We start from the raw sequence: 144,179 nt of genomic DNA, 5'->3' as shown, positions 1-144,179 counted from the left end.
GATGATGTCACCTCAACAATTAGGAGATTTCTACCAAGTCTTAGATTTTTTTAAAAAGCAAAAATATTTGTTCATTGCAAACATTAGGATCAGGAGTTGACTGATTATCACTATAGTGCTGTATTTTCTGGGAAAATACTAAATACAAAATGGTCCTCCATTTTCCATTTTATATTCAGGCCCTGCAATCTTCAAAATGCTTGAAATGCAAGTTGTAAAATGCAAGTTTAAAAGAGAATTCATTGCGCCAGAATTGACAGAGGGCAGCAGAAAACTTACAAGCTGTCCGCTAGTCGATTCAAAAAGTAATTAATTGCAGCTGCTGTTTTGCAGCAAGCTGGGGAAATGTCACCAAATACAGAAAACTCCAAAAAGAATGACGAGGCCTTCCTGCAATTTTCCCAGCCTAAACAGAAATGAGATGAATGCTTTGTGACTGCTGTAGGTAATGAGACTTTGTAAGACTATTATAAATAGGGTGCATAATTAGCATTCTACAGTTCAGTAAGCATTTTGTGTTATTTTTGTGAATTTGGAGTAGGCTACAATGGCTTGACAAAACATTCACTCTCTCTAAACCAGGCAAACATCTTGGCTTCTGACACTGCTTCCAAATACACTGACTGTCAATTACTTGTGAAGGTAAAGATAAAGGTAAATTTAGAAAAGAATCAAAACATTAACTACAAGAAGAATTAACAGTGAGTTAGTGGCTACCATGTGTTAACAAAGTACTATTCACTCTAGAGACTACACATTCCACCTATTATCTCATTTAGTCTGTATAAGGCAACTATTGCTATTCTCTTTCATAGATGAGAAACTTAGGTTTGTCATAGATAACAAAATATTTGAACCTAGGCCTATATAATCTGAAATCCTTGATTCTCTGAATTATACCATCTTACTTTCCACATATTCTGCAATGTATGGAGATTTATGTTGTGGATTTTTTCCTTTGAGCAGCTCTTTGGAGTAATGTTTGCTATGCTTTTTAGTGAAAAATGTTCCAGAAGGGCAAATGCATTCACTATGGAGAGGCTGATGAAGGCAGGCATTACAAAGGAAAAACAAAAACATGATGAAATTGCTAATGGAGAAGTGTCAGGCACCATCCATTATTCTGTACTTGTATTTGTAAAAGTGAACACATAAATATCCAAAAGTTTTCATTTATTTTTGGTAAGGATTAAAAATAGGAAGACCAAAAATAATATGACTATCTTTGATTTTAAAATGAATGGAAGGCAGCATCAGCTTAGAAGAACCCAGTAAAAAGGAAGGAATACCTATCTCTTTGTATTGAGAAAAAAAACCAAAATTATACCTCAGTTCTCAAATGTATCATGACCAAAGACATCTTGAAAGCCATGGTATGCACTAAGGATCTGTGTAATCAGGGACTTGTGGGAAAGGAAATACAGGGAAAGAGAGTAAGCCAGGTTTCTGAGAAGCCCCTTACCATGTTTTAGTTGGGATAAGGTCTAAAATAATGCAACTCAAATACCCAAGGCACAAGGGGTTAAGAATTATATCATCTTACTTTTCTTTCACATAATAAGTAAAAATAAGAAGTCCATAACCACTAGGGAAGCTCTGCCATCCTCAAGATACACCTTCATCTCTGGATGCTTGGCATCTGCCATCAGATATGTATGTGCCAGTCAATGGCAAAGAGAGAGGGTCAAGGAGAAAGCAGATTTGCTCATTTATGAGTAAGTGGCACACATACCACTGCTGCTTAGAACTTAAGTCATCTGGGCACAAGGGCTCCTGGAAAACAGAGTCTTTTATTAACTGGCCAAGTGCTCAGCTAAGACTCTGGAAGGAGATTATGAATATTGGTGGACAACTACCAATATGCGCCATACCAGCCAGGGAAGGAAGAAACGTAGGTGGCTGAGCCCCAGGAAACATCATGGTCCAAAGGTTGAGTTGAGGATTTCCTTCTGTCTCCTCAAATTCTCTCAACTTTTTCTGGATACCTCTTTCCCCTAACTATCTCTGGAGGATGTAAAGTAGAGGAAAGAAACATAGTAGTTAAGCATGCAAGGGAGTTTTGGTGCCAAAATCCCATTATTCATCATTCTACCTTTCTCAGGTTGATAATATTAAAACAAAAACAAAAACAAAACAACAGCTAAATGAAAAATAAAGGGCCGATATTATTTATTGTCAGACAAATATATTATACAAATAAAGGTAGGGCTTTTCTAGATTTCATTTCTTTTTTTTTTTTTTTTTTTTTTTTTTTTTTTTCTTCTGGAAACAGCCTGAAAGCCAAAGTATACTGTCTCACACCTTTCCACTTTTGGGAGTCTTTTTATCCTGTAAGTCATATGGACAAGAATGAAAAGTATGCTTCACACACAACCCTCCTCCCCCAATCTGAGATGGAACTGAAAGTGGGAGGAGGCTGGTGGACCGTGTCCAATGTGTGCCTACCTCATGACTTCCAGACCCAGAAGAGAGAATGCTGCATTTGGGTCAAAGAACTGGGAGCCGGAGACCACTAACGGTTGGGTGGCTTTTACATTACATTCACTCCTTAGCTCTGACCAATCACTTCAGCTTCTCCTCCTATTGGGGAGATAGTTAGCAATGGGTAGAGACAGAAAGGAGTGGCAAAGGTAGAATTTTCCTCCTTTTCAGGTTGAAGTATGAAAAAGAGAATGAGAAAAGAACACACTAGTTACTGTAGAAGAAAGTACAACAAAACAAGCCATACATCCACTGGTTAATTGGTCCCCTTCTACTAAAGTAGAAATTCAAAGAGAAGTGTTTAAAACCAAAGACTTTAGGATGACATAAAACAAGCCCAGCTATGGTTCTAATGTAGGAAGGATCTAAAGGAAACAAGACACAAAGATCCAAAAACACACCCTACGTCTTCTGTTCTTGGACATAGGAGAAAACATGTTATATAAAACCTGGTTATTAAGAACTTCTGGTCTGGGTGAGTTGCTTTTTCAATAGCATGAAGAACTCCCTGCTGTCAGTTATGAGAGTGGCCGTGATCCTACATTCGAGAGAGGTTACTGCCCCAGCTAAGCATACGTGACTTCACCTGCTGGTATGTACCACACCCTAAAGATTGTTTCTAGGGACCCTCGCAGGAGCCTGAGCCTCTTCCTTATTTACGTCTCAGTAGTCAGATGGCTGCTTGCTGAAACTGAAGGGAAGCTAAACTAGGGCTTTTAACTAGGAAGGGGCTAGCGGTTCTTGATTAGTCTGTGAAACCAAACCCTAAATTTAGTGTGTGTGATTATAAGCCTCATTTCCCATTATTAAAATGGAAATACTAACAAATATTGAAATCATTGGGTTATTATGAAGATGAACTAGCATTATGAACACCAGGCATTTAACACAATGCCTAATATGATGCAAAGAATGTAATACATTATTAAAATTGTTGTTATGGATTTGATTTGCTATACAATATGGTAGGTTCTGGGGATAGAAGAAAAATTAGCATATGTTTTTGCTTCATGGGTATACAACCTAATAGAAAGAGATAGATGTGGCATTTTGAAGAGATAGGGGAGCGGGGGCTTGTCTGATTAAAGGACCCTGAATCAAGAAGCAGCAGAGTTTCAGAAGCCAGTAGCTTGGGTTTTGTCCATCAGCTGAAGTGGGGGGGGGAGGGCGTCCAGAGTGCAGGTTGGGGGGGATCCTGGTTTTTGTCTTCTCAACTCGCTCCTGTTTTGACAGCACACGGGTCTCGGCCTGTCAGAAAGAGAAAGGTCACTGATTATTCACGGTGTCAGGAATCTGATGATGCTGATGAAGATTATGGAAGAGATTCAGGCTCTCCAGCTAAGAAAATTCAGTCATCTCCCTGAGGAGCTAAAAATAAGAGGTGTTCTGGAAAGAATTCACAGAAGATAGTGAGGACTCTGAAGAAAAAGATGTGAAGACTAAGAAGGATGATTCTCACTCAGCAGAGGACAGTGAAGATGAAAAAGAAGATCATAAAACTGTGTGCCAGCAATGGCAGGCAGCTTCTAAAGCAGCTTCCAATCAGAGAGAGACACCTTGGAAGATGTGGGCAGTGAAGGAGAACAAGAGGAGGGTGGGGCACCATTCCAAGAGAAAGATTCGGGCAGTGATGAGGATTTCCTACTGGAAGATGGTGATGATAGTGACTATGGCAGTTCAAAAGAAGAAAAACAAAAGGATGGTTAAGAAGTCCAAACCTGAGAGAAAAGAAAAGAAAATGCGCAAACCCAGGTTAAAGGCTACAGTGAGGTCAAACCCACTGAAAGGCAAAGGCATCAAAGGAAAAGACTCCTCCCAAAGAAGGGGAGGAACCTGATAGCCCTCCAGAAAGAAGCCTTCTGCAAGCCCTGCAACTGAGAAATCTGAGGTTGAGGTATTTTTCACCTTGGGTGCAGGGCAGGGAATGGTGTTACCTGACCTTGTTTGAGGGTGTGCTTTTTTTTTTTTTTTAATTTCATCACTTGTTATCTCAAAGAGATTGGGAGCCAGTGATCCTTTTATCCTGCTACAGTCTTTCAGGAACTTGGGGGGGGGGGGAAGGCAAGGGCCACCAAAACTTAAATCACTCTTGATTTCCTATTTCATTCTCTCATGGTTCATGTTTTTAAATACATATGTACCTATTGTTTCTTGGATAAAATTTTACCAAGTCCAAAAACAAACAAAAAAACAAAAAACAAAACAAAAACCCTAGTATTTAAATGGCAAGATTTATAGACCAGAGTAGATTTCTTCCTAACTGGCAATGTTTAGGTTTTAAGCAAATGGAGTATTACTGTGAAACTAAAAAAAAAAAAAAAAAAAAAAGGAGAGCGAGATATGAAAAGAAATTTGCACAACAGAGTAATCCCTGTTCTGTAATAGATGTAATCAAAGAGTATGTTTCATAGAGGCGACACATGTTTTGCCTAATTTAATTCAAAAGGAAAAAAGAAAATTTTGAAACTGTGTTTTAGTCTCTAAAACCCCATGCGTTAAGGAGAGTCCCACCTGGAATTTCACCCATTTCAGGAAATTGAGTACCATCAATTTAGGTTGTCTTCCTTGATCCCCACAGCTGCAAACTACATATCTTGCTTCACATCTTTATGTTCAAAATCTATCTCCATACCACTTAGCTTGTGAAGTGTGAATGGCATTTTCATGTGTAGTATTTATAAACATCTAGAAATAATGTACATCAAACAGCTCTAGGTGTTCAACACATTTTCTGATTCACTTAAAGGGACTTAGTCAAACTAACAGGATCTCTGAATGACAAATGTTTCCACCTGTAATGGCCTTTCATGGTTAGAAATGCTTGTTTCCCAACAACTGCCCTTCCTGCTTTTCAGCTAAAAGGATGGAGGGTCCACCTGGGGATTGAGAAAGCAGAGTGAGAGCTAGGTTAGGGGCCTTAGAAAGATAGTGTACAAATCAGGGAACTTTCTGTTTACCAGTCTAAAAAGACAATTACTGCAAAGAATTTGTGCTGTCATGCCAAGGATCCTTCCCTTTTTAATAAATATCTGATGAAAAATCTTGACTTTTAACTTGCTAATAAGATTAATGGGAGAAAAAAATTTATGGAAATAGGGCACAGAATAACTTGACAATTGCACTGAAAGTATGCTGACATACAATAAACGGAATGACTTATATCACAGGAATCAGTGTGGCTATGTATATGACTTGGTACATAAGAATTTGCCAAATACATGAAAGAGAGAATGAGAAATTGATAGCTTCCTAGTAGTTCCCAGGAAATGAATACTTGCAATAGCCTGGACTTTCATGCTATGTTGTCTCTTCTTAGCATACGTTCAAGTATTTTACCAGCTATGGATGCTTTTCTAATTTCTGATCAATCCTGGGACTGGCTTCTGAAGCCAGATCACCTTTATTGCTCCAAGAAACATGTGCTGAGGTTCATAGGCATTCCTATTTCCTTTGACATTTATGTTTCCTCCAGTGTCCCTTTCCCCCATCTCCTGAAATAGGACGTGTTCAGTGATATGAAATGTGTTGTCTGACAATGTGATCAATAGAGCAGAAACCTGCCTCAAGATACCCTGGGACCTATGTCTCATATTCATAAAAGGAGTTATTACTTTGGGTGCTGCTAGGCTGTGGAGTCTCTCCATTTTTATTAATTGCATCTCTCAGCTGCAGTGGAAAGAAAAGAGTTGCTGCTTTATGAGTTTTCTCATTTCCCCAATCCTGCGATGTTTTGGACTCTGAATGGGGCCAAAAAGTAATTCACAAAAGTAACAGTTGTTGTTTGTCTCATACAATTAAATTCCTAGAATTGACTCCAGAGGTGATGTTTTGAGGGGAAGCAGTGTATATTGGTCATGAATGTCTTTTCCATTTGTTGAAATTGGAGTTCGATTTGGAGATGAAATCTGATAAAGTAAACAGAGAGCGAGACTGGAGTTAGGACACATAAGTTATTGCCTGAGTACTCCTGCTGACTGCCTGGGAAGCTTTAGCTAGGTCACGCTTTTTAGCTCTATAGTTTCTTCGTGTGCAAATGTGGATAGCTGTGCCTATTCTTCTGGAAGATGAAGAATTTTCATTTGTAGTTATATGTATATAGTAAGGTAATTGATATAAAAATTCTGAATTATAGCCAAGGCATGAAATCTGCACAGTCACATAGTGCCCGATGCGTAGTGTAGTGGTCCACCGTCACTGCCTTGAAAGTTTTAATAATTTTGAGCAAGGGGCCCAATATTTTCCTCTTGCACTTGACTCCACAAATTATGTAGCCAATCCTGATAATGGAATATTCAACTGTAACTAAGAAAAGTTGATAGATATAGATTTCTACACTATAAACTATAAATTATTTTTTCAATGATGTAACCTAATGCTTCATCCAAAGATTTCAAGGAGAACTTGATTTTTAGTCCTTACCTCATAACAGTACTCAATATTAACTGGTTTATTATAATACTGACATGAGTAATTTCTGCTTGATTTTATAGGATACAGCCATCATTACCTGATGGGAAAAAAATTAGTAAAATCCCCTGGGAGAAATGAACTTATAAATTTTGAAAAATTCTCTTTGGGCCAGGGTCATTTTTTTTTTCTCTGTCTTTAGTACTTTTGAAAAGACTGTAATTTTTGCATAGAAACTGTCTTCTATCATCTAAAGTCCCTGTGGCCGAATCAGGGAGAATCCTAGACATAAGTCAACCCAGCAACACCAGCAGAGTGGCAGCCACTGCTGTGTCTGTCATTATAAGCTGTAATTAATATTTTTTTCTGAAAATACCTTGCTGAGTATGATAAATCAATGACATTAACAGCATATATGTGGGGAGGGGGCATGTTATGACTAGCCAGTTTAGTTGTTAGATACATTAGAGCTATTACATTACTTTTGTCTTTATGCCTTTTTTTAGCCTCGTCATATAGAACTAATAAGTGAGAAGTTGTTTTTCAGGAAATGAGACTCTTTGCTGTTTGTTTGTTTGTTTATTTATTTATTTTTGCAGGGGAAGGAAGAGTGTGAGGTTGTTATTTGTTCAAGTCCATATGCATACAATCTATAGATGAACCACTCACACACAGTGCCCTCCTGCACTCCCAGTGTTGTGCTATCAGTCCTTCACTTATTTAATTGGCCAATTATAAGATTCATGATTTCAGATGGTGTATAGAAGAAATCTAATATTTCATATTATAAGTGTGTTGTCATTATATTCCTTTTGTCAGATACAAAAACATGTTTGTTTCAGGGAGCTTATAGTTTTGTTTGGAATATAAGCATTGCAAACAGATGATGTAAAAAAATGTTTTGAGTGTTATGACAAATATAGGAGGGCCACCTAATTTAATCTAGGAACGTAAGGGAAAAAAAAAACACCTAAACTAATACCTAAATGACGTTAGTATCTAGCTTGAAGCTATTGTTTGATGTTAAAATTAGTTTGGAAGCAAAAAGTATGAATGAAAAAATAGGTGGAGTGTGTATAGTCTGGTCAAACATGGGAAAAATGAAGTAATTGAGGTTGAGAGACCTAACTAACATTTAAAGAAAAAATAACAAACAGTAGTTATTGGGAGATGACCTAGATTCAAGATCAGTGGTACCTGAACGTGAAAAGTGAAGTTTAGAGTATCAGGTGCTTTTGGAGAATATTGTCTTCTCTTTAAGAAATGGTACCTGCAAACTCTGAGGACATGGACTCTGTATTGTTTGCTGTCATATCACAAGGTTTATAGACAATCTTCTCAGTAATAAGCCCCCTATATCCTGTGTTGAATAATGGAATGAATTGTCTAGCTAGCATGAAAGCAAAGAAGTTGAAAATAACCAGCCATATTGGTCCAAGTGAGACCAAACTGAAGTCTGTAACTAAGTGGTATACCTATAAATTGTCTTCTTGGACAGATTCCTCACACTTTAGTAAGACACTTTTTATACATAAATAAGGATTCTGCTTATTCTATCTAGACAGAGAGAGAAGGGGTACATACTGGTTTACTAACGGAAGGAAAATTCTGTTAGAGCTCTTAGTCTACTTTTTTAGAGAAGTTTTAGGTGATGTTTCAGAGTCTAAAATATCATTTTTAACTCTTTCTTCTGTACGTCATTGTTCTGGTAGTTTATCATCTCCACTGGCAGAATTTGTGGGGGCATTAAGGGACCAAGGACTTCTTCCTAATGACAATCTAGAAACATTTGTCCTTTGAATAATGAAAGAAATGAAAACTAGTGGTAAATACACATCATCCAGAATTTTCATCTAGGTCAACTGAGGGACACATGACCAAGTCTAAGAAATAATAAATTCTCTTATAATTGATTTTTTTGGTAAAATTCTGAACTTGATAAATTTGCCATATATTTCTATTTGCTTCTTATATTTGAGTATTAAAAAAACCCTAATTCTAAACTCTGAAAAGGAAATTTATGAATGTGATTTTAACTATAGAGAAACTAACTATACCAAGGAGAAGCTATTTATTTAGTTGATGATAGAATGTTAATATAAACCAGTGACATGCATCATGTGAGAAACTTAAAATTAGATCAGTTAAAGCCAATGCCTTGAAGGAATAATGGAATTCAAATGAAAATATTTTTAATAAAAACATTATAAGAGAAGCTCAATGTAATTAGTTTTAAAAATATTTTGAACATTGATTTTTAAAAAAAAATTAAAGTATTTATATATTGTGAGGAAAAAAGACTCGTGGTTGATTCCTAAGGCAGAATAAAATCTATTGTTACAGAGAAAAATTTTTTAAATCTAATGAAGAAATGTAAGCTCAAATCCCTTATATTAAGGTGATTAAATGAATCACATTTCATATATTTCATCAAACAATACGGTCAGGAGAGTAAAGTTAGTACAGCAAAAATCAATTATTTTGATTCCTGAGTATCCTGTTGTACTTATTCATGAATTAATATTCTGTGGCCTCAGATTCTTCTGTTAACTGCAGTTTCACAAGAGTCTGCAGTTTGTCATAATGGGGCTCAAGAGATGGCATATGGGTCATTTTCAGAACCAATCAGGAACATAAGCTTCTCAGATAGAACAACATTTTTTTCCGTTTAAGTGTACACTGCATTTAGCAGGAATGAAGAAAGGTAGAGAAAACTAATAAATAAAAGGAATGTTTACTATTCTAGTTTTCTCTTTCCAATTTTTATTATGCCCATCTCCAAAACAAACACCCCTCGCCCCCTGCCAAAACAATAATAACAAAAAACCTGAGATGCTATCAAGTGGTGAGAGATCTATTTAATCAGAGTTCCCTTAGCAGGAAAAAACAAAAATTTCAAAGTGTGTTCTGTGCTGTAATGTCTGTGTGAACTCTGGTAGGAGAACAGTAAGGCCCTGTGTTTGGTCAACAGGACTTGGGTGTCTTGGTGCCAGGTGGCTCCATGCCGTGTGTATGGAGGCCCCATGCTCCCTGATGGCCATACTATAATAAAGTCAAGAGCTCCTGTTCAGAGATTTGAGGAACGTCTGATGTATGTCATTATTCTTAGTTTGGATATGACTTGCTCAATTTTGGGGTCCTTAAAGAAGATGAGTTCTAAGGTCTGTTAGGTATGTAACAGTTTGTAGCTCCCCTATTTGTAGTTTGTAGCTCCTAGGTCCACAAAGCCTTCACAATAATGTCTGTTGGGAGTTTAAATTCTTGCTTTGTGTTTCTTTTTGTAATGAGATCCCTTTCACGCTTGGCTAAAATTTGACCTGCTTTGCCTTTTTCGAAGTTAATTTTCATTTCCATCTATAGAATGCGGGTCATTTTTACCCCGTCTGTTCTCTTTGCTAAGCGATTCTGTTAAGAGATGATGAAATTGGTATAGCATACTGGGTTTCTACCTTGATTATAAGAATGATCTCACCATAGAGATCTCTGGCCATGACTAATTGGTTATGAGGTCTTTCAGACTGAAATACTTGGGACAGGCCATTAACAAATTTATTTAATATGTATTTCTGAATAGCCCCAGAACTGGTGAATAGATACCTGACTACAGCCACAATGATAGAAAATCTCCACTTGAATCAGATCATAAAGTCTTCTCTGAATGTATAACTTCTGTCAGTTCTACTTTTATTTGATCCTTATTCATAACTGCTTCTTAAACTTTTGCATTATTAACTCATATTAGTACTTGCCTTTGTATGAATGTCTTATCTCCCAAACTAATTCGTAGTTTTCTTTAAGTAGGAGCTATGTTTTATGCTTCTTTTTATGTTAATTTTTCTTTATTCATAAATATTTTCTAGCACATGCATTTGCTCACAGAAAGAATGAAGAGCAGGCACTTGGGCCATATAACCCTCTCAGATACCATGGTTTACTAGGGTACTGATTCCCAAATTGGAAATGTTGTAGTTTTAATTTATTTGGGGGCTCCAGGCCATCACAGCCTGTTCTGGTGCTCAGGAGCTCATCCATATAGCTTCTGAATTTCTTTATTCTCTTTGTTCATTTTTGGACAACTTTTGAACATTAATTCATGACCTCATTTGTTCCACAAGTGGGCATTTCATAAAGGCAACTCTTTGTGTCCTAAAGCCTTTCCCGTGTCTTGTTCTGTTTTCATGCTCTCAGACGGTGAGAAGAGAGCCACCTCGGCAGCTTCCACATCTGGGGCAAGCACCTCATCTGGGTGTGGGCAGAGAGACAAGCTACATTGGATTTTCTCAAAAAAAATGAAAGAGGTGAAAAAGGTCCTGAAAAATAGAACCCTTAAAATTTCTGTGCCTTCTTAAGTTGTCTAGATTCTGAAACCTTGCCAGAGTTGGACCTAGTGGTGTGAAAGTGTTCTTTGTTGGAAAAGTATGGGCAGAAAAATATAGTTATTGCACTTCTTATTTCCTAAAGTGCCTACCTCAATAATGGACATGTTATCCATCTGTAATTACTTTATTAAATTGACTGGATGCAAAGTCTAGACAGGATATAGCTATTAATTTTTGGTAATGCTGCCTTCAATCAGAAATCCCTTCCCTATCCCCTTGGACATTTATCCTGGGAAGATAATGGTTTCTACTTTTCTGTTTGCTTTTGGACATTCAAGTATTTTCTAAATATAATTCTATGTTTATATAGTGTAAAGAACAACTGCATATATTTTAATCTCTCCATACACCCTCCAATAACACATACAAATAAATAGAGAATACAAAACCTCCCATTACTCTTGCCTACAGTGTAATAGAAGACTATTAGCAACTACTACACATTTCAATTTATATGAAAATGGGGAAATAAATATCTGAAACCAGTAGTCATCTGCAAACCCCACAAAAGACTGAAGATTCAATTAAAGACTGAAAAAAAATTAGAGTTCAGAAAGCAGCCTAACCATGACAAGACAAGATAATTCAGGAGTAGAAAGAGATTACACCCTGAGTAGGGAGACAGGGAGTAAGGAGAACAGATTTGAGACATGATGAACAAGACTAGTAGGTACTGATGAGTCAAAAAAAGAAGAGAATTGAAAGTAGCCACAAATAGAGAAGTGTCCTAATATAAATTATCCCTGAATCCTTGGATCATACCTGAACTCTGCATGCACCAGAAAAGACTCCAATTATCCCAAGGTAAACAATAGCTGGAAAATGGAAATACCTGATCTGAGATTTCAGCAGCTGTGCAATGAAAGAAGACAGAGTGTGAAGTTCAAGCTTTGTCAAGTTAGAAGGGCTTAGTAAATAACTTGGATTTTCATGACTTAGAAGTCAATATTATTTCTAAAGACTAAGGGATTTACCCTAAGTTTAAGGGCAAAATTTAAAAATGACACATCCTAACAAACACTGAAATGAAGATTCCAGAGTGTTGAGGTTCTCTGCTGGTTATTTATCTGATTAGTAAACAAACAATAAATTACACAGACAAAAACCCCCAGCATAATCCAGAGTCCCTACCAAATAGCATCCCTGATGCACAGGATAACATTTTAAAAAGTACTAAGTAGGTGAAGAGACAGAAAATTTGATTGTTAAGAGAAAAATCTATCAACAGAAATAGAATCACAGACAACATAGATGTTGAAATTAGCAATGACTCTAAAATATTAGGATATATTTGACACAGCATTTATAGGAAAATATATGTAATTGATGGAATGATGAAAACTTTAATTAAGATGCAAATGGAAATCATAGAAATAAAAAAACAAAATATCTGAAATTAAAATCATTGACTGAGATTAATAGAATAGCATAGCCCCAGTAATCTCTAAAACAAAATCATTCTAATACTTATGTAATTGTAGTTTCAGGAAGAAAGAAGACAGAGGAAGAGGCTGAAAAGATAATTTTAAAAAATATTGTGTAAAGATATTCCTAAATTAATGGAAGACATCAATTCAAAGATCTGGAAGATTCAGCAAAACTTCAGCAGATGTAGTGAAAATGAGGGGCACATGTACCCCAATGTCCATAGCAGCAATGTCCACAATAGCCAAACTGTGGAAGAAGCCGAGATGCCTTTCAACAGATGAATGGATAAGAAGATGTGGTCCATATATATGATGGAATATTATTCAGCCATCAGAAAGGATGAATACCCACTACTTCCATCGACATGGATAGAACTAGAGAGTATTATGCTACACGAAGTAAGTCAATCAGAGAAAGACAATTATCATATGATCTCACTGATATGTGGAATTTAAGAAACAAGGCAGAGGATCATAGGGGAAGAGAGGAAAAAATGAAATGAGATGAGACCAGAGAGGGAGACAAACCATAAAGGACCCTTCATTGTAGGAAACAAACTGAGGGTTGCTGGAGGGGAATGGGTGGGGGGTTGGGATGGCTGTGTTCTGAGTGCTGGGTGTTGTGTAAGCCTGATGAATCACAGACCGTAACACTGAAACAAATAATACATTATATGTTAATTAAAAAAAAAAAGACAATTTTTGTGTTCTTAAATATTTTTAAGTCAGTTGACTATAGCAAAAAATCGGAGTGCAGAATTCATAACATATGTAGAATTAAGACATGGACATGAATAGCACAAAATACAGTAAAACTGAATTATAATATTGCAAGGCTCTTATATTACATGTGTAGTGCTATAATAATTCTACTTAGACACTGATAAATTAAGGAAACACATTTTAATACTAATAATAACTGTAGGGTAAAAACAAAATACCAAGTATCAAAGGTAGAGCTAAAGACAACAGAGAGGAAAGAATGGAATACCACAAATACTTGAAAAGCAGACAGGAAATAAGGTATAAAAGAAGACAGAAACACAGAAACCAAATAAAGAATAAATAGCTAGAGAGTAGACTGAGATTCAACCATATAAATCTTCATTCTAAATGTAAATATACCAAAGTATCTTATTAAAAGACAGAGATTGTCATAATGAATAAAACAGAAAGACCCAGGTATATGCTGTTTGAAATTAAAGTATCTCAAAGAAATACAAAGGGAATTTTGCTTCAGGAGTAACAAGGACTGGATATTCCCTATAACCTTAAAAAATAACTTACAAAAACTAAGCAAAATATATGAAGCAATAAGTTTTCATACACCAGACAACAGGCAGAGCAGGACTGTGATCCTTAAGACAGAGCAAACAAACAAGATAAGCTCTATAAATGCACTAGCTTACTGACTGGTGATAGTTTCTGGGTCAGTGATAGGAACCCAAAGAGAGCCTAGTGATCTTATAGATTCAGGGAGACAGAAATTGGGTTGGGGGAGGAAACACTGGCTAGAATTTGTGGGGCAGAATGTTGGAGACACCTGCACTGCAAATACAGTAAGCCCCAAGATAGTAGTGATCCTGGTCAGCGCTGCAGGCAAGAAAAAAATAGTAAAAGGATTTAAGATTGAAACGGAAGGAGTAAAACTGTCTTGAGTTGTTGATTATTAACAACATGATTAACAGTGTGATTATTTATTTAGAAAATCCTAAGAGATCCACAGAGAAGCTACTAGAATCCTTAAGTTCAATAAGACTGTAGAATATAAAGTCAATGCACGAAAAAATCAACTGTATTTCCATGTAATTGAAAAAAAAGTAAATTGACCTAAAAATTGCCATTAATATTAACATCAAAAAATACCCCTAAAATACTTAGGGATACATTTTGTGCATGACACATACACTGAAAAGAACAAAACAGTGTTGAGAGAAATTAAAGAAGACCTAAATAAATGAAGTGATACCATGTTCGTGAATCAAAAGAATAAATATTTTTAAGATGCCAGTTTTCTCCCAAAGTAACCTCTAGATTCAAAGCAGCCCCAATCAAAATCACAACCAACTTTTTAAAAATAAAGAGCAACAAGCGGATTTTGAATTTTATGGAAATGCAAAGGATATAGAATAGCTAAAATAGTATTGAAATAGAACAAAGCTGGAAGACTTATACTACCTGATTTCAAGGCTTACTATGGACAGCAGTAATCAAGAGAAAGTGGTCTATAAATAGACCACACACACATCAGCTGAAATCCAACAAAAGTTCTAAGGTCATTCAATGGAAAAAGTATATTATGTTCAACAAAAGGTGCTGGAAAAAACTGGGTATCCAAATGTAAAATAAATGAACTTCTACCCTTACCTTAAAACATATGCTAAAACTGACTTGAACTGTATTATTTACATACGTTTAAAAATGAAAAAGTAAGACTTTAAAAGGAAATATGGGAGACAGACCAAGATATTTTAGATAGGATACCAAAATCTTGCATCATAAAATAAAAAATACTATACTTCATTAAATTAAAAACTGTGGTTTAGGGGCGCCTGGGTGGCACAGCGGTTAAGCATCTGCCTTTGGCTTAGGGCGTGATCGCGGCATTGTGGGATCGAGCCCCACGTCAGGCTCCTCCGCTGTGAGCCTGCTTCTTCCTCTCCCACTCCCCCTGCTTGTGTTCCCTCTCTCGCTGGCTGTCTCTATCTCTGTCAAATAAATAAATAAAATCTTTAAAAAACAAACAAACAAACAAAACCTGTGGTTTAGAAAAAAAACATCGTATAGAAAATAAAAAGATAATCCACAGACTTGGGAAAATACTTTCAAAACACATATATAATAAAATTATACATTCAATAAAAGAAGCTTGACCCCCCCCCCAAATTGGGAAAAAAGCTTTTGAACAAAAACATCAAGAAGTTACACAAATGATTAATAAGCACATTAATTATATGCTCAACCTCATCAGTTATCAGAAAAATCTAACTTAAAACTACAATGAGATACCACTATGTACCTACTAGAATAGTTAAAATTAAAAAGATAGATCATGCCAAGTATTGGTAAGGATGTGAAGCAGCATGGATTCTCAACCATTACTGGTAATACAAAATGGTATAGCCACGTAAGAAAAAGTTTGTCAGTTTCATGTAAACACAAATTTACCATATGATTCAGCCACTCCACTCATAGTATTTATCCAAGAGAAATGAAAACTTATATACATAAAAGATATATAGGTGTGTATTCATAACACCTTTACCTATAAGAACCAAAATTTGGACACAAAGTCAACCAACAGGTGATTGGATGAATACATTGTGATATATACATTTAATGTAATAAAACTCCAAAAAGTATGAAATGAACTACTGATAACATACAATAGCATGGACAAATCTCAAAAACGTTAAACAAAGGAAGCCAGACACAATAAATACGTACTACTTGATTCCATTTATATAAAACTCTGAAGAAGACAAGTTTAATTTATTGTGACAAAAAGCTGATAAGTCCTTACCCTGGGTATAGGAATAGGGTTAAGGACTGAATGGGACAGTTTGCAATATAACCTTGTTTGTTTGATTACCATTATAATGGTGGTTACATGAGTATATAAATATTTGTCAAAACATATCAAGCTGTATCCTTAAAATTGATGCATTTTTTTCATATGAAAATTATACCTCAACAGAGTTCTAGGCTTGGACTGGGGGGAGGGGCAAAAGGAGAGAGACAAGGAGACTCCCGCCCAGCAGGGAGCCCGACCCAGGGCTTGATCCCATAACCTCAGGATCAGGACCTGAGCCCAAGGCAGAAGCTTAACCGACTAAGTCATCCCAGGGCTCCTGTGGAGTTTTTTAAAATTACAAAATATTAAATACCTAGAAGTAAATTTAAGAAAAGATCCACAAAACTTTAAAAAAATCTACAACAGTTTATTGTGACAAATTAAAAAAATAAATTAAATAACTGAATGTTTGTTTGTTTTGAAATTTACAAGCTGACTCTAACACATATAGGAATTCAAACAGCGAGGAATAATTTCTTGAAGAAACAGAACAGCTGAATGAGTATGTATGAACATATCTACCCAGGTATGCTCACTTCATAAAATTCATCAATACGTACACTTATGGTTTGTGTACTTTCCTGTGTGTGTGTGATGTATCAATTGAAAATTGTAAAAATATAAATTAGGTGAAAAGTGTAGCTCTAACAAAATCAACATTCATTGTCTTTAGCTTTGGTTACTCAGCTCAAATTCTGAAATAATAGAAAAAGTTCCCACAACACACTCTATAAATGTACTTTGAATTCCTAATCCTCTATTCTTATATGCATAAAGGCAGAAAATTTTGGCATAGCACCAAGTTAAAATTTAAGCCATTTAAAGTTAGAACAACTCATTACTATATTTCCCATAAAACTACTTTGAATGTTCTGACTCTGAGACTAATTGGGGAGAGAACAGTATTTACCATCTTAAGTGAAAAATGAGAAAACTAAGTAAAATTAACTCTTCTGTAACCAATACTTTAATATCATTAAGATTTCATAGGGTCAATGCAAGGAGAAAAGCAGTAGGACTCTAACCAAGATACCAATTGTGTTAGTTTGTTAGAGCTGCCAGAACAATCACAGACTGGGTGGTTCCAAACAACAAGAATTTACTCCATCACTGTTTTGGAGAATAGGAGTTAAGACCAAGGTGTCCTCAGGGTTGATTTGTTCTGAGGCCATTCTCCTTCGCTTTTGGATGATCACCTTGCAGTCTTAATGTGGTCTTCCCCCTGTGTGTGTCGGTGTCCTAATTTCCTCATCTTATAAGGATGCCGGTCATATTGGATTAGGGCACACACTAAAGATCTCATTTAACTTTAATAACCTCTCTAAAGACCCTTTCTCTAAATACAGTCACATTCTGACATGCTGGGGGTTAGGACTTCAACATAAGAATTTTGGGAGAAGACAAATCAGCCCATAACACCAACTAATTTGAAGACTGTGATTGAATTCTTTTTTTTTTTTTCCATACCCAAGAACTATTATAAAAACACCTCTACGTCCTTACTGACAGTACCCGATTTTGGTAGGTGCCAGTTTTTCCTAGGCTCCCAGCTCCTTCCAAGACCCAAAGCTTAAATAATCTAGGCCAACCATGATCATTGCACTCCCATTTCCAATCATGTCTCCAGGCATGGACAAGTGATATAACCCTGGCCTATGACATGTTAGAGGAAGTGCATATAGAAGGCTTCTAAGAAGGTTTTCCTGATTCCTGAATAGAGACACAATGGAGAAACTAGCCTAATTCTTGATTTTAGGTTTTGCTACATAAGGACTTGAGCTAAAGAGAGATATCTTGCAGCCCTGACAGTAATATTTCATCAAATCTAAGAAAGGTAGGAAAGAATGATGGAAAGTCAAGGAAATCACAATGAAGAAGCTGACCCATAACTCTGAGAGCAGTGAGTTGAATTAATGTTGGGATTACCCTGCCCCAGACTTCTTGTTGATAATATGGATATATTTTATTTTTTCTTAAGCCAACTTGAATTGGATAATTTAACTCTTACAGCCAAAGGCATCTTAATTGATATAAGAATGATATAATTTATACTCTTAAGTATTTTTCTTGTCACTAGTACTCTACAGGAAATGGAAGAAGGGAGGTTTTTTTTTTTTCTCCTTCTTATGTAAGTGCTGAGAACACCCAGTCACTTTAGTATAAATGAAAATGAGGCATCATGCCACACGGTTTTGCAGCAATATAATATCACATGGAAGAAAAGTTTATGCTTAGGGAATGAAATTTGCCTACAATTTCCATTAGGTTCTTATCTTTGTCCCAGTTTACCTCCTGAGAGATTTGGATGTCAATTTTAGACTTGTCAGCTTTGACAAGATGACTTAGGAAAGTTCCTGACCCCGAGTCTTGTCCAATGTTATGAAACCAATAAAATGCTTCTGGATTTTCATTTTGCACACTGATGTCAACAAATCTCATTCAAACAGATATCTCTTCTAAGAAGCTAACCTCCAGTTTCAATCTAATAAATCTGTGCCCCCTTTGGGTTTAAAACTTGTTCCCAAAAACCCTATTTGTCATGATGCTTTAAGAATCCTTTTGTATATAATTGAAATCCATTATTTCCTGTGACAAGACATGTACCAAGTCTCTTCATTTCTCTGTCAAGTCTCTTTTTTAAGATCCATGGAGAGTCTGTCACAAGCTCCATGGAACTCTGGATTCCCTGTTGCTAGGTAGAGAATTCTACTTCTTCACTGCTTCCAAATTTCTTTCCAGTGCTTTGCTCATATTCAAATCACACTCCAGGTTGGCATGAAGACAAGTATTCAGACTTTGTCTTCAACCTGTATTCAATCTGAACTGTTTCCTGGGGATTACTAATGTTTTCCTAATTAATCAATCTACTGATTGATTACTGGATCTGATTTTGGAATAAAGGCCAATAGATTTCTACAGAAGGCAGCTTTCTCACCGAACTTTAAACAAAGTAGCAGGTACTGTATATTTCTCGTTTCAAAACTATGTATAGAAATGCAAAGAAAAATGTCACTTACATTAATCCATGGGAAAGTTGTCAGTTTGTTTATTCTGAGTCATTGGTCCCAACAGATTTCAGACTGTTGGTATCAGATGGTACTGTTAGACAAGATCAGAATTGCCAATGTCCATTTTGATAAATTCTCAGTTATCTTCTGCATCTTTATTGCTTCCTGTGAACTTCATCACTGACTTGATTTGATTTGATAGGTGGAACATCAAAACCAAGTTTTCACTGAGATTAATGATTAATCATATTAACTGTGATTCAACCTTTAATTTTTATAATGTATTCCTGGAACAGACTTTGAGATAGAGAATTGGGTGAAGGTTTGGGGAGGAATTCTTTATGAAAGCCAGGAGTGCGAATGGGGACAAGCTAACCTGCAATGTGGTTGTGCCTAAGACCTGAGTAGAACCTACAGATTGGTTGAGAGGAGGTAACTCTAAAGCTAGAACAGTCCTTCAGAGTTGTTTTAAATTGAGGGGAGGACTCAAGCCTTTGTATCAACACACAAACCAACCCCTGGCTACTAGCCACTGCCAGGAAGGAATATGACCTTAGGATAAGCAGTTCCTTGATGCTGAGAGCAATTACTAGTGAATGAGGCAACTGATGTTCACAGTCGCTGGGAGTTGAGTGCCCCACTGATGAAGGAATGCGGACAGAGCACCTCTTGCTCCTTAGGGAATTTCCTCCATGTGGGAATAACTATTCCAATATTTAGCTTATTCTTATTTCATGGGTTAGTGGTAAACACTATAGCCTCCACTACTAATATTGGTCTTAGAATGACAACTGATGCTCATCACTTACTTCCTCTAGCATCCTTTTGATATTCCCCTCTCCTAGTTTAAATGACTTGCCTGGTATGTGCACCAAGATCCTGAGCCACAGGTTAACATGCCCTTTTGAAGCTATGGCTGTTGCCTTATTCATTTACTATTAAATTTAAGCATGGAAGCACCAAGAGGTACCCCAGTATCACCTGTGTACCAGATATAGTCTTACCTAGCACCTCCTGAGGATAAAAGAAAAGTATCCCTTCCAACCTCATGACTCTTTCTTTGCCTGCTGGTTTTTCATACAAACGACTGAGTGGTAGTCAGAGCTTAAATTTCAAAGAGACTTTATCAAATTCCCCAGTGGAAATAATGGCCATCTAGAGCCAGTTCCTCTAGATGCATAAAGCCTAAAATGTTACAGGGGTGGAACACTACCCCAAATAGATCACTGGGGGTGATATTCAGTGTGGCCACCCCTACTCGCAGATGCTGGTTCCCAAATCCATGAATCCTGACTGTTGAGGCCAACCCACTTAATTTATGGTGATTACCACATCCTGGAGGATGGTGCCCAATGCCCTTATTATCATCTCTAGACTGAAGCCTGAGCAATGTTTTTCAGAAGTTATTTCAGGGACCTCTCAGGTCAGGAGTTTCTGGGTAGCTGCAGTATGTGAAGCTTCACTGTAGGTCCTATGATCATTTGGCCACTTCCAGACTTCCTTTGCTATAAAATAGGCCCTTTGGTATGAGGTGGTATCTTGAGGGATCCTGTGTCTGTGTTTCTAGTACTTAGTAAGTCCTTGGAAGTTGTGCTGGCTAAGGTCCTGAGGACAGAAAAGACAAAACTCTATCCTGAATCCAGTCCGTTTCAGTCAAGATGAATCTATGCTCCTTTCAGGGTAGAGAGTGCCCAATCTAGTCAGCTTGTCGTCAAAGGGTTGGTTGGTCTCCTCAAAGAATTGTGCCATACTGGTGAGGCTGGCTTGATCTTTGTTGGTAGTTTGAGCCATTCAGTAGTGGCTATAACTAGATTAGTCTTGATGAGTTGTAGCCTATGCTATTAAGCCCATCATAAGCTTCATTCCTGCCTCCATTGCTGCTCATGAGCCCATCAGGCTAGCAATGGAGTGACCCATTTTGTCTCCTCTGGTGTTTTGTGATTTTTTTGTAGTGGATGCCTTCTGGTGTGAGTTAACATGTGATACAAAGATCCTCACATGTTGTATCTGCTCCCATTTGTCCATCCACATGCTTGTTCCCTAGACCTTTATGATTTTGATCTTTCAACATTTCTCTTTCAAGGCCTCTAACCAACTATCCAGTCCATTTGCTGCTGACTGAAATTTTGGACATTCTTATTTTGGGCCATTTTTTTGGTCCACAGAATAGAGGACCGTTGATGTTACCATCTTGAGAAGCATCTAATAGCATAGCAGAAAAGCTGCTTTTTTTACTGCCATAGGCAGTAAACTCCTTGACATTGGTCTTGGCAGTGATTTTTTTTTTTTTTTTGATTTGGAAACAAAAGCCAAAATAAACAAATGGGACTACATCAAACTATAAAGCTTCTGGAAATCAAAGAAAACCATCAACAAAATAAAAAGGCAACTTACCAATGGGAGAAAATATTTGTACATCATAAGGGGTTAATATCCAAAATACATAAAGAACCCATATAACTCAATAGCAGAAAGAAAGAAAGAAAGAAAGAAAGAAAGAAAGAAAGAAAGAAAGAAAGAAAGAAAGAAAACAAACCCGAAAAACAAACAATCTGGTTAAAAAATGGGCAGAGTATCTGAATAGATCTTTTTCCAAAGACGACATACAGATGGCTAAGAGGTACATAAAAAGGCGCTCAAAAACACTAGTCATCAGGGAAACACACATAAAAACTACAATGAGATATCACCTCACATTTGTTAGAATGGCTATTCTCAAAAACAAAAAACAAAATAAAATAAAAATCCCCATGAAATAACAAGTGTTGGTAAGGATGTGAAGAAAACAGAACCCTCATGCTCATGCATGCTTGGTAAGCATGTAAATTGGTGCAGTCACTATGGGAAACAATCTAGAAATTCCTCAAAAAACATTAATAATAGAACTACTATATCTATCAATTCTACTTACGGTTATTTTTCTGAATAAAATAATGCTATATTATAAAAATTTCTCTTCAAAATTAAAAGCATTTTTGGAGCACCTGGTGGCTCAGTTGGTTAAAGATCCAACTAACTCTTGGTTTTGGCTCAGGTTGTTATATCCTGGTTGTGGGATCCAGCCCCTTGTTGGGCTCCATGCTCAGTAAGGAGTCTGCTTCAGATTCTTTCTCCCTCTCCCTGCACCTCCTCCCGCACATGCCCCCCCCCCCAAATAAATAAATAAAAAACATTAGAGCATTTGTGACAAAGAATAGGAAACAAATGGTTATTTCAGATGTACATGTAGAATGGTCAGGTAAGTTACTTTTCTTGATATATGACTGACTAACCGATGGGATGGTCTACTCAATAAAATAAATTTATCAATTATGGTGGCATTGGCAGGAAAACACCCTCAGGTCACTGAAACTGTGAACAATAAGTCTATAAAGTCAAGAATTTACAACTGTCATGCTGGGTAGAGTGCATATATTTCCCAAGGAATATCTAGTTTCCATCCTGTCAATCATCTGCCATGTTTCTCACTTTGTTTTCCTTTCTTTGACAAATTAAACAACTGGGAACTCTTGCATTGCCAAGGGAGCTATTTGGGCTGGTAAGGGAGGGCATTTTTCTGGGAACTTGTTAAACATTTCCAGAAAGAAAACTACCTAATTTGACTACTATCAATACTGGCCTTGTGCCATAGTCATGTTTATTTATACTCTCCAGGCAAACAAAACAAACAAACAAACAAAACAGATTGTTCAAATGCTTGGAAACAAATGGTATGACTGATAAGCAGAAATTCTTCACTAAGTCATGGAACTATGAGAGCTATGTGTCTGGGAAAATGAATGCTAGTATAAGTTGGGTATAGAAGGAAGCAGACGAGGCCTGATAGAAAAGAGCTTTAATGAACTTTTTTTTTTAAGAGAGAAAGAAGAGTGCATGTGTGCAAGGGGGGAGGGGCAGAGGGAGGAGAGGGAGAGAATCTCAAGCAGGCTGCATGCCCAGTGCAGAGTCCTATCTCACAACTCTGAGATAATGACCTGAGCCGAAATTAAGAGTTATATGCTTAACTGACTGAGCCACCCAGGCACCCCAGTGCACTTCTGAAAAGAAATACTTTTTATCATTTTCGGCAAGGTAAAGCATCAAAAAATTTTATTTATAGCTTTATTATTTTTTTCTTAACTCTGAAAGACTAGTTGCTAATAAGACTATTTAAAAACTGAGGTAAAATTTAGATGAATTAAAATTTACCTTGCAGTGTATCTATGACTTTTGACAGCTGTATACAATCACGTATTTAAAAGTCAAAATCAAGATATACTGGGTGTTATACTCAACTAATGAATCATTAAACACTACAACAAAAACTAATGATGTCCTATATGTTTGCTAATTGAACATAATAATAATAAAAAAATCAAGATACAGATCATTTTAATCACCCAAAATTTCCTCCATGCCCATTAGCAGTTAACCCCTCCCCTGACCCCTAGGTTCCTAGCAATGACTGATCTCTTTTGGATCCCTATATGTTTTCCTTTTCTAGAATGTTACATAAATGGAATCATACAGGAATTTGTTCATGTTATTGCTTGGTTCAGCAGATCATTCCTTTTATTGCTGAGAAGTCTTTCACTGTATGAATGTATCACAGTTTATTCATTCAGTCACCAGGTGAAAGACATGTGAATTGTTTCAAGTTTTGAGTGATTATGAATAAAGTGGCCATAAATGTGCATGTGCAGACAAAGTTTTTATTTCATTTGGATAAGTACCTAGGTGTGAAAGTACTGGGCTGTACAGTAAGCGTACATGTAACTTTTTAAGGAGCTTCCAAACTCTTTTCCAAAATTGCTGTATCATTTTTGCATTCCCACCAAAAAATGTGTGAATATCCAGTTGCTTCTCATCCTCACCAGCACTTAATGTTGGCAATTTTCCCTTTTTCTTTAGCCACTGGAATAAGCAAGTGGTTTGCTAATAATGTTGAGCACATTTTCATGTGCTTACTTGTCATTTGTAGATACTCATTCATGATACACTGGTTCAGATTTTTTGTCCATTTAAAAAATTCTATTATTTTTAAGATTTGAGGCATCTTTTTATATACTGGGTACACACCCATTGTGAGAAATGAGATATGAAAATATTTTCTCTCAGTTTGTGCCTTGTTTGTTCTTTACAGTGTCTTTCAAAGAGCAGGAGTCCTCAATTTTGATGCAGTCCAATTCAGCAAGTTTTTCTTTTATGGGTCCTGCTTTTGGCATCATTTCTAACAAATCTTTTCCTATCTCAAGATTTCAAATACTTTCTCCAATATGGCCTCCTAGACTTTTGTGTTTTTAGATTTTATATTTACACCTATGAGGTACCTTTTGGCACTTCTTTAAAGCTTTTAATAAATTCCCTTTCACCTGCCTGTATGGCACCAAGCACGTCTTTATCCTTTCCTCTGCAGTAGAAGAGTCAGTGCCTAAGTCTCATCTTCCATTGGAGGGAAACTTGCCCTCTTTGGATTCTAAGTTACTTGGTTGCCTGAGGACATCTTACAGGGTCAAGAAAAATTATGATTTTGTATTTGATCCATCTTTTGCTTATTGTTGGGAGTGAGACTCCTGTCAGCTTTTTATGTTCTAGGTATAAGTACAATTCTATTGATGATTGTAATTATTTTTAACATCTTTATTGAAATATGACTCAAATACCATAAAATCCATCCATTTAAAATATGCAGCTTAGTTATTTTTAGTATACTCGTAGAGTTGTGCAATTAATACCACTATCTAAATTTCATCGGCCACAAAAGAAACTCCATATACATGAGCAGTCCCTTCACACCTTTCCCCTCCAGCCCTAAATAACCTCCAATATACTTTCTATTTCTATAGCTCTGTCTCTTCTGGACGTGTTATATACATGGAATTATATAGTATGTAGTATTTTGTAACTGGATTCTCTCACTTAACATGTTTTTTTTTAAGATTCATGTTGTAAAAGTATCAAAACTTTATTTCTTTATATGAATGAATAATACTCTGTTGTATAGATATATAATATTCATCAGCTGGTGGACATTTGTATTTTTCCACTTTTTGGTTATTACAAATAATGTTTCTATTATAATTTCTGTACAAGTTTTTTCATTTCCCTTGGCTATTTACCCAGGAGTGGAATTGCTGAGTATATAGCCACCCCATTTTTAACATTTTAAGGAAATTCCAAACTGCTTTCCAAAGTGGTTTTACCAGTTTTATTATTTTTTAATGTACATCGAGTATAGATGTTTAACATCATTATATTCTTTGGGCTCATAACCTATAGTCATCATTAGTCCATTGATGGATTAGTCTACCAATGAACTGAAACAGGTGAGGCTTTTTTTTTTTTTTTTTTTTTTTTTGCACAATCATGTAATAGTGCAGGTAAGAGATCATGAAAGCCTCAACTAAAGCAGTAACAGAAGGTCAATCTGGATTTTGGTGTTTTAACTAATTTATAAAACTTATAAATATATAACTCTTAAAAGTAGCCCAGTGCTTCTCCTACTTGTTATGTCCCAAGTCACCACTTGAGCTTTTCTAGAACATTTGCCTCATGTCTAAGCAACTGACATAATTATACCAGTCTGTTGAATGACTTTCTGAGTTTCTACTCCACATATTTCATAATATTCTTCTACCAGTAGGAAATGGTGGCCTTGGTATTCACACTTACTTATCACTCAACCATACTTGTCTCCCCAAAAGTCTCTCACTAAGATATAATAGAGTTACTTTGCTAACCTCTTTGCTCTTGATCTTTGCAAATTTCCATAGGCCTCTTACATAATTTTCATTTTTCTTAAATATAACAGTGCAGTTAAAAAGTTATGCAATCTTTTTTCTTTATAACATCTGTTTCAGAAATCGTTATAGCTCAAGTTTCTTCATGGCATAAATTGCCTTATTTTGATTTCCTCACTTCTTATGTCATTTCTTTTCCATGTCAATATGATTAAGGCTATATTTAGAAACAGCATTTTCAGACAACCTTTGCTTATCTAGCTGCAGTTTTTGTGAACATGCTTTCAGGTTTCAATTTCCATGCAGATGTAACCCTTTCTCTTCACAGCTTGCCTTTCCCATTCCCTTCCTCTACTTACACACATAATCCCAACAGATTCCATTTTTCTTTAGTGTTTTTAAGTCATAATAGTGTAATACTCTTATTTCTCATTGATACCTGCTTTCTTGTTTTTTATAAACTTGACTATGAGTCATACAATCTCAAAATATAGTTTAAATAAAATTTCTTTATTCTTTATGTGACTGACTTGAAGAATAATCAACTATTGTCAACCAGAAGGATCAGGGAAATAAGGAGCCTCCCACTGAGGTCCCAAAGGCCAGTGGTAATGGACCAAGACACAGGGGCCATATACATGTCAAAACAGATCTTGCTGGGCTATACTGGTATCTCCCAGCCAGTGCAGCCCAATAAGATTAGTTTTCACATGTATTTGTCCATTATACTGAGTTAATGATACAGCAGACTTGTGTGTGTGTGCATGTGTGCATGTGTGCATGTGTGTGTGTCTATTTTATATTTTATTGGCTGGGCTGCAGTCCTAGAAATGTGGCCAGAAGGAGAAGGAAAACAGGAAATGATGTACATACTATATAGTATTTTCTTCGTCATCAAAACAAACCCCCAAAAGTTAATTTTAGCTTTCTCTATATTGTTGTTCATTTTTTTTTTTTTGATGGTTGAGGTCATTCTTAAAAAGTATCTACTTATCTCTTTCCAAATAGTGATATAGAAAAGGAAATTACTTTTATGAGTTCCAATGGCTTTTGTTGTAAAGAATTTTAAAAAATTAGAATATTAGGGACTTTCTTACAGAAAGATCTAGTAAAAACACACTAATGACACACTTCATTTGTTATTAGCTCTTGGAAAGCTCCACTTCCACTTTGAGCTTTACAGTTAGGTCTGTTTCTAGTGTCAAGTTATGAGTAAAACTGCTTAAGAAAAAAAGCCACTGTCAGAACCTGCTTTATGGGTTGGTGGGATAATAGAGCCGCTTTACAATATGAGATAGGGAAGACCAAAAGGCACACACTTATCCCCTCCCCAAATTCAGGCTTTATTACATCATAGTATCTTAGTTCCCCACTGTTCACTCCTTCTTTTTGCTTGGTGGCTGAAGACTCTTTTGAAATCTTAATTTTTATCATCAAGAGGCAGTATGGACCAATCTTTAAGAATTTTATCCTTCGATAAAATGTACTTCTCATTCTAGCTAGATTCTGCAATGATGGAGCAGAGAACAATGAGGGGAATATGTCTTGAGTACTAAAGGTTGTTAGGAGAATATAGGCTTTATACACACACACACACACACACACACACATACACACACACACACAGAGTCATTATTCTTAAAGATGGTTTCCAAAATTGTATGTTTCAAGCCCCACAAGACATGGATCCTCCCCCATCAAGGGTAGCAGTGATTCTCAAAATTTCTCAAATGTACATATGCACCACTTGGACATTTTGTTAAAAGACAGATTTTCATTCATTAGATCTGAGGTGGACACAAGATTCTAGATTTCTAACAGGTTGGCACCAATAAGGTAATTATTGGTATTATAAGGTATTATAAAGTAATAAGGACAGAGAATATTCTGAGTAGAGATAAAATTAAACACAGCATTGGACCCTCTCGTTCTCTGCTGTGTCATATCAACACTTCCATCACACTTACCCTGGCCAAAAATCCCTTAGTTGACATGTAGCTATAGGACTTGATCCTGAATTTTCGCATGCATTGTGATGTCAGGGCATACTCAACACAGTTGGGGGCTGGAAATGTAATCAGATAGTCATGGGACTGTTTGGGGGGACTGATCCCATTGCCTTTGATTGAAGTTGCATAAGATTTCCTGTTTCCAAGTCAGACCCTCTGGAGACACAATGGAAAATGGGCTCAGTGAGGGTATTCTAGTGCCTCTATGGGAGACACTCCATTACCTGACCTTCTGATGATGATAAGACCCTTGTGAGGTCAGAATCACATTTATCAAACACCAACTGAATGTTTGCTATTTGATACCAGATAGTCCAAAGTTCCACAAACGGTTGCACTAAGAGAACCCCTTAGAGACTTGCTAATCCAACTCTCTCTACTCAACAATTTAGAAATCTGAGATCCAGAGGTATTGAGGGATTTGTGAAGATAACATAGCTGGTTAGGAGCAGCTTCATTCTTCTTGAAACCATGCTGTCCTCAAAAGGAGAGAGAATATGCTTTATGCATGAAAAGACTGCTACCATCCAAGGTAATCTGTAATATGCAAAATATGTGTGTTTGTGCTATCTGAATGGGAGATGTCATAAGGACGGGGGTGGCTAAGCAGGTTTTAAAGGACACGTGGCACTGAAGCTGGACTTCAAAGGAAGGATGAAGCAGACGCAAGTTCAACTTTCCAATAAGGAAGCCAACATTAAAAGGGATACTACTCAATGGTCGCCATGGAACCCAGGGGTTGGTAATCATAATGAGAGGTAGAGAGATTTTTTGAGAGACAGTCAAGCAAGGAATGTCTGGGATCTGGAAAACTGAGACACTGATTAACTGATCCCAGATGTAGAAGCAGAAGGTCCAGACAGGTCCGGAGGTCCTGAAGTGAACCTATTTTTAGAGACCAGGATTTTGGTTAAGGAATTAAATCCCTAGGAAGACTGTTGGTGTAAATAGGATCTAGAAAACAAAACAAAAGGGTACTAGAAAGTAAACAAAGGCAGGGATTTAGGCATAAGGGAATAAGGTATACCGGAATTGGGATATGAAGAGTGAAATTAATTTCAAGGAATCAAACAAAACAGTATCAGAGGTGTTGGTACTCAGGTATACATGGTCAGAGCAGAGCATAGCTGATGTAACACTTCTCTCCTAGGCTAAGGACTTGAGAATTCCCCTTGATCAAGAACAGATTTGTCTATGGGTAGAAACAGATGTTGGGGAAACAGATTTGGATTGTTAGGGAAATGGAATGTAGGATTGAAGCATTTCACAGGGATTATCAACAGGGATAAGCTTCTCTCTCTGAGGGTCAGGTATGTTAACATGTGATAGTGTGCCAATACTGACAAAGGTATTACAATAGTAAAACTAGGGAGATACAGCCAAGGACTCTGGAGCCAAGTCATTTTGCTGTTTCCATACATAGGGATGATGTGTTTGCTTGTGAAGAGATCACTGGGACTGGAGGTAAATCTGTATTTACCTGTACACTGTATTGTGGACCAAGTCAAGGCACTTACTTGCACTCCTCGAGCCAAATTGGGGCAAAATGGGGCAGGTAGACTGCCTTGGCTCATGTTAAATTTTTTAGGGTACAGTTTAAAAATTTTTTAATTCAAAATAATTACAGATTTACAAAAGAGTTACAAAAATAGTACAAAGAATGACCATATACACTGTATACCCTTCAACAAGGTTCCCCAAATTTTTTTTCTAAATTACATTTGCTCTAATTCTCTATGTGTATTTAACTTTTTTTCCTGAACCATTTGAGAGTAGGTTAAAGACATGATGTCCCTTTACCCCCAAATACTTCAGTTTGTATTTCCTTAAAACAAGGACATTTTCTTACATAAAAACAGTTCTAAAAATCAGGAAATTAATAATCTAGAGAAATACAAATTTTGCCAATTATCCTAGAATGACATTTAGAGAAAAAGATTTTTTTTTCTTTTTTGTTCTGGTATAAGATCTAATCCAAGATCTTACAATACAGTGAGCTGTCAAGTTTTGTCTCTTTTAATCTGGACTGTTCCTCAGTCTTTGTCTTTCATGACTTTTCCATTTTTTTGAAGAGTACAGGCCAGTTATTTTGTCCCTTTTTGGGTTTTTGATGTCTCTTCATGGGTTAAATCAGGCTATCCATTGTTGAGAGGAATAATGCTGATTTCATCTTGTGTTGTCAGAATCAAAATCAATGATGTATAGGAAAGTCTTTTGGTAAATGTAAAATCCCGTCCTAAGCCTAGGGTTGAGGATTAAAAGGATTATTACTCCTTTCAATCCATTATCGCTTCTCTGCTTTTGCCTTCTACAATATGTACTATGTCCACTGAAAAGTAGTACCAGGATGAAATGCCTTCCTTAGGTACAGTAATGTAGCTGGAGGACATAAGTAAATCCTATATTATGTTCACTATGAGAGAAACTTTAAAACATTGGCATTAGAATAAGCTAGGGTACTCTGATCCTTCTCTGGATCCTTCCCTATTTCTTTTCACACAGGCATTTCAAATTATTATAAAATCCTTACACATTTAATCCATTTTGGATGTTTGCTTCCCAGAGGACCGGGACTAATAGAGGGAACTACGGCTCCCTTGGAGTCATGGGAAGAACAAGAGGAAAAAAATATATTCATCACTGCCTGAAAAGCAGGGCCCAATACTGAAACAGGCAAGTTGTCTGGCAAAAACAAAACAAAACTTATAAGTACCTCTCCCTGCACCAGTCTGAATCATCAGGCTTTGAAACCAGTCAAAGGTCCCCAATCATTTGCATTACAGAGACAGCAGAGAATGTCAACTCCATCCAGGAGTGAAAAACCAATTGGGTCAGGAATAGAGCGCTAGAACAGAAGCCTCAGGAAAGGAAAGGAAAATGGAAGACACATAATGTAGAACCAGTAATTTACCATAGTAAGTGTCCCCTTAAGCAAGAAGAGTGAGGTTTATTGGGGCGCCTGGGTGGCACAGCGGTTAGGCGTCTGCCTTCGGCTCAGGGCGTGATCCCAGCATTATGGGATCGAGCCCCACATCAGGCTCCTCTGCTGTGAGCCTGCTTCTTCCTCTCCCACTCCCCCTGCTTGTGTTCCCTCTCTCACTGGCTGTCTCTATCTCTGTCAAATAAATAAATAAAATCTTTGAAAAAAAAAAAAAGAAGAGTGAGGTTTATTGATTTTATATTAGTTGATTCTAAGAACAATGATTAAGAATGAGAGGAAAACACCCACTCCCCTGAAGGAGATTCTAATAGGGCTTCTAACATTTTCAGCTCTTAAATGAGCATGGGTAATGATCCCTCATATTTCCTTTTCACAGTGTCATGTGAAACAACTAGGAGACCAGCCTGCCTGGAGTTGTAGCCTATCACAGCAGTTTTCTGTAGCAAAGATCATATCTGATGTGCGAAAGGTACATCAGCTTTTCAGAGGTGGAAGAGCCAACCTTCCCCAGGGCTTCCCTTTGGCTTGAATCTTTGGTGATACTTGGAAGGCAGGTGCTGGTCTCAGAATCACCCACAGACTGACTTGCACAGCCTCAGGGGACAGCCCTGGCAGCCTTTATCTGGAGTCAAAATGCCTCCAGCAATCCCCAAAGTACTGAATGATCTCTGAGGGAACCAGGGGGTGCGAAAGAGGGAACATTTGACTTGTGTCTGCATTTACTACAAACAAAAGGATGGCATGTTCAGTTATGAAGACCTCAAAGAAACATCTTCATTGGTCTAATTTAAAAATATACCAGCTGGGCAGATAAATCATTATGTAAACCGCATCACTGCTATCAGAATATTTTAAGGAAATGAGGAAAGATTAGGTATGTTTCTATTCATGAATTCTCTCCTTCCTACACACACGCACACACACACACACACACACACGCGCTGAATTTGCTATAATTAGTTTTGTTCTCTGCAGAAAGCTTCATTTATTGGGGATGCCATTAAACAAGTGAAATACAAATTACAAGTGACATTGATATGATCATAATCATTCCTTCCTGGCTGCCAGAGAGATTTTCTGAGAGGAACCTGCATTTCTACAGATGGCATGAAAAAAAAAATGAGGCCTGCAGAACACACCATTATTCCTGCGAGGCCCTCAGTTCATTAGTTGAAGCAGCCAAGTCTTCAAGAGCCGCCACTGATCAGCAAATAGGAAATGAGCAAGAGTATAAATTCCCAGCAAACCAAATCATTAACATTTGCCGCCTGCATCCTGGAAACACAGTAAATCAAATGTGTCATCATTTATCAAGACAAAATATCATTACTAATTGGGATTAATTTGCTGCTGTGGGATTGCTGACCTTTGCTGAAAGAAAATAAAACTGCTCGTTAGCTGTCTTCATTGAATTTTCCTTGAAGGAAGGAGAGGGGAAAAGGCAGTCTGCTTTGGGGAGGAGGGAAGAGTAGATGGGGTATTCTTATTTTCCAAATAGTTACACATTCCAAAGTTACAAAGCAACAATGAGGACCTGCTGATATGCTATTGCCAATCGATGATTCAGGATTTTTGACATGTGCTCAGAGATCACGGTGTCTCCGGCGGTCGCTGTCTGTGATTTAGCACTGTCTTGGGAAAGAATAATTAGAAAAATTGCCAGGGTGGAATTATATATGGTTTCATTTACAAATAAGAAAAGGCGAGCGCAGTTGCAAGGGAGCAGCCTAGGGCTTATCTGTGTGCACTAATATTAGAGGGGGTTCAACAGAAACAACACATATGTCTGAGCATCCCCACTGACCTTGCATGTGGCTGCAGCCTCTGTGGAACCACTGACTTCATAATGGCGGGGGAGATCTTTTACAGTGGTAGCTACCCGTATTTTTTCAAGACTGATGAATGTGGGTACTCTGCAAGGTGGCTATAAATGTCTGAGGCAGGGTTCTTGTCTTTTAGCCCCTGGAAAAACCGGGGATCTTGAGAATTCAACTGTGAACTCGAACAAGTTAACCGCCACTGACCTTTTGAGTTTTTAAAACATTAAAATATTATTTATCTTGATTACTGAGGTTTTTGGTGCCCCTTAAATTTTGCACCCTAAGCAAGGGGCTTACTCACCTGACCCTAGCAATGCCAAGCATTGTTTAAGGTTAAGTGATTTACTGATTACCACAACTAATGAAAAACTGAAGGTGAGTAACCTCCCAAGGTAACAAACCTGGCAAGCAGTGGAGCCAAATTTCAAACCCAGAGCACTGATGCCCCAGCCAGCATCCAGGATCTTAACACTTCTATGCTTCACTACGGCCGGTGAACTAGAGAGGGTCAGGAACTGGACCATGTCACCAAGCACTGTCTGATGTCATGGGAAGTTCACACACACACACACACACACACATATGCAGACACACGCGCGTGCACATGCACACACACACACACACCCCTGAAACAATTAAATGCCAGGCAGTGACTAGTTAAGTGAAATAATGTATGGATGAAACAATATATGATATAAGGATATTGGAGACTTAAAAAAATGAAATCCTAAATGCTTTACTTAAGACTTATATTGAGTACTGCATTAACATATCTGCAAGTCAGTGCCAGCTGCTTGCTAAGACATGTCAAGCATGAAGTTCTGGATCAGAGGAGGAAAGGAAATTGGGCTAAGCATGATGTCCAGGGCTGGATGAATTCTGTCTCTGGTCAATCTATTTTGAGAGTTTACCAATCTCCAATTCAAAAGTGCCTTTGCTTATTTCCCTTTCAAAATGAGCTAATATTTGCAGTGACAGAAGCATATTAATGTTTGTGCTAAAGTGTCTTAAAACAATTTTCTCTTCTTAGAGAAAACAATCTTCCTTAATATTTTGGCACTATGGATGTACTTAGCAAACTTTCTCTGTGACTTTTTATAAGGTATGAGGGGGGCCCACTGAGGCTGAGTGAGAGGAGGGAGGAAGGAGTGCTAAACCAGGCCAATTATCCCAAATCATAATGTAAATGAGTTACAATTTTACTAAAATTTGTGTGAATCCATAATTCAGTGTAATGGAGAGACCCAAATATGTAAGTCATGTAAACCTTTGCAGGAGACGTTAGGTGAAGAGGCTCCTCCGAGGAAGGGCTATGAGTAAGTGCACTTGCTCTGCTTATTAAAACATGTTTCTGTATCTGAATTTTCTTTTAGTTCAAGATGGTCTATGTTATTGAATTGTATTCTTCATACTCACTTGAATCCAAGCTTGAAACTTACTGATGTTGGAATCCTCAGTTATCTAACCCCAGTGCATGTGGGTCAACCTGGTTTTAACCATATTACTTTGGTCTTATCAATGACTGCTTCTGGTGTTTTGTCCACTTCTGGACCCTTTATGAAATAGCCAAGGACTTTAGGATTTCAATTTGGCAGTGACTAGTTCAGACTGCTCAGAATAACATAATAAGACCTCATTAATTCATATTCATAATCATTTTTAAATCTCCCTATGCTAGCCCATCTACTCATCTCCTTAGCTGGTAAATAGTAGGTTGTTTTTTTTTTTTTTAAAGATTATATTTATTTATTTGACAGAGAGATGGTCAGAGAGAGGGAGAACACAAGCCAGGGGCGTGGGAGAGGAAGAAGCAGTCTCCCAGTGAAGCAGGGAGCCGGATGCGGGGCTCGATCCCAGGACTCTGGGATCACGCCCTGAGCTGAAGACAGACGCTTAACGACTGAGCCACCCAGGGGCCCCGGTAAATAGTAGTCTTAATCAAAGATAATATCTATAGAGTATTATTTTGTAACCTGTCCCTTCTAGAACTTGGAAGGTTTTAGTTAACACGTTATAATGATTGAATTGCATGTTGACTTTTCCTGTCCTAAATATTCTGCCCTAAATATTCTGTAAAAGTGTTTCTTATTTGGGAATTGAGAAATAAAGACATTTTAAAACAACCAAAGCATACTATGAGATGAAAGGGTATATACGATTTTGCTAAATCCCCTAACATTCCAGGTTATTATAATTATAGTTCCAAAATTTTATCTGCCAGCATCTTTCTAGCAGAAATTTGCTAGTGATCCTGTAGCTAAGAATTAGATCAATTACCTGGTGCTTTCCATCTTTCCGGTGGCGCCAATTGGTTGCAACTGGAAAACACAGGCTGATTTTGCTTGTGGAATTTTACCAAAATTTATTGATCTCATGATGTGTGGCTTAAAGGAGGAAGCTTCGACAAAAGTTCATGCAAGCTCAGCCTCTCTGTATTGCAGTATCATTCATGGTCCTCTACAAATTAAATCCCTTGCCCCTGCCCCCATCTTCACAGTACTGTGATCCCAGCAGAAAAAGTGAGGGTATGTAAGTTCTGCTTTGTGTCTAGGGGGTATTTCATCTAGTGAGCTTCTAGGCCCTTGACAAGCTTGATGTTAGTAGCTCCCCCTACTCAGAATCAAAAGATTTTTTTGATTCTGGATTTTTCAGGTTTCCTGGCATAAGGATACTGCCCAGCCACACATGCTTGCCAGCCACCCCCACACCCCGCTGCCCCTCCTTGCAATCCAGTGGAAATAAAAAAGGCAACACTAGATTGCATAGGCCCTCCAGAGAAAATATTGTAAAGGTCAAGACCTCCAACTCTAAATATACCCAATTCCCTAAGGACTCTACAAACCCTTCAGGAAAAAAAGCAATGCATGGCCTCAGGAGGCAGTGATATCAATCACAGAGCAATTATTTAAGGAAGACACAAGAAAGGCGCAGGGCCATACTAGAGTTAGTTCGGTCTTCTGTAGTCTGTCCTCCTTCCCTCTTTCAGCTCTGTGTCTTGTTTGCTTGGCCCCCCCTTCCACCCCAACAGTCTCTGTGTCCCTGCCTACTTCAGTATGCCTGCTCCTCTTCATTCATACTGCAGGTCTTACAGACTCTCTTTGACTCTACTCCGTTTTACCCTTTTTATGCCAAAGCTTATTCCATTCCGAGAAAAATCTCTTTTCGTTGTTATCTTTGCTGTCATTACCAGTTTTTTGTTTTGTTTTGTTTTCTGGGTCATGGTCATTGCATTTCTGGTTTCTGTTTTTCATATTTTTGCTTCCTTATAGAACTCTTTGCAGTGAGAAAGTGTGACAGTTCATTTTCCCTCTTCATCTGTTCTCATGTCAGGGTCTGTATCTACTAGCCAGCCAGTTTTTTCTCTTTCCCCGTCTACCCCCTAATGACCCAGCTCAGGTCATCTTATATTGTCTCTCCTGGTCTCACCATCACAAGGTCACTGTTCACCAGGATCACACCATCTTTTACTTCTCACTGATGACCCTGGTCAACCTGGACCACCCCGTGTTCTTGTCTTCGTGACCTGAACTGCTTGTCCATTCACTCTTAGTCTGTCTTATCTCTCGGGCTTGCTTCAAGCTTATGCAAAAGTAGCTGCTCATCTACTTCCATGGTTTTTGGAAGGAAGAAACTAACTTGAGAGGCTTCCACACTATCGGACAAAAACAACACCACAAACCCACAAATTTCCTTCTCTCTGATCTTTTCAATTTACTGAATTTAAATGTTCCCCTTCCCAAATACCACCACCACTACCACGTACGTACATCTCACTCTAGCGGATAACATTCGTAAACACAGGAATGCTGACTCAGGAGAAAGCCACAGCTGACCATTTCCTGTCTTGCACATGTGATTTCTATTATTCCCCTGTATATCATCAGTGAAAAAGAGATCACTACATATAAGGAGCTTGCAAACTCCTTGGAGACAGAGACTATACCATATATTTTTTGTTTCCTTGTTTTTGTTGTTATTGTTTTGTTTTTAACCTTGAGTGCCAGGCATTGTGTTGGAAACCTAGAAGAACCCAAGTAATTCTTTTTGATGACTGGAACAATTAAATAATTTAACTTCACTTGGGTAAAGCTGGTTTATTGAGAACCCAGGAAAAGAAGACCACGAATTCCAATTTAAGCCTACCTCCCAAATTCCTCCCACCTCTGAAATGGATGTTTTTACAATACTGCAGGTGGGTGGAACACATTTTTGACTGAACGGTTTGTCAGTGTCTTAATGTAGACAATCGCACATGTTCTCTTTTTCTCAACTCTCTCTTCCTCTTTTTCCCCCTTCAAGGTAATGATCCCTGAATTCATAATACCTCCTGCCTCAAGGTAATGATCCCTGAATTCCTATCTCCATCTGATTTTATTCATTTTTCTACTACATGCTCTCTTTAAAGAACCTTGTACTTTTTTGTTCCCTTGTGTCTATTTCTGTCTTGTATTCTCTTTTGTTTAGCATAATTGAAAATTAAAATTAAAAATACTGATGACTGGGCAAATAAATGCACATTTCAAAAACCCCTAGTTAAATTTGAGACCTATTTTTTCTCTAGAACTTCTCTCTGCTTTACCCCAGAGATAACCCACAGGAAACTGATAAACTGATGAGAAGAGATTGAGCTGCCACTCAAGCACACCCACCCCCACACCCCTTCTTCCATCTCAAGAATAAAATGATATTATTTATAGTATTTTGTAGTAACACCCCAGATTTAGCTCCTGAGGGCTGTGCTTTATCTAAACAAGTTCTTTTGTCCATGTTTATGTTCATGGTAGCATTAAAAAAACCCTGCAAAACAACAAAAAGACAGCAAATAATCTTTTTGAAATATCATAGGGAATCTTGGCAGCAATAAAATGTACTCAGTCCAAGCAGATGTAAAGTCATTTCTCAAAGAAACAGACAAATTTATAGGGTTAATAGATGCTGATTAGGCTTAAAAAGGGGGGTACTCAGATAGAATCACAGAGCCCTTTCCCAAGCAAAGCTTACAGAGGTTTGGAAGAGTTCAAACAGCCTTGAAGGGGTGCTAGTGTGGCTCAGTTGGTTGAGCACCTGACTCTTGATTTTCTGCTCAGGTTGTGATCTTGGGGTCCTGGGATAGAGCCCAGTGCAGAGCTCCCCTTCAGGCTTCACACTCAGTGAGAGTCTGCTTGGGATTCTCCCTCTTCCTCTCCCTCTGCCCCTCCACTTGCTTGTGCACACACACACTCTCTCTCACCCTCTCTCTCTCAATTAAAAAAAGAAAAAAGAAAAAAGAAAGAAACAGCGTTGGAGCCTTAGCCAGCTTTCTCTTTACTTTTTTCTCCTTGTTTAGGTGCTTTAGAACTTTGTGACAGGCTATATGTTATTGGAGGTTGCAAACTAATGATACAAGAACTCGAGCCCAGTCGGAGGAGTTTTGTTGTAAAAACAATCACCTTATAGATCAAATCCCATATTTGTCATTTTTCTTGTTTTCTTGATAAAAGGAAGATGTACCAAACATGAGTCACATTCCCACAGGGCAACAGTGGCTGTTGCTGAGCAATGACCTCCTCATTTGGGTAGTTTCTGCCTACCTCACCATAGTGCTTACCATCTCTTAATGTATTTCATGTCACTTATTTAAGTAATTTGGTTGAACTCTGGAGACATTTGCAATTTCTGCCTAAAGCCTCTATGAGGTAAAGGTTAATTTATTCAAGAATGATGCCTAGGCAAGCTGGCCTCTTCAAGTGCAGCAGACTGGGTAAAGCCCAGTGCTTATGGCAATCAGTGGTCTAGACCCTAGTCCACCTCTGACAATACTGAAAAGTAAGACTGGTGCTTCCTCAGCCATGGCTATGAGATGTGATAAATTGTGCTACTAGCTTGCCATGTCATATAATTGTAACTGCAAGGCTTGAGACTGATCAAGCCTGATCATGTCAGAGGAAAGGCAGGTCCTTACCCTCAACCAGGTAAGTTGAGCTGGCAGGATAAGGCTAAAGAAATGATTTCGCTACACTATGTGATTCTGGCCCCTCATCACACCAGCATAGGCTGGAGCTATTTTTGTCATATAGTTTAAAAGCTCCACAGCCCGAGGGTTAGGGCTTCCTGCCCAGAGTCTGATGCTCAGTCTTGTTGGATCCTTGTGCTGAGTCCTAACATCTAACAGGTGATAGGCTCAGATTTCTGCTACTTTTCTTGTCTCCTTGGATTTTACTTAATGACACTGCTACAGTAGGCTTTGTGAGAGTACTTCTGGACTCTGTGCCCTTGAATTTTCCATAACAATTGGTACTGGACACCTGACCAATGACCACCATGGACTTCCAGTATAAGTAAAAGGATTAGAAATCAAAGTCCCGCCTTGCAGGTAGAATAAGTCTTACAGGTGTCTACTTTGGGCAGCACGACTAGCTATTGGTATGGCTGGTCACTGTTCATGGAAACTAGTCCATGAAGTCCTGAGAAATGGGAAACTGGCAGGGAATAAGAAAACCTGTATTGCATTCCTAGGTTGTTAATAAAGGTCTTACAGGGTCAGAAAGGAGTGAGTTACATTTAGGGTAATATCGAACCATGCTCCCTGATAAACCACACGCATTCACACATGCACACACATAAATATATACACACACAGCAGAGATGAACCCACCAGATGTTTAATGAATGACTGAGTAGTTGGTATAAGATAGAGGAGATATTAGGGAAGTGTGAAGACCATCTATAAAATAAGGATGAAGAAGGCTCCCAAATAGAATCCCTGAGAGGGATAGCTGACTATTTCCTTGACACTCCAAAGTCACTGAGTGACTCAGAGGTTGATGCTGTCCAACTGCAGAAACCTCCATATAAAATTCATGTACTGGATGGGCAACTCTGTTATCTATTCAATTTGGTGATGCAACACCAGAAAACACAAGCTTGTGCTTCCCCTATAATGATGGGCTTCCTCACCTAACATGTCATGATGATGGACTTGCCATCTAGTACCAGAAGTGACAGGGGGAGAGATAACAACCATTTAAGTGTCTGCTAATAAAACTACCTTGCTCCCCCAGTCCTCTTGCCCTTTTGCCAAATCCTGTCAAGTTATACCACTAGTGCAGGCCAATGAAAATGATGGCCAGCAATGTGTCCTTAAGAGGCTAAGCAAAGCACATGGTACAACTATTCCTCCCTTCAAGACAACACAGGTTCCTGAGTCATGGAAAAGGCTTGGAATCCCTGGATGAACTCTGCTTAACCTTTGAGCCACAGCCAATGATACCAGTCTTCTTATTTTCTCTGGACTTGACAATGTAGTCCTCCTAGGCTATTCTTACAAATTCTTACAAAGTATACCCTCTATGCTTTGGGTGAATATGATCTACACCCTGGAATTAGTCACTTGGTCAATACTGACCAACTTTTATAATCTCCCTAAATGACCTCAGTGAATTACATTGTCTCTCATTGAAAATGAGTACAAGTTGAAATGGTACAAGTTGTTAACATAATAAAGCGTGCTATGTGCTTAGAGGCCACCTTCGGGAGATGGACTGAGTATTAAGAAATAACTTATCTGACTACACATGGCCTCTCAGAAAATAAGGCGAATTCCCTCAAAGTTCCATGGAATCTAGGTAAAGCCCAAGATTTCTAGTCAATAAATATATTTGGAATCAAGTCTTCCAAACTGGCTTTCACTAATGCCAGAGCAGTGCTGGTACTGACACAATGACATTTGCTGCTGTCATGGTGACATGTTGGTACTAGCTTGCCAGTCATATGGCAAAGCATTTTATAAAGTCACTGGCAAAGTCCTATAGCTACAATTTCGAGGCTTATACTTCTGCCCTGGATCACACCAGAGGAGTGACTCTGCTTCTTAATCATACAATTTAAAAGCCTCTTAATGAAAAGTGGGGATCTAATTCCTGGAATCTGATATTCAGTTATACTAGATTTATGTGTGCTGTTGTAGCATGCAATGGGCAATTCGAGACCTATGCAATTACCACTGCTCATGTCACTGTGAGCCTTCCCTACTGAAATAAATCAGGACTGGTGTGAGTGCTGCTTAGATATGTATCTTCATTTGCAGGACCTCACTTGAGGAATTTACTTTTTTTTGTTTGTTTGTTTCCCCTGAAAAATTTCTGAAATAACCTATATTTTCTTACCTAATTATACTAAATTCTTTAACATTTTTCTCTGTATATAGGGTACTCATATGTAGGATACCAACAGTATTAATGGCTTTTTTAAATACAGAAATGCTGGATGTTGCAGGAAACATGGATGGATTTAAGTGTGATCTTCATGGTCAAATGCTGGATGCTCTATTTTGTGGGGATGTTTATAGCGCTAATAGGAAAAGGAGGGTTTAACACAAAATGCCAATAGCTCATTGGAAATTCAAGAGGAATGCTAAAAATGTCTCTCTCTCTCTCTTTTTTTTTTTTTTTTTTGGTATTGAAAATAGCTTCATCAGAGCTTATCTGGTTCTTGTACTCTGGGCAGGTAGCTGAAGCCTACCCACAGTGAAGGGCTGATTCTCAGGCTCTGATAAATACCTTGAGGGTCTAGTACGAAGCCCAAGGAAAGGGGATTGGAGTTCAGAGTCATTGTAATTTGAATACAAAAGATGCTTTTCTATTTTATTCCTCAAACTGGTGAAACAGAAACTATCAATAACATTTCAAATGTTTGATGAATTTTCATAGCAGATTCAATTTACCTAGCAAATTTTAAGTAATCAAAATTAAATTATTTATGAACCAGAAAAATGTGTGTAATAAATTCTGAGAAACTTAAAAGAAAGTACACAATAACACTGAAATAGTTATATAATGTAACTATATTTCCTTTTGTATCTAAAAATTACTTTTTTAATAACCTGTCAGACAATGTCATTTGCTTATTGGTTCTTAAATGGTAGTTTCATCCTCTTAATTGTTTTCACAGAAAACAATTTCACTTAGAACTGGGTCACTCAGGCCTTTCTTATGCTTGTCTCCTCCCAGCTCAAAATACATGTGTCTCTTAATAGCCCCATATTCATGAGTTTACAGGAAGGCTTAACACTGGGAAATAGAATAAATCCCTGTTAAATTCTTAGAATGCCCACTTTCTCTCTGCCCATGAGAAAGAAAGGAGAAAAAAAAGGAAGAAAGAAAGAAAAAAGAAAAAACAACAACAATACTAGCTGCTTTTATATAAACCTCTTTTTCTGGGCACGCACGTGCCCCTTTATCTTCTTGTCTTTACTTAATACGAGAACTGGGATTACTACACCTACTCAGGTAGTAAAGACTAGAAGGGAATTATGGTAAATTCCCTGAGCTGACGGCAGACACTTAATGACTGAGCCACCCAGGCGCCCCTACATCTTTCTCTTCCATTCAAACCTCCTGATAAGTTCTTTTGTCCCATCTTTACGTTTATGGTAGCATAGAAGGGGGAATTATGGTAACATTATTTTGGTGGTCTTAATCACGTCCAAAAAAACAGTCAGTGGTTTCAGTTAAAGTAAAAATAAGACAGCAACTGCCATTTACTGTTGCCATCATCTTTTTTTTTCCATTTCCAAAATATCTGGGGATCTGTTTAAATAGTACAGATATTATTAAGTGGGAAACAAAGGGAGAATTCAAACAAACGTGCCATTTTATTTTAGCCTTGCTAGAATTCCCAAATCCCTCTGATTTTGTTTCTCTTTTGTTTTCTCGACAGCCTCAGTGAGTTAGATCTCAGCCAGCCTCTTGAGACTGAATTAATCATTCATATGTTTTTTGAAATCTATTAAATAAGAGAGGGAGGAAAAAAGCAACCAAAACGCCTGCTCAGTTCTTAGTATTTGGCCATCTGCCAAATATATCTGAGGTCATCCTTAGTGGACCCATAAGCCCTTTGGAGAGCTTTCAGTTGCCATATTAGCTCTTAAGTACCCCCATTTAATCGTCTATAGATTAATGTTTCACTTTGTTCTCTACTCCTTTGTGTTTCCTGGGCCATCTGATGCAACCAAGTAGGTTACACAAACTATGAAGTGAGGGCCTGAAAGAAATTTTGAGAGTCTTGTAAAGAAATCAGGTGGTAGATGTGACAAAAGCATACACAAAATAGCAAAACAGAAGAGAGACCTTTCCCCAAAATACCACTGAATAGAAAGAAGGTTCTAGAGGAGATGGTGATGGATGAAAAGAATGTGATGCTACTGCTCTGTTTTCATGCTGCAGGATACAGAAACTGAATGAAACTCTTCAACGTGCTAATGTACTTAGGATACCTGACATCAGTGCTGCTTAAGCAAGCCCATGTGATCCCCTAAGAGTAAATATGAGGCCCCATGCTTCCGAGCTGACTGAGAGTGGAGAAGCTTCGAGCAGAGGCTGATGGAAACACATCTTCAGCCAGTATATAAGAGCAGAAGAGTAGAAGAAGTTAGGGGACATGTGACATGCATCTGGAGTGGCTGAGTGTTCTCAAGGTTCTCTCTACTCTCTCCCACCCACTACTTGACCTCTTGCACTGTACCTCAGTAGGCCCTGTGCGATTGGGTACAGATTTCCTACATCTGTCTCTTCCTTTTTTTTTTTTTTAAAGATTTTATTTATTTATTTGACAGAGAAAGACAGCGAGAGAGGGAACACAAGCNCTTTTTTTTTTTTTTTTTTTTTTAAGATTTTATTTATTTATTTGACAGAGAAAGACAGTGAGAGAGGGGACACAAGCCAGGGGGAGTGTGAGAGGGAGAAGCAGGCTTCCAGCCGAGCAGGGAGCCCGATGCGGGGCTCGATCCCAAGACCCTGGGATCATGACCTGAGCTGAAGGCAGACACTTAATGACTGAGCCACCCAGGCACCCCTACATCTTTCTCTTCCATCNAGAATGCCCACTTTCTCTCTGCCCATGAGAAAGAAAGGAGAAAAAAAAGGAAGAAAGAAAGAAAAAAGAAAAAACAACAACAATACTAGCTGCTTTTATATAAACCTCTTTTTCTGGGCACGCACGTGCCCCTTTATCTTCTTGTCTTTACTTAATACGAGAACTGGGATTACTACACCTACTCAGGTAGTAAAGACTAGAAGGGAATTATGGTAAATTCCCTGAGCTGAAGGCAGACACTTAATGACTGAGCCACCCAGGCGCCCCTACATCTTTCTCTTCCATTCAAACCTCCTGATAAGTTCTTTTGTCCCATCTTTACGTTTATGGTAGCATAGAAAACCTCTGCAAAACAAGACAGCAAATAATCTCTTTGAAATATGATAATTCCCCATCTCAGCTGATATCTTTACCATCTCCTACCCACTCCATGTTCATCACACTTCATCAATGACTTCCTCCCATTGTAGGTTGTTGCCTCAGAAGATCTTTTTAGGCAACCCCTCCTGAGGATCCAGGTCTCTCATCCAATCCTGGATTTCCCCACTTTTATAGACATTCTTTTCAGAATTTCCTTCAAAGCAATCTATCAAAGTTGGGACAAGTGCAGGAGTCCCTTTTGCTTTCAGTAACCATGGATCACCCTACCTGAAACTCAGACTTCATTCCTCTATGCTTTACTCTGTGGCTCTGAGCTAACCACACCCAGCCCAGGCTTCTGAGTCCCGGTCTATATTCTCAAAAAGACAGACACCAATCCCTAGAGAAGAGGTCAGAAACATTTTTCTGTAAAGGACCAAGTAGTAAATATTTTTGTCATTGTGAACCATATGGTCGCTCTCAGAACTATTCAACTGTCACTGTAGTGTGAAAATAGCTATAGACATATATATGTAAACAAGTGAGTATGGCAGTGTTCCAATAAAACTTTATTTACAAAAACAGGTGGTAAGGGATCACTCACACATTGCTGTTAGGAATGTAAAATGGCACAGTTAGTCTATAAAACAGTTTTCTAGTTTCTTATAAAATTAAACATGCAATTACCGTATGACCCAGCAATTGCACTATTGAGCATTTAGTCACATAAAAACCTGTACACAAATGTTCCTAACAGCTTATTTATTATAATCAAACCTGAAAACAACTCAGATGTCCTTCAAAAGATGAATGGTTAAGCAGATTGTGGTAGATCCACACCTTATAATATTACCAATAAAAGGCATGGACTTTGATACATATGACAACTTGGACAAATCTCCAGGGAATAATACTGTGTGAAAAAAGCCAATCCAAAAAGATTACATAGTGTATAATTCTACCTATATAATCTTTCTGAGATAACAAAATTATAGAAATGGAGAAAAGATTAGTGGTTGCCAAGGGTTGGGTAGGGGGGAAGGTGAGAGGTGAGTGTCATTATATAAAAGGGCAGCACAAGAGATCCTTATGGTGATGGAACTCTTCCGTATCTTGACTGAGGTCAAGGTGGTAGATATTAAATATGTGACATTAAATATGTGATAAAACTGCACAGAACTAAACACACACACAAATGAATATAAGAAAAACTAGGGAAATCTGAATAATATTGGTAGACTTATTTTGTCAATATTTTGATTATGATATTATACTAGAGTTCCACAAGACATTACTATTGTGGGAAACTATTATGGATAAAGGTTACATGGGATCTTTACTGTTTTTTTACAATTTCATGTGAATCTACAATTATTTGAAAGTAAAAAGTTTAATAATGGTGATAAACAGGTAGCAGGCCAAATCCAGCCTGTGGATGCTATTTTGCTGACTCTTGTCCGAGAACAATATTTTCCTTACTTGTTTTTAAAATCTAGCCTCCACGTATATAGTTTCCAATATTCTATTTCTGGTCCTTGAATCTCTCTCTTGATCTGGATACTCGTTTCTAATTGCCTGCTACTTGACTAACCTTCCTATACTCCAATTTCAAAATTAGTTATCATCTACAACTAAGTTACCATCAATCATAATCCTACCCTCCAAAAAAACACCTGTTCTTCTCAATGCAGGTTCTTGTTCTGTGAATAGCATCAAGACCTCCTATCAGTCAGAGTTGGTCCAAACTCAAGAGTCACCTCTAATTCTTACTTTACCCTCTGTAACCAAAAATGTGACAGGATCTATATTTCCATCCCCCAAGATGCCTCTTCTACGATCGTACTGCTGTGACTCTGGGTCAGGCTTTTCCTTTTTGNTTCTTACTTTACCCTCTGTAACCAAAAATGTGACAGGATCTATATTTCCATCCCCCAAGATGCCTCTTCTACTGATTGGTACTGCTGTGACTCTGGGTCAGGCTTTTCCTTTTTGCTGTTTAAATTATTGTCAGAGACTTCCATGTGGTTTCTTCTTGTCTGTTTCTCTCTATGAAGCCATTCTACTCTGGCCCACAATTCTCAAGAGGGCATTGCCTCGCTCAATCCACTGTCCAACTCTCCTTTATTTAAGGAGGAAAATCCAGACTCTCCAGTTTGTCATCTGGAGCTCTCTCCATCTTTTCCTCAGCTAGTCTTTCTACTCGCTACTTACCTATTCATCCTCTACGAACCAGTTATATTTCTTACACTTTTATCTCTTGATATCTTTGTTTTTTCCTCTCGCTGCATGCCTACTTTCCCATGTCAGCCAGTCAAAATTATTTCAGATGATGATCAAAATAAGTCAATCTATCAAAAAACACTGTAACTCTTTATGGACATAATGAATATGGGCATTAGGAAGAATTTCCTTACTGAGAGGCAACTGCAACAGTATTGATTAACAACACCACTGCCCAGAGAAACCACAAGCTTGGCAGGAAGGATGTGTGTATGTATTGGTGTGCAAAGAACACACTGTGTTTAACTAAGCAGAGTTGATTTATGTTTATGATGGGGTGCCAACAGCCAAGGAAAAAACAAGTCAGATCCGGTAAAAAAAAAAAATCAGACACTGTTTTTACCAGATTAATTTTAAGATCACATTGACATCCCTCTTGTGTGTTCTATACCACATCACCATAAGATGGCCCTCTCTTGGCCTTTCTGATCTCCAAATAATACTGAATTAAGGCTGATATATATATTTACTGACAGTGTGGGGTAACATAGATTCAGGGATGGCTGAATCCAGATGTGCAAATCGTATCTGTGGGATCTCTCCCTCTCCACTCCTTGACACTACTTCCCTTTATTTTGACTTTATTTTTCGGATTGGTTTCCCTCTCTGATGAGCCACTAAGTAGAATCTTGAGGCTCTCATAGTCTATTTTTACGATTTCCTCTACTGAATATTGTTATCCTTGCCTTAATCCCTGTGCCAATCTGTCTGAACACTTTTATGGCGCTTATATAAATTAATCTGTAGGGACAAAAAGCAGATCAGTTGTTGTCAGGAATGGAGTGAGGGATGCCCTACACAACAGAGGTGATGTATCTTTAGTGTAGTTTGTGGTTTCACAGGTCTGTACAATTGTCAATAATTATTGAATTGTATACTTTAAATTGATAGTTTATTGTATGAAAATTATTCTTCAGAAAGTTCATCAAGGGAAAAATAAAAACTATGGGTGACAGTCCAGTGTATGACTAATTTACACAAGATGTCCCAGCAGGAGAAGATCAACGAGGGCTTATGGCAGCTCACCCCAGCCCATGAGAGCTGATTGTGCACACCTTACCCAATGCCACAAACACTGGACAGTCAATGACATCTTAATGATCACTTGAAATTGGCCAGAGTAGGAGTATTTACACCATGGAAATAAAAAAATGTTAAAATTGGCATTCCCCCATTCCCCCAAGAACCTACTGTTAAACACTTACTAGCAGATCATCGACTGGTATCATTTATTATATATATACTTTATACCCAATATTTGTTTTATAGCTGTGTACTTAACTCAACTTCTATGAATTTAATAACAGAAATGGGAAACTGGTAAGAAATTTAGATGCAATATAGTATACTAACTGAAAGAATAAGTAAGAAATAACTTTCTAATTCAACTCTCATCCGAAATCTGGAAAAGAGGGATGGGACAGAGATTATGCTAGAACTAAAGGGGAAAGAGCACTAGGTTAGGAGTTAGCATGTTTGAGACTGACACAAATTTCACCCACTTGTAGGCCATGTGACCTTGGGTATGTCCCCTTTCTTCTCTTAGCCACAGATTACTCACTTGTAAAATGAAGATTATAAAACCATAAAGTCTTAAATCACATGGTTATTGTGAAGATTAAATAAAATCACACCTGTGAAAGTGCTTGTTATTATTACATTCTAATCTGATGTTTCCAGAAGGTTTAAATGTCTCATCAAATACATTGTAAATATCTTGAAAGTAGAGAACATAATAGTAATTCAGGAGCTACTTATGAGTCATACAAAGCATTCCCAAATATAAATACTAAGAGTCTTATTTCCATTTTGAGTAAGATTAGGAAGTGTAGGTATTTACCTCTCTTTTGAACATGTATATTTAGATTGATTATGGAATTATGTGTGTGATAAAATCAGTTACAATCTTTTTTTTTATTATAACATTTCAGCTCTATAACTTAAAACTTCTCCATCTTAAAATAGTTTAAAATAGAACCTCTCAAGTATAGTAGCTATAAAACTGCATCTAGCTTTCTATGCTTAAATTTAAGTAACCTGCAAAAAAGAAATTGAAGAAGCCTCTTAGAAAGAATGAAAGAATTAGAAATAAAACACAAACAGCCTCAGCAACAGTTAGGAATAGAAAAGTCAGAGAGTATTTGGTGCTTCATGAAAAGGGAAGAAAAGGAAGGGGAAAATGAAGGGGGGGAAATCAGAGGGGGAGACAGTCATGACAGACTATGGACTCCGAGAAACAAACTGAAGCTTTCAGAGGGGAGGGGGGTGGGGGGATGGGTTAGCCCAGTGACGGGTATTAAGGAGGGCACATGTTGTTGTAATGAGCACTGGGTGTTATATGCAAACAATGAATCATGGAACACTACATCAAAAACTAATGATGTACTGTATGGTGACTAACAAAACATAATAAAATTAAAAAAAAAAAAAAGAGAAGGGAGGAAATGCTTCTTGTGGCACAAAGAAATCCAAAAGTAATGTGAAGAAAGGAGGTTTATGGAAGAACCCATTGTCTCTTCCTGAAACCAGAAAATCAAATATGGAGGATGGACTGTACTAGAACTTCTTTCTAGTGGTTTATTGGGACCAAATGCAAGACTGGCTACATTAAGACAAATAGGGTCATCAAAACTTGCTCCTGAAACCACGGAGTTTCCATGATTATGGAGTTCTGTAAGGAAGTGAAAGGATGAAAATGTTTTCTTAGGAATATTTGCCTCATGGTGCTAATGTCAATGCATGTCCAGGTATAAACACAAAGTCTGGTACTTGGATTCCCCCCAAAATTCATGTTGAGAATAGAATAGGTAGCCTATGACATAACAAAAACACCCACTCGGAACTTCTTTGAGTTACAGTCAAGAGTAAACTCAGTGTGAAACAGGGCTATCATGTTGTTGTAGCAAAACCTGAGGCAACCTTTGGATGTGTTGGTACACTAATTCATCTCGGTAATGATGTTCATGCCTCTGTTTATTCATCTAGTCAGACCATGTCTAAGGGACTGTGTTCAGCTTAATTTAACAGATTAGACAAACGGTTACCACAGGAAGAATAGGGGATATTCAAGCAGGAGAGGTGAAAATTGTTGGGATGTGTAACAGGGGCTGAAGATATTAGCTGTTTTCAAAACTGAAGAGATTTATACAAAAGTAAAAAGAAGTTCCTTTTTCTCCAAAAGGTTTAAATGGTGGTAGGACTACTTAGAAGTTACCTTACAATGCAACTTCTATGTAAGTAAAAAGGGAGGTTAAGATACATGAAATATAGGATACTCCCAACTTGAGAGTGTGTGAATTCAAGATACAGAACAAGGTTAATGAAATAAATGTATGATGTTCTGCCCTTTGCATATAAGCTGCTTCTGCTGATTTGAATTGTTTTATTGATTTGAATCGCAATAATAATAAATTTGCATTGACAGATTACCATTTAATTCTCCTACTTGCAATTGCAAGGAGTTTGCCTTGGAATGGAATATGGTATGAGGCCACAGGACTCATGAACGATTCAAGGCTCGGAGGCCAGCCTCATTAGCTGATCTAAGAGGACTTAGACATGCTCATTTTCACTGGGTTTAGAACATGGCATGTTTGCTTGAGTGGTTGACTTTATTATTGAGAAAGGACAATTGGATCATTATTAGAATAGCCTTCCTAGAGGATGAATATACTTATCTTTTACTTATCAATGGTTAAATTAAAAGCAATTCTCATAATGGATTGATGCATTATTCCAGCCTCAGAATTATTGGCTCATGCATTTAATATACTATAAATATAGGATGGCTTTCAAGTTATGATAAACTAGCTTACCTATTGAGCTCAAGCGGACTGCATTATTGACAACATCATTAAAAGCAGAAGCACTTTTTTATTAATTTAAAGGATATGTGACAATGGTATAATTAAATGGTGTAATTCAGCTCAAAACTGCAAAAGTTACCTCCAATTTTCCATTGCTACTTGGTAAAACATAAGTATTTAATCTACTTTGGCACTACAGATAATTGGATTCTATAGTTTTTTAGACAACTGATTATATTTTCTAGTCATTTAAAAAATGACAGACAAACCTAATCATGTTGGTATATCATTGGTGAGCATGTCTTAAGTCTATATGGGGGTATCTTTTTCATTCTCTCACCACCATTTGCCAGGTATTGGAAAATAATACATAGAAAAGTCATTGTCCTCACTGACCTTGCATACATAAAGCTCCAAAATGTACCTATAGCATTAGATTTGTTCAAATCTATATTGAGACAAAATATCAATCGGGTGTCAGAGCAAAACACAGACATTTTTAAATGTCAATGTCTCAAAAAAAAATTAACCCTGATATACTTCTTTGCAGGAAACTTCTAGAGGACACGCACCACCAAAACAACAGTGAACTGTGAGAGAGGGAAACTTAGAATCTGGGACCACACTTCTCAAATTGCACCAACATGCCCTGGAAAGTCACAGCACAATCACAGGGTGCCATGGAATATTTTAGTCATCAGAGAAGATATAGGGCCATTTGTTAGACACCATGTGAACTACCAGTATTAATTTGTTGGGACCTAAATACTTAATACACAGAAATGTTACATTATTTCTTTTGGTCTACAAGTGTCATAAGAAAAAGTAATGTGACACAAAGTGTATTATAAAGTGATCAAATATTTGAAAATATTTGATCTAGGAAATGGAAATGGACTATCTAACAGAAGACAAAAGCAAAGGGAATCTTCAGAATGATTATGAAAGGAGTCTTAAAGCCTAATTTTGAGCAGTCTAAAGATCTACCAGGCAACATTAAAGCAGGTCAGAAGACTCCGGGAGATACTTTTTCAAAGAAATAAGTGCTAGTATGTCCAATGGGTTTAAACAAATTGAGAGAGGAGATCTGTATCACTTTGAAGGTGGTGGTATGATTTATGATGAACACATAGAAAAAGAAATAAATTATACCGTGACAATTGCCAATATACAGATAAGAAAAAGTTGCAGAAAGAGAAAAATAACCAAACTATGCATGGCTCATTTAATAGTTTTTATAATGTAAAATAAGGCAAACACTGAATATCTTTTAAAAGTTGGTGTATTTTGAGGGAAAATGGGAGACAGGAAGCATGCCAATTTTTCACCGCGGGGTGTGTGTGTGTGTGTGTGTAAGAGACTAGATCATCGCATTGCATTTGGAAAAACTAAAAGATAATTCTTATCGCTAAAAAAACTTAAACTAGCAATAAAATCTTACTATATTAAGTATCAAAAGGGTCAGCTTAAAATGTAGAAGGTAGCTGCCTCAGGGAACTGGTAATTGGGAGTAGTCAGAATAATTAATTAATTAGCCTCATAGAACCATTTGACTCTTAAAATAAGACTATAACTTTAATAAAAAATTTAAAAGCTAAATTTTTAAAATAAATCACATTTTGAGACACTGTAGCCTATGTACACTTCCTTGGGTTTTTGTTATAATCTCTGTTTCTTTAGTGATTATTTTATGTGAGCCTGACCTCAGTGAAAGCAGAAATGAGGATTTGGAGGATGGGGTCCTTCTTTCAGAAGATTTTGAGGTAAAAATAAATGAAATAGAATGCAGTATCTTTGCAGGAGAAGAAAGCAAAGTCATGTTGCTTGAGTCTGATCATTTTATTCTTTTTATTTGAGTGTTTATTGTATTTTGAATTTTACTTTTTAAATTAATATACAGTGGAGTGCTTGGGTGGCTCAGGTGGTTGAACATCTATCTGACTCTTGATTTGGCTCGGGTCATGATCTCAGGGTTGTGAGATCAAGCCCCATGTCAGGCTCTGTGTTGAGTGTGGAGCCTGCTTAAGATTCTCTCTTTCCATCTCCCTCTGGCCTTCCCCCCACACCCCTTCCCACACTCTTTCTCTCTCTCTCTCCCTCTTAAAAATTAATTAATTGATTGATTTACAGTAACACTGCCTTTTGGGGTATAATTTTATGAATTTTAGTACACGCGTAAGTTCATGTTCTAAAGTTCAGCAGCAGTTTAAAAGTGTTGTTCCACATGCTTCCTGCCTCCTAAATTTCTGACTTCAAATCTTCAGTCATTTCAACTGTTATTCCCTCAGGAATAATGTGTCATTTTCCTTTGGCTACTTTCTTGATTTTTGTTTCTTATTCTTAATTTTCAGAAGTTTGATTATGATGTTTATAATTTGGGTTCTTGTGTTTATAGTTTTGAAAGTTCATTGAGTTTCTTAAATCTTTAAGTTTATGTCTTTTACCAAATTTGGAAAGTCTTTAGTCATTATTTAAAAAATATTTTGGTCACAGGATGACACCAATGTTAGACATTTGCTATTGCCATCCAGGTCCCTGAGCCTCTGTTATTTTTTATTCAATCTGTTGTCTGTCTCTCTGTTTTTATTTTTTCTATTTAAAAAAACTTTTTTAGAGATTTTATTTTTAAGTAATCTCTACACCCAACATGGAGCTCAAACTTACAACCCTGATATCAAGAGTCCCACGCTCCACCGACTGAGCCAGCCATGTGCCCCTTTCTTTTTAGATTAGATATTTCTTATTTATGTATCTTCTAGTTTAATGTCTATTTCTTCTGTCATTTCCATTCTGCTACTGAGTCTTTTAAATAATTCTTTTATTTTTATAATTGTTAATTCTAAAATTTTCATTTGGTTCTTAAGTCTTCTACTTTACTATGTTCTCTATATTTCCATTTGCTTCAAGAGTATTTGCCCATATTTCTTGGAATATTATGACAACAGTTACTTTAAAGCTTTTATTAGATAAATCCAACATATGTGTTATCTCTGCATGGGTGCCTTTTTTTTTTTCCTCCAGACAGATTGAGATTTTTCTGTTTCTTCATATGCTGGTCAAATTTGTATTGCTTTCTGACATTTGAATATTGTATTATGAGGCTCTGAGTTTTGTTTAAACCTGTGAAGAATGCTGATGTTTCTGTTTTATCAGGCAATAGATCTAATTAGCTTCAGGTCACAAATTGTGACCAGCAGCCTTGTTAAGATGTGGTTTCAGTGTCATTTGAAAATGTAATACAATTTGTCAAATGTAAATATAAATGAAATTTACATTTTCAAAGCTTTGTAACTCTATCTGGATCTTTCCTGGGTTTGCATCATCCGGTGGCCAGTCTGGGACGTAGGTGGTGGTCTGTCCTATTCAGTTCTCTAAGTCTCTGGTATGCTGTATAGGAGCACCACATGCACATCTTGAGGGTAAACCTGGGAGTTCATGAACAACTGTATGTGCTGACTTTCTCCACCATCTACCTCCCCTGTATTCTGTGGTTCCTGGGGCTTTTTCTGGTTTTGTAATCAGAAAGCTGGGGCATCACTTATTTTATTCTCTCATGTCCTCCTCCTACTATGCTCCTGCCTGAGGTCCTGTAGCAGGAGAAAAGGGTGTGAAAGAGAGACAGAGAGAAACAGACACAGAGTGACAAAGAGAAAAAGGATGTTTCTTCTCCACATTCTTTTGTGGCCAGTTATTCTTATCAGAAGTGAAGGTTCCCCTGCCACCCTCATAGTTTTAGGTGCTTATGGTTCTCCGGTGCTACCACTGTTGCTTACAAGAAATCTAATTCCCACTCCTGGAGCCTGAATGAGGATATTCTTCTGGAGCTCTTGTTTGTGCCCAAGACCACTTCTCAGTCCTGGCTGGGGGATACCAGAGGTTTTGGAAAAAAATGATTTACTTATCACCCCTCATTCAGGGCTACTTCAAATTCTAGTATTCTCCTACTGTCTGTCTGCTTCTGCCTTTTCTGAGTCCTTAAAGAGCTCCTCCATTATCTTTCTAGGTTTTGTGAGTACATTCCTTGAGAGACACAGGATAAAGCATTCTGATTCCATCTTACCCAGAACCAGCACCTACGGTCATTTCATTCTTATTCATGTACCCGTGCATTTAGTTCTGCACTTGCAAAATTACAAATGTGTGTATTTCCACGTTTCTAGTTTCTGTAAGTTCTCTGGAGAAGAGATCATTCTTTCTAATGACCTACTGGACATTACATTACAAAACAATTTATTTTCAGAAAAATTGCTGAAAGAAGTTAGAAGCTCACACTTAGCCACTGAGAAGTGTTCATTCTGACCTTTGCCTTCCAATGGAGAAGTGCAGCCCTTGTCAAGGTTGGGTGGCTTTTTATATACAGAACATAATGCTATTTCAGCTCATAGATTAGTAGTGGGTGTTTGAAATTATGTGAAACCAAAGGAAGGAACAAAGATAAACACAGTAAACAAAAATGAAATGAATATGACAGACATAGCGAATGTATACACAACATGTAATCACTGCAGACAGATTTTTAAAGTAAATACCACTGACCTGTTTTGTGGATTAAAAAAAAATAAAATTAGCGATGGCTTTGTTACCTACTCATATAATTATTCTGAAATCAGAGAGAAAAAAAAAAGAAGGCACTGCTAACAAGTCCCTCCACAGTGCCCAGTCATCTCCCTGAACTTACATAAAGGATGTGGATAAAGTAAACTTCAGAAAGCTTCCTGTCCTTTCCTTTTGCTGATTTTGCTACAGACATTTCAGAGCTGCAGCTAACTGTGATGAAACTGTCATTCTCTATTTATTTATATTATTATCATTATTATATCATTATTTATTTTAATTTTTTTTTTAGAGAGAGAGCACAAGTGGGGGAGGAGCAGCTGTGGGAGAGGGAGAGAGAGAGAATCCCAAGCAGGCTCCATGTTCAGCATGGAGGTGGATGTGGGACTTGATCTCACAACCCAGCAATCATGACCTGGGCTGAAATCAAGAGTTGGATGCTTAACAGACTGAGAAACCAGCTTCTCTGTCATTTCCTCTTCATTGTTAGTGTTCTGCAAGTGCCATAATGAACACTTGGGCTTTCTATGCACATTTGCATGTTGAAGGAGTGCTGAAGACTGATGGACTAGAGTTTAACTTGGAGAGCAGTGAATTTTATCTACAGAGTAAGTGTGTGATAATTTGGTACTGTCCCAGGCTGAGCAAGCTAAAACATGCTCCTTAACCTGATAACTAATAAGAGACTATTTTTAAGACTAAGTATCAAAAATTGTATAGTCTTTTCCCAATGCATGTAGTGCATGTATTTCCCTGTTTACCATAGATGAATATTGTAAAAGAAGGTAAAAAGGGACAGATTCAGTCTAGATTACAGGTAAGCCTAGGTTATTGGGAAAGATAACTTAAATTAATGTCCATATGTTTTTTCTTTTTAAAGAATTCAATTGAAAGGTAATTGCCAAAAATAATATGTTGCATAGTTAGATTTCTGTTGTGGTCACTCAATCCTTACAGTAACCCTGTAAGGTAGATGAGACATGTTTTATGATCCTCATATTATATATGAAGAAACTAGGTCACAGATATGATGATTCAATATCACATAGCACTTGTGTCCCAGAAACAGGTTTCAAAGAAACAGAATGGTGTTTCTAGTCCTCCTCACCCACTCCAACCAAACTTCCACCCCTATCAGTTTAGAGCAAAACTACATGTGTGAAGATCATTGATCATCTCCATGTTCTTATACTGTATACCCTCCCAGCAGTATTGACACAGCTGCCCACTGACTCCAGACTTAAACTCCTCTTTTTTTTCTCCTTCTTTAATAGCTCTTGCTTTTTCTACTCTTCTTTACTGGAGAAGCCTGCTCGTCCATATTTTAAATCATGAAGTTTCTCAAGGATTGGTACTAAGCTCTCTTCTCTTTATAATTTATATGATCTCTCTAAGCATTCCTAGTCACTCCTATAGTTTAACCTTAAATGAAGACCTGCTAACTTTTATTATAAAGGTGATTTTTACCTTTTAATCCTCTAGAGAATCCATCTCATTCATACCCGAATATTCCCTGTGCAGTGCATGCATTAATTTATTCAAAAATATTTCCTGAGATTCCACTATTTTCCAGGTATCATTCTAAGCTTCAGAATACAATGAATACAGGCCAAAGAGAGAGAGGGGAAAAAAAAGAACTGCCCTCATGGAATTTGAGTGGACAACACAAATAACCAACAAAACTTGTTATATAATATGATGCCAGAATGTGATGACCCCCCTGAGGAAAATTAAAGCATTGAGAATGGCAGTGGTTGTGATGTGTATGTACGGGGGTGGGGGGGTCATGGAACATGGAGAAGACAGGTAAGTTCCTTACAAATGGAAAAGAATGATGGAACTATGGGAAGGAGGACCACTTCACCAGACAGAAAGGGAACTGGACTGAAGGTTAAGAAGATTTGCATTTTATCTTGCCTCTTTCCCTCACATTTATTTATGAAAAGTCCGTTAGCCTTTCTGGGAGAAATTCTTAGATGATTCCTGAGGAACCTTTCAGGCCTATGATAATATTGAAAATTTTGGAAGAGATAGGGCAGAGACAGAGAGCTAAATAAGAAACAAAAATACTGGGGATCATTACTGTCATTAATTAAACTTTATTTAGTTTACAGGTTTTTAAGTTAGGTCATTTTCTCACAAATAGTTATTGAGCTCCTATCAATCGCCAGGCATGGTGCATATTGCAAAGAAGGCAGAGGTGAATGAGCTCAGGGCCTTTAACCCCACAGGGCTCACAGCCCCGTTCGTCATGCTTGCCATTCTGGTTCTTCACTATTTGGGATCTGTCATAGTCTTATTTTTGCCATATCTTCCAGGTCTTAAGTATCTCCTGTAAAGTATTTTCTGGTAATCCAAAAAGAATGCTAATGGGGAAACCCTAAATGTTTCTCACATAAATAGTTATGGTTTATTTGGAAAGATTCTGAAAGAGGTAGAGAAGGAGTGTGATTCTTCTTGCACTGGTCCCTGATACTCCCTGCTATTTTTTGAACATTCAAACTCCATTATATAAAGATAAAAACTTATGTCTTCTAGTTCATTAGAATCTCTGTAAATAGGCCATTTCATGGTATTAATGAAAGACCTACAATAAATTATATGAGGAGGACCTAGAATACAGACCAGTGAATTGGGGGACAATAAACACACATCACTCAGGGAAACCACCTGTGTTATTATTACTTGTGTTCACTAATATCTGAGTCTCCTTTTATTTTGGGCAAAGAAGACTAAACCTCCCAGCACGCTGCAACTGGATGGGGCCATAAGACAAATTATAGTCAATGAGTTGCAAGAAGTTATATGTGTCATTGCTTTGCTGAAGCATCTAATTGTTAGTCCAAGAATCCACAAGACTCCACAGTATTTTTTTTCCCCAGACTCATCAATTAAGGAGGCCACAGTGCTAAATGTTAAACTGTAGGGATAATGGTGCTTTCATCAGTCTAGATGTCCCACTACATAAAAAAATTTTCCTACCTCTGTACTAGAGGGAAACATTTTTTTGTGTGAGTGTGTGTTAAATCACTGAGAATTGGAGGCTGTTTATTATCACAACATAACTTAGGGGCGCCTGGGTGGCACAGCGGTTAAGCGTCTGCCTTCGGCTCAGGGTGTGATCGGCATTATGGGATCGAGCCCCACATCAGGCTCCTCCGCTATGAGCCTGCTTCTTCCTTTCCCAATCCCCCTGCTTGTGTTCCCTCTCTCGCTGGCCGTCTCTATCTCTGTCGAATAAATAAATAAAATCTTTAAAAAAAAAACATAACTTAGTCTATCCTTACTAAGTTATCATCTATTTGAGTTAACTTTTTTTCCATGTTAAAAATAATCTAGAATCTTTGAGAACTGTGAGGATATCCCCAAAGGGCCCATGTGATTTNATAACTTAGTCTATCCTTACTAAGTTATCATCTATTTGAGTTAACTTTTTTCCATGTTAAAAATAATCTAGAATCTTTGAGAACTGTGAGGATATCCCCAAAGGGCCCATGTGATTTATGATTATCATTTCCACCACTAACTTCCAAGAGACCAAAAGGCATTTTTACCTTTCCTTATTCTCTTCAGGTGGAACATATGCTAATCTTTCCTGTTCTTGGTTCTTTTGATGTGAAAAATCTAGGTACTTTAACTTTAGCTGCTTTATCCTCTCTTGCTTTTCTTTTTAAAATTTATTTTATTTTAAGAAAAGTTAAAGACTATTTTTTCAGAAAAGTTTTAGGTTTACATTAAAATTGAGAGGAAGGTACAAAGATTTTCCATATATTCCCTACCCCTACACATGCACAGCCTCCCCCATTATCAACATAACTCACCAGAGTGCTACATTTTTTAAATCAAGGATAAACCTGCGTTGACACATAATAGTCAGCCAAAATCCATCGTTTACCTTAAGTTTCACTCTTGGTGTTGCACATTCTGGGGGGCTGAACAAATATCTAATGACATATGTTCATCATTACACTATCACACAGTATTTCCACTGCCCTAAAAATCCTCTGTGTTCTGCCTATTTCATTTTTCTTCCATCTCCTTCCCTTGGCACCACTGATCTTTTTATTTCTCTGCAGTTTTGCCTTTTCCATACTGTTTGGAATCACACAGTATGTAGCCTTCTCAGATGGGTTCTTTCACTTAGTTATGTGCTTTTAAGGTTCCTCCATGTCTTTTCATGGCTCGACAGCTCATTTCTTTTTAGTGCTGAATTCCTGCTTTTCTTCCCTTCAGTAACATAGTAACCTCATATTTATACTACAAAATTCAAGTTGCTGCAGTTTGAGGTTCAGGATTATATCCAGCTTCACACAGAGAGACTTCACCCGTTAACTTCAGCGGGTTTCATTTTCTAGCCTTCTAAATTCTATCAAGTTCATTATTAGTCACAAGGAAATCAAGATCTTCTCTAGCTGGTTTTATTAAAGCTCAGATCTTTCTTATATCCTTTCCATTCATGTGACATCCCAATGGCTCATTCTCTCCACTTCCCCAACCCTTCACAGAGAAACCTTTGAATTTTCTCTTGTTGAGGCAAACAGGCTTCAAGTCCTCACACACTGCACTCATGCCGCACTTGCTTTTTACTGATGACTAGATTACGTGAGCAGTTCTCATTTTTGTTTCATCCTTATTTTGTCAGAGTTCCTCACATTGCGCCAAATTTCTGCTTTATACTGGAGAGACCTCATGTTTCCTATTCTATTGTGGTTTTATTTTCTTCTGCAACTTCTACCAGATATAGGTCTTGATTCAAAATAACCATATTTGTTTGAGATTACTGTTTTAGCTAGAGGAGTAAAACTACACACACGCACAACTGGGAATGTAGTTATCCACACAGGGATCAAGTGACACAAAAGAACATGGTCCCTGCCTTTGGGGACCCAGGTTTTTTCTGAGTCATCAGGCAAATTCCAGAATCTTCCTGAATGTGTTTACTGCATTCTGAGAGCCATCTTAAGAATTCTGATAAAGATGACTTAAAACTTTTAATATTCTGGGCTCCCCGATTGAGAAGTTTTATTTTAAATACATTAATGCAACCATAAATGAGAAACTCAAATATTGCTACTATCATTCCCTGAGCCCAAACTTTTAATGAAATAAATTAATATAAGGATAAATTCTCATCACTAATCTCTGTTCATAACTGTGTTAGTTGAGTGTATTGTCTGTTGACTGGCTGAGGGAAGTTAATTGAAATTAATTATAAATAGACAATTTATAAACCACGAAAGATAAAATAAATGTGAAGTAAGCCTTTGTAGCATAATGCAGTGAGCCTATGGTAAGAGTGAAAAACTAAAACTTCTATATTATATCTATTTAATAACCTTTCTATGCTATTATTTGCCAAAGAATATAAACCACTTGTAGTATTCTTCTAAGCAGAAGAACAAACTTCCAGATATTTTACATCCAGAATGTCTCTGACAATTTTAGATGTAGACCTCTTCCCAACAAGCATAAACTAAATACAAAGAATATTCATTCATTATCAATATTTCCTTCTTTGCTATATGCCAGGTAATATTCTTAATATGAGAGATTAAGAGAAAATAAAAGATGCTTTTTTTTTTTTAGAGATTTTATTTATTTATTTGACAGATAGAGACAGCCAGCGAGAGAGGGAAACAAGCAGGAGGAGTGGGAGAGGAAGAAGCAGGCTCCTATAGGAGGAGCCTGATGTGGGGCTGGATCCCAGAATGCTGGGATCACGCCCTGAGCCGAAGGCAGACGCTTAACAACTGCGCCACCCAGGCGCCCCGAGAAAATAAAAGATTCTTNAATATTCTTAATATGAGAGATTAAGAGAAAATAAAAGATGCTTTTTTTTTTTTAGAGATTTTATTTATTTATTTGACAGATAGAGACAGCCAGCGAGAGAGGGAAACAAGCAGGAGGAGTGGGAGAGGAAGAAGCAGGCTCATAGCAGAGGAGCCTGATGTGGGGCTCGATCCCACAACGCCGGGATCACGCCCTGAGCCGAAGGCAGACGCTTAACAACTGCGCCACCCAGGCGCCCCGAGAAAATAAAAGATTCTTAAGNGAGAAAATAAAAGCTTCTTAAGAGGCTCAAAGTCTAGAAGGAAAACAGACACATAAAAAAATCATTACAATGTAATGAGAAAAAATCCAGGTATTAGAAATGTTAACAAAATACTACAAAAGAACATAAAGAGACAACTAATTCTGGGAAAGCCAGGAAGGCTTCACAAAGGAAATCGTATTTTGGTTCATCAGATCAAGAAGGTGACAGGAGAAACAGATATTTGTGTATAACACTCTTTTTTCTCACACACACACACACACACACACAGACTGTACTGACACAGCTTATTTAGTCAGTAAATAAAAGATTGTCTATTGTAAGATATAAAGTTGGATGGATTTGTGTTACACAGGAATGCAAAAATATGTTCTGACTGTTCCGAACTGGGCTGTTGGCAGGAGTTTCTAGAACAGAGTGAGGAGCTGTGTACAAATCATAAAAGGTCAGAGCTGGCAGGAGCCTCAGGGGTGCTCATACCAAGCACCCTGTTTTAATGGCTGCAACTTCATCCCAGAAAGGGGGAAGTAGCTTGCCCAGTGACACTTATTAGTAGAAACAAACAGTAAAAATATCATAAAAATAGTAAATAATTATACTGTTTGTTGAAATAAGCTGGTAATATGCATGTCCATTTAGGGAGTCAGCAAAAATACTATTTGAAAAGTTGCTCCTCAGATACCAAAAAGTCTGTTTAGCTTTGTTTTCAACCTATTCAGTTATCTTACAAGCACTCCTTATTTCTAAATTTTCAAAATTATTAATCTAACTTGGAATCTCTTTTCATGTTTTTTTTTTTCTGGAAAAAGTAGCAATTAAATGACCATTATATCCTCCCCAGTAGGAAAGTTTATTAGAAGGTTTCTTTACCTGAAATTTGGTTGCAAGTTGGCGGGGGGGTGTGGAGGTTAGAAACTCTAATCTCTAAACTGGTTCTTTCTGAAATGTTGCTGCTTCCAAAAACAGCCTTTACCTACTTTGTTTTCTTAGTGCCAGGAACAGGAGCTTTTACTGAGTATTCTTTCTGGATAGATAAATGATATATATTAAAATACGGAAAGTAGGTAGATTGAGAGAGAGATTAATAATTTCCTTCTGGACAAGTGGGGTTATCTAAATTATCATATCCACTTTTTAGGGAATGGATCCCTGAAATCAGAGCTGAGTACAGAAATTGGAAGCTTCTAGTCTATATCATGAAGACAGGAAGCAATGTTCAGAAATGAAGTCAGATTCCGGAGAAGCCAAAAGAAAGCCAAATAAACGATCAAAGTGAAACATCACAGGAGCAGGGCAGAAAGCCAGAGCCATGGTTGTGCAGAAAGGGGCAAAATGCAGCAACCAAGGGTAAGTGATTTCCATCTGAGGGTAAAAAGTCAGCAAGCTAAACCCCATCTCTAGTGGCTTATAAAGATTACTTTGAATCTTGACCATGGATAGAGAGGAAGATGTTAAGGACTGAGGAGATTATGCTAACATGCTTGCTGTTGATAATGTAAACTAGAGAGAGCTTTTTAAAAAAGATTTTATTTATTTATTTCAGAGAGAGAGAAAGTACAAACAGGGGGAAGGGTAGAGGGAGAAGGAGAGAGAGAATCTTAAGCAGACTCCCCACTGAGTGTGGAGCCTGACATGGGGTTCGATCGCACAACCTTGAGATCATGACCTGAGCTGAAATCAAGAGTTGGACGCTTAACCGAGTAAGCTACCCAGGCACCCCTAGAAAGAGCTTTTAAAACTCTTAGTATAGATAAGAATTTTGTAAGAAGAAAGTTTTCAGAAGCATCAGGATTTGAAGTATTTTACTTGACAAGGAAATTTTTTCCCCTATTATTCTTCAGGTTAAGAATATAGTAGTCCCCTACCTTATCTGGAAGGGATATGTTCCAAGTCCCTTAGTGGATGCCTGAAACTTCAGATAGTACCAAACCCTACATATATATACTGTTTTTTTCTATACATACACACCTATGACAAAGTTTAATTTATAAATTAGGCACAGTAAGAGATTAACAACAATAACAAAATAGAACATTTATAACAATATACTATAATATAACTTACATGACTTAAGTTTAATTCTCTCTCAAAAAATCTTATGGTACTGTAGTTACCTTTCTTCTTGTGCAGATGTGAGATGATAAAATGCCTACATGATGAGATGAAGTGAGGTAAATAACATTGTGACATAGCATTAAGCCTTCTAGGTTTTTTTTTTAAAGATTTATTAATTTATTTGAGGGAGGGGGTGGATAGAGGGAGAAGGAAAGAGAGAATCACAAGCAGACTTCACACTGAGCACAGAGTCCAACATGGGGCTCGATCTCACAACCCTGAGATCATGACCTATGCCAAAATCAACAGTCGGACACTTAAGCAACTGAGCCACCCAGGTGCCCCCACTATAGCCCTTCTGATGACATATTAGAAGCAGGATCATCTGCTTCTGGACCACAGTTGACCACAGGTAACTGGAATAGCAGAAAGTAAAATCACAGATAAGAGGGGAACCACTGTAGTAAAAAAGGTGGATCTTAGTATCCAAAAAACAATTCTTTTAATGCAGAGAAATAGCTGTCATAATACATTATCCATAAAAGATCATGTTAAAACAGTGTTTTCTGCCTGCAGTAAGTTGACCCAATTGACAATCCAGGTATCAGAGCCACAAAAGATGCACTCAATATTCAGAAAGAGCAAGTACTGAAAGAAAATCCTTGCTTGGACAAATATCAAAGTAACATGACAGAAAGGTCTTTAAATGTGGAAAGAGTGCTGAAGTGTAGAGAAAAGAGAATTTCTCTGTGTGTAATAAAGTAAGGAAATCAGAATTTCCTAAGGGTAAAACAGTAATTTAATGAGTATTTTGTTAAAGGAATTCTAAGCCAATAATAAAATGTCTTTAAGTTATATAAGGTGGGGGATGCTGATAATTCTGGTGTACAAGGTGCTTTAGGGATGAAGAGAAGATTATCAGGAAAACTCAATGGTTTCATTATTACCGACTTCACTGAAGTTGTTAGATTCCCACACCTAATTTATTCTTTGAAGCAAATAGGTCAGAGGGCTTGGGGATGCTAGCTGTATTCTCACAAGGCTTTTCCAGATCTCCTGACAATCTGTACATGTGAAACAATATCCATAAATAAATAAATATATAAACAAACAAATAACCATTTTATTCAGAGGCATCTCTTGGATTTGGGAGAGTGAAGTTACAGAAATGATGGATAAAATGTGTAATTCATAGATTCAGATGCTACGATGCCCAACATTTCTGTGCTATCTGCATAACGAAAGCCAAGCTCCATACAAAGCCCCATACTAAATTTTACAGCTGACTTAAGAATAATCTATGGAGATAAAATGTATCAAGGAAATTACCATATGCTTATAAATTGGACAGGCAGTGCGAACTCAGAACCTGGTGGTTTGTCTGTTTGAGGTTTTGTAAATTCTGTCCTTTACCAGCAATTCTTACTATATGGTAATGTGAATGAATTACACGAGGCACTAAATGCAAAAGGTGCCCAATTTACAGTACTTCCCATAATCTCTTTCAGTAACTTTTTTTTTTTTTTTGTCGTCTTAACAAAGGTATTTGATCTTGGCACCATTTTTTCAAGAGTTGGATGATTTGATGGATGGATGTTTCTTTAGTAGTTGGATAATTAGGCCTAAAGTCTTAATCCATGGGAAAAGTATTCATTTGTTAAACATGTGTGGATATAACCATATATTTTAGCCATCTCAACCTTTCTTGTCTCTTTCTTTTTCTCTTTCTCCCTCCTCCTTTCTCTTTGTGTATATATTTTCTTAGAATTATCTAAGAGATACTGAAGCTACATCCCTCAGTTATATTAAAGGTTTATCTTAAGGTATTGCTTGGTACACATCTGACCTAAGATTAAAATCTTATTCAAAATGTTTACAAGTATTTATAGCAAAATTTGTATTTTTATTTTCCCTTAATTGTATAAGTTGATCTATTTTCAGATGCGACCAGATGAAGTAAATTGAGTTGTCAATCTAAGGATCATGTTGTTTCCTATGGAAGCCAGCCAACTAGACTTTGAAAAGACATCCTCCGCTATACGTGATGGAGAGAGGTGGAAGTGAAGTGTGGAATCTCTACGACCTGTTTTAGATTATGATGTCGTAGGGTTAAGGATGAATTATTATCACCTTAACTTTGATTATATGTTTTTTTTTTCAGTTCAAACCACAACCTTAACATTATTAAGATGTGGCTTTTGTATTTCATGAAAGTTAAGCAATTAGGTTTGCGTTTTTGATGCACCGTAATTGTAGTAGTGTGACATTGTTCTGTTGATCATTCATAATGCAACTACTTACACCATGAATCAAATACAAATCAACACCTATTTTTATTTTACATGCAGTAAATCACTTTCTTTTCAGATTGATAATTTGCACTCACAGTGCAATTAATCTTCAGCTGTCAGAATTCTTTTGATTTAATTTACATCTGCATTCTTATCACAGATATTTAAACACTTATGAAAAGTGTTTTAGAAATGAACCAAATACTATGGCAGAAGAACAGGGAGAGGTTTTAGTATTACTAACAGTAAAGTCTATTTATTTGCTGAGTAAAATATTTGACATTCAGGCTTAGGACAGACTGCAGGTCCATGAAATGCTTGTTTTATACAATGAACAGAGGTGCATGATCACGCCTTCTAGCAGCATCAGAACAAGTAGACACATGGTTATTTGAATTCAATGCCTATGAGTTCTTTGTGTTCTAAACCACTCTGAGTTCCATAAATGATCTACTCAGACACCTGCGTTTCTAAATTTATAGCATTAAAGTATCATAATTGCTGTGGTTTCACACTGAGTCAAATGCACCATGATAGAACTATGATTTTCAGAATTTCCTTCCTTATATGGTTCTGGGTTAAGATAAGCCAGAGGAGAAATTTGAGCAAGATTTGGAAGGAGGAAGAAAAGCAGTAGTTATTCCACTCTGAAGGTTGGTGTAGCATGACAGGTGCCATAGGAACACAAGTGTATTGTCACTGATCTGCTACCTCACGAGATTGGGAGGGAGAACAGACAGACCTGGAGCTCTTCCAAGGTCCTATCTCACCACCTTCAGCTTCTCTAAGCTCAGGTCAGGCGTATGTATAGCTTAGTGGTGAAGAGCACCAGCTTCTGCAAAACACCACGTTGTTGAGATTAGATGCAGGTGCGGGTTTTATTCTGTCCTTCTGGGTTCCAGTTTGTTGTCACTCTCCTTTGCTTCATGTCCAGGTTTTCTCCTCACTGCCAACTGTGCTGACCTACAGAAACTCTGGGTACATTGCATACGCAACAAGAGCTTTCGTAGGCTTCTTTATCACCTTTTACAATGTATACAGTCTAATCCCTATAATAAACTCTTTCCCCCAAATAACTCCTAGTGATTCTGCTTCCCTGATTGAGGCCTCACCAATACAATAATAAAGGCTGAATTACAGGCCAGTGAGCTTCTTTTAGCTGATAAATGAGGAGGAAGCATGAGGTATGCACTTTCCTCTCTGTGATTTTACAGAATATATCAACATGCTTCTATGACCAAAAGGGAAAATTTTAAATTTTTATATATGTACACATGTATCCTTTTTATAATGCAGAAGACCATCTTACACTATCCAGGGAATATGAAGAAATGAAGCCACAGGACCTTGGCTCATTATGATCAGAGTCTCTGCTGCCCTCAGATCATTGCCTTTGCTGTCCTACATCTCAAGAGTGCATCCATTTCTGTGTAACGACGGACACTCTTCCTCTACTGTCTGTTTCTGTTGTATCCAAACCAGGAAGAGAGGAGGAAAAAGCCCTGAACGTGGGTTATTATTACAGGGTTTATCTCTTCGATGGGAGTTGCTTTTTTTTTTTCCCCCTCTTGGTCTCTTGTTCTTTCTGACTCTTCTACTTGCTAAGATTAACAACGCTCTTGAGAAAAGTACAATCTCCTCTAGAAACTTGCTTTCCTCATCTCTTCTGTTTACTCATTAAATTTGACTCTCTATGCTAATTTTGGTTTAATTTCATATTTAATTGTTATTTAAACAAAAAGGGGGTATGGTAGTGTGTGGTGGGCCAGTAGCATTTCAAAAAGTTCTACAGAAATATCACCTCATCCGTTTGGATTCTTTGACCCAGAAAATAAATAAATCAGTAGTTGTTGCATGGTGAAGAATCTATGTATGGAAACGAAAATGATGGTCAGTATTCAATGAGTGGGAGGCAGGGGTTTGGGAACTGGGATAGTCTTATCCAATGTAATTGGACCAACACTAAATGCACACACTCAGGTAAAGATTATGGAAGGAAAAAGGCTGGTGGCTGGAAGGTGGCATCTTCTGAGTTTGGAGCCAGATGCCTCCAGCAGCTATGGCATTTCTCTCAGGAGTAATAAGATATCCTAAAACATGCTAAGATAGAGCATAATATTCAGGAATCTAAAATAAAGGCAAAATGTGGAGGTTTTGATGATAATGATGATGATGGTATTTACCGTTCATTCATAATACAACCAGATCACCTACAGGCAGCAAGGCCTGTGGGTACCCTGAGAGAAATATGGAACTCCAGTCAGTGAGCCTCCTGCTAGGAGACAAGATTCCAGTTTCTGGAGCAGGAAAGAAAAGGGAAGGGAAGGTCCTAGGCAAAAGCAATTCAGGACAGTCATAGAAGAACCCCATTATTTATGCATTTGCTATGTGGCTATTGACTATACAGTATATTCTATATTCTGCACCTAGACACTAGGCACTAGGGATGCATTAATTTTCAAAACTGCATTCCCTGGAACTAATGCATATGTATTAGTGGCATTCCTTGATAAATAACTCTGTGAGCAAGTATTTATTATTACTATCATTTTCTATGGACCTGTTGAGAGCTTTTATACTGCTAATGTGCTTTTCCAAAGGAAGTATATAGCACGCTGCATTTTCACACACAGCCCGTTTGATGTTGCATCTTTTAGGAAATGCTGGAGTCATGAGTAAATACTGTCCTTGCCTTCAAAAACCTCACAACCTATACGAACAGCTAACAGTGGGGAAAGTGATCAATGCAGGTAAAAAAAACACTGGAGTAACAGAAGTACAAGGTGAAGAAAAGAAATTGTGTTGGTGGTTCTTCATCTGCTCCTTTGCATTCGTTATTTATCCTTCTAATTTTACTCTGTGTCCCAGAGAGGTGGTGGCTCTGGACAGCATTATTTGGGCTTCCTTGTCTTCTAGTTTCTCGTCCGATCACTTGATAAAAAATCCCAAAAGGACTTATAAGGGCATGAAGATAGACAGGAAGGATATTATTTTTGTCTCCACCTACTTTTCCTCTACCTTTGGCAGGGGGATTTTGGCAACAGCTACTTTCTTCTGTTGAAGGCCATAGATCACGTCAAGCAGCCTCTCGCACATGCCTATAATTCTCAGTAGGTTCAGGAACATGGATCCCTCTATCCATTCAGTCCTAGGGTGGTAACCACTTTGATTTGCTATTATTTCCCGTGTGTTACACCATCCGCTGTTCATCCCTTAACCCCGCCCACACCTAATTAAATTTATCTTTAATTAACTTTTGAGTTTATCATCTCTGTTGTGCTAGGACTCTCAGTGGCAAAAGAACTGTTTGTTGAGTGTCTATTATGTCCCAAACAATTTAATACATATTACTTTATCTGGTTATCACAAATACCCTTCAGGGTATGAATTATCAGCCCCATTTTATAGAATAAAATATAAAAGAGAATTAAGACCCAAAAGGGTTAAGTGACTTGTTCAAAGTCTCGCCTCTAAAATTAGTACAACTGAAATTTGAGTCCAGTTGGCCAAAACCCATACATATTTTATCACACTATGTTGTTAAGAAAAAAAGAGCCAATTATTAGAAATAGGTCAAAAGCTCAGAACCAGACCAGCAACAAGTTTTTTGATACTGAGCTTACTAAATATTGAAGTGCTTTGGTGACAGAACTGCAGAAACAGAGCAACCGGATTGAGTGTGAAGAGAAGAGGTAAGGGAGAGAGAAGGCAGCCTTTTTCAGAAGCAAACATGTTTTTTCTCATTTTTTTCATAAAGGTTATAAAGACACAATTACACTCAGGGAGAACGATGTTATAAATTCACATATCGTGCCAAAATGAAGGAGGCCTAAATTCTTCTGGAGTGTGTGTATCTGGGGGAGTTTCTCAATTGCTCACTATTTTCTTGTACTCTTAAAAAAATAGGATTAGGTAAGCAATGTGACTATAGTTAATAACACTGTATTGTGTACTTGAAATTTGCTAAGAGGGTAGATTCCAAGTGTTCCCACCACACACACACACACACACACACAAACAAAAGAAAAGAAGAAAAGAAAAGAAAAGAAAAGAAAAAAAGAAAAGAAAAGAAAGAAAGAACAAATGATAACTACATTAGGTGATGGATATGTTAATTAGCTTGATTGTGGTGATTATTTTGCAATGCATATGTATATCAAAACTTCAAGCTGTACACTTTAAATATATACAATTTTATTTGTCAATTATACCTCAATACATCTGGGGGAAAATAAGATTAGGAAAAACAAGATCTTATATATAGTTCTTTGTGCACTGGGGACCATAGATAAAGTTTGTTGTTTTCTCTGACTTTAGAGAAACACTAGTGTTCTTACATAGTTTCAATATGTGATATTGCTGCCCATATTTATATTAGAACCTCAAGCCCCACACAAATGGCTAATAAAAAATTTGTTATTTCTTAATATATGTCTTAGTATATAAAATCCCTTAGTGCTCTCACTCTGTGTAAAAACCCAGACAATCTGAGAAAAACAAATAGGGGAGGTGCAGTCACAACACCAAGAAAATGTAGAAGTTATTAAACAGAATTTGGCCACAAAGCACAAAAACATTAACCAACATTTGCAAGAATTCCCAAATTGAAAGAATTTCCAAAGCCTGAAATATATTCTTTGTAGCTAAATCCAGAATATGGGTTTCCTAAAGGACTGGCCAGTCTCTGAAAGGGCTGAAGCATGCAAAGGAGAGACAGAACACCTTATGACAATGGCTAATATGAAAAAAACAAATGCAACGCCAAACTACACACATTCTATAAACTTGAGGGGATGAAGATAAATGAATATTTTATCAATACAAATATTACCTTTTGCTAATTCTCACACGATCTACTTGTTTAAGTATGCTATTTCCCCCCTGATTTTGCTAGAAATATTTTTACCAGCAAGAATGGACCTCATAGAGGTGATAGAGTGTTTCTTAACACAAAAGGAAGTTTTTGCCTGCAGGGCCAATACCACATGGATCAAAGATTTTTGATTAAAATGTATACAGTGAGGAGTGTAGCTGTGATGTTTTTGTATGATATCTGGATTCTGTAATGAAACACAGCAGGTAGAATGTGAACTTTAGGGTAAAGAAATGCAATATTCCTGAAATCTGTGTAGGATCTTTCTAACTCCTGGTATTATGATTAATTTTCTCTGGGAGGCAGCCAGCACTGACATTATACTGCTGTTCAGAGATGTTCCTTTGATGGAGAATATCTGGTGATGCCACTCTGAATAGCTGCACAAATGATGATGGCTATGTCCTTTCTAAATTGAGCGTGTTTGATGAATCAAGAGAAATTTTAGAACCACATATAAGTGAGGACCCAAAGTAGAATTTTTGTGTGTGTGTTATTTTTCCAACTTTTGAGCTGATGTAAATTTTGGAAGACAAACTTATTATTCTCCACAGGTGGAACGATGACCAGTAAAATATCATGAAAAGAATATGAGGTCTAGTGTCAGAAAATCTGATCTGAAGCAAAGCTGTGCTGCTTTCTGGCCATGAATTTCAGGCAAGAAACAGTAACAGTATCCCTACTTGTGTGATGTCATTAATAATGACATATTTTTCAGAAGTGATCATAAGAATCAATTAAAATGATGTATGTGATAGTGATTATAGGTATTTATTTCTTGGAGTGAGGCAGTCCACAGAGGCTTACCAACTTTCCCCCTAAAAACAACAACAAAAAAAACATGGATAAAGTATTCTAAACCCCCTTTAAAAAATATAGTAAAGGACTGGCAATTTGAAATGGAATATTAGAAGTTAAAAAATCAGTAAAACTAGAAACCTAGAGGGATTAGATTTTAATTCTACCCTGAAGCAACTTGCCAAATGTGAATGAATTTAACATTGGGCTTTCATGGCTTCACAGAAAATGCAAGACAAAGTTCAAGACCAGCTTCAGGTAGGAAATCTAAGAGGAAGTCCCCCTAACTTGGCCTTAGGCTTGTGCCTTCAAGGGCTAGACTTTGATATAAGGGCATCTAGAAATAAACCTGCCTTTCTTCCCAGGAAATTTATTTAGGAAAATCCCCTTTCTCAAGCAATGATTTGACAGGGAAGTATTTCCTCTGGAAACCTAAAACAGTAAGTAAATTCTTACACAGATTGCACACAAAATTTAGACTATTTTGCTAGATTAAGATATGGAGCTTTTAATCTCAAAATCCCTGGAATAGTGGCACTGCAGATGTGTAGCACTCCAGAAGTGAACGCCAATCGCCTCTGGAGGAACCAAACTTCAGCCTAGGTCTCAAAAGAAGGTAAGCCTACAGTAAAAAAAAAAAAAAAAAAAAAAAAAAAAAAAGAATGGGTAGGCTGGGGAGCAGGGGGCTCCATGATCAAAATTCAATAGTCACAAAAGACCCAAGAAGCAGACCCACAAAAAGCTCAAATATTGAAATCATTACACAGAATACAAAATAATCATTTTGAATAAGTCTAAAGGTATAAGAGATTAGATGTAAATAAAGAGAGACTTCTGTTTCTGGTCTCGTGGAGTAACTTGTATTAAACGAGTCTTCCTGTCAAAAACAGCCATCGACGTTGAACAAAATATAGAAAACAGCAATTTGGAAGCATAAGAGAGCACAGAAGGTAGGCAAGGCTTGCAGGGATAAGATCCAGAAGAGACAGGAAGCGCTTGAGGTGCTTATCCTTGCCTCCACTTTTTTTCTTTTCAGAACATCCTCTAATAAATAACCAGTTTCATAGAAGCCAGACAGAAAGCAGTGACCTAAAGCTTGGGACAGTTATACTAGGTTGAAGCGGCAAAGCCTGATCCTTAAGCTTGAGCTTGAGGATCAAGATTCCATCCAGACAAAAAGAACCACCCGGAATGGAATCCCCATTTACACATGCAGTTTCCCCTTCAGACATTAACCAGTTTCCACAGTGAGCATGCACAACACAGCACAGTGAACCAAGTAGTTCCTTCCTCCTTGTCCTCATTTGATAAGACTTTTATCATGAATGGGTGTAGAATTTTTTTCTGTATATATTTAGAAAATTGCATGCTTTCTTTTTTCTTTTTAAGTCCGTTAATACAGTGCTCTACATTGTTCAATTTTTTTAAGTGTTAAAATAATCTTGCAATCCCAAATCTGGGACATACCGTGCTTGATCATGTATTATTGTTTTTATATATTGCTAGATCTGGTTTGCTTTTATTCTGTTAGAAGTTTTTTCTCCATATGCTTATTAGTGATAGTGTTTTTCATAATGTGTAATGTCTTTGGTTTTGTTATCACTGCTGGCCTCATAAATGCGCCAGAATTCCCTGCTATTTTCTTTTCTGGAAGAACTTGTGTAAAGTTAGTTATTACTTGCTCCTCAAATATTTGATAGGATTCACCAATGACATGGTGCATGTGGAAATACTTTTAACCACACCCTCACTGTCTTTAATAGATAGAGGCTAACCAGGATATCTACTTTTTTTAACTGAACTTTGGTAATTTATACCTTTCAAGGAATTTCTCCATTTCATCTAAGTTGTCAAATTTATGGACATATTTTCATAATGTTCTATTATTACGCTTTTGATCTGTAGGATCTTGAACAAGGTCCTTTCATTTTTTTAATAGACTATTTTTTTAGAGCAGTTTTAGGTTTACAGCAAAGCTGAGCAGGAGGCATCCACACATGCATAGCCTCTCCCATTATCAACATCCCCCAGAATAGTGGTGCATTCGTTATAATTCAAGAACCTACACTGATACATCATTACTACCTAGAGTCCATAGTTTACGTTAGGTTTCATTCTATGTCTTGTACGTTCTATTGGTTTGTGCAAATTTATAATGATGTGTTCACCATATTATTATCATTCAGAATAGTTTCACTGCCCTAAAAAATACTGTGTCCTACTTATTCATCACTCTCTCCCTTCTAAACTCTAGCAACCACTGAACTTTTAATTGTCTACATAGTTTTGACTTTTCTAGAATGTCATATAGTTGGAATCATGCAGTGTTAACATTTTCAGATTGGTTCCTTAGTAATACACACTTAAGCTCCCTCACGTCTTTTCATGGCTTGATAGCTCATTTCTTTTTTGTACTGAATAAAATTCCAATGTCTGGATGTACCACAGTTTATGCACTCACCTACTGAAGGACCCGTTCGTTACTTCCAAGTTTTGGCAATTAGGAATAAAGCTGTTAGAAACAGAAACGTCTGTGTGCAGGTTTTGTTTTGTTCTGTTTTTTGTTTTTTTGGGTTTTTTTTAGATATGAGTTTTCAACTCCTTTGGATAAACGCCAAGGAAGAGGACTGCTGGATTGTTTGGTAAAAATATATTTAGTTTTGTGAAAGGCTGCCAAACAGCCTTCCAAATTGGTGTGCCATTCTGCATTCCCACCAGAAACATCTGAGAGTTCCTTTACTCCACATCCTTGCCAGCACTTGGTGTTGTTACTGCTCTGGATTTTGATAATTTGAATAGGTGTGCGGTGGCATCTCACTGCTTTAATTTGCATTTTCCCATGACTTAGGATGTGGTGTATCTTTCCATATTTATTTTCCATCTGCATATCTTCTTTGGTTAGATGTTTGGCTAAGGTCTTTGGCCCATTTTGCATTGGGTTGTTTATTTTCTTAGGGTTGAGTTTTGAGAGTTCTTTGTATATTTTAGATAACAGTTCTTTATCAGATGTGTCTTTTGCAAATATCTTCTCCCAGTCTGTGGTTTTCCTTTTCATTATCTTGATAGTGTCTTTCACAAAGCAGAAATTCTTAACTTTAATGAAGTCCACTTTACCAATCCTTTTTTTCAAGGACCAGGCCTTTAATGTTGTATCTAAAAAGTCATTGCCAAACTTTAAGTCATCTAGATTTTCTCTTTTGTTATCTTCTGGGAGTTTATAGTTTAGTATCTTCTTTATTCTTGATATTGATAATTTTTATGTCTTTTTTCATTTTTACCAATCAATCTGGCTAGGCTTTTTGTTTCATTGATTCTCCCTCTCTCTCTATTTTATTGATTTCTGCTCTTATTGTAGTTTTTCCTCTTCCCACTGTTTTGAGTCTTATTTACTCTTATTTTCTACTTTCTTATAGAAGTTTATGCACGATATTATTTTCCAATAAAAATATTTAATACTTTAAATTTTCCTCTAAACACTACTTTAGCTGTATTTTCTAAACATTGATATGTTCTGTTTTTACTTTCATTGCATTCCGAGTATTTTCTAACTTCTCTTGTCATTTTTTAAACTCAACACATGTGTTACTTGGAATTATGTTGTTTGCATTTGTATTTGTGTTGATTATCAACTCTTTGGAAATTTTCCAAATATTTCCTCTGTAATCAATTTCTAGTTTAACTCTGTTGTAATCAGACAGCATATATTGCACGTACACTTTCAATTCTTTTAAAATTATTAAAACTTGGTTTGTGGCCCAGAATATGGTCTCTCTTGGTGACTACTCCATGAACACTTATAAAGAACATAAAGTTGGCTATTGTTGGGTGGGATGTTCCATAATAATCAGTTATGTCAAGTTGGTTGATGAAGTAGCCTGAGTCTTCTCCATCCCTGCTGATTTTCTGTTTGTTCTATAAATTACTGAAAGGAGTGTTAAGTCTCCAGCTCTAATTGTGAATTTGTCTATTTCTTCTTTAAATTTGATTGGTTTTTGTTCTGTGCATTTTGAACCTCTGTTATTAGATGGGTATACATTTAGGAATTGTATATGTCTTCTTGTTAAATTGACACTTTTACCATTATGTGATGCCCTATGGATTCCTGGTATTATTTATTCCTTTGAAGTATACTTTCTCTGATATTAATAGAGACATTCCCAATGTCTTTAAGTAATGTTTTCCCATTACTTGATTTTTCATCTTTTAATTTATCTCTGTATTTAAGGTGCATTTCTGTAGATTGCATGTAGTTTTGTCTTGGTTCTATTTTTATTAAATCTTGTCCACATTTGAAATGGGGGTACTTAGTCATTTACATTTAATATATTCACTGATAAATCTACCATATTACTAATCCTTTTTTATTTGTCATATCTGTTCCTTGTTCCTTTTATCTCCCCTCTTTTTTGCCTTATTTTGGATATAATATTTTCATTATTTCATTTTATCTCCATTATTGGTCTGGTAATTATACTCTTTAAAATTTTTTTATTTGTTGCTTTGGCTATTACATCCTGCATTTTTAACTTATTATAGCCTAACTTCAATAATATTATGCCACATCAAAGATAGTGTAAAACCTATACAATGGTATAAGACCTTTCTCTTAATTCCATCTGTGTGCTATTGCTGTCATACATTTTACTGCTAAGTAAATTACAATTGCCAAAATACATTGTTATTATAGTCATTATTGGGTATAGCAATTAAATATATAGAAACAATCTTTTTAAACTCACCTTTTTAGTATTTATGGCTCTCTTCATTTCTTTGTGTGTATCCAAGTTTATTTTCTTTAACATCTTCTTGCCTGCTGGTAATGAATTCTCTCATCTTCTGTTTCTCTGAACAAATTTTTATTTTGCCTTCCTTTATTAAAAGATACACCCTCAAACGTTTAATTCTGATTTGACAGTTTGTACTGTTTAAATTTTGGCACATTAAAGATATAACTCCATTTTCTTATGTTTTGGGGAAAAAAACCCACCTCTGAAAATTGTGTCATAATTCTTATCTTTCTACTCTGCATGTGTGTTTCTTTTTATGCGGCTGTTTTCAACATTTTTTCTATTTCTGATATTCAGGCATGTGAGTGTAATATGCCTCTGTGTGTGTGTGTGTGTGTGTGTGTGTGTGTGTGTGTGAATGGGAGAGAGAGATGTAGGATTTTCTCATTTTATTAACTTTTGAAAAACAAATTGTCATTATTTCGTAATTTTTTTTCTCTCCTATTCTCTATTCTTGTTCTGCAACTTCAATTACATGCAGATTAGACTGTTTGATATTGCACCTAACTGTTGAATAGTCTATTCTATCTTTTTCACTATTTCTCTTGGTTCAGTTTAGATAATTTTTATTGATCTATCTGCAAGTTAAATGACTCTTTAATCAGATATATCCAGGCTTACTTATACACACTGAAAGAATTCTTCATCTGTTATTACTTTTTTTAATTTCTAGATTTTTCACTGATCTTTTTAAAAACCACTTTTTATCTCTCTGCTGAAATTTTGCACCTTTTTATGCATGTTGTCCACCTCTTCCACCTATTATTTTACCATGTTAATCATAGCATTTTGAAAGTCCCTGTCTCCTAGATACAATATTAGGGTCATCTCTGAATACTATTTTTTTTTTTTACTGCTCTAATTCTTGGCAATCTATTTTTTTTTCTTCTTGCTCTTTTGTATCTCATAGGTTTTTATTAAGTGCCTCACATTGTGTATAAAAGAACATTAAAGACAAGTTAAAAGGTATTTACACCCGGACTGGGCCATTAATATGTTTATATTGGAGAGATGGAGGTGAGGCAATATAACAAGGAATTGGAACTGAATTTGTGTTTTTTCACTCCTATCGTAACCTTCTGTATATGACACATATGGCTGTTACCTCCTGCTTTAGAGTGTGACTTATGGTACCAAATGGTTGCTGTTCTGTCTCAGCTCTCAAAAGTCCTCTGCGTGTACCATAGCAGGACCTCTGTCCATACACTCTTGTCCCTTTCACTGCAGTGAACTTTCTGTGACTTTCTACTTAGTGCTAAGGTCATAGAGGCAGTGTTCTCTGTTCTCCTGGTTCAACTTTTGTCTGTGGCAAATCCTGTGCATGTAGGCCTTGCAGGTGAAGCTTTCACAGTGTCCTTGCTCTTCTCCCCATGGCTGCCTAGCTCTGACTTGTATCGGGGGTGGATCTTGTTTAGGAGAGCATTTCCTGGCCTTTCTTGATAGAAGCAGTCCTCAGCTTTGATACAGCTTGGATCCTAAGCTCAGTGGAGTTTCCTGCTCCTCAATCAGGAGAAGAGTATTTTTCTTGTACTCTTTACCTAGAAGTAATCAATTTTCATCTGTGACCTGATGGTGGGGAGGTCCTCTGTCTCTCTCCCAGAGACAGACATGTTTCAGTTCTATCCTATTCTAGAAGTGAGAGATCTCTCTACCAGTCTCCAGTGGTATTTAGTTACCTCCTATTGACCTCCATCACTAAGGGGCATGCTCTCTGGACCTAGTCCCCATTTTTTTTTTCATGAGCACCCTGTTAAGAACAATGGGAAAGAACTTACAGGGGACCACCCTTATGTTTGGGCTCCCAGGGATGCTAAACTGTCATGCTTAGTGACACTCAGCTTTTAATAGTTAATTAATATGTCAATTGGGTTTTTTTTTTGTTGTTGTTGTTTTCTCAACTTTGCTTTTATGGCTTTTCCTTTCACAGGCTCTGCCAAAGGCAAGAGAGTACATGGGTCTTGTAACTTTCCAGAGGGGCTTATCACCTGTTGAAATTCAGTTTACCTTGTTATCTTGCTTTCTGATGGACTCAGGAAATGTTATAATTTAGCATATCATCCAACTTTTCTTGGTTGTTAGAGTAGAGGCAACATTTTCTTCTGGCTTTCTATATCCCAAGCAGAAGTGGAACTCATCAGTGTGTTTCATATCGCTTTGGTAAATGATGTATCCTTTAGGTCCTCCTTTGAAGCATCGTTCTCTAGTGAGTTTTCTTACATTATTATATCCCCTAGAGCATATCATTTTCTCTGAGCCTGATAATGCCTTTGTCTACCATGATCCATGGCAATTCTAGCATTTCTACTTCAGTTACGTATGGAACATCACTTTTTTTTTTCTTTTTAATGCTTCTAGAAGCCATCCTAGCAGTATTCCAGGAGAGTGCTGGAAGACCACTAGATTCTCCCTTCTCCAGCTTATGTTTCATTGCCCTTTGATCAATTACCCTTCGAATCCAGCTCGTAATACCTGCTTAATTCCACAGCTGCTTTGGGGGTACAGTCCCTTTCTGCCCTTTTCAGGCCCAGCACATCTCCAGCTAAATTATATTCTAATTTTAATCCTAGTTATAGTCCTAGTGTCTTAGAGGAGAGCAGAGGCAGATTTGGGAGAGGTCACATGGGAAGAGGCCCATGTAGAATTTTTAAGCAATTACAAAATATAAACCCTTGACATGGAGTACTGGGACATGTCTTCAGGCTCATTAGTGTCAGGGAAATCTGAGGATTCAGTTTTCATCTCAGATGTCCTCACACAATCTGTCCAAGTTACATTCTTTCCCATCCTGAACTGTGATGTTGACATTGCAGACATACCTTGGTTGGGTCTTTAACTTTCCTTGGAGATTATGTCCTTTTATGATTAAGTCCTAGGCCTGGCCATCAATACCTTCTGTCCTACCACTACTTTCACACTTAGCTTTTAATTACCAATCAATCATCTTAGGCTTATTAGCTTTCCAAAGCATAAATATAGCTTAGCAATAGCCAGATCGTCCTTTATATTGTTCCAACATTTTGAATTACCTGATAAATAACATCAGCTAATTAAAATTCCTCAAGTATGCTCAACCCCAGCACCAGAGGACCAGCCTCATCACACATGCCTGCTCTCCCATCCCGAGCCTGAGCCTCCCTATGCCCATCAAAAAAGACTCTCTGTATGTGTCCATCTCTCACTTCAATAAAAGTTTCTTTTATTCTAAAAAAAAAAAAATCCTCATTAAACAGGATAAGTAAGGGATGGCTCCTATATTAGAGGCCTTGGCAAGAAACATGCTCTCTAGAGGTTGGGAGATGAACTGTATGAAGTTTGAGAGACTTAATGGCTTCAGTGAAATTTACAGAAGTCCCGTGGTAAGCAGCGCTAGCAAATCTCCTACAAAATAAAAACAACTTGCTCCATCATGCCCTACCACAAAGAAGGAAGCACAGTCCCCAGTATACTGTTTTGTGTAGGTAACATCTTTCACATCTAAACTGTTCTAGACCATAACTTGCTCCATAACTGTACCATGCAGGCTGCTAGTTTCAAGTGGGATCCAGAGCTAAAAAGGACTCTGTAGCAAGTCAAGGCTATGGTGCAATCAGCTCTGTCCCTTGAGGTCCTACCCTCCAGCAGACTCAATGATGCTACAGGTGTTGGTCCACCGTTAGATGGAATTGGTAATACTGAGATTAAACATGGGCCGGCTCCAGGGAATAATTAAGCCATGTGAGCAGGTAGCCTTGACCCTCACTTGTGCCAGTGTCCCTTTCCGGCTTTCACCTGTGGCTCTCTGGAGGTACCAGTCTCTTTTACTAATATATATGTAGAAGTTTTAACAAACTGGACAACTACTTGGTGCTGAAACTGTATGTGCCTCACCTGCCACCAGTGATGAGGTTCTCATTGCCAGCTAGGCACCAAGTGAGCCAGGCTCAAAACACCATCTTATATTTTAGCTTCCCGAGTCACCACTGACATCAGTTGTTGCAGGCTGAGTACACAGGAATAAGGAACCAAAATTTATTAATAATTCAATAAATTAATAAGGCACTGGGCGTTTATTAGGAATAAACAACTGTGGACAAGAAAGGGAAGAAGCAGGGCTGGGCAGTGGGAGAAGTCAAACTTAGGTACAGACTACAGAAAGGGTCAGTCAGCTTGACCATGGTTCTGGATCATATGTGGCCTATTAAAGTTGCCCCCGATTGGACCAAAATAGTCAGGTCTCTATATGCTCACTTATTACATTACTGAATTGCCCCAGGGAATGTATGTCTTTGAATGATGAAGTGTTCTACAATGGAGGCAAACCCTAAAGGAATTCAAAGCTGGCAGCTCTTTTCTAAAAGATGAGGCCCCAAGTCCTGTTTTAAAGGGAAATCTGGAGAGCACATTTTCACATCGAACACAGCAAATAATAGAAGGTAAGATTAAACTGATGGAAGACTGATAGATGCCAGATTGGGCAATTTACATTCAGACAGAAATGAATTTCTTCTAAATGCCTTAGGTAATTGGCATAAGGTCATCTTTTCTTTTTATCCCATATTTGAATGTGTCATTACAGATGATGATGAGAAGGGAATAAGGCTTTTTCTGGCAGGATTTGTCCAATAGTTTAGCTTTGACTTTTTTCACCCAGATATGTGAGCTCAGACACTTCAATTAAAGTAGCAGTTTAAATATAAAAACAGACTTCTATAATAAAATGGAGATTCTCTTTCATTTAATTATTCACCAAATACTTATTGAACTAAGTTTCAAGAAATGAAAACAACTAACGAAGGCTAATAGCCTCTAGACTTTATGTCTTTTGTGCACACTATTCAGTATTTCATGGAGGTAGTCAGCATGTTTCTCACTAGTTTCTTCCTAAGTGTATTAGTGTTTTTTGTCTCATGGGGACATATTTTTAATTACATAATGGAAGTCAGTAGAAAATAGGATTTACATGACAAATATTTCCATTCAGTCACCTCTGCTATAAGTCAAAGGATTTATTGCTGATAAAATAATTTTTCATGCAATCAACAAATTGAGTATGTGACCTGGTTTATGTACTATGTGGCACGTGAATTAAAAGATAAATAAGCTACAAACTCTTTCTTTAAAAGACCTCCATTCTATTAGGAGAGATGAGAGATGGACATAAACAAAATATAAAACAATAGGCATTAAATGCCAGAAGACAAGGAAAGTAATGTAAGCATGCAGAAGAAAGGAACCCTATCTCTGTTAGGCATGAGATCTCTGGAAAAAGCAGAAAGGCTGATATTCTAAGCAGAAACAACAGCACTGTAATCAAGACACTGAAGAAAAAGAAAGGTCAAAATCTTTCAAGAAATGGTTACTGGTCCAGGTTGGCTGTGTTCTAAATGCTGAAATAGGGACTTAGAACTTCATTAACCAGGCGATGGGAATACTCCTAAGGGCTGTTAAGAAGATGGATGCAGTGCAAAGTCAGAACCAGGCTTTTAGAAAATTTTGATTGCTTGGGACAATTTGGATTGAATTGAAGAGTCTAGAATTTTGAGAAATAATTAAAAGAAGATGAATATTTAAATAGTTCAAGTAAGACATAATAAGGGCCTAAGTTAAATATTTTCACACAATACTGCAATTATCTATTTACCGTTCTACATCTTACTCAAATTTTTGAACCTCAACGTCTAATACAATGCTAACCTATATTTTGCTTTTCAAGAAATACGCCTTTAGTAAGTAAACAAATGAGTCCATGATAAGTGGGAAGAGTAGGCAAATGGCAGTTTGAAATCAGCAAAATCTTCTGAATCACCTGATGTGGGGACTGGAACAGAAAGATTTCAAAGATTTTGAACATGAGTTGTTGAGAGAATGATGATAACGGTCATAAAGAAAAAAGTCAGTTCAGGAGGAAGAGCAGCTTTGAGGGACACTATGGTGAGTTTGGCGCAAGATGAGGGACATCCTCACTTGAGCCAAGGAGGAGTGGGAATGCTTCTTTCCATCACATTTTCACAAAATGGAACAGAAAAGCTTGCCTACTCCTCACAGAACACAGTGTGGCCCCAGTGCGCTGAATACTAGAAGGAAAGTAGCAACATTTTGACATCTTGGGTGTTGCCTTGAGATGTTCTGGGAAAGCAGCACCTGATGGCAGTGTTCTCTCAGAGGAATAGCAGTAGCTTGTGTGACCAAACCCTAGAGAATATTTCAGCATTTGGCAAAATGGGTAAATGTCCAGCCATCACAGGGGACTCCCAGTAGCAGTCTGGTGGGAAGCAGTAGCCCCACAGGCTGTAGTCACATTGTTGGACACAAGTGGGACTCATTTGGGACCTGACCAGAAACTTCTGGGGTAGGTGGCATGTACTTTGCAGGGGCCTGAGGATTGCTAATAATGTAGGTGCGTTATTGATCTTGCAGAATTAATGGGCATCATTTTTAACATGGCCACACAGTAGTCACAGGCTGAGGGTAGCATCATCAAACCACACTCTTCTTCCATAGGAACTGCCCTTCCCATCTCATTCGCTTCCAAGAACCAACTCTATACCCATTCATCATGTGTTATCGATGGCCAGAAATCAGTTCAGAAGCAAGTTTTAAATCATTTATGATTGGTTTTGAATTTGGAAAAAAATGTGCACATTTCCCCCAGAAAAGCTAGGCGCAGGTTTTCAACCAGAATGAATAATTATGCATAGAACTGATTACTTAAATACACAGTTCATGATTATGAATGAAATTACCTGCATTACACTGCAAATACCTTGCTCTGCATGGATTAAGGAAAGTAAAACTTGATTGCAGATGCTGGAAATTTTAGGTCTTGAGATTTTTCAGTTGCTCTCAAAATATATCACTTACCTCTTATAACATTCCGCTTGCAGAAGTAATTTACAAGTTGAAATTGAAAATGAAATATTGCTTATACTGGATTTCACAGTGGAGTAAAATTCCAGGAGCTAGACCATACGAAAGTAAGTGGACTGTTTTTTGTTTTTACATCATCTATTTCAGACACTTTTCCCAAGATACAGATACACAGGCCAAGTAGATTTCTACCTACTTGTGCAATCTGGGGGATTACAGCAACCCCCCCCAAACCCTTAAAGTTTCCTCTATAAGCCAGTGTACATGTTTAAATCCTACCTTTATAACTTTACTGGTTTAGGCTTATTTATTTATTAAAATGCACGTTCCTGAGGAGAATAATCCAAGAAAGTATAATCCATCAAAGTAACATAGTGTGAACCAGCTTGTCAGCTCTCTTCCAAAGTGACAGCTGGGAAAGAACAGGTTTATTTTCTTATGTTGTTTTGGCAATGTCATTTTTCACATCTTTGCCCACTAACCAGATTAGAACCTCTGTTAAGTGGGGAGGGCTTTGGTTTTGGCTTTTATCAGATCATTTCATGCAGACTCATTTCTCATTTGGGAGGGGGGGCTCATTTATTTTTCTTGAAAACAAGCTTTATAAGTCTGTACTGCTTAAATGCAAGGACTCAATACTGAAATTGTGATCCCAGATCAAAAATAATTTGAAGACATCAGACTCAGAAGCACTCTGAAATGGAGGCAAAATATCTCCCTTGGCTTATTACTTCATTTTACATTTATATATCATAGAACTATTTTAAATTAAGTTTTGTATTTACTGAAGTAACTCATTTGATACATATACAAAGTAACACAATGTTTAAAAAATGAAGTCACTCAAAAAGTTTTCTATAAGAGAAAGCAATGGTGCTTTGGCCTCCAGTGCCCTGACCTCTTTTTTCCAGCCTTAAAGGGAAAGCATTAGCTATATTGTTACTTGTAGGAATCTCACAGATATCCTTTATCAAGTTGAGAAAACATCCTTGTTTTCCTAGTTTAGATTTCCTATTACAAATGTATGTTGAATTTTCTCAAATCATGTTCTTCATCAAGTGAGATAATTACATACTTTCTATGTTAGCCTGTTGATTAAATAAGATTAAATTAGCTAAATTATTAAATTAGTAAGATTAAGTATTATTCAATATTTTGGATTTTATGATTTTATGATTGTTTATGATTTTGTGAATTTATGATTATTCAACCCATCTTTCCTTCCTAAGATAAGCCCCACCTGGTCATAATATGTTATCCTATTTTATACTACTGGTTTTGATTTGCTACTATTACAGTTCTCTAGATTTCTTTGAATCTATTGCTACATCCAAAGCTTCTAATAGGTCAGTACAATTTTCCACAAGATGAAAACCATCTGATAATCTTCAGCTCAATTCTCCTCAGCAGCCTCATCCGAACAATTTGGACAATTATCATCCAGGCTCACTTTCTCTAAGCCGTCATCCTGAGAATATCTTTCTTCTCTCATTATTTTTGATCTTCTGTTCTCTGTATCCATGCCTTCCTCTTCTTAGTTGTCATTTGTGTATTTATTTTTCATGAAGAAGAACCTTCATTACTTTCCTTTGAAAAGGTAGTTTTTTGAGATACTTTTTATATTTTGGAATAACTTTATTTTATGTTCATCCATGATTGCTGTTTGCTGGGCATAAAAATTTAAATTTAAAACATTCTTGACTTAGGGGCGCCTGGATGGCTCAGTTGTTAAGCGTCTGCCTTCGGCTCAGGGCGTGATCCCAGAGTCCTGGGATTGAGCCCCACATCTGGCTCCTCTGCTGGAAGCCTGCTTCTTCCTCTCCCACTCCCCCTGCTTGTGTTCCCTCTCTCGCTGGCTGTCTCTCTGTCAAATAAATAAATAAAATCTTTAAAAAAATTAAAACATTCTCGACGTAGAATGTTATACTTTCTTTTCCATTTTATTCTGAAAAAGTCCAGAACAATTTTGATTCTTGACCCTTTGATTTTTTGAAAAATAGTTATGTGATTAGTTGGTTGGCCTCTCTTCTTGAGTTCTGGGAAGCTGTCTGTCCTTTAGTTCTGGAAATTTGTCTACTGTAATTTATGTTTTTTTTGTGTCAAATGCGAAATTCTAAATTTATTTGGGGTTAAATTTTTAAAGAATATAATGGAAATATATTTACAACTCTAAAACTAAGTCTGCTACTTTTCTCAGTATGTAACTTGAGTTTAGCAAACATTATGCCAGAGACAAGGGACCCAAAGATAAATTAGTCCCAGACACTGTCCTTTTTTTTTTTTTTAATCTACTCAGAGATAGATACAGACATGAATTCTGATAATAGCACACTAGTGTGATAAATGCTGGTAGATGGGGTGAATAGAGGAGGGACACTGCTCAAGTAAGTTCAAGGAAGATTCCCTGGAAGATATATTACATAAGCTAAAATGTTAAAAGGCAGAAGAATTAATCAAATGAAGAAGTAGGTAAAGGACATTCCTGATAGATAACTTTCATTCATTCATTTACTCATTAATTTCTTTACTAATTTATTCAATAAGCATTTATAGAACATTATCTTATTCCAAACATAATTCTAGACATGGGGATCTATAACACATAGTATAATCAAAGCCATGAAATCACAAAATAACAAACATGTTATATTTGTGTGTACTTGTGTATCCCTAGAAGCATTTCAGAACTGTTCTGGAGTGTCATATATGACAGCGGTGTGGTGGGGAAGATGTCTGGGGACAGGTACTTTCTTAAAGTGCCTGGTATGGCATGGTTTAGTAGTTTGAATTTTTCCTGCAGGTATCTGGGTGCCATTCCTAAGATGCTTCATTTTATTCTTATAATAGGATCATTTTATATGTGTTACTTATAGGTGTTTTTTTAGCTTACCAACTAGTCATGATTTATAGGTCAGAAATTATGAACCTCCTTTCTCCTCCAAAATAGGATGATATCACTCATGTTGTCTTTATAGAACAATTATCTTTATCTACACATCTGTACCTATCTAAATTTTCTCCAACCCTTTTTTACCCACGTCTTCTAGCAACTAACTGACATGGTGTGTATTATTTTGTAATTTTATCTGTGCTGAAATAATCATGTGTAAACATACATCCTTTTTTTTTTTTTCTATTTCAACATTCATCTCTAAATCTATCAACTCATTATCTGCTTCAAGTCTGGTCACTTAGAAAAATAGATCCTATTATACAATTTCTCAGCTAAACATTGCAGAAGCACTTTCGAGTTAACTCACATAGCTTTAATTAATTATTCTTAATGGCTGCAAATAATAACTTATTCAACCATTCTGTTGATGGTTATTATCTTTGTTTTCAGTTTTACATCACATGAACAATGCTAAATAAACATCCTCGTACATATATCTTGGCACATTTTTGTTTTAATTTTATAAGATAGGTCCCAGATGCAGAATTACTGGGTTGAAAGGTATTTGTATTTTCAGGGGCGCCTGGGTGGCACAGCGGTTAAGCATCTGCCTTCGGCTCAGGGCGTGATCCCGGCGTTATGGGAGAGTCCCACATCAGGCTCTTCCACTATGAGCCTGCTTTCTTCCTCTCCCCCTCCCCCTGCTTGTGTTCCCTCTCTCACTGGCTGTTTCTATCTCTGTCGAATAAATAAATAAAATCTTAAAAAAAAAAAAAGAAAGGTATTTGTATTTCCAAATTTAATAGATTTTGTTGTTAAATTACTTCCCCAAAAGACTATGTCATATATCTACCAGCAAATTAAGAGAAGGTTGTTTTCCTTGTATCCCAACCAACAATAGGTATTATTACGCTGTTTAATTTGTGCCAATCGGACTTCAAAAAATATTCCATTGTTATTATATTTTTCATTTTTCTGACTACTGATAGGGTGGGGATATATTTATTGGCCATTTGGGCTTGCCCTTCTGTGACTTTGCTTACTGTTCATTAGCTTTTCAAGTGAAATTGTAAGTAGTTTTTGTTTTTAATAGTAATAGTCTGCCATCTACAATTCAAATGTGTATAATTTATTTAATGGCTTTATATAGTATTTTTTCATATGAAAGTTTAAAACCTTTTGTAGAAAGATGTATTTATAGCCTTTATAGTTTCTGGATTTTCTATCTTTATGATAAAGGTCTTCCCCACTCCTTTATTACGTATATATCTTCTATAGTTTCTCCTAAGTTCTTTTCTCCTTTAAAGTTCTCAATCCATCTGAATCTTTTTTACTTATTGTGTGAGATGGGAGTCCAACTTTCTTTCCTTTCAGATGTATAGCCAATGTGTGAACATACTAAAATGAAATACCACCCTTGTCACATATAAAATTTTCATATGATCTGTGGTTTGTGTCTGGATTTTCACCTAGATCCTACTGATTTCAATTTCTATATCAAATTCCATTTTACATTACAGAATATTCATAAAATTTTTAATATTTATTAATGTAAGTTCCTTTTCACTATTCTTGCTTTTGCTTTTATTGACTACTTTCAGAAATTATCCTTTCTTATTTTTTCAAGTACTTTTGTCATTTCCAAAAATAATTTAAAACTCTAATCCATATAAATATTTTAATTGTACTTGAAGTGCATTTATTAATTAATATTGAGAAAATTGATGCTTTATCCTAATAATTCTTACCATCTGAGAACACGATATGCTATTTCAACTTTGTTTCTGATTTTTAAAAATTTTATTCAATCAGTTTATCCTTTCTGCACCTTTTTTGTTAGATCTATTCCTCAGCACTATACACTTTTTTTGTTATGGCTAATAAGGAAGTATTTTCACCATTTTTATTTCTTGATGCTTGTTGCTAACATAGAAAAAAAAACAGTAGTATTTTAAATAGTACTATGACCCACCAAACATGAATTTTAAGTGGAAACCTGGTGATAGGGGCACCTGGATGGCATAGTCAGTTAAGTGTCTGACTTTTGGTTTCGGCTCAGGCCATGATCTCAGGGTCGTGGGACAGAGCCCTACATCGGGCTCTGGGCTCTGTGCAGAGTCTGTTTAAGACTCTCTCTCTCTCTTCCCCTCCTCACCCCCTCTCTCAAATAAATAAATAAATCTTTTAAAAAAAAGAAATCTGGTGATAATATGGAGAACAGATTTTCAAGGAACAAAAATAGGGATAGACAGGACCACTTTCTGGCCACTGCTGGAGTTCAAGTGGGAGGAAATTAATGCTTGAAGTAAGGTGTGGCTGTCAAGGTGAAGTAGACAGGGAATAAATGAACAGGATTGAGGTATAACTGGTAGAACTGGGATGTTGACTTAATAAGGGACGTATAGGTATGGGAGATGTTTGGATTTACTTTCAGATTTCTGGCTATTTCCTGAAATAGCTCATAAGGGAGAATGAGCAGGAAATACCTGCACTCCCATGTTCACTGTAGCACTACTCACAAAGGGGAAGCTATGGAAACAATCCAAGTCTCCATCAACAGATAAATGGAATATACATATTTATAGTATATACATACAATGGAATATTATTCAGCCTTAAAAAAGAAGGAAATCCTGCCATTTGTGACAACATGGATGGACTCAGAGAACATGATGCTGAGTGAAATAAGCCAGTCTCAGAAGGACAAATATTGCATTCCACTTATGTGAGGTGTTTAGAATAGCTGAACTCAGAGAGGCAGAAAATACAATTGTGGCTGCCAGGTGCTGTGGGGTATGCAGAGTGAGGGAACTGTGGAGTTGTATTTTAAGGGCATAAAGTTTCAATTACACCAGTCCTACAGATCTGCTGTACAACATAGTATCTATATTACTGACATGGCATTGTGCACTTCAAAATTTGTTAAGAGGGTAGATCTCATATTAAGTGTACTTATCACAGACATGGACACAAAGAAACTCTGGGAAGTGTTGGATATGGCTGTCACCTTGATTGTGGTATGTTTAGATATGTTCAAATGAATTAAATTATACACATTAAAAAGGTATACTTCTTTGTCTCTTAATGATACTCCAATAAAGCTGTTAAAATATCAATCAATAAATAAAAAGACTGATAATGAAAATAAAAGGAGAATGAGCAGGTTAAAAAATAAATCCACTATAAATCTTTAAATCTCAACTTTGTATCATAGACCCGCGTTTTTCAAAGTTTTGGCAATCCTAAATCAATTACTGGATGACCAGTGAAATTATAGGCTGACATATTTAAAAATTTAAATTTAAAATAAATATTAATAGTTTTTAAGATAATTATTATAAAACATAATCTTTAATATGACAGAGATGTGGTTAGTGTGACCAAGTGGTCAAGTTCCACATGTAGTTGGTTCTATTAAGTTAAAACATTCTGAATTTGAATTACAGATTTTGAGGAAATAGGAGCAACTATTTATGACTTTGTCAATCATGGATTCATCTCAAACAGGGATTCAGAAATTACAAAATTACAACTCATCTTTTTCCATTAAAGGCTATTTCCAGGACTATATCAGATATAAAATAAATAACTATATCACACTGTTAACTTAATTGTTGAATATTTCAACTTGGACACCAGCAACAATCAATTCCCTAATCTACTCTGGTTTTTTCGGGTGCCGGAAATTATTTTCAACTTTAGATGAGAAATAATAAGCTCAGTAATTTATTATCCAGTTCTACCTCCAATAAGTGAAAGCAAATATGAAGGGAAAAGTTAAACCCTTTGTAAGGAAGTTAGACATATCACTGTTTGGTTTTCAAAAGAAATCCTGATATCATCCATTTTTTTTTTTTTTAAAGATTTTATTTATTTATTTGACAGAGATAGAGACAGCCAGAGAGAGAGGGAACACACAGGGGGAGTGGGAGAGGAAGAAGCAGGCTCATAGCAGAGGAGCCTGATGTGGGGCTCGATCCCACAACGCCGGGATCACGCCCTGAGCCGAAGGCAGATGCTTAACCGCTGTGCCACCCAGGCGCCCCCATTTTTTTTTTTTTTAAAGAGAGAGAGAAACCACACAAGTGGTGGGGGGGAGGCAGAGAGAGAATCTCAAGCAGACTCCACGCTCAGTGAGGAGCCTGACACAGGCCGCTATCACATGACCCCGAGCTTATGACCTGAACCGAAATCAAGAGTCGGACAATCTACTGAGCACCCAAGTGCCCCCTTTATCATCAATTTAAAACTCATTCATAATATCTTCCCTTGGATTTTTGGGGTCAGACTATTAAAGATATTAAGTATATCTTTGAAATGTGTTAGTTGAATAGACCACTTAAAATCATACAAACTCTCTTTGTATTATCAGTGTAATAAGGAAACAGTTTTGATTTTATTAACTCATGGACTCAAATCTTTCCCATGCTGAGAGGAAGGGAGCATGTGTGGAAAAGCAGTCTCTGATCTTCAGCTCATTCCCTTGGATGGCATAATGAAAAGATATTCTCACCATAGCTATGATTTCATTATATTAATATATTTACTATTTGGGAGAAATGTGTTGTCCAGAACTGTAGCCACTAGACATATGTGGACATTTAAATTTAAATGAATTAAAGGTGTGTAAAGTTGGAATTTATTTTCAGTAAAGTTGGAATTTACTAGCCCCATTTCAGGTCTCAGTAGACCTATGTGTCTAGGGGATACCATACTAAACAGAGCAAAAGGAAAAAGTTTTCATTATTGCAGAAAGTTCTTCTGGTCAGTGTTGTTCTAGAACAATGAGTTAAGGTATATTATCAACCATCATCCCTCCTCTTAAATGAATACTGTTTGGATTGATTTTCATAGACAATTTCTTTGCCTCTGTGACATGTTTTCCTTGTTGCACACATAGCCAATGCTCTTTCGTCAAGTTCTAAAGGCACCTATTTTAGGCTATATTGCAACTCACAAATAATCACTACTCTACAAACAAACAAAAAACTCCCTTCTGCATTCCCACGAGACTGGTGAAAAACTTAATAAAATGTGTGTTCACCTACAGGCACTACCCCTATGTCAAAGACTAATATCGCATACACTACTAATTCTATCCAGTTGTAATAAGAAATATTTCCTGGCACACATACACACAGACACAAACATACACACACAAATTCCACACACACACCTCAATTCACATACGTTTTAATCTCTCTTTTTTCTTATGTGCTTATGATATCATTGACATCAAACAGTATTATTTTATAGATAAACTTTATCAGCAACTTATTTTTCTGGCATAATATCTGTCACTAATTTGCAGTTAGTCTTACAACTTCCTCAACAGTACTGTAAGGATCATTTGTATTTGCTTTTATTCTAAGAAATATAATTTTGTCTGATACTGTCATTTGTGCTCTTGTCTTTCGTAGCAAAAATATTTTTATATTTATGGTTTTTTAAAAATATATTTTATATTATACACAAATTATATATTTATGGTAAATTATTTTTTACATTTATTTTATTTATTTATGGTAAATTATATATATTTATGGTTATTATTTTTTATTATATTTATGGTAAATCTTGTAATTATCTGAAAATTATGAGAAGAGTCCAATGAGTTTATGTCATCATTTGCTAAATTTTATCAATAGCTAACTCACTGTGAACTGTAAATATTGTTTAATAGCCCTAACGGAGTCCAATTTTTAAATAATTGTATATTTTATAATTCTGTTTTTATTTGGCTGATTTTCTGAAATCATTACACTTAAAAATTCAACTTCCTAGAACATTTGAGTCCACATTCTATACTACCACCAGAGTCCCACTTATTATTTCTACTAACAAGGTTATTGAGAAGGATCAGTGTTTTGTGTTCCTACTTCTTTTTTTTTTTTTTTAAGATTTTTTATTTATTTGACTGAGATAGAGACAGCCAGTGAGAGAGGGAACACAAGCAGGGGGAGTGGGAGAGGAAGAAGCAGGCTCATAGCGGAGGAGCCTGATGTGGGGCTCGATCCCATAACGCCGGGATCACGCCCTGAGCTGAAGGCAGACGTTTAACCGCTGTGCCACCCAGGCGCCCCTGTGTTCCTATTTCTATCAAGGTTTTATGCTTCAGTAAAAAATTGGCAGAGCTACTGATCCATTTTTGTCAGTAGGAGGTATGACGAATCAATTTAATTAAAGCAAAAATGTAAATGTGATATATATTAAAAGATAAATAGTATACATAATATATATAAATTGAATATATACTGTGGGTATATATATGATGTGATATATTTATAGTTGTGATAAATTACACCCTTTTAAAAATGTGCACAACCTATTAAGAAGATGAGAAATACTAAGTAAAACAGTATCACAATTAATCTCACATTTCTAATTCTTGAAATATATATTAAAATTATTTTTCCACAACCTACCTACCTACCTTATATGAATCACTTATTACACAATAGGACTCTCAGAATATTATTAGGGTGAACAAGCAGACTACTAGTGTTTCTAATCTATGTATATATATGTATTTTTTTTCATTTTTACTTCTTAGGCAGTTGTATCTAAGTCATTAAGTAAGGGGAGTCAATAATGCAGAAGATGCCTACATGGGATGGTCGCAGGAAATCTAGAATGAAAGCTACAACATCTATTTCTAGGATTGAGGTGGCAGGTGTCTCAGAAGTGAGATAAAGTTTACTAAAGTTTTAGCACATTAAATCCACCCAGGGATGGAGGTAGTAAGTGCATCCATGTATGAGGGCATATAGCAGTCAACATACTGATATGACGTACCAGGGGAACAGAGGGATAATCCCTAGAGAGGAATGACTCTCTCCAAGATGGAGTGAACTTTTCCGCACCATGGAAATCTCCAGGCAATGTAGCTGGGGACATACACTGCATGATGTGTTAACCTCCCACACCCACCCACACTTACCCACCACCAACAGAGGAAAATAAATGCATATCAGTGAGTTATTATTTGCTCAGCTTAATTAGAGAGAATATAATTACAATGCATTCACATACCTAATATATACGGTAATCCTTCTTTTTCTTGGCATTGTCACAGAGGGAAATATTTTATATAAAGAGACTTTACATGTAACTATTTCAAGTACAAAATCCCTTCAAAATTTAAACATGTCATTAAAAAAATCTCTCTAAAGTTTATTCTACTCCTCGACTTCCTAAAATAGAATATGCTGAATATAGTTTTTTTTACCCCTCTAATGATACTACATGAAGAATACCTATGATTTTGCTGTGCTTTAGAAATTGATGCCTTTGGCGACTCTTGAAGCATGAGAGGCTTCTCTCTCCACTAAATGGCAGCAAGTAAGTTCTGTTGTTGCTTTTAAGTTTTTCTAGCTCCTCTCTGTGGACAGGCTGTCTTCACTTGAGACTTCTCACCAGAATGCCTGTTTGAAGTACTGTCTTCCCACCCTTCTTTCTTTCCCTTTCTTTCCCATCCACCATCTCTTTTAATTTAATGTTTCTAATTTGTTTGAGGCTGGCAAACAGGTATTTACATCTATAATAGAAGTGAGTGTGTGGTACGAGTCCAATTATCTCTGGTTGATGGTCAGTGTCTTTCCTGGGGAGCAAAGTAGCAGAATTACATAGCTGGCTCCATCATAGCTCTCCCCCGGACTTTTTCTCTTTTTCTTCTGTGTTCTGAGCTGTGTTTCAGAGAATGGAAGTCACCCAATGCTTGATTTCTGGTGAGATGGTATAGTTCTATAGATTATAAAATACGTATTTCCGTTACTACTATAGCCTTTTATAAAATAATAAATATAACATGAGAAATTAACACTAAGAGAAAAACCACAAAGCACATACCCTTAACCATATGATTTCTGCAATTATCAATTTTCTTGGCATTTGTTCCAGTTAATGTTTCCTGTTATTAGTGTCAAAAAACATTTTACTTAAGAATGTTAGGTGAGGAAAATCCTATAGTGTAAAACTCTCTTTCCTCCTTATATTTTTATCCACCATGTACAGTATTTTTTAAATTTGAGGAATCACTGCAGCAAGTTGTAAATGATGTATGCAGTGACAAGTCTTTGCTACTGCATAAAAAGAGAAATAGAACTGAGCAGTGACTGCGGCGATGCATTGTTTTTTTATAAATTTAGTTTATACAAAGCTTTGGAAACCCAGCAGGCTGTGAACCTTCTCCACTGTGAGACAAAACTCAAACCAAAATGCATTTAATGTGCTCATTTCTTTTCTCATTCCTTTCAATACATTTCCAGTTGAGCAATCAGTTTGATGCCCCAGGGTGCACTGTAGGGCTACAGCCCTAGCAATGCAAAGTGCTGGGATCAGGATTGGATCCAGAGGTAGGAGTAGGAATTGCAGCCCCTCTGATCTCTCTACCACAAATCACTACTACCACCAGCAAGTAAATTCACTCTTAGGAAACTGGATGTGTGTTGGGGAATGAAGGAAGGGTACATGTGCACGCATTTCAGTGGAAAGAACTAGTCGGTCTCAATCACTAAGGCAGCCTCATCATAGGTATCCAGTCTTCTGCTGGGCATGGAGGAAATGCTCATATTCTTGGTCTATGGGCCACTTACCAGGATGCTATGCCTTCTGGAACATGCTTGGAAGGGGACAGGGATGATATCAAACATAGACAAAGGTTTGAGAACAGACATATCTACTGGGAACCTCTCCTGAGAGTAAAAGGAAATTAACAGTTTTTTGTTTGTTTTTTTAAAGGTCTACTGACTTCAAACTACCAAGGGCATTACCTTAACTTAGAAATACTTACATGACTGTCTGCATTACAATTCTTTTGTAGGAAATCCCCAGGTATGAAATTTCCTGGGATATAGTTGAAGAATGTCTTTTGCCTCTACTTGGTACTATGAAGCCAAGGGACCCTATCTTGTTAAAGAGGATCAAACACAGAAACAGCAACTCACATTTGATCCGGCAACATCTCAGTCAGCCTCTCACAGCCTACCTCAAGTAGCCTGGCTTGGAGCTAAATGGTCTTTCCCTCAGTGTTTGCCTCTTGTGGTTCACAATCTTGGAGAGGGGTGAAGTTTGAGGCATAGCTGAAGACAGGATAAAGTTTATGTACATGACATGCCCCCATCAGAGAGGAGGAAGCATTGCATGTATAAACTAGATTTATTTGAATTTTTCTGTTTTCTATAGCTTTACCTCTATTCCTCCATTTATCAATGACAGACCTATATATAGCAGCACAATTTGAGAACCAGTGATTTGGAAGCCCTCACTATCTTTTACCAGGTCTTTGAGACTTGGACTTCATGGATACAATTCTCCTGGATGATACTAATTATCATCAAGTAAATATGTGGTTACTAAGGGGAAAGTGTTGGGCATTGGATTTCACGGCCCAGGCAATTGGAGTTAGGGTGTGTTTATGTGTGAGTAAACTTCTGATCTAATCTAGGACCCAGAAAACTTAATCTAGCCTCTAAACACATTTGAATCCAGCCCATCTTCAGGCTTTCAGCTGTTCTTTCAGGATCCAAGAATTAAAGACACAGATCTATGTTAATTAATTTAGTAGAGCTATTCCCAAGAATAATTCGTTCACAAAATAGTTTAGATATGCAAACAAATGCCTCAAAGCTTTTATGTTTTCCCAGGCCATGTCCCTGCCATCTACTTAAGCTGCTGGGGATAAATGGTACAACTTAAGTTATGATTTAAGCTCTCTAGTGAAGTTAACTTCAAAAAATCAGATTAATAATTTTCCTCCACATTAACAATTTTCCTCATTTAAACTAAATATCTATAATCAAATATCTAAATATAAATGTTTAATAGTTTTAATATTTTATTAATTACACATCATGTAAATTATGTATTTATCCTATAATTATATAATTAATAACTGTTAACTAATTAATATTTACCTATACAATGGAGAATTTTATAAGGATTTTAGAATGCCAAAATATATGAAGCCTTTAAAATTAAACTTATATCACAATAATAAATTTATGTCATTTCATAGTAATTTTCCCTTTCTTCTCCATTATATTAAGTACTTTAATATTTCAAGTTTGAAAGATACCAAAACTCAAGTTAAAATCACTTTCTTATCTCTCTCTTTAATAGAATGCCTTTAGGCATTTTCTCATAATTCCAGGGAATATTTCAGGTTGACATTCTAGCATCACAAATCAGGTCTCTGAATGATCAGATTTCTGGTGGCTTTCTCTTCCACAATCAGAATCAATTAAATTAACATTTAAAGTGTCACAGATATATTACACCTGCTCTTCCATGCCTATTGTGACTGCCTTTTTTTATAATCAGATATGTTTTTTTCCTACCTCATTGCTTCTCATTATTTGTTTGTTCAACTTTGGTAATTTTTCTCCTTTGCCTTAAATGATCACTGATTAAGCATCTTTAAATGAGGACTAAATACTTCATCTACTAAATTGTCTTTCCTTGGTTTTAAAATTTTTAGTCAATGCAACAGAATTATTGAACCAAATTTTGAAAAAAAAAATATTTTTATAGGCCCTCTTCCCTAATTACAACATGTCACCTAGATCCTGAATCCTCATGAACTGCCTCTGCCCTGAACTGTGAAGATGATGATGAAGATGATGATGATGACAGATGATAACAACTAAGGCTTACCATGTGCCAGATGCTGTTCTAAGTGCTTTATATATATTAACTCATTTAATCCTCACAGCCATCCTTTGAAAGTAGATATATTGCTATCCCCATTTTATAGATGAGGAAGCTGAAGCCCTAGAGGTTTAGAAAGTTAGCAAGAGCCATGACAATATTAAAGCCTGGGATAGCTTCAGACTTCTTGTCTAAGCCATGCCGTGTTAATCCAGCCGTGGAGTTTTTCTGAAGTTCTCCTGAAGAATTTGTCCACAAAAATTATGAGGGAACGATGTAGACTTCTCTGATGGTTTTTACGGGGAGACAAAGAAGGGCTTACACTATGCACCAATAGCAAACAATCTAAAAATACAATTTGGATATTTATGTTCTCTGAAATCCCTTCCTGGCACTCCCTCTCCTACAGGCATTTTTCTCTGTGTTTGTCTCACCCCAATGTAGCTCTCACTTCTGTCAATAATCTGCGACTTCTGAGTTTCCCTACAAACTCTGGTTCTCTCTTCAATTGTACAGAACATGCAGGTCTTCTCAGTCTTTGCTCCCCCACTAGCCTACAAAAAAACATCCGCGTGTTTAGCTACAACCTGCCTTCCCCAGAATAAATTCCATATTCTCAGAAAATAATAACAGTATATAGTGAGGAGAATTGTGTTTCTATTAGAATTTGTTTCTATATAGTTATATAGCTTTTGTAATTACCATTTTAATGGCTCATTAAGTTATCTCTCATTGATGTTCTACAATTAATAAACCATTCTTTTATTGTTGAATATTTTGGTAGTTTTCAGTAGGTGGTGTTGTTGTTTGTTTCTGTTTTGTTTTATATAACACTGCGATAAACATTTTTATTCATTTGGACTTTACTTCTGTTGAGCTATTTCTTTAGGATAAATTCCCAGAAGAAAGATTACTGGGTCAAAGGGTATGAGTATCTTTATGTTGCATTATCTTCCAAGTAGGTTGTATCAGTTAACAGAGCTTTCACTTGGGTGTAAGTTAAAAGTCATACCAAAACATTGTGAACATTATTACTATAACATTCCTACTATGCTGAGGGATGAAAATATTTTCCTCACGTATTTGTTTTTTATTTGTATTTTTTCTAGTATAAGTGCTTTGTCTACACACTTGGATCATTGCTTATATGGTCAATATTTTTGTTATTTGTTTTCTTTTTGGGTTTGAACACCATTTACACACAAAGACCACCAACTTTTTGTCTGCTGTACTTGATACAAGCATTTTAACTTTGTTTTACTGTTTTTCACTTTAGTGAAGTTTTGCATTCCAAGTATACTTCAAGTAGACTTTGAGTTGGCCAGTCTTTTCCTAGATGATTGTTCTTTTTGCTTCAAAGCTAAGAAATCCATCTCTTCTGGAGATCAGATAACAATTTTATTTTCTCCTTTAAGATAACAGTTCTATGCTCATCTCTTTCATTGATTTGAATATATTTTGGAGTCTGATATTGATATTTGGTGTTGAAATAGGTTTTTGTTTTTCCAAATTCTCAAAATCATTGTTTTGTCAAGGGCAATTTTTTTTTTTTTTCATGACAGGAGAAACTTAAAGGGTTTGGTGATGAGACGTGTGTAAACACTCTGGTTTCTGGGAGTTATGTAGCTAAGAGTGGTAAAAAGAAGAGCACAAAAGGGTCTGCTAGAAATATGGAAGGCAAAGTATCTACTTTATGGTCTGACCTTTGGTAGTCCTTGTGCTGAAACTTTCAATTAGGCACGAGAGCTTGAGTTACCTGTGGTAAAGGAACTAGACTGATGGGTTAAACTGCTTCAGGTAGTTTAGAAATGTAGCCTAAGGATATTCTACTCCAGTATGAAGATTTTAGATCAAAATTTGTAAGGAAAGGCAACTATTTAAACCTAGGTAACTGAGCATAATTGTAGGTTTAAAGAAGAAAGGAGAACCTGAGTTTTTTCTTTTATCAACTGCAGACATAAAAACAAACCAAAAGAAATATAGTTAAAATTAGAATAAAATAAATCTTTGTTATAAATAAAAGATCCTCATACTGAGTTTTCTGCTACCTTTCCCTAATGACATCTTTGAAAGCCAAGTGTGGTCAAGTCTTATTCCCCAACATCTGGTAGGTCACAGAGTGTTAAGTCTCATGAGGGCTGTGGTTCCCTCCTAGACCCAAGAGTAAGCCAGCTCCTATACTACCTGTGCAGAACTAGAGAGTTAAAGGGTCACAACAACCAGGAGATGGTAATGGTTACAGGGCAAGTAGCTCTGGATTTTCCTCTTTTCTTGCCCTACCCCCTTTTTTCCTTGTTAGCTTCATAAGAGTATCATGCTTGGTTTTATCTAAAGTCAGAATTTCTCTGCACGGTAAAAAATACAGTTAAGTAACTGAAGAAATCTAAGCTCTCTCTGAGAATTCAGATATTTTATACAGCTGTAATCCTTTAACTGCCTTTATATCCACAAATTCACAGCATATAAACATGGAGGTAAGGCACAAATATATTTCTTTAAAAGCTTGACTCCTAGTAAACAGGGATTCTTCTCCTATCAAAGTATTCTTTCAAATCATTAGTCTACAGCCAGAAAGTCCAATTAACAAGTATAGCTTTCTAGTACCTAAAGTAGTCTCTTCGGCTGGGGTGTGGGAAAGGGAAGAAAAGGGGAGGGATAGGATAGACATCAGAAATCTACTTCCTGGGCGCCTGGGTGGCTCAGTCAGTTAAGTATCTGACTTGGTTTCAGCTCAGGTGGTGATCTCCTGGTCTTGGGATCAAGTCCTGCCTGGGGCTCCATGCTGAGCAAGAGTCTGCTTCAGATTCTCTATTCCTCTGCCCGCCCCTGTTCATGTTCTCTTCCTCTCTTTCTCGCTCTCTCTTTCTTAAATAAATAAATAAAATCTTTAAAAAAAAATTTCTACTTCTCAAGTGTCCTCTGTACCATCACTGATGTCAGAAGAGAAGTTGTCCTTCCGTTTTCATCAACGCTAATCCCCTTCACCCCGTGATCCCATCCGCTCCTGAGTTTTCTCTACTGATCAACCTGATTTGCTTATATCATCTCATACTTCTTTTTGCATTAAACAGATGTTATGGGGTGGGGGAAGCAAAAAATGATGAAAATAAATAAAGAGAGAGACTAAGATTTATTGAGTACATGTTTTGGACTAAGCAATTTATGTACATTTACTTGTTTCAATATCTTTCAAAATTACAAACCATCTCATCAGTACCATGAAATACCAATTTCTAATTCATTTTGCAAATCAAAAACCCAAGACTCCAGGAGTTCAAGTACCTTGAGCAAGGTTACACTGCTAATATGCTGCACTGTTAGCATTTAAAGTCAGATCTATTTCACCCCAGAGCCTGTACTCTGTACCACTTAGTCTTGCCAAGCTGCAAACCTCCCCTGTCATAAAACAAAACCAAGAATCTTTGACCCTGATACCCCTTCCAGTTTCTATCTGCTTAACCCAAATGTCGTCTGACAAGTCTGGATTACCCACTAGGCAGCACAGGTCCCTCTCTCTTCACCACATCTCTAGCTCTCTGACTATAGTTCTATCAGGGCCATCATTGTACAAGCCTGTCTCCTCTTCTGGGTTCTAGCAATACAAAGTTTTTAAGATGATGAGTTCAGGTGCTAGACTCTTTGATTACCATATGCAGTTTTGGGATGACTAGCTGAATGAGCCTGAGAACGTTACTTTTCCTCTTTTGCATTTCATCCATTGTAAAAAGATGAAAAGTAAAAATATTTATCTCATAAACTGAAATAATCTTAACTCATATAGTAAGAGCTCAATAAACACTGGTTTACTCTTTTCAGCTGATAAACTACAGAGCAGTGACTGTGAGATATTTGTGCATCTATTGTAACTAACATGGTGTCTGACTCATAAGAATTTAATAAAATTTTGTTAATTTGTTTAATAAAATTTTGAATATATTAATATAGCTAAAAGGAATCTATATTCATTGCTTTTAACTTATTTTCTTTAAACCCTTATAATCTGGCTTTTACTACCACCAATGCACTAAAATTATTATTTTCAAAGTCATTAGTAACATCTTAACTGGAAAATCCAATAGTTCCCTCCCCTTAATTTATTAAATATTGGACAGTGTTGCCAATGCCCTACTTCCTGAAACTCCTCCTGCTCCTTACCAACAAGCCAAGTGAGTATTTGTAGAGCTATATTTCTATCTTTCACTGCCAAATCTGTTGACTTAACCTATATATCCTCCATGGCCAAATCTGTTGATCTTACCTCCTATAAAATCTCTGTAGTCTACTTTCCTCTACTCACATGCACTGCCGTACATCTAATCCTAGTTTTTTTTTTTTTATTGTTTTTTTATTATATTATGTTAGTCACCATACAGTACATCCCCGGTTTCCGATGTAAAGTTCGATGATTCATTAGTTGCGTATAACACCCAGTGCACCATGCAATACGTGCCCTCCTTACTACCCATCACCGGTCTATCCCATTCCCCCACTCCCCTCCCCTCTGAGGCCCTCAGTTTGTTTCTCATAGTCCACAGTCTCTCATGTTTCATTCCCCCTTCTGATTAACCCCCCTTTCTTTATCCCTTTCTTCCCCTACCGATCTTCCTAGTTCTTATGTTCCATAGATGAGAGAAATCATATAATTGTCTTTCTCTGCTTGACCTATTTCACTTAGCATTATCTCCTCCAGTGCCGTCCTAGTTTTTATAACCTCATACCAAGACTACAGAAATGACTCCTAATTAGTAATCTTACAGCCACTCTTTCCCCAATCTCATCCTTGTGCTATACTTAGGCTAGAGTTCTCTTTTCAAACAACAAATGGGATTATACCACTCAGGCATGAAACCCACCAACGCCTTCACTTTGCCCTTAGAATGAGGAACAACATGCCTAATGTGGCTGGCCTGGCCAAATGTAATCTGACCCTTCTCTTACCACTCCCGCTTAATAGCCAGCAGGCTTCCTTTTGCTTCCTGAGCTCCGACCACACCAGCTTTCTTTAGGTTCATTTATAATTCTATTTTCCCCAATGGCCCCAGGGTAAGTGGAGTCACTCTGCACATTTTGGACCCCCTCTTCCCTTAGCCTTGTTCATTCCTATTTTATCTTCCTGTATTTTCCTATTTACCTTCTTTTAGTTTCCCAGGATATTCTTCCCTGGGCTCCCTGACTAGGTAGGTCATTTGCCTCCTTTACACACTCTTAGAGAATGCCATTCCTTTCTTTCAGAGAAATTACCACAGCTCTAACTTTCTATGTATTTGTCAGATTATTCGATTAAGGTCTGTCTCCTGTACTAGACTATAAATCCCAGAGCACCTGGGTGCTCAGTTGGTTAAGCCTCTGATTCTTGGTTTTGGCTTAGGTCATGATCTCAAGGTTGTGAGATCGAGCCCTGTGTCATGCTCCACACTCAGCATGGAGTCTGCTTGTCCCTCTACCTCTGCTCCTCCCCCGTTCTCTCTCTTTCTCATAAATAAATAAAATCTTAAAAAAAAAAAAAACCTATAAGTTCCATGAGAGTAGTGGCATTTCTAATTTATTTCACTTTTGTACACCTAGCATTCATACCTGTGCTTAGCACATTGAATGAGCTCAAAATCTTTTGTTAAATGACTGAATCATCAATCAATGATGACAATTTGATGTTTCCACCTTTGAGTATTCCTTCTGTCATTTTGCTATCTTTCTTTTCTTCATCACACTCCAAATACAGACATTCTCTAGGTTTTTTACTCAGTCATTATCTTTTATCTTTTCATAATTTCTCCCTTAGTGATATCATCCTCTCCCATAGTTAGAACCACAACACCTGTGTGATTCAAAAGATAAACAGATTAGAATCAGTAATATGTAAATGAAAGGACTGAGTGCAACAAAACGAGGAATCCAAATACAACCTAATAGCAATGAGGAGGACCTTATAACTTAGGCATCCCTTTAATTCATCTAGGAATTAAATCTACAGCTAGGAATTAAATTCCTACATGTAGGAATTCATCTACATCTCTCCAGGTGAGGGAGGTACCAGTCCCCATGTGTGGCTTCAAGAGGGGAGGCAGATGGATATCAGGCCACGCACAGCAATACCGGGGCATGAAGAAGCAGAACTCACAAAGAGCAACTCTTTCCAGGGGTCAGTCCTGAAGCCTCCCCACTCAGGATGATGTATTTGATGGGCATCACGAAAACAGGCTGCTACCTGTTTTGCAGCTTTGTTTCAGTAAGCTCATTCTTTCTAATTTCCAGGCTGTGGAATTATCCATCTAAATTTTCTTCACATAAATGCTGCTTGATGAATAAAAGTACAGTGCAGATTATGTCCCTTAATGGTACCACTAATCTTCTGTAATAATGGTGGGTGATGATTACTGTTTATGTTATTCAAGGTAAAAATGGATTTGTATGTGTGTGTGATTTTGATTTGGAAGGGGGAAAAAAAGAAATAGGACAGCTGAGTCAGAATGCTAGATTGAAGAAATGGATTAGCACTGATTATTTCTGATTATTTCAGTCCTCTCCATGAGGTAAATGCATTAGAAAACCATGTGATTTTCATATTTTAATATTTGATTTCGAATCGCTGTAAGTGATAAGTAAAAGAAAAGTACAGCAGATGTTATTTTATGTTCTGTTTGTGAAGTGGAGACAATTCCAAAAGTACAGGGATTGCTGGCATAAAAGCAGAGTGTTAAGTTCCGTTGTGTCTCTTCCAGGCCTCCACCTCCCACATAGCAGAAACAGAATTATCATCTTCAGACGTTTCCAGCCATTATCTCTGTTTGCAAAACTTAACCGTGCCCACCTAATTCCCTGCCCACTTCTGTTTCTGTTACCTTGGCTGCCAGTTATAAAATCATGTGGATAGGTGAAGTATAAACAATGGATTGATGGTTTGTAGACCAAGAACCACTGCTGTTCTTTTCTCTTCTCTTCTTTTCTGTTCATAACCTAACAACCCCTGGGAAGAAGGAGCTGGAAGGATTTCTTATCTGAAGGTTCTACCCTGAAGTCCATACTGCTAAATATTCCTCTCTATCATAGCTACCCAAGTGTGGCTCATGCCAACAGCCATTTTAAAGTGGAATTTGCTTTCTCTTTAGTAAAAAATGAGGGAGAAAGTCCATGCAGAGTAGATGCAATATTTTTTTAATTTTTATGTATTCATTTATTTAGTGTCTCAGTCAGATGAGCTCAGTTAAAATCTTTGTTCATCTGTCTTTTATAAGCCTTGATTTCAAAACACTTTTTTCCTAACATTTAGGGTTCTTGGTCACTTCTATTTGCCAACCTACCCAAACTGGGTTTTCTTTCTGTTCCTGTAACTACTGGTTTTAAATTATGACTATTTCCCTTTAAGTCATTTAAAAAGAGCATCTCACCTAGGAGATTCTATATGCTTCCTGTTAAGGCAGATTTCAGTCCTCTGATGTGGCTCCAAGAATATATGAATATGGGGCGCCTGGATGGCACAGCGGTTAAGCGTCTGCCTTCGGCTCAGGGCGTGATCCCAGCGTTATGGGATCGAGCCCCACATCGGGCTCCTCCGCTATGAGCCTGCTTCTTCCTCTCCCACTCCCCCTGCTTGTGTTCCCTCTCTCACTGGCTGTCTCTATCTCTGTCGAATAAATAAATAAAATCTCTAAAAAAAAATATATGAATAAAGTGCATATCTGACAAAAGTAGCAAATAAAGAAGAGCAGCTTCTAAAAGGTACTTCCTCTCAAGAATTGGTCTCAAAGTCCTCCTAAGTAGATGGTGATGATAATGTAGGAGCATGTGTCGGTGGTAGTCAGAAGCACAGGCTTTGCTGGACTCTATTCCCTGACACATCCTGATTGAGCCGCTGGCCTATTTTGGGCACATGGCTTGCCTACCTATAGCCTTATATGACAGCACCTCTTCAGTTATCTTTTTGCGGGGATATTGTTTCTTAAATATACCAGGCTCTTCAGTCTCTGGTATGTAGGCCACTACTGCCCTTTCATTGCATGTTGCAGAATTGAGCCTGATGAATTCACATACTCCTTTCCATAAAAGCTGATGGCTGATGGCTGACTTACCTACCTGTGGGTGTAGACTATGCCAAAGAGATTATTTTAAATCATGAAAATCCACCAGAAGGGGGTGAAAATGTCAAAAGCCTATCATAGTCATATTTCTTTCTTTTTTCTCTGTTCTTTATCTCACTTTCCACCAAATTCAGAATGAAGGAAATACTGAAAATCCAGATACATTGCTGGGATTCTAACTCCATGGGTCCCATTTCTACACATTTCTGATTTGAGGCTTCTTAGAAGTACTGGGATGCATGAGATCATTATCTTGCTGAGCGGAACTATAAAGTAAATCTCTTTGGTTCAGTTGTGTGCCACAAAGTTGGTGTATGTTGGGTTTAGCCAGGAAGCTATATATTATACAAACCCACCTAATTACCAGGTGCCAAATTACCTCTGCAGTGCTATGGTTGTAATTACACTAAAACCAGAACCTCAGCTGGCATGAGGCTTTTATAGCTCATCTAGGCCAATGGATGGTGTATGCATATGTATGTGCTTGTGCATGCCCTTGTGAGTACGTGTATGTATATGTGTGTGTGTGTGTGTGTGTGTGTGAGAAAGAGAGGAAAGAGAGAGAGAAAAAGGAGAAGAGGGAGAAGGAAAGAGAGTAACAGAGAGCATTAGTGAGAACAGAAGGAATTTGAAAGGCAAAGTAAGTGTATTTATAAAATTGGAGACATAAATGGGATATAATCAGTGTTTCCATCTCTTTACCAGTGGTGCATGGCTATAGAAATGTATTTTCCTAAGGTTCTCAATTTTCCTTGATTCACATGACTTACACAGACCTTAAAATGGATAATGATGGATCATAATTAGAGACAGAAGGAGAGTCAGACAGGGAAGCAGCTGGAGATGAGAAGTGATGGAAGGGCACCAATCCTCAAAGTGCTGAGGCATTTTAATCACCTCAGACTTGGCCTCAAGTGCTAGCACCTTCAGAGACTAATAACTGTGATCCTTAGCAAAAGAAAATTGGGTTTGTGACATCTTGAATAGGGGAAAAATGACACTTCTTGTTTTTAGGTACAAATGAGACACTTAGGCAGCCCAGAGCAAGATAGCCCTGTAGGAATTTCCTCAGGGGGTAGGTAATAGATCAGCTACTTTAACGCTGACTAGGTCCTAAAAGTAGTCTCCTTTTCCCATATAAAGAGCTCATGAAGAAAGCCGTGCCTGAATACATTATTTGGGAGAATTGAAATTGTAATCTCCTAGCTAAAAATCATTTAATAAGATTTCCTTATAACTCTTTTAAATTTCAAATATTAAAAGGAAGGAATCAGAAGATAACTACTGTTGATTCAGTGACACATGCTATCTAAAACATTCACTTTCAACCTATGACAAAAGCCCTTGATTCTACCTGCTTTTGTTCTCCTCCTTATATGTAAGAGGAAATCCAGTCAGAGAACAACAACCTTCTGAGTTTTCTATCCATTTTCTTTGTCTGTCCCTGATCCCCATGCTGAGTAACTGCCTCCCTAGAAGATGTCTCACTTTGGCATTTGAGACAAGTGTACATGTGAATGTTGTAAATTTACACGATTCTTCCAAGAAACATGATAGTCATACGAAAGGCATACTTAATCTCAACTTAATGTCTCAACTTGCTCTATAACTTAGAGCCTGGTGTGGTAACTTCAGTTGATCAAACAATTTCGTGAATGAAATGAATGTGCATGTTATACTTTCAGTTGCCCCAAATGTGTGTGTGTGTGTGTGTGTGTGTGTGTGTGTGTGTGTGTGTGTGTAATATGAAGGGGATGACTTAAAATACACAATAATTGGGTATATGGCCAAAAGAGATAACTGAAAGTCCTTCATGCTGGGAATGCACGGAATTAGGTGTCTAGGAGTTAGTAAATGAGTAGATAGAGGTAACAGGCAAATTTTGGCCTGGTATGATTTCCCTGTTTCCCCCATCTAACCACTGTCAACATCAATGTAAGAAAGCTTTCTGGGAGTGACTCTCTTAAGAGGAATGGTGTTCCCCCCCACCCCATCCATTTAACTGCTAGTATGGGTTCTTCTGCTAACCAATCACACCTTCACTTCTTGGCAGAAAATTGTCCTAGGATGATTATTGGTCGGCTTCACCCAGAGGCAGCCTGTAACCAATGACGGAGTGCTATGAGTATGTGAGTAGGTGGGATGTGGTGCCAAGTAAACCTCCACCACCTTGTTGCCACAAGGCAGGCAAACTCTACAATGCAAACATTTATGTGGTATCAGGCTGAAGCTAGATGTCACCTGAAATCATATCTTTATGTAGCTTCTCTCCTGCCCTGTCCTAATTTCCTCACTTTATTTGAGGCTTCTCCTAAGAGCACCCTCTAAATAAATCATTAACATAAGATTCATGTCCTAAGCTTTTGCTTTTAAGGGAGCCAGACCTAACACAAATAGTTATAAATGATGTTCAGAATGTACATCACGTACAGAAGGTTTGGAAATATAGCATTGGGTATTTTGTCTAAAGGAAGAGGGATTACAGTAAGTCTCCTTTTTTAAAACTTTTTTTAACTTTTGTGTTTATTCACAGTATGTTACATATGAATGTAGGCAACCACACAGGAGTAGGAAATTAAATTTTTAAGAATGGAAAAGTAAGAAACCTAGTGGAAAGGGAAGAGGAATGAAGAGCCTGGCAGGCCTAAATGTACACCCAGATCTCCCTTCAAGTACTTGCTACTGAGATATCGGCAGGTAGCCTCTCCGTCCTGCATCTTTGGCTCTACTGCAGAAATTGCACTGAGGACATGCTTCTGCTGGGCTACTCCCTGTCAGAGACTGAGTACAGCTGATGCACCAGAGTTGGGACATTTCTGCCCAATGCAGGACTCTAAACACACAACCTTTGTTCTAGGCACTACAGTCCTTGGCACCTGGGTGGCTCAGGTGGTTAAGCGCCTGCCTTTGGCTCAGGCACGATCCCAGGGTCCTGGGATTGAGCCCCGCGTTGGGCTCCCTGCTCCACAGGGAGCCTGTTTCCCCCTCTCCCTCTACCTGCTACTCCCCCTGTTTGTGTGCGCTCTCTTTCTCTCTGTCAAATAAATAAATAAAATCTTAAAAAAAAAGAAGGAAAGCATTGCAGTCTGAAGCTTCTCTTACCCAATACTTTTTCCTTTTCTCTCTCCTTTCACAGATGTCAGACCTGATCATACACTGAAGTCTTTCCCAGCCTCCCCATACCCCTTCTTTCTTTATCCTTTACAGGTGTTTCTTCCAATAACTCTCTTTCTTGATAAATTATTCTCTGAAAACCCAAATTGACACAAAGAGGTATAATGTAAGAGATAAAAATATGCATTATTCATTCACTGAATCTTCTCAAAGAAATACTTCCAAAGTAATTTTGCAAAGTATAGATAGTGGACTTATAGTTTTTTGCCATCAACCTATAAGGTTAACAATTTAAGCAAATAGGACCATCTGAAGAATCAGTTTCTTAGTTGGATATCTGGTTGTACATCTTCACAACTAGTTTAATATATCACAAAATCCAACTTCAAGAACAGACAAAATCCAGAGTACTCACAAAACTAAATGCTGCTGAGGATATGAACCAACAGAAACTCTCATTCACTGCTGACAGGAATGAAATGGTACAGCCACTCTGGGAGACAGTTTGGCATCTCCTTACAAAACTAAACATACTCTTACCAAATAGTCCAGCAATACTGTTCATTGGTATTTACCCGAAAGAGCTGAAAACGCATGTCCACAAAAGCCTGCACATGAATTATAGCAGCTTTATTCCTAATTGCCCAATCTTTGAAGCAGCCAAGATGCCCTACAGTAGATGGATAAATAGACTGTGGTTTATCTAGACAAAGGAAAATAATTCAGCGCTAAAAGAAATGAGCTATCAAACCAGGAAAAGACATGTAGGAAACTTACATGCATGTTACTAAGTGAAAGAAGCACAAACAGAAAGATTATATACGTTATCACTCCAACTATATGACATTTTGGAAAGGCAAAACTATGGAGACAGTAGAGAGATCGGTGGTTGCCAGGGGTGAGGAGGGAGAAAAAGGTGAACAGGTGGAGCACAGAGGCTTTCAGGGCAGTGAAACCACTTTGCATGACATGATAACGGCAAATGAAATGATAAATTTGTCCAAACAAACAGAATATACAACACGAAGAGTGAACCTTAAAGTGAACTTTGGACTTTGGGTGATTCTGATGGGTCCACAAGGTTCCACCAATTCTAACAAATGTACCACTCTGATGGGGCTATTGATAATGACGGGGGTTAGGCATAGGTGTGGGCACAGTGCATACAGGAACTATCTGTACCTTCTGCTCAATCTTCCTGTAAACTAAAACTTCTCTAAAAAAGTTCTATTAAAAGTGAGAAGAAAAGAAGAAGTCAGCCTTCATACCACAAAAGAAAATGTTACCAGTGTTAAAATTGTGTCATCATATGTCATCAATTTTTAAATCCAAATTTTTGTCACATATTATAAAATACATATTATATATTTGGGGACAGAATATGGGTAGCTGAGGGGCATCTGGGTGGCTCAGTTAGTTAAGCTGCATCTTACGTGCAGGTCACGATCCCAGGGTTCTGGGGTTGAGCCCCATGTCAGGCTCCCTGCTCAACAGGGAGTCTGCTTCTCCCTCTCCCTCTGCCTCTGCTCATGTGTACTTTCTCTCACTTGCTCTCTCAAATCAATAAGATCTTTTTTAAAAAAAGAATAGGGGTAGCTGATACATAACTTTTCTTCCATAGGAATGTTGCTGAAAATAAGTAAAAGAAATTTTGAAAAACTGCATAATTTGTAGGGATTAGTAGGCTATCTCTGCAGCACTGGTTATAAAAGCAAATCCCTACACCTTGCCATTCAGAGCTAGGCCAACAGCTTCTTAAAAGAAACTTACATGCTTTTAGACAGGCAAGAATTTCTTTAATAAGAAGAAACATCAGGAAGTGACTTTGGACTATAGGTGAGACAGGACTTCATTTACTTGGACAAAGGCTGCACATGCTTATATTTATGGAATACTTTTCAATATTAACTAATTGCATCCCCCAATCACACTCTGAGGAACATACCATTATCTCCTTATTATATAAATGAGGAATCAGATACTTAGAGGTATAATATAACCTGCCCAAAGTCCACAGTTGTTGTCAGAGCTGACATTTGCACTCAGAATATCCATTCCAGAGCCCATTCTTTTAAAAATAATATATTGTAAAGGCAAAGTTAGAAGGGCAAAAACACATGCCCCAGTAAACAGAAGGCCAGGAAGCAATCAGCATATTCACTAACCTAAGTTCTCATTTGTAATAGGAGAAAAATATCAATAGATATTGTTTTATAATCTAGTCTCACATCTTGCCCAAAGATCATGAGGTCCATTAAACAAGAAATCTAGTCGATCTTTATCTCTAGTACCTGGACAGAGCTTGGAACATAAATACTCAATACACATATATCTGATAAATAAAGGAACTTGATAAAAAAGAAATACCAGTATAAAATTCTGAAATTTTATCCTTTCCCTCTCTGCTTGTACTTTTGCTTATAACATCTGCCTTATTTTGTCAGGAGTATGTGTTGTCTCAGGAACGATTTTGACTACAAGCATGAATGTCAAAGAAGAAGCCAATGTTCACCTTGTGACTTCCAAATGAAACCCTTGAGATCCAAAACTGAAATGAGAGCCTTGAGAGAAAAGTATTTTTTGAGGCTCAAATAATGAAGCCCTAGCATAACTGATTTTCCTGTAACACTGAGAGGCAATAAAAGCTTGTTCAAGGTTGAGTTGTGGGGGAAATCTTCAGAAATAGGATAAGACAGAAAAAGAAGAAAGAATAAAAAAATGAACTTAAGATATATAGAGGGTCGACTGAGAAGTTTCCATATGTGTGTAATTAGAATCCCAGCCTGAAAGAAAGAAAGAAAGAAAGAAAGAAAGAAAGAAAGAAAGGGAAAGAGAAAGGAAAAGAAAGGGAAAGGGAGGGAAAGGGAAAGGGAAAGGGAAAGGGAAAGGGAAAGGGAAAGGGGGGGAAGGGAAGGAAAGAAAAGAGGAAGGGAAGGAAGAAAGGAAGACAGACGGACATAAGGAAGCAAGGCAATATTCAAAGAGATTACTGTTGAGACATTTCCAACACATACTTTCAAAAAGCCCCCCACAATCCTATGCATGATAAATTAAAACAAACAAACAAATCCTCACTTAGATATATAATAAAGAAATTGAAGAACATGAAACACAGATGGGAAACTTCTATAAGCAGCCAATGTGAAAGTATCAGTTATCTCTAGAGGAAAACTACCAAACTGACAGCTGAGATCCCCACAGCAACATTGGAAGCCAGAAAAAAAAATGATATCTTCAATACGTTAAGAGAAAATAACTGTCAAGTTAGAATTCTAAATTTACCAAACTAATTTTCAACGAAGCCCAATGTTGCATTTTCTCTATCAACAGACATACAGAATATCCTTCAAGTAAAGTAAAAGTTACACCATAAATAAGGTACGGAAGGACAAGAAAATGGCAAACATGTAGGTTAATTTAAACACATCAGAATGGTACAAAAAAACTACAATTTGGGGTCCTTAATGTCAACTTGGAGCTTCAAAATCATGTTTTTAGTTCATCTGGTCTCATCATAGGTATATTAGTGTCTTACTGTGGATGTTACAAATTTCCATGACTTAGTGGCTTAAAACAACACAAATTTATCATGTTGCAATTCTGTTGGTCTCAGTAAATCAGAGTGTGGGTAAGGCAGTGTTTCCAATGGAAGCTCTAGGACAGCTTTAGGAAACAATTCATTTCCTTGATTTTTCTAGTTAAAAGTCTCCCTCTAGGTCTAGAGGTTGCCTATCCTCCTTGGCTTGTAGCCGCACTCCTTCAATCTTCAAAACCAGCAAAGTTGGGGTGAATCTTTCTCATGCCATCTTTCTGGTTCTCCCTCTACTGCCTCCCTCTTCCACTTATAAGGACTCTTGTGATTACTCCGGGCCTAGATGGGTAATCCGGAAAAATCTTCCCATCTCAGTCAGCTAATTAGCAACCTTAATTCCAACTGCAACCTGAATTTCTCTTTGTCATGTAACATATCATGTTTTTTGAGCCTCAAAAAACACTTTTCTCTCAAGGCTCTCATTTCAGTTTTGGCTCTCATTTCATAGGTTCTAGGCATTAGGACATGAACATCTTTAAGATGCCATTATTCTTCCACTACAATATATTTCTAATTCGTTTTACCAGTTTTTAATATACAGTGATCTATGTCCAGCCAGGTAGAATTTTCGTATTAAGGTAAACTTTGCTTATAAGCTAATTTTTTAATCATAAAAAATACTAGTAACAAAGTAGCCAATAAGCAGACAAAGAGATCTGGAGACTATTTCATAGTTTCTTCTGAAGGCAAAAATATTTTTACTCTATAGTCCAGCAATTCTACTCTTAGGCATTTCCCCAAGATAAATGAGAAGATATGTTCACAGAAAGGCTTGTATGTGAATATTCATAGCAGCTTTATTTACAATAGCCAAAAGCTGGCAATAACCCAAATGTTCACGAACAGCAATACAGGTAAACAAATCATGTTGTATTCAGAAAAAAAGACTTATTTACTGATATACTCAACAATATGGGTGAATCACAATATCATTCTATTGAATGAAAGAAGCCATATAAATAAATACAAAGGAATAGATACTATATGATTCATTTACATGAAACTTCAGGACAGGTCTAATAATACATGATAGAAGTCAGAAGGTTCTGGCCCTAGGTGGAGGTCGGAAAGTGACCGGAAAGGGCAAAAGGGAATTTTTTAGAGCGTGTGTAGGGTGGTTACTCAGGCATATACAACTGTCAAAATTTACTGAACTTAAGAACTGTGCAATTCAAATAATCTATCCAAGCTCCCTGGTAATCATCTAGATAGCATCTGAGTAACTTCAAACTCCGTCTTGCACAGAAAGTTTTAGGGGCGCCTGGGTGGCACAGCGGTTAAGCGTTTGCCTTCGGCTCAGGGCGTGATCCCGGCGTTATGGGATCGAGCCCCACATCAGGCTCCTCTGCTATGAGCCTGCTTCTTCCTCTCCCACTCCCCATGCTTGTGTTCCCTCTCTCGCTGGCTGTCTCTATCTCTGTCAAATAAATAAATAAAATCTTAAAAAAAAAAAAAAGAAAGTTTTAGCTCCTTTGCTATTAAATTTACTGTCAGACATTCTTCCCCTTGCTAAAATTACTTCTAGGGAATCAGCAAGAAGCTCCATTTATATTTGGATCTAAACAAAGTAGCCAAACACATATATTGCCCCAATTTAAACATTTTCCCATGTGCATAACTATTTTCAGGGAAATGTCCTTGCCTTTCTATCATGGGCTGATGCTTTCTGTACTTCTCTTGCAAATTTATAATCCACAAAGACCATACTCATTGCCACAGGAGAGGAGTGCATTATTGCAGGCTCATTACCTTTAAAAAGGTGTGTATCTATTTCTCATTAATTAGAATGAAATAAGATCAAATAATAGCCCAATTCATGATAATTTCTGTTCTTGTAATTGACATCATCAAATAAATGAATTCAAGAACAATGAATATTTCCAATTAGAATTTCTTCAACCTTATTTACATTCCATTTTCCCTTATAAAAATTTAAATTCAATCAATTTTTATTTACTGAAAGTATATCTGTAAGAAGCTCACACTAATTAGATCTGAAGTACAAAATTCAATTATATAAGGTAGGTCAGGTTAAACTCATTTGTCAAACTTCAAATTATAAGTAACTTTCAGATAGTTTCTTATTATATAATTAAACTTTCTGTGTCAAAATCTTTTGTATAAGTAACTTTTAAAAAACTAAATGCTTTGAACTTCACATTTTCTTATCCTTATCAATCTACAGAACATTATTTCCCTTTTTTGTCCAAAACTAAGGGTGATATGCCAGGTTTTTTGTTCTGAAGTATGGCTGCAACACAATCTTACATTGGTTTCAAGTGTATAACAGTAAATTCGACAACTCTATATACACATTATTCCATGCTCATCACAAGTGTAGCTACCATCTGTCACTATTACAATACCAGTGATGTTATTCCCTATGCTGTACCTTTCATCCTGGTGACTTACTGTGATATGTCAGTTTTAATTATCCTTCCGCTAATTTCAAAAATAGTACTTTCCTAAAAAAAAAAATCCCAAATAAATCCTAATTTTTCAAACTTTAACTTGTTTTTCTCTTTCATTTCATGTTTCTGAATGTTTAGTAACATCTGGAGCCATATATTTAATTTTTAATTTTGAAATTAAATTAGAAAAAAACTATGGATCTCAATTTACCAATGAATCAGTAAAGAAATATATACTTTTTTTCAATTCAAATCTATCCCCATAAGCATGCACAAAATTAAACCAATTAAAGAGTGAGCATATGCACACATTGACTAAATAGATGTTTTCTTGTTATGGGTCCGTAACAAAGTAAAAAAAAAAAAAGGTAGTCTTAAAAAGACATACATTTATATATGTCTATGCTATCTTACCGCATAAAACATACTTTGTACAGAATACTTCGGAGCTGTGGAGACCGTTCTGTGGGAGGAAGGAGCCTGGGAGTCAGCCCACTAATATGCCTGTGTCAGATCCCTCTGGCCCAGCCAGCCTGTTCAGGCTCAGCGGCCATGGGCCATGGGTCCCAATGGAAATTATATGACATAGAATATTTGGGGTGATATCTTCCCGAAAGATCTTCAAGAATTACAGAAGACAAAAACAAAACAAAACAAAGCAACACCAATGCATTTGAGAAAGTGGTTAAGGTTTGGGGAGAGAGGAAAAAACCCTGGTTTCCTGATCTGCAGCTTGGCTGGATGCTAAGATATCTGTGGACATGAATAGCCAGGAGCAATGAAGAGGACTATGACTGATATTGTGAGGAAGAAGAGGATGAGGACCCAGGGGGACACAGAGGACTATTAAGTGGGAGTAGCCTGCAATGTGGAGCAGCAGGGGGCTGAAGCCTTTGATCCTGATGAGTACCAGTTCACTGCTTGACCTATAAAGAGTTCATGGGTGCCCTCCATGAGCACATAACCAGCCTAGCCTCTGTCCTAATGCCAGTGGTGCTCACTGCCATCAGCATATCCTCCCTACGGCACTGGTATCTCATTTAGTTGCTAAGCTTATATTAGTTAATTTCTACTGGCAAATCACAGAGATACTGAACAGATACAAGTCCAATTCTTCTCAGCTGCTCATTGAGACTCAAGTTCAGCTCCATCCCCCAAAATGTGTCCCTACAGCCCTCCCTTCCTCACCACTGCACAGTGTGTATGCAATTTGTGTAGAAGGAAAACCCACTTTCTCTGGCCTATCAACACCAGTTTTGTTGTAGCTTCTGGGAACAGCACCATTCAGTACTTGGATGGCATGGGTGTGGGAGTCTTTTGCATAGCTCAGGACCATCCACTCCAAACACCAGAGAACTTCGTTTCTCCATTGCTGCCTGATGAAGAATTGAGAGACAAATACAGGGTCTACCTCTTCAGGGACTATGTGGAGAGTCATTACCAGCTCCAGCTGTGCCCTGGTGCAGATTGCCCCCTCGTTATTTGGGTATGGGAGGCCAGAGCTTGCTAAGTACAGTCCAATCAATGCAATGAGGTCTTCTGTTTCAAGTGTTGTCAGATGTATCATGCCCCCACAGACTATGCCACAATCTGGAAATGGCTCATGAAATGTGCTCATAACTCTGAAAGAGCCAACTACATAGATGCTCACACCAAAGACTGTTGCAAATGCAACATCCGCATCGAGAAGAACAAAGGCTGCAGTCACATGCGATGCTCCAACCGTAACCATGACGTCTACTGGGTACGTCTAGGAGATTAGAAAACCCATGGCAGCAACTACTATGAGTGCAGTTGGTACAAGTAGAACTCTGACATTGTCGACCAGAGCCAGCAAGCCCAGGACAGGAAGGCCCTCAAGAAGTACTTGTTCTACTTTGAGAGGTGGGAAAACCATAAGAGCTTGCAGCTCGAGGTGCAGATATACCAGCAGATTCATGAGGACACTCAGGAGAGGGGCATGAATAATCTGGGGATCTGGAATGACTGGCAGTACCTACAGAATGCTGCCACGCTCTTGCCCAAGTGCTGATACACCCTGCAGTACATGTGCCCATATAGTTACTACATGAAGTCTGGATCCAGGAAGAAGCTGTTGGAATACCAGCAGGCTCAGCTGGAGGCTGAGATTGAAACCTGTCAAGGAAAGTGGAGTGTGCAGATAGCTATGACAATGGGGACTTAGAGAACCAGATGCACATAGCAGAGCAGTGGAGGAAAAGGCTGCTGAAGGATTTCCACGACACCTAGGTTGGAACACGGACATGCTGGAATGAGGAAGATGTGGCTGTGACGTACCCTGGGTGACCTTTCACGACCCCAGGCAACAGCCGGGGTCCCACTCTGGGAGAAACTGGCCACACACCACTTAGTCTCTTTGTTTTCTTCTCATCTTTCTCTTACTGTTTCTACCAGGGTAGAGGCCACGTTGAATTGGACTCTTTTTAGGACTTTTAAATCTCACTGGATGGTTGTTGGAAGGGAAAGGTTTTTTCTGAATGACTATTAATAGTATTAGGTCATTACAACTTTGTAATTTTCAAATTTGTAAATTATACAAAAAAAAGGCAAACCACAGAATTACATAAACCCTTTAAAAATAAATTGGCATTGGAGTGTTTAAAAAATAATTTGCACAGACTTTAATATTTGTTGAACTGAGCTGAATTCACATTGCTATTAACACACACATATATTTTAGATAATATTGAATTTAAAAACATTTAAAAGCCATCTTCAGATTGAGGGATTACTTATTTTCCAGAAGAAGGATATTGAGTCCCTCAGAGAAATATAAACTCACAAGTCTGTTTTCTGTGCTGCCGAATACAGTGTTTTCTGCAATTTCTTCTAGATCTGTACAAAGCTTAGTCAGTAGACTTAGACTCAACTGTTATTAGGAAGGACTCATCCTCTGTTTGGGGAAAACCAGTTTAAATTTGTATATAATAGAAAAGCTTCTCTAGATAATTCAATTGTTAGCACAGTTTCTCCAGGAATCAAAGAAGTTAAAAAGAATTACCTCGTGGGCACTGTACATTCTACTTCGTTAATTAAATTTCTTATAAGTCATCCTTAACTCCTTTCTACCATCGTGAATGACATTTACTTAATTTTATTGTATTCCTAAATAAATTCAATCTGACTTAATCTTTATTTGTCTCTCCTAGAATAGTTACTTGTCACTGCTGGGAATCCAAATAGTTGTAACTGTACCTATTGTATATTTACTTTGTATTTATACCCGATGTATACTTACTGACCACACTACCTTGTCTTACTGTTTGCATGTGAAAACAAATACTCTCCCCATTTGAATTCAGACCTTTAACAGGTATGCCCACTAGAGTTCCCTGACTTAAGAGAAAAGCATCAGGATTACCCTGAGATCTGCTGTGATAAAGCCCCTCAATTCCCCATTAATCTAATGTAGATTGTTCCGCTGTTAATGAGAAGGTGCTTAGGGCAGCTGCAGTTGAGTGGAATGTTTAGGCCCATAAGTTCCCTCATTAAAATATCACAACTGCGCACACTTGTGTTCAGTGTTCCCAAATTATAGTTTATTCTGTTGGATACGCTGAACTTCTCTAACCCCATCCACATGTAGCCTAAGTCTAGGAGCAGTTATTTCATATCTAACCAGATGCTAACACATGAAAGTAAATAGAGGCCAACAAAGAGAAAAATCTCATCAGCCCAAGAAAGTATGTCTGTGTGAAAGAGAGAGAGAGATTCATTGATTTTAACCTAATTCAAAACTGTTTATCAGAAATAATCATAAGACTGTTTAAAGCATGATAACCTCGAGTGCTCAGCCATCATGTTTTGCTCAGCAATCACTTCTCGAGAGTATGTACTGTATCACTGCAATAGGCATTGTAAGGGACAGAAAATCCATTCACTGAGCTGTAAAGTAAGTGCACAACTGACTAGCCAATTTAGTCTCTAAAAGAGCTCTTGGTTGACTATGGCATTTGAGATAAAAGTGGAGGTCCAGGGTTATGGTGCCGGTCCTTGAGTCACCGATTAGTAAATAACTACAGAATGCTTCATGTGATGAGGCCAATGATTAGAAGGGATCACCTTCTGGCAGCTTTGATAGAAGTTCTAATTCTGTTAGGATGCTACTATTAGCTTTTCCCCATTGTCTGACCCACCAAGTAGAATATCCAAGAGTTATACAGCATATCATAAATACTCCCTTTTTCTTTGTACTTTTTATGAATCTCCTTGTTCTAACTGATGGTTTCTTGTTTCACTTTTAAAATGGTGAGTATGTTCATTTGTGTAAGAGTTTAGTACCTTTTGCTGCTGGGTCTTGCATCTTGTAATAGCAAATTTTGTCTGCCTCATGGGCATTCGCATTGCTTAATCTCAAAGTGACTTCTATTTTTTGTTTTAACTGGGAATGTGACCTAAATCCTGTTTTTTTTTTTCCATGTAGATCAAATTTGTGTGTGTGTGTGTGTGTGTGTGTATCTGCTCGGGGCTCTGTACTTTGGGTTAGTTTCAACTGAGGTCACATAGCCTGGATGAGATCAAAAAAATGTGAAGATCCAGGAAAGTTAGCTTTAGCTAAAATCCCAAAGCGGCCATTTTCAGGCCAAAAACTTTCATGTCAAATATAAACCCAAACATTAGAGACTCTAGGGCCAAACTGTAATTTGGAAATGCTAGATGATGTCCTGTCTTGCAACTCCTAGTGATTTAATCTGTCTTCTTTTCATTCATGTTGATAAGTTGTTATGAAGCTCTGCCCTCCTGGGTAAGCCCAATGTTTGAAGCAATAATAAATTTCACCAAATTCAATTAGTGCGGGGTTTAGGATCTCTTTCCACTTTTACAGCTCTCCTCTTGTACAGAGGTGTTCTACGAAGTCATTGAAGACCACGAACCCAACTTTTACATTGCTCCTCACTTATGGTATATCCTCTACTTCTCCCATGTAACTGCCTACTTTCCCTCTAGACAGACAACTTGTCCCCAAGAATTTGAAGGCAATTTTTGTTGAAGACGATTTTTAAGAGGTAAGCATAATTTCAGCAATGGAAAAATAAAGTATAGGGGATACAGAAAGACAGATCTTCCCATCTGTGGTTCTAATCTGGACACTATCTCTGTGGTTTGAAATAGATAATTGAGGGAATCATCTTTAGTTTGTTAATTTGGGTATCCATTAGCCACAGATTAAATTTTGCTAATGCCAGATCTTGTCAGTCAGGCTCAAAAAATACGTATTGGGTGCTGTTATTTGTTTCACACTGTCTTAAGTATGTAATTGAATTGTATAAATAAGTATAAGACATGATTCTACCTTCTAAGAGCTTATAAACAAGTTTTTGTTTAAAAAATTAAAAATCAAACCAGAGAAAGACAAACAATATATAAATACATATTAGACTGTCTGTTATAAACAAGTGCTACATGCTTTAGGATAAAGGAAATTAATGCTTTCTAGAGAAATCATGGCCAATGACTTGGATGAGTTCTTGGTCATAATTGATCTTAAAGGGTAAGTCCAATAACAAAAAGTATAGTAAAGTAAATTGGAATTCTAGATACAACACTATCAAAAAGGTTGACATGATGTTCTCTTTATTTTAAATTTCTAAACTAGTTTTATTTCAGATAAATTTTTAAAACAATCTGAAAGCAATGAGGTCCTCTGTCATTTGATGATGAATGAGATGCTTATTGGTATCCTTTTCCTATCCAAAATAGAATTACACATAAGTCCAGACAACCCATGCATAAATGGATCTAAAACAGAAAAAACACAGAATGTTGTAGATCATGAAGTAACCAGAGTAGGAGAGAGTCTAGGATAGTTTACAGAAACATCCTTATCCCCACTCACTGTTTCATGGTACAATAATGGATGCTCTGGAGTAGTTACGGTTGGTTAAGAGGGTGTGCAAGAGTAATTATCCTTAGGTTCTTACCTACTTTTCTGTACTTCTACAATTTGTTTTAAGAACAGCAAATAAAGTCTTTAAACAATTATAGAAAAACTGGGGATGGTTCTGAAATGTGCAAATGGACTTCATTATGAGGAAATTACCATTCCAACACAGACGGGTGTGGGATAAAGAACTAGATAGTTACTGAAGTTACTGAAGATGAAGGAAAGAGGCAAAACAAAACCAGGGCAGGAACTACTCTTGGCTAAACAATCATTATTTGGAGAGAAATGACTGGAGTTCCACTCCAAAACCAAATGAATATATAACTCATAGTTTAAGAATTTGAATTTTAATAATGCAATTCAACTAGGTAATGAGAATATAATTCATTCAGGGTGTTAGCCAATCTTCTCTTTTCTTTTTTAAGGTGCACAATTTGATGTTCTGATATAAATATACTATATACATTGTGAAATGATCCACACTCAAGCTACTTAACATCTCCATCACCTTACATAGTTATCATATTCTTTTATATTCTTTTCTTTTTATTTTGGTTTGTGGCGAGAACACTTAAGATCTATCCTCTTAGCAAATTTCAAGTATATGATAGAACATTGCAAACTATACTCTCCATGCTATATGTTATATCCCCAGAACTTATTCATCTTGCATAACTGAAACTTCGTGTCCCTTGACCAATATCTCTCCATTTACCCTTCACGCCAACCCCTGGCAACCACCATTCTACTCTCTGCTTCTATGAGTTTGACTGTTTTATATTCCACATAAGTGGGATCATGCAGTATTTGTCCATTTCACTTAGCATAATGCTCTCTAGCTTCATACATGTTGTCACAAATGGAAGGATTTCCTACTTTTAATGCCTCAAAAGTAGTCTATATTTTATATACATAATGCCACATTTTCTTTATCCATTCATCTGTTGATAGACATTTAGGTGGCTTCCATATCTTGGCTGTTGTGAACAGTGCTGCAACACAAATGGGGACGCAGGTATCTCTTTGATACTAATTTCATTTCCTTCAGATATATACCCAAAAGTAGGTATAGTCAATTCATATAGATTTATTTATTCATTTTAAGTTTTCATTTAAATTCCAGTTAATTAACATACAAGCAATATTAGTTTCAGGTGTAGATTTAGTGATTTCTCACATACATACAACACCCAGTGCTCATCGCAAGTGCCCTCCTTAATACCCATCATCTACTTAACTCATCCTCCTGCCCACCTCCCCTTCAGCAACCCTCAGTTTGTTCTCTATAGTTAAGGGTCTGTTTTATGGTTTGCCTCTTTCTCTCCCCCCACCCCCATGTTCACCTATTTTGTTGCATACACACACACACACACACAGAGACCACATCTTGATCCATTCATCAGCTGATGGATATTTGGGCTCAGCACATAATTTTGCTATTGTTAATAATGCTGCTATAAATATCACGGTGCATGTATCCCTTCAAATTGGTATTTTTTTATCCTTTGGGTAAATACCTAGTACTGCAACTGATGGATCGTAGGGTAGTTCTATTTTTGACTTTCTGAGGAAACTTCATACTGTTTTCTGCAGTGGCTGCACTGGTTTGCATGCCCACCAATAGTGTGAGAGAGTTCCCCTTTTTGTACATCCTTGCCTGTACCTGTTGTTCCCTGTATTCTTAATTTCCATTCAGACAGGTGTAAGATAATATCTCATTGTAGTTTTGATGTGTTGTTTTGATTTCCCTGATGCCAAGTTATGTTGACCATCTTTTCATGTGGCTGCTAGTCATCTGGATGTCTTCTTTGGAAAAATGTCTATTCATGTCTTCTGCCCATTTCTTAACTGGATTATTTGTTTTGGGGGTATTGAGTTTTGTAAGTTCTTTATAGATTTTGGATACTAAGTCTTTATCAGATGCATCATTTGCAAATATCTTCTCCCATTCCAAAGTTTGCCTTTTAGTTTTGTTGTTTCCTTCGCTGTGCAGAAGCTTTTTATCTTGATTAAGTCCCAATAGTTTGATTTTTGCTTTTGTTTCCCTTGCCTCAGGAGATATATCTAGTAAAAAGTTGCTACAGGTAATGTCAAAGAGGTTCCTGTCTATGTTCTCTTCTAGGATTTTGATGGCTTCTTATTTCAAATTTAGGTCTTGCATCCATTCTGAACTTATTTTTGTGTAGGGTGTAAGAGGCCGTATATGAAAAACCCACAGCTAATATCCTCAATGGGGAAAACCTGAGAGCTTTTCCTCTACTGTCAGGAACAAAACAGGGATGTCAACTTTCACCACTGTTATTTAACATAGTACTGGAAGTCCTAGCCTCAGCAATCAGACAACAAAAAGAAATAAGAGGCATCCAACCTGGTAAGGAAGAAGTCAAGCTTTCACTATTCACAGATGATATGATACTCTATGTAGAAAACCCAAAAGACCACCAAAAAATTGCTAGGACTTATATATGAATTCATTAAAGTCATAGGATACAAGATCAACGTACAGAAATCTGCTGTATTTCTATACACCAATAATGAAGCAGCAGGAAGAAAAATCAAGGAATCCGTCCCATTTACAATTGTGCCAAAAACCATAAGATACCTAGGAATAATCCTAACTAAAGAAGTAAAATATCTATATTCTGAAAACTACAAAACACGAAAGAAATGGAAGAAGAAACAAAGAAATGGAGAAACATTCCATGCTCATGGATTGGGAGAAAAATATTATTAAAATGTATATACTACCCAAAGCAATCTACACATATAATGCAATCCCCATCAAAATACCAGTAGTGTTTTTCACAGAGCTAGAACAAACCATCCTAAAATTTGTATGGAACTACAAAAGACCCTGAATAACCAAAGCAATCTTGAAAAAGAAAAGCAAAGCTGGAGACATCACAATACTGGACTTCAAGTAATATTACAAAACTGTAGTGATCAAGACAGTATGGTACTGGCACACACACACAAAAAAGATAGATCAATAGAAAGAATAGAAAACCCAGAAATGGACCCACACTATATGGTCAACTAATACTCAACAAAGCTGGAAAGAATATCCCATGGAAAAAAAGATGGTCTCTTCAACAAATGGTCTTGGGAAAACTGGACAGCAACATTCAGAACAATGAAACTGGTAGTTTTTTTTTTTTTAATTATATTATGTTAGTCACCATAAAGTACATCATTAGTTTGGTAGTCTATTTTTAAAGAACCTCTCTATACTGTTTTCCATAATGCCTACACCAACATACATTCCCACAAATGGTGCACAAGGATTTTCTTTTCCCCACATCCTCAACACTTATTATATCTTGACTTGTTGGTAACAGACAATAATTTTTTTTAAGATTTATTTAGTTACTATTTGAGAGCAAGGGAGAGAGAGGAGATGGAGGGGCAGAGGGAGAGAGAGAATCTCAGGCAGACTCCCTGCTGAGCTCAGAGCCCTACCTGTGCGGCCTGATGTCATGACCCTGAGATCATGACCTAAGCTGAAATCAAGAGTCCAGCATTTAACCAACTGAGCCACCTAGGTGCCCTGGTAATAGACATTCTGAGAGATGTGATATCTCCTTGTGATTAGTGATATTGTCTTCTTTAGAAAAATGCTGTTCAGGTCATTTGCCCATTTTTAATCAGATTGTTTTTATTTGTTTTCGCTATTGAGTTGTATGTGCTCCTTATATATTTTGGATATTAACCTCTTATCAGATACATGGTTTGCAAATATTTTCTCTCATTTCATTGGTTGCCTTTTCACTCTGTTGATGGTTTCCATTGCTGTGCAGAAAGCTTTTTAGTTTGATGTAATCCCACTTGTCTATTTTTGCTTTTGTTATATGCTTTTGATGTCTCATTCAAAAAATCATCACCAACACCAATGTCAAAAGCTTTTCCACTATGATTTCTTCTAGTAGTTTTATGGTTTCAAGTGTTACATTTAAGTGTTTAATCTACTTTGAGTCAATTTTTGTATATAATGGGAAATAAGTGTCCAAATTCATTCTTTTGCTTGCGGAGATTCAGTTTTCCTGACATCATTAATTGAAGAGACCATCTTTTCCTAATTTCGTGAACTTGGGAACCTAGTCAATGATTAGTTGACTATAAATGCATGGATTTATTTCATAAATAGTTCTCAAGAAATTCCTTTTTAATTGCTATTAAGGAGAAATACTTGAAACTAGTAAACATAGATAACAATTCCTGAAAGTTTTTTAGTACTAATACTGATCAGAAAGATTAAAAAAATACTGATCAGAAAGATTAAAAAAAGAAAAACTTTAAGCAAATTACACCTTAACAAGGCTTATGAATTGTAGGTCTTCCATACATTAACTAAATTAGTTTTCTGAAAAATATGCAAAAAAACCTATTTTTTTTACTTTTTTTTAACTGTCAGGTGAAATCTGTAAAGCTCAAATGCCATTGCTTTTTTTTAGAAGGATTCTAGAAATTTTTGTACAGTTCCAGCTGATGTCAAAAGTACTAAGCAACCCAAAAGAACCTTTAAAACAGATAATTTCCTTCCAATTTTTAATTCCTGAAGGATTTATGTGTTTCATATAGTCACTGACACTTCTGAGTGCCAAAAACATTCTTAACAGTGACTAGTTGAAAATAGATTTGTTTTTAGTTATTCTAATTTATGTGTCTTTGAAATCAAAGTATTTAATTTTTCTGTCTTTATTCTTTTTTTTCCCTCTTACTAATTATCAAGCATAATTTCAAGATGTATCAGAGGAATGTTGAAGAATACTTTTCATAGTTTACATTCCTCAGATGGTTCAAAAGAAATACATAATTCATGAGCAGGACTTTCTGAAAATTAAACAATTCCATTTAATATATAAATTCAACAACCAAACTAGATTAATGAACCTGTATTTAAGGTAGGTTATTTTGCCTGAAATTTTCTTTTAAAAATCATATGCCTGACCATTTGGATTTTTCGATTACAGGATCAGTAATTCTTTGCAGGAAAAAATGAATCATGAAATTTAATGGCAGGTCATCATAAACTTATTAAAAATACCAGGTTTTCCTGAGAAAAAGACCATTTGAATCCAATCCAAATTTTCACATTTAGAGGAACAATATGAAAAAAAAATTAGTAACACTTTTATTATAAGCAGTCTAACTGATGTGCTACTTTAAGTACATGGGAATTCTTTAGAATTGCGATATTCTCATTAATTCATCCCTCATGATTAAATGATTATTGAATGCCTCCTGTGAACAAAACATCATGCATATGTACAAGTTCTTTAACCCTTAGAGTGACAGTTCATGGCAGTGAGTTAGGTAAGAACTGCTCTTGTTTTTAATATGGAGCTCTGTTTATTATTCACCCTGTCAAACATGAATAATATTTACCCTATGGAGTATTACAAGTAAATATTCCTTGGTCTTAGAAGTCTAAATGCTGATAGACTAAGGAGAAAATGAAGAAATGTATAGCTTCACTTCATTATATACTCTATAGATATGTGTAAAAGTATTATCTTGATAGAGAGATGAGAGCTGGAGTGATGGTATTCAACACAGTTTCCTGTGTGCTTTAAATTGCAACATAAGGGAAATACATATTGCACACAATTCTTTCGGGAAAAAAGATAAGGAACTTGATTCCATAATGCAGCACTTTTCCTGAAGCTAAATTTAAAAGACCTAAGGTAGACAAAAAGGGAGAGATGTGTAGGGAATATAAACGAGGCAAACCTGGTTTTATAAAATGATATTTAAGAGAGAAGGTACAACGCCATGTCCACAGATGCAAGCTAAGGAGCATCTCCGTACATTTCTGCCTTTTTTATTTTTTGAGATAGAGTTACATGCCAGAAAGCTGACAATAAAAGAAGCGTTCAGAAAGTCAGTGCTTTTATCTTGAATATAACATCTAAGAGAAATGGAAAGGCTGCATTTTTTTTTTATCTGCACAAAAACAAATTCAAAAGATTATTACTTTTTTTCCTCTTGGTGATCTTGCCATAGGCTTTAATTAAATATTTCTCCCCCCAAACCTACTCTGTAATTTGTGACCAAGAATGCTTTAGGGAAGAATGAAAGTTGAACAGTCCACTGGACAGGTCATGCTTTTATAGTTCTGCTGACTCTTATTCATAAAGTGTTAAAAATGAACATCTGGAGAGGGAGTCTAATTCACATAAAACCTGCAGTGCTCACTGCAAGGAAAAGGGGGAACCCAAAGTCAGCTGTGATTGGCATCAGCATTACTATACCTCAGAGAATAAAATCACATTAAATATCATCTTTCCTTTATGTTACACCCTACAAACTTTAGATTAGTTCTACTATGAGATTCTAAAAACAAACATCACTTGGCTAGAACACAAGTGGCTCACTAAAACAGTGCAGTTTCCTTCAAGGATAGAGAGGGCTCACCAGTCTGCATTGTTTCAGCCTTTTGTCCACATCTGAGGTCTTTGAAAATATTCAGTCTTAAAGGGGTCAAATTGCTCTCAAGTGTGTTCTCTTCACCTAGACATTGGTTTGTAAGGTGGAGTGTTTAGAGCTTTGAATGGAGGATTCTCTTACCACTTTTTTTCTCTTCAATTCTGGTCACAATTATGCCATGAGAAGTGCTTTTATATCTAGACTCCTCGTGATTGAGAGTTTTGTAGAATGGAGTTAGCAAGACAGTCAGTGAGGCTGAGGTTAAGAACTTGTGTGTATAAGGAGCGCTTGGGTGGCTCAGTCGTTAAGCATCTGCCTTCTGCTCAGAGCGTGATCCCAGGGTCCTGGGATTGAGCCCTGCATCAGGCTCCCTGCTCCACTGGGAGCCTGCTTCTTCCTCTCCCACTCCCTGTGCTTGTGTTTCCGCTCTTGCTGGCTGTCTCTCTCTCTGTCAAATAAATAAATAAAATCTTTAAAAAAAAAAAGAAAGAAAAAGAACTTGCATGTGTAAGATACCCAGGAATAAACCTAACCAAAGAGGTAAAGGATCTATAATCTAGAAACTATATAACACTTATGAAAGAAATTGAGGAAGACACAAAAAATGGAAAAACATTCCATGCTCACAGATTGGAAGAATAAACATTGTTAAAATGTCTACCCTGCCCAGAGCAATCTACACTTTCAACGCCATTGCTACTAACATACCATTAGCTTTTTTCAAAGAGCTGGAACAAAGAATCCTAAAATTTGTATGGAACCAGAAAAGACCCTGAATCACCAAGAGAATGTTGAAGAAGAAAAACAAAGCTGGGGCATCACATTGCCTGATTTCATGCTATATTACGAAGTTGTGATCACCAAGACGGCATGGTATCGGCACAAAAACAGACACATAGATCAATGGAACAGAATAGAGTCTCCAGAAATGGACCCTAAACTCTATGGTCAACTAATCTTCGACAAATCAAGAATAAATATCCAATGGGGGGGAACAGTCTCTTCAATAAATGGTGATGGGAAAATTGGACAGCTACACACAGAAGAATGAAACTCGACCATTGACTCAACCATTCTCTTACACCATACGCAAAAACAAACTCAAAATGGAAAAAAGACCTCAATGTGAGACAGGAATCCATGAAAATCCTAGAGGAACATAGGTAGCAACCTCTTCAATATTGGCCACAGCAACTTCTTTCATGACATATCTCCAATGGAAGGGGGAACAAAAGCAAAAATGAACTTTACGAACTTCATCAAGATAAAAAGCTGCTTCTTCTGCACAGCAAAGGAGGCAGTCAACAAAACTGAGAGGCAACCCACAGAATGGGAGAAGATATTTGCAAATGACATTACAAAAAAAGGGCTGGTATCCAAGATCTATAAAGAGCTTCTCAAACTCAACACCCAAAAAAACAAATAATCATGTCAAAAAATGGGCAGAAGACATGAACAGACACTTCTCCAAAGAAGACATAAAAATGGCTAATAGACATATGAAAAAATGTTCAACATCATTAGCCATAAGGGAAATTCAAATCCACATTGAGATACCACCTTACACCAGTCAGAACAGCAAAAATTAACAAGGTAAGAAACAACAAATGTTGGAGAGGATGTGGAGATAGGGGAACCGTCTTATACTCTTGGTGGGAATGCAAGCTGGTACAGCCACTTTGGAAAACAGTATGGAGGTTCCTCAGAAAGTTAAAAATAGAGCTACCCTATGACCCAGCAATTGCACTACTGGGTATTTACCCCAAAGATACAGATGTAGTGAAAAGAAGGGGCACATGCTCCCCAATGTTTATAGCAGCAATGTCCACAATGGCGAGACTGTGGAAGGAGATGAGATGCCCTTCAACAGATGAATGGATAAAGAACATGTGGTTCATATATACAATGGAATATTACTCAGCCATCAAAAGGAATGATTACCCAGCATATGCAGCAACAAGGACGGGACTGGAGGAGATTATGCTAAGTGAAATAAGTGAAGCAGAGAAAGACAATTATCATATGGTTTCACTCATTTATGGAACATTAGAAATAGCAGGGAGGGACTCCTGGGTGGCTCAGTCGTTAAGCGTCTGCCTTCGGCTCAGGGTGTGATCCCGGCGTTCTGGGATCGAGCCCCATATCAGGCTCCTCTGCTGGAAGCCTGCTTCTTCCTCTCCCACTCCCCCTGCTTATGTTCCCTCTCTCTCTGGATGTCTCTATCTCTGTCAAATAGATAAATGAAATCTTAAAAAAAAAAAAAAGAAATAGCAGGGAGATTGGTAGGAGAAGGAAGGGAAGAAAGAAGGGGAGTAAACAGAAGCAGGAATGAACCATGAGAGACTATGGACTCTGGGAAACAAACAGGGCTTCAGAGGGGAGGAGGGTGGGGGAATGGGATAGGCCGGTGATGGTTATTAAGGAGGGCACATATTGCATGGTGCACTGGGTGTCATATGCAAGTAATGAATAACTGAACTCTACATCAAAAACTAATGATGTACTGTATGGTGACTAACATAACATAATAAAAAAAATACTTGTGTGTGTGTGTGTGGGCATGTGAGTGTGCATGCCTGTGCACGTGTGTGTGTGTGTGTGTGTGTGTTTGGAGGTGCTGCTGGAAATGCTCTTCGTAGTAAAGTTATCTAATAAATCTGACTAATATATACCATGTTTATTAGAATCAGTGTTTCATTCCATGGCATTTGCAGCCCCTGTCTTCAGGCATTTCCTGTCATCCTAGTGTGACTTCTATAATAGTGTGACTTGATAATAATGGCTAACAATGATTTATGACTTACTGAGTAGATACCGTTTTAAGTACTTTACATTATTACCTCATTTAAGACTGATTAACAGATCATGAGTTGAGTACTATTATTTGTATCCCAATTTTATACATGAGGAAACTGAACCCTAGAAAAGATCAATGACTTGCTTTGGGTTCCAAACTGGTTATCAGGTGAAGCCAATATTTAATCCCAGCCATGGTTTTGGCTACTACAACATTTTGCTATTGATTCCTTCAGAATTTCATATTTGGATCCTCAGTGTTGTTCTCTAATTAGCACTTGTCTCTTTTTCTTCCTTTCTTCCTCTTTCCGTTCCTTCATTCCTTCCTTCTTTTCTTCCTTCCTTTCACCCTCTTCCCCTTCTCTCCCTCCCTTCTTTCCTTTCTCTCTTCCATAAATATATACATATTTATTTATATGCATGTGTATGTTAATATATTAATAATTGGTAAAAATTCTCCCTAGGAGAAGATAAAGTCTTTAGGTGTATATAGAGTTGGTTTTTGAGCAGGTACATGGTATGGCAATGAGAAAACTATTTTTCATTAGACAAGATAAGGAATCTTTAATTATCCTGAATTGTTTTGACATTAATAAAGAAGGGAAGGTGGAGGAGGAAAGGTGGAGTTGGGTAAGTGAGCAGTGAGACTGTGGACTACTCAAGTCCTACAATGTGAATGCTACCTCAGGTTCCCTCCAAAAAGCTCTACAAAATTCTCCAATCAAGCTGATTTCTAGTAGAAACTGATAAAGGATCTCACCAACCCGTCCATGTTCTGTTCTAGAGGACACTGAACAAGAGGACCTGGAGCAAGAAGCCAGAGAAAAGTATGAAACATTATGTCTTTAAAGGCATCAAAATTTGCAGAGGTCCTTTGCTTTTCAAACATCAGCAGAGTAGAGTTTGGGCCAAGTTTAAATATATCATCAAGGGTGGGGACCCAGACTAACATGGTAACATGTTGGTTTCCTTCTCTCACTCCCTTCCTTTCTGCTTTTTTTTTTTCTCTGTCATTCTCCTTCTCCCTATTCCCCCTGCTTTTCCTTTTTATATTTTCTTTCTCCCTTCTTTCCTTCTCCTCCTTCTCTCTTTTCTCTAATTTAACAAATAATTTAAATTGCTTTCAAAAATACACAAATTACAAAAAAAAAAATTTGGCCATTTAAAAAAAAGTCCAGGAAACTCCAGATTATGTAGAAAACAAGATAAAAGATAAACTATAGCCACAGATATGCAGATTATAGGAAATGTTTTACACAGTTATGCTAACATTGTGCCATATATTTCAAGATGAGCTCCCTTTTGGCTAAAACAATAAATAAAAGGGATTAAGTGATTACAAGATTTATTTTGAACATAAGGAAACAGTGCATCATTTCTTGGAATAGATATTTTTTTTTGGTCAGTTACGTTCCTTATGGCTTTGGTAGATTGTGGAATGCTACAAATTCTTCTGTTTGGTCATGTGACATAGTATAATCCTAATGCTTCCCAAATTTTAAGATGTTTTGCCATACTGACCAACGTGACTAGCCTCTTAGAGTTTTGAGAAAAATCTTCATCTCCATATGCATCCTAGCTCATCCTGGGTTACAAGGCCAGGAAGGGAAGATATTCTGATTGGTGGCAAACTCTTTAAGACTTTGAAACAGTTAACACTGCTTAGCTTTTTTTCCTTTTTTCTTTTTTTAAAGATTTTATTACTTAATCTATCAGAGAGAGAGCACACAAGCAGGGGGAGTCAGGAAGAGGGAGAAGCAGTCTCCTGCCTGAGCAAGGAGTCAGATGTGGAGCTCTTATCCCAGGACCCCAGGATCATGACCTGAGCCAAAGGCAGAAGCTTAACACACTGACCCACCCAGGTGCCACTGTTTAGCTTCTTTTCTAAGAGTAGGTTACCACCATTTTTCATCTATTGAGTTTTTAGGATGCAATGTGCTGAGAATCCATTAATTCCACTTGTAAATCTTTGATATATTTAAGCCATTTCAAGTGTTGAGATTCTCTATTAGGAAAGACTTCTCTCCATGTCAAACTTAGTATTGGAAGAAAAAATATCAGCTTTCTTTACAGTGACTATCTAGGTTCTCAATCTGTAGTTGGAATAAGGAGCATATTATTTTAGATATTTAGAGGTAAACTAATCAGTGCACAGTGTGAAAATGCAGTAAGAAATGAATGCCATCAATATTTTTTACAAAAGAAACAAAACTTAGAATCTCACACGAGCTTTCTATAAAGCGATTACACTTGAGTGCTAGGTAATACTGCCAGCACAGCACTTTTTGATGGTTTATGGGTACTCTCTACAATCTTCAATTCTTTCAACTTAAATTGCACTTCAAAGTTTCATTCATATCCAGTAAAAATGATATAGTTACGTTTTCAACAGGGAATGAATTATTCATTAAAGCAGATAATGGTGTTAGGGCTCAACCAAGGAGCTATAACATTAGCATAAAGAATTCCCTATGCCACATTAATTGTTAAAACTGAAAATACACAATACAAAAGATATTGAGTCAGAGATCTTTTTTTGTTAAATTAAATAAACTCAAGTCTTTTATAGTAACCTTTATATCAGATTTTTAATCATGCTACCTGGGGGTTTATAAACCATTTGATTTTACTTATTAATGATATTAGTGCAAGAAATACTCTTCTATGCAGACTTAATGATAGTTTAGGGTGGTTTGGGTGGGTTTTTTTTGGGGGGTGTCTTCTGCAAATTCCACAAATGGATTATTTGGAGAAAAAAATAACCTGTGTGTGTATATATCACTTTATTTATTTTCTCCCTGAAACATGTTGATTTGTAACTGGTGGCTTACAAATGCTTTGATTGAATTTTATAAGAGAAACAACATGAAATGGTATTTTATTCAATAAAGGCATCCTGATTGAAGCATTCAAAATGTACCACTGATTCAGAAATCATGATGTAATACCTAAAATATGCCAGATAAAACATTAGACAGTGTGAGAGACAGAGGTAAACATGACATGATTTATGCCCTTGAGAAAATAACTATTTATTTGAGGAGAAAGACTACAAAAAGGAGAGGCAAATTGCAGGAGAACTGGCTTCCAAGCTTACTCGTGTTGCTATTGGGAAGTCTCAGACAAGAAGAGAGAAAGAGAAAGACCAAGATAAAAGAGAAAGAGCCAGTAGAAAGAGCTCCCGAGATGGAAGACACAGTCTTTTTATAACTTAATAGTAAAAGTAACATTCTATCCCTACTACAATATGCTAACCGTGAGAGGTGAGTCAGTCCAACCAATGATTATGGGGAAGGAATAACACAAAGATGTGAATACTCAGGACAGGAATTGTTGGGGGCCATTTTAAAGACTGCCGACCTCAGGCCTGTTATTGCATGAACCCTTGCAAATGAGAGTATAACTATGCTAGAGTTCCCCAAATATCAATAGAAAATTACACAGGAGGTAAATGTAGGTAACACAATAAACATAAAAGACTTTAAGTCTTTGGGAAAGTCCCATTCTGATTAGCAACTTCAATTCAACACAAGAGAAGTTGTTTTTAACCATTGAAGGAATGCAGTACATCTTTGGGAACCAATATGACACCACATTATTTTAATTTCATGAAGCAAAGAATAAAGAGAAAAGTCATAGTTCTAAACTGCTGGGTTATCAGTCCATGTCCTTCTGAAGATTCTCCCTCTACCTTGAGATTCTGGGTTTGTTTTTATTATGGAAAATTGCTTTTCCTTATAAGAAAGTTATCTGATAAAATAAAAGAGCAGCAAATTTGGATTTAGAAAACCTGACTTCTAAATTTGGCTCTGCCTCCTACCATCTGTGTGACCTTGGATTACTCACCTGCTATTTTTATATCCAGTTTCCTCAAGTGTAAAATGAATGGAATAATGCAAAATGATTAAATGCTATGAGAGTAGTACATGCCAAAAGCTACGGGTTCTGAGAGAGAAGAAGTGAGGATATTGACTACTAGGGAGGATCACAGGATGAGTAAGGGGTTTGAGAGTACAAAAGGTTGATTTCAGGTGCTGTGGGAATACAGAGCTAACTGGGTGGAGGAGAGCATGAATGATGCCCCTGATGAGGCTGGGTCATATGAGTTTATTGCAGAGCCAAAGGGAAGTACTTCCCCCATGGCTTTTGGCAGCTTGTTCAATGAGCTGGAAGCAAGGGTACTCATGGTAAATGTTGAGTTTTGCCTAGATTTTGGATTGCCAAGAACGGTACAACTGGAGATCAAGAAGCATAATAATCTAGGGTATTAATGAATAGGAAAAGATAGTCCCTGGGGTAAGTCTTTCCAATCATTAAATTCTGAATAGACAGCATTCTAATGCTACTATGAGACACTGCTCTTATGTCAAAAAAACATGGTCTGCGTGCCAAGACATCTGCTCTCTGTTCCCATTTATGGCTCTAACACATGGCAAATAACATAGATTATACTAATATAGACAATCTAAGTGGCTGAAAAAGCACTTGGCTAGCTATAGGGAAAATTGGTAATCTTATGTTTAAAGTATTATATATCCTCTGTGCCTTACACTGTTTCATTGTAGGTCCCCATGCTTTTGGCCCACACATAAGGCTATCACAAGTTTCAGAGTGACCCTTTTTACTTGCCTAAGAAAAACAAGTCTGATTAAAAAAAGGAAAAACAAAATAGGATCTTCAAGTAATAATTTCAATGCTTTTCACACGTATCATCATAATACATGGAAATTTCCATGTTTTTCTATCCTACCAGAACTCTTGTAAATCATTTCTGTGGAGTATTCACACTCAGAAGTTGCCTGGATAAAGGAAGGCAGGCAACACAAATAGATGTGGAGGCTTATCAGATACAGAATACAGGTGATGGGAGAAACAGTCAAAATTAATAACAGAAAAGACTGCTTTACAGAATTTGTGAATATAATTTATTTTTCTTCTTGGTATTTTTGTGGACCCTGTTCTACACTCGAGTTATTAATCTTAAAGGATAAACTTGGAACTGTTGTTTTGTTAGTCTAAAATGTATTATTAATTAATGTGTACAGTATTCTTCTACTTTAGGACAATATTTCATTTATTGAATCAACTAACATTGATGAGTCCTTAAGTCTAATTATTACATCCCAAGGCACTGGGAGTGGGAGGTGACAACGGCTTAAGGGGGAAGGGATTATGAAGAATAATAAAATATGTCTCCTCACCTGGAAAATTTATGTTCCAGCTTTTTTCTTTAATTTTCTACCAATAAAATCGAAATGATATATCTCTGCTTATAACCCCTGAATTCCTCTTAGTTCATCAGGAGAATGGAAGACAACAGAAGCCATGGTGAGTATACATTATTCTATGTTTCTCTGCCTTTGTATAAATTGTGTCATTCACTTGAATACTGTTTCTCCCCTTGTTTACCCATTAACTACTCACTGAAGCCATCCCTCATACGTCAAGGACAATTTAGTCAATGCTTTTTATTCTAATTTTTTTTTTAAGATTTTACTTATTTGAGAGAGAGAAATTGTACACAGGTAAGGGGAGGGGAAGAGGGAGAAGGGAAGCTGACTCCCAGCTGAACAGGGAGCCTGACTTAGGGTTAGATCCCAGGACCCTGGGATCATCACCTGAGCCAAAGGCAGATGCTTAGCCAACTGAGCCACCCAGGCAGCCCCAGTCAATGCTTTTATATCTATTTGGTTTAGAGTAACAGACTCTGAAGCAAAGAGTTGCTTGCTCTGGGGAGTGACATCTATTAAAGTAAGGCAGGAGAAACTGACTTACAATGCAGTTGCAAATAAGACCTAACCTTATTTGACCTGTTCTGAAGCTGGGATGCCCCTTCAGCCTTGTTCCAAATTAAGGCAAAGGACTGAATTATATCCCAGCATGATACAGTCATTGGACCCAGGACACACCTTTAAAGGATATATACTCTTGGACAACGCAGTTGCTTCAGGTGAAGGCATTATCCAGTGAGGGACACAACTGTAAGCAGCTATCAACAGCAAATAGCCCCAGCAGTTTAACTATGGGTGCACTGACTGGGAAGAAGAACTCTTGATGATGCACCACAATATCTATTATAGGCCTTACCGGTAAGCTATAATTCCTTCATGTAAGCCATACCTACTTTATGTAAGGCACTGTTTCTAGGTGTTTGGAAACACTGCTGATAAAAACATCCAAATACACTTGCTCTATGGAGCATATGTTCTAGGAAGGAAGATACCTGCCAATGGTAAACATAATAAAATAGAGAAAACTGTATTGAATGTTAGAAGATAATATATATTATAGCAAGAAGGAGGTAGAACAGGAGTAAGAGTTTTAAATAGGTTGGTTAAAATTTATTATTATTTAATGTAATGTCCATATATTCCCTCCAGAAATCCAGTTTCTTGAAGACATTCTTTCTATCCCTCATGCCTAGAATGAAGTCAGTGTTCAATTTGTTACTGGAGTGAATGAGTGAGACAGAATCTGAGGATATTCCCATTGACTTAGAAATAAAAGTAGAAGGGAAAATGGCCAACTGCAGGGAGTTGTGTCCTTTTGGCCATCAACTGATCTGTTTCTATTTGATAGAACATTCTGTTCATATTAACAACTAGGTCAGTGAAATTTCCTCATTTTTTTCTTTTCTTTTCTCTTCTCTCTCTCTCTTTTTTTTTCTTTTGATGATCTTAATTGCTACCCACACATCATGAGCAGAGCTGCCTTTGTGTTCAGAGCAAATGGTTGCCTCTGGTGTATGATTTGAAAGAATACATAAAACACCTTTCCCCACACAGACTAAAGCATCCAGGTGGCCAAGTGTTAAAATTCCACTACCGAAACTTACAATATGGAAAATTAGTAAGCATGTCATCTCCCTACCATAAAAGAGCTCTCTTAGTGTGCTAAGTTACTGAATCACTGCGCAGATGTGTTTTCCTGACTGAGGGGCTCTGCTGTGGCTTCAAGGAGTTGAAAGTGTGTGATGGAATTCAAACTCATAAAGTCTGATTTGGAGCAGAGGCCCTCACTATCATAAAATAAGCAAAGGACAAAGAAAGACTGTGTTTGGGGAAGTAGGTAATATTAAAAGATTTTTGTCTATGCTCCTGGAAAGTGATGGAGTGAGCTAGCTTGAGTTCTCCCTGGAATTTCAACTGGTCATCAGACTCTCATACAATTTATCTGGGGTATCTTACGTAATGTCTCCTCCTACACAGCTTCAGAAAAGAAACCAGTCCACCTTGAAATTTTAGGACTAGGCAACAGCTATGCTTTGGAAATGACTGAAATATTGTGATGAAGGATATAAAAATTGTGTAGCACTTCTCTTCTCATTTTTGTTTCACATGACAATAGATAAGCCTACAGGAAGGGATGGAAGACTGCTCTCTCAGGAGTCACTGATTAGTAGGAATAAAAAAGACAATTGGCATATACATCTATAAAAGTTGACTCTATTTCTTGTATTTTGTTTATAGAGAAAATAAAAAAATAAATATCTTAAAATGATGACAGGAAATTATAATTAAATCCAATAATTATTATATATGATAAAACTAAAATATATTTAGAAATAATTTTGACTCGCAAGGGAAGTGAGAGATGAAAAAAAGGAAAAATGGAAAGGAAAAGAATAGGGATGGGGAGAAGGGGCTTAAGACTCTTTAAATAAAGAGAGGTAGCCAGAGACAGAGGTAAGATAAGAAAAGGAGCTGAATGCCAATAACATACAAAAGCAAGTGATGGACAGAGAAAGGAGAATAAGACAGAAACTAGCAACCGGAGACAGGGTATTTGGGAAAAAGGGAGAAGACAAACAACTATGAACAAAATGATGTACGTAATGGCAGGTAAATGTTTTTTGCCCCATATCTGGTGTCCACTGGTTTCTGAGCATTAAGTTATCACTATTGTACCCACACTTCTACCATTTCCCAGTGGCTGAAACAGTTGATGCAACACTGGGAAATAGGTTTGCCATCAAATTTAAATTAAAACATGATTTTGGAATAAGGTTTCTTTTAATTTAAATTTTAGATAGTTAACATACAGTGCAACATTGATTTCTGAATTCAGTGATTCATCACTTACATACAACAACCAGTGCTCATCACAAGTGCCCTCCTTAATACCCATCACTCATTAGCCCACCCCCCACTCACCTCCTTCCATCAACCTTCAGTTTGTTCTCTATTGTTAAGATTCTCTTATGGCTTGTTTCCCTCTTTCCTTTTTTTCTTTTCTCCCTTCCCATATGTTCATCTGTTTTCTTTCTTAAATTCCACATATGAGTGAGATCATATGGTATTACCTTGTCTTTCTCTGACTGAATTATTTCACTTAGCACAATACACTCTCGCTCCATTTCTGTCTTTGCAAATGGCAAAATTTCATTCTTTTTGATGGCTGGGTAGAAGTTTTGTTTTCTTATGGAATTCAGTAAGTTTTACATATGGGTGAAGAAAATACACTTTACTTCTATGGGCCCAATAATTTACTACCAATTGGCCAAAGTCTCTATGATATTAAAAAGTGCAATCATCCCATTCCAAAATACCTGCAAGCAGTGTTTTACAACCACCATTTGCTCCATTGATTTTACCTTTTATTTCTTTCCAAATTAAATTTGCTTTTAGTTTAATTAGTCTAAGGATATTAAAAAAATATGCAGTAAAGATTGTTTAGAAATATCTATTATTTATTTTAATTTCATACCTCTTAAAAAGCCCTTGTAAGAGACTACTAGTGCAAAAACATGTGAAACAACTCTGGACATTGTTTGTTTTGAAATAGTTCTCTGTGGTAGAAGTTATAATATATGACCTATATTCCCCCTTCTAAAATGAAGAGTTTACTACCTTGTCTGCTGGGAACGCTGCCAGAGGAAAGGCTTCTGCTGTCAGCCCTTTGTGCTATGATGGTTACTTTAGATGAGGAGAACCACCTCTCCCAAGGTCTGGTCCTTTTCCCAGGGCTCCTGCTCAAATGACTAGGATTAATACTATCCTTAGTCCCAGGAAAGTGGGGCCTCTACCAACACTGTGACTCAGGGGACTCAGGGGTTCCTGTCCTTCGTAGTGCCTTCCTCTGAATATTCTAAGTCCTCCAGTGCCTGGGACCAGCTGGGGCCAACTGTGCCATCTGGGTGCAACTCCATGATCCCAGAGCTAATGTGGATCAATGTAGATTCAGTCATAGCTTTTCCTATTGAGGGTACTCATCAATCCTATACCAACCCATCCCAGCCCTGCACAGGATTGTCCTCTTACCCAAAGGAGTTCTAGGACTTAGATCTATGGGTCATCCTGAGGCTCCACAAGCATAGCTTCCATCAGAAGAAGGTAGCTAGAAAACCATTTCTTTTATGGTGTCATGAGAGATTTGGTCACCAGAATAGGGCTGGGGTGCCGATTTCGGGTGACTTTCACAATGGACATAGAATGAGTTTAGGACTTTAGGTTACCAACAGTTTGCCATCAATTCTTAAGTTTGAACTGCCTTGTAGGCCCTTGTTGGCTTTTACCTGTTGTTGGGTGTACAGCACTTGTCTGTACCCAAGAGAAATAAGGATGGCAATAGACATGCTTGTGAATCTCCTGCCGCTAGTACCCAGGGCAGTCTGTTAGCTTCTCCACAAGCTCCATGCCACAAGTTGTACAGTCCATCAGGTATGGCCACAACTCTCTCCTTCAAAGGTTTTCAATACCATTAATTGACAATACCAATAGGCCTTTCCAATCACTATCCTCCTCTTGCCTCAAGCTTTCCTCAAGATTTATTTATTATTTGAGAGAGAGAGAGAGAGAGAGAGAGAGAGAGAGCATATGAGCAGGAGGGGCAGAGGGAGAGAGAGAATCTTAAGCAGAGTCCCCATTGAGCATGGAGCCTTACAAGGGACTCAATCTACAACCCTGAGATCATGATCTGAGCTGAAACCAAGAGTCAGATGCTTAACTGACTGACTGAGCCACCCAGGTGTCCCTTACCTCAAGCTTTTTTATGTCAGTTTTCAACTGTATCAGATGCGGGATGAATATTCCTTGCAGGAGAGCGAGTACTCTTCTTGCTTATCCCACAGGCACCTCACCTATTCTTTCATTATGTGTAAAACATACGCAATTAATTCTGAAAGAGTTCACATTCTAGGTACAGAATGATTATGTCCTAGATAGTTCAAGAGAAGACAAGATTAGCAGCTCTGTTCTATATTTATTTTATAAAATTCTGAGCAGTAAATACAACATGAACACAGAATGAATTTACCATTCAGATTTTCTGGTGTATCCTGCATAAGACTTCCAATTACAGTCATCATCAATGAAGCAAAATAATAACCCGTGAAAGGGTCACTGGAAGCCAGTATTCATAAATGGGATAATGGATGACACAGCATAACGGTAATGATGTAATCATCATTAAATAAATCATATTAGGGTACTCCAGAAACAAGAAGATTTATATTTCATCAGTACAGACTCCAAAAAGCCATGACATTGTGAGTAATAACAATGTTGCTACGTTTTTCTCAAAGTGGATGGGTGGAGAATAAGAAAGTATACATGAGTGACACATTTGGCAATAAAGAAGGTAAAAAGAGGATTCCTGAAACTCAACAAGATTTGGAGCCTGGACATTTTGTAGAATCTTCACCAGCTGGATGATAATCAGATATGTAAGTAAGTCATCTCTGTTAATCTAAATCTTAATCAAGAAAGCAGTATGTATCACATGGGCTTATGAATTTTGTAATCCATTTTTAAAATCAAATTGTTTTTATAGACCAGGGCCCAACAAAAATATTTATCGAGGGCCTCACATTCCCTAAAAGTGACCCTAACTGAACAATATGGTAATAGATAGGCTCAGCCTTCCCACTCCAACTTAAGACAAATATGAGGGTCATTCCAACTTCAGAGGTTCACACAGGGTTAGCTGAGGCATCTACTGAGATTATATCACAACTGAATTTCTCCATCTATCCTTCTTTCTCTTCCTTTGCATTGGTGTTTATCACAAGAGCACTCACTGTTTAATAAACCCCTAGCATGCTAATCTCTACGTCAAGAGTCTGTTTCCTAAGCCACTTAGCCTGTGATATACTAGCATATCCTACATTAAAAAACTTGGCTTTTCCTAATTTGGGAAAACTCCGGAATTAAATTGGATTAGAAACTGTGTGTATATTATTGAGTTTTACTTATTAAGACTCTAGTGTTTCAGATTGCACTATTTTACACAGAAAGGTCTTTGATAGCATACTAAAATGAATGTTCTTTGTTAAATAAAAAAAAATGCTTCTATATGAAGAAGCTACAATACTCAGTAGCAAGGACTTAAAAGGAGATGATAAGGACACTTGGGTTATTTCTGTATCTTGTCTATTGTAAATAATGTTACATTAAGGACAGGGTACATTTATCTTTTTGAATTAGTGTTTTAATTTTCTTTGGGTAAATACCCAGTAGTGAGTTGCTGGATCATGTGGTAATTCTACTTTTAATTTTTTAGGAACCTCCATACTGTTTTCCAAACTGGCTGTACCAATTTGCATTCCCACCAACAGTGCATGAGGTTTCCTTTTCCTCCACATCCTTGCCAGCACTTGTTATCGTCTTTTGATTCTAGCCATTCTGACAGGTGTAGGGTGATATTTCATTGTGGTTTTGATTTGCATTTCCCTGATGATTAATAATGTTGAGCATCTTTTCATGTGTCTGTTGGCCACTGGTATGTTTTCTTTGGAAAAAAAAAATCTATTCTGGTCCTCTACCCATTTTAATCAGATTATTTGTTTTTTTGGTCCTGAGTTATAGAAGAGTGTCCATCAATAGATAAATGGATAAAGAAGATGTGGCATATATATACAAAAGAATATCACTCAGCCATAAAAAGAATGAGATCTTGCCATTTGCGATGACATTGATGGACCTGGATGATATAAGGCTAAGTGAAGTAAGTCGGATAGAGAAAGACAAATGCCATGTGATTCCACTCATATGTGGAATTTAAAAAAACAAAACAAATGAACAAAGAAAAAAATGAAACAAACGAAAAACCAGAACTCTTAATTACAGAGAACAAACTGGTGGTTGCTAGAGGGAGAGGTGAGTTAAGGGATGGCTAAAGTAAAGGAGTTTAAGAGCACATTTATTGGGATGAGCACTGAATAATGTATCTTAATGTTGAATCATTATATTGTACACCAGAAACTAATGTAACACTGTATGTTAATTTTACCACAATTGTTTTAGAAAGCTAAGAACCAAAAAGTATATAAATATAAAAATGAAAAAGATATAATTAAAAGGAAATATCATTATAAATGGTATAGAAATTAGAAAGAACATAAGAGATATAGTATTATGCCAATAAAATTTTAAGGTAGACTAAGTAAAAACTCAACTTACTAAAACTGACATAAAAAGAAACAGAAAATATGAACAATCTTATAGCTAGTAAATAAATTGAATTTGTCATTGAAAACCTCCTTATAAGGGGAACCCTTGTTCCAGCTAGCTCCACTGAGGAATTATTTCAATTAAAGTCAAAATCATTTCAACTTTATAATAACTCTTTGCTTTATGAGGCCAGAATAATCTTCATGTCAAAACTTCTAAATATAAGAAAATATAAAAAATTATAAGCTGAATTTGTTGTTGGACATAAATATGGAAATATCTTTTAAAATATTAGCTAAATCCAGAAATTATCAAAAGATTAACTCATAGTAAGTAAACTGCATTTATTACAGAAATGTAAGATTAAATTAACATCTAAAAGCCAGTTAATGTAATCCACACTAATTAACAAAGAAACATATATGACTATCTTAATGGATAGAGAAATATATGTGATAAAATTCAGCCTCTATTCATAATAAGAGATCTGAAAACTGTAAATAGAGAGGATGTTTAACAACATTCATGGAAAATATGGATTTTAATAGTACATCATTTAAACTTTTCTTCTGAGATTAAGGAGACAAGGATGTCATTATCACTATTTCTACTCTACATTATACAATAGATCAAGAAAAGGTATCAGAATTGGAAAGGAAGGAAAAAAAACTGTCATTAGTCACATATAGAATGATTATGTATGCAGAAAACCCAAAAGGAACTATAATAGCATTATTAAAATTGATAAATAACCTTAATAAGTTTGCTGGATATGAGGCAAATATAAAATAGAAATCAATTACATTTCCCTCCATGATAAGCTAGTGTAAATCAAGCATTTTAAATAGATTACTTTTACAGTAGTGTCAAAAATATCAAACATCAATACATCCACTTTAGAAAACTGCTTGGCAACATTTACCAAAAGTAAATATATGCATACTTTAGGATGCATACTCAGCAATGTCACTTCCAGGTATACCAGCAATAAAATTTTATACATATATTTCTAATAGCACTATTCATAATAGCCCCAAACTGGAAATCTCCCAAATGCCCATCAACAATAGTGTGGATAAAATAATTTGTGTTTACAAAATGTAACATATTTGGCAATGAGAATGAATGAGTAAAATATATGTAAAATTATAAGTGAATTTCATAAATATAATGTTGGTAAAAATAAATCACCAAAAAGAATATTTTCTGGATGATTCTAATTCTTTAATGTTCCAAAGCAGATTAAAAGGGGACAAAGCAAATCCTTCTAAGAGTTTTGGTAATGTTCTAGCTTTTGATTTGGTTCTAGTTACAAGAGTAGTTTTACCTTGTAAAAATGTATTAAACTGTTCACTGGTAACTTATGTGCTTATCCTGATGTTATATTCAAATATAATAGTTATAATAATATATGTGTCAAATTTACTTCAGAACTGTAAAACATGGATTGAAAGAAGTCAGTGTCATAAAGATACCAGTCCTCTGAAATACACAGTTTGAATACAATCTCAATTTTGTGGAAACTGACAAGTGATTCTAAAATTTATGAGGAAATGCAAGGCACCAACAATAAAAAAGACAATCTTGAAGAATAAAATATGGTATAAGGAATTTCCCTACTAGATGTCAAGATTCACAATGCTACAGTAATTAAATAGGTAAAGTACTTGTTTTTGGATGGACAAATAGAATAGAATAGAATAGAATAGAATAGAATAGAATAGAATAGAAGAGAGCGCAGAAACATAACCATATTGACACCATAGAATTATGGGAAAATCATGTTCTTATTAATATTGCTGGAAAAATAAAATACTCATTTGGGAAAAACTAAAATAAAAATCCATTCTAGGGGCGCCTGGGTGGCGCAGTCATTAGAGCGTCTGCCCTCGGCTCAGGACATGATCCCAGCATTCTGGGATCGAGCCCCACATCGGCTCCTCCGCTAGGGGCCTGCTTCTTCCTCTCCCACTCCCCCTGCTTGTGTTCCCTCTCTCGCTGGCTGTCTCTCACTCTGTCAAATAAGTAAATAAAACCTTTAAAAAAATAAAATTAAAAAAATCCATTCTAGGTGAATTTTAGAACTAAATATGAGATAAAACCAATAAAATTATAGAAAATAATATAGAATAGCTACAGAATCTCATGGTATAGAATCACCTCTTAAACAGTGGCATGAAAATTAATAATAAGATATTTTTAAATTGGATTTTACTAAATTTGTTAAAGTTCAATATTAAAATTATAAACAGAAATAAAAATAGAAATAAAAATTTCATTAATATAACAGTGGAAAGAAAATATATAGAAGAAGACAACTGCAATATTAACACTAACAAAGGGATCTTATTTGGGATTCACAAAGAGGTCCTACAAATCAAAAACAAACTACAAGACAATTCAATAGAAAAATGGGAAAAATAGCTGAATATGCATTCACAGAAAAGAATATCTAGGGTACCACAGTTTGCTCAATATTTTGATCAGATAAATAAAAATTAAAACAATAGTTTTATATTAATTTATTAATATAAATATTATTATATTTATAATATAAATAATATTTATATTAAAAATAAACACTAATTCCCAAGGGAACAAAAATGGTATCATATGTTGGTAAGGATGTCGACAACTGGCAACTTTCAGACACTGCTTGTAGGAGCATAAATTAATCATTTTGGAAAACTATTAAGCATTATCAATTAAATCTGAAGATCTTCCTATCCTCTCATTCAGCAATTTCACTCTGAAGTAGACTCCAAAAGAAATGCATTCCATATACACCAAAGAGATATAGACAAGAATGTACATAACCACGAAATTCATTTCCTCCAAAATGGAAGTAACTCAATTTCTGTCAATACTAGAAAGGATAAATAAACGAGGTATGATTGTACAAGGAAACAGTATGCAGCAAAGAAAATAAGTGAAAAACAGGTATATGGAACAATGTAATAAATCTCACAAACATAATCTTGATGAAAAGAGCTTCACCACAAAAGAATTTTATTTACATAACAGGACACAAGAAAAAATACAGTGGTTAAAAATGCATACATATTTGTTAAAACTATAAAGAAATCCAAGGACATGATAAAAAATATTGGGAGAGTAGTTATCTTTGGTAGGCAAAAAAATTAGTGACTAAGATACTACTATGAGCTTTATCCCTATTTTAAACAATCCCAGAACACAGGGCTGCCACATGCTGTACAGTAAATACCTAACTGTAAGATACTCTTCAAATGAGCTGCATTGTGGAGGATACTTTTTCTGACATTATGCTCAAAAATGACCCTGCCAGAAACCCCAAATAAACAAAATAGTCTTTTCTCTCTTGCATACTGATTTAATCTCAGGATTCTCTTTTACCATAGTCATGGCATGAATAAAATGTTTGTGAGGGCTCAAATTACTTGAGCAGCAATAGGTCTCTTAATAAGATGCCATTCACTATATTTATTTTCTATCTTGGGAAAAACATTTGTGAGGCTTAATCCAGTAGTCAGTCAAGTAAATAAGAGGATTCAAAATTTATGTGGCTAATTTTGTGGGGTTTCTTTGACAATTCTATGATGTTTCTTACCATGTCCCATGCAGATTTTGCTAT

General features: G+C 36.9%; 2 pseudogenes; one reads left to right on the top strand and one right to left on the bottom strand.

The window, feature by feature from the left end:
• Positions 1 to 33,289, bottom strand: part of LOC100470187 — a 163,985-nt pseudogene extending 130,696 nt beyond the window's left edge.
• A 21,835-nt stretch (positions 33,290 to 55,124) lies between these two features.
• On the top strand, positions 55,125 to 115,300 carry LOC100469680 (annotated as a pseudogene).
• Positions 115,301 to 144,179: the final 28,879 nt, after the last annotated feature.

The sequence above is a fragment of the Ailuropoda melanoleuca genome, chromosome 5 (assembly GCF_002007445.2).
Source record: "Ailuropoda melanoleuca isolate Jingjing chromosome 5, ASM200744v2, whole genome shotgun sequence".
NCBI lineage: Eukaryota > Metazoa > Chordata > Mammalia > Carnivora > Ursidae > Ailuropoda > Ailuropoda melanoleuca.
Note: the sequence above shows the minus strand (reverse complement) of the source record. Positions and strands in the feature narration are given on the sequence as shown.